Here is a 144,179-nt window from a genome sequence, read left to right on the forward strand (position 1 = left end):
TATTGAATGAAGTGATTGTGATTGTGATTGTGACTGTAAATTATGTGACATTTTGTATAATTCATGAATATTAAGGATTAAAAAATACCCTGCTCCCTGGCACCCTGGCATAAGGAAGCTGCTTAGGTGCTATTTAGATGGACCACCTGGAACTCTGATGCTGTTTATCTACTGCAAAAGGCGAAGTCAAGCAGTGATCTTTAGATTTCCAAACTTGGCTGCTTAAGTAATTTTGTCTATTTGGGATGGGATCAACTGGCTCCATAAACCAACTGGCTCAGAAAACCACCGAGACTTACCAAGACAAAATGTGTGTGTCTTTGTTTGACTGATATTGCAGTTCTATATTTTTATTAATATTTAAACATCTTTGCCCATGCAATATTAATGGATTGTAATATGTTAATTAGGCAACTTTGCAGAAAAAAAGAAGTAATCCTCTAGTAATTACATGGAAAACTATAATACCTCACTGATTAAGTTGTTTCGCCTAGTTCGTTTGCTCCATGTAAAGTAACGAACTCACTGCAAACCATAATTGCTTTTGAAAAGTTCCTTTTTTGTCCTTTCCGACATCATTGTGGCCAACAACAACAAAAAACCAGTAGCAGTAATTGTGATAGCGCTATTAACAAGACATCTAGGGGGAAAAAATCACTCCAAGTGGATGATAAAAACTTCCAATAGGTACAAGACCGAGAGAAGAGAGAAGCAAAAAAAACTACCCTACGTATCCAATCTTGTCTAGGAAAAGCAACTCAACGAGCGCGAGAGAGGCCATTACGATCGCGTGGGCCATAACGTTGATTGGTTCATTTTTCGCCAACAATCTGCTCCCCATCGCCCCGGGACTAACTGGCCCCCCATTTGCTGGCCCGTCCCGTACGTACCGCGCACGAAAAGCGCATAAATAAGGCACACTCGCGAAACTATTAATTACGAATAATTTATCGAAATTACGAACCACAACCCACCACCGCAACGCGGACCGTGCCGCCAGACGGGTCGCTAACACAACAACATCACAACCCCCTCTGCAGCATGCTCCAAACCGTAAGAAATCATCGCATAACCGCTCGCACCTTTAACCACCAACAACACAGACCCGGCTAATGGGCTGGTAGATGGAGAGATCGCCGACCAGTATCATGGGCGCCATTTGTGCGGGCGCCATTTTGAAGACGCATGCACATGCACTTTCACCCGTGCCTGTTATCTGCTACCGTTTCCACCGCTGCAGCACGATGCGCGCGGAAACGAAAGTATCCTGCCAGCCGTTGAAAGAAGTTTATTAGACAGGCAGCTAATAAAGCCTCTCATTTTCCCTATTGCACCTGGAGATGGAAAAGCTTTCCGCGGTAAACCCATTGGTTTTAATGCCATTTTTTCCACCCTCCAAATGGTTACGATTACAATAAAAACAACCAAACGTTAGCATGATGCCATGCCAACTGCCCTAATTGATGCTCGACGTAAACGAGCTTATCGAAACTGAATTACTGTCGGATTAAAGGTTCACTTTTCGTGAGTTTGGTATCGCATCGCATGTTGCAGCAGTGCATGGAGCAGAGAAAAACAACCCCGCACATGTGCAGCAATCCAAATTCATTTCCCCTTAATTGTAGTGTCTGCAAACACATTTTCAAGTGTGCAGGTTGCTTCAACGTTAAAAACTTTGCCCTATAGCTCGGTTCAATTGCCAATTAATTTCGTTCCCAAATCTTCAGTAACTCTTCAGACAAAAGAGAGGTGCTCAAAATAATAAACTCACTAAGATCATTCAACACTTTAACAAATCATCTCAGAAATATTCTTACGAGTGTAATTGGTTTTTTTACTTTATTTTATTTATTTCCTCGCACAACTGACACATCTTCTCGCCTCCCCAGAAAAGGTGAATAAATACATAAATAATTGGAAAATAAGGAAACCTGTACTGCACCAGCACCACAGGACTCGCTCCGGCAGGTTTGATTAATGGTGACTTTTTCTGCTAAACCAACCGTTTGCTCGATCGCACAGAATGTCACACGATGGGCGTTCATTCAACAATCGCAAAGAAATGCACGCATCTTGTCGCACGAAGTAGGTGGGCTCCATTATATGTCTGGTGATTTACCATTTCGATTGAACTGAGAGCGTTTTTTAAATATTCATCCTGGTGATCCATTACATGGAGCTTGTTGAGCAAGTGATCGGTGTTAATGTTATTTCTCAGGATTTTTATATTTAATAATGTTCAATAAATGACATCAAAACAAAATAAGTTGATTGTGGCAATCTCCATTTTTCATTTTCTGACAAACGATTCTTTGTATTGTTTATTTATTGAAGATAATTGCGTGGCGCGCGCAGGGGCCTTTGCAATATTAAAAATAAAATAATACTTAAGATAACCTTACTTGCTATGTATTTGAAAACAGACATGAACATTTAAACGTGGCAACGGTAATATTGAAGTCAAAAAAGCAGTAGAACTTATTAAAAGCTTTACACATTGAAATAATTGGATCATGAGCTCCTCTGTAAGTACGGGCCTCACGGTGTATTTTGATCAGAAAATTTCGAAGACGTAGTGCGTGGTCAGGGGCGTACAAATTGATCTTAAGAAGGAGCTCGGGAACATCAATTTCGCCTTTTATCAACTTTGCTACAAAAACTGCTTGTGCTACCTCCCTACGTCTCTCTAAAGGACTGCAATCCTAGAAGAAGCCTTCTAGGTTGATATATTAGAGTCTATTCCATGTTCCACCTTACGGTTCTTATAGCTATTTTTGTGATTTTTTCCTGAATGCACTCAATTCGTGTGGACCAGTTGTTAGTGTGCGGATACCATGTTACAACATTGAATTCAAGTATGGACCGGACTAAGGCGACGAACAGTTGTTTTAAACAGAAAGGGTCATTAAAATCAGATGTCAGATGATGAATGAAACTAGGCTGCCGATATGCTTTGTCGATGACGTACGAATACTGTTGAAGGAAGGACGAGTCAAGAATAGTACCGAGGTCCTTAGTTTCTATGTTACGTGGGATTATACACGAGTCAAGATTATAGTCTCGCTTGATAGGGTCTTTTTTACGAGTGAAAATAATCACGCAACACTTATTGACACACAACCATCTACCATCTCTGTACCATCTCTTTGCTAACTTTTATCTTTGAGGAATAAATAACTCAACAATGATATTCAGGAAGATATAATATTGAAAACAGTTGTCATGCTGTATTTATTGCAAATCGACAACTAAGTCTACTAAATATTAGTATTTTTCTTCTTATTATTGAACTAATTTTTATACAGTCAAGCTATAAAAGTACCAGAATCAATAAATAGAATATCTGAATTAGAAACAAGCAAAGTGAGGGACATTGAGATACAAGGAAAATGTATTGTGGTCATGAAATAACACGATCAGTTAATGAGAGAGCTTAAGTTCAATTTGATACCAACCGGGTTGCCGGGTTGTACTCCGTGACCATACATTATAGAAGCATGGTATCAAAGGTACTGCGTTATTTACAACAAGATTATATTGAGTTGATATCTCCTGTTAAAAGTATCGCATCTGTATGTCAAGAACAAAATGTATACTTGAAACCAGCTTTCTTATACAATTTACTCAAAAAAAGAAAAGCAATCACTCCACTAATCAACGATTCGTTTGCGGATGTCTTCATTACTTTAGATTTGTATTATTTTATCTTCAACTTACGTCAACTCTGACTCTCTGTTAGTCCACCCAACAAAGACCACTCCCACCAGCAACAACAACAAAATCAACAGCAAATCTTCTAACAATTACGCTTCGTTTGTCTGTGAACCTCGACCGCTAGCTGGCAATTAGCAGGTCATTTAATTACATTTAATTTTCAGCCCATTCGAAAGACGCACACGCCAATCCATGTGAATCTCCGCTCTTGCCACAGTTTTACACACAGCACATTTAATTCACTTCTAGCGTAGTAACTTTCCCCCCTTTAGACCTCAAATGTACTGCAACTGCACTCCAACCCAACCGATCTGCAGCTATCGAGTCGCAGTCGTCTGTCACTAGCGCGGCAAATGGCGTCCGGCAAGCACCTTTTGCCATTCCCATCGATTACTGTCTGATTAAGTTATTAGACAGGTTTCGTTCACCTGGTCCTGTTCGCGAGCTCTCCACCCCACACCCTGAAGACGATGCGTTTGGCGAAATTACTGTGTCACACTGTTGATTTGCCAGTCGATAGCGTACGATGGTGCTTTATATGCTCTTCACCATACGGCCCAACCCTACAGAACCCGATGGATCACCTGGAGCGGGTCTCAGCTGCCAAATGGGGCAGCTCGCCCAAGGTTCAGGTCCGAGTTTCCGGCCCCCAGCCGGGGTCCGTTGTTTGTTTTAGAACCGAAACCCCGCCGCGCAACGTGTCATTAGACGGGGTGGGTCGGGGCCGTACTACGTCCCCCCATTTCGAGGATCTGCGTACCGTCGTTGTGTCGTTGTTTTTTACCCCTTGTGCCCATTTACAAACGGGAGGAGTCTTTGTGTGATTACATCCCTAGTTGGGTTGTTTTTTTTTGTTTCGTCTTAATTCTTCTGTTACTTTCTTTCCTAGACCCGGCGAAAGGCAACATAAAAGGGGTTGTTGGTTTGGCTCTGGTCCGGTTTGTGTTTTTGAAAATAGGAAATTATCATGTCTGCATCGCCGTAATGACAGTGTGAATCGCTAAAGAGGGAAAATTGAGACTTCAACCCAATATCCGACCACCCGTGCGAGCGGACGCAAATGGCGCCCCGCCATTTGTAGCTTCACGATCGGTTTCTTCTCTATTGACGAACGCTTGTGAGAATGGGTGTGTGTGTGTATATGGTGTGTCTAACGATATATTAACAGCAGAAAGATAGCTGGTTCGTTACACGAAATATTTAAAAGTGTTTTTCACTCATATACAACGAGAAGTATTACAGTAGGATACTTATTTTGATCAAATTTAGAAATGTTCACAAGTATTAAACAGTTGTTAACAGAGCTGGAACTAAGAGCTAGGAACTTTAAATTCATAAATTAAAATCGTATTGTAAAATTATTATATTACTGTGATAATAAGATTCATTTTACTGTGCAACTTTTTTTTGTAAGCCATCTTAATTAGGTCATATGGGGCCCGATGAAGATTAACTAAAAAATAATAATAATTATGTTCACATATACTAACTAATATATGAGTTACATTTGATCTATCACGGTCCAGCTTAATTCATCAAGGTATGAAAAATAGAAATGGAAATGGACAAATGATGGAAAAATCAAACAAAACAACAAAACTCGCAGAATATATTAGAATAACAATTTTTATCTGTATGGTAATGTCTTTATATAGTATTGTAAGCAGTGAAAATTAACTGAAGTCTTGTATTCAGTCAAGGAGTTTTTCAATTCCAATAGTAATTTTCCCTTAATCAAATTTTTCATTAATTTTACAATTATTAGACATCTTGACAACAGACTTAGTTCTACCAGCAAAGATTGCTATGAAGAATGAATAAAATAGAATTCAATGAGATATGTACATAATAATGGAATTTAATCATGCAAATAAAAAAACCTAATTAACTACCTAACCATGAGAATAAAACTATCATAAAGATACTTGGAAATAAAGCTAGGATATGTGTGAATAAAGACATAATAAATCTATAAAAGAAGTTATAGATTATCACATGAAGCATAAAAAATAAGTAAAAAGGTATTAAACGAAGGAGAGTTTGAATAGTTAACAAATACGATGGAAAAATGTACATATACGAGTTATGGAAACGGCATTACACAAATGCAAATATCATAGACAATTTGAAATATTCAGACTAATCAAAACAAAATCTCCATCGTTATAGTTGTATTATAATCATAAAATTCAAATATGCACTTCAGCATTCTAATGTTGTGTTAAATTAATCTCTAATCCCGATTAAACCTCAACTTCCGTAGCCTTGTAGCATACTTTCGATCAAGTCATGCTAGGCTGTAGCCCATTCCCATCCACTTGAGACTATTATTCGATCAACATCTTCGCTACTGAGCATTTCAGAGCTAAAAACTACTTCGCTACACTTCTCCAAATGCTCAAATCCGCAATAAAACACCATAAAACTACACAACTGCATGTCAATGCCTATTTCACGCTTGTCATTTGCCCGCCATCCTTCGGAAAAGTGCCGTTAAATTAGGGGACGCATTAAAATGCTGCACCACGTACCATTTACTCCGCTCCTTTTCTTAGACTGTCACATCTCACGTCCACTTCTGCGGTGTAAAGTTGGCCACAAAAACTTATGGGCAGGGCCATTAGTAAGAAAAGGTGCTATCGGAGTCGCATTGTGCAACAGTCTCATTGCAGCTTGCAGCCTTTATGAGGTCACTACAACAAGGGAGAGGTAAATAAACAATGCCTGTCATAAATAAGGCTTCCAACAAGGTAGAATTCAGCAAACCGTTGCCAACAAATCGCCGGAAGCGAAGGGGTACACACAAAGCATCTACGGTGCGATCAATCCGGGGCCGAGGTTCTGGTAAATACGTTCTTAATTACGCAAAAGTCTTCCTGCCGATGTTTCTCACCCTTAGCACAAAACGTACACGGTCTGTTTTCGTTGATCCTTGCTCTATTGTGTCCTGGTTGCTTCGTTGTTCTTTCTTGGTCAGGACCTCTTTGCCAGGAGCTTACAAGATTGCACCGTACCATGCCGTGCCCGTCATACGTCATCTGGAATGTCAAAACAACGATCGAGGAGAGAGCGCAGAAAGCCGGAAAACGAGCTGCTACCTTCTGCTTCTCGTGGGTCTCCTTAGACACCCATTAGCTCTATTGTTCCCGCGTCTGTTCTGATTTCATGAGGATTGTGTGTGAAAAATGTCTGCCCTGGCAACAGAAAAAAAAGCCAACACGAGAGGTCGTCGTCATCTTGTACCGTTCAACTCAACAAGCGCTGGACCGTCAATCGGCAGCCTGACAGATCGGATTGGGGGTAATGGGATCGGTGCCGACCATTCTCGTGGTCCGCTCTGTTAACAATGTCTCAAGTTAACAATTCATCACGCACAACGTGCGTATCTCACAACAACGGGACCGCACAGCACCAGAACTCGGGGCCAACCGATGTTTGACGTTCAAATTAAACCGATTTCAAACAAACCGAGGGATGCAGCACAAAGGCGCAAAAATCAGGCCAATCTCGGGCACGAAATGTGACGTCTGTCATCTGGTCATCCGATTGTTTTTTCACTGATCAACGAGCGAGTGATCTGCGATGCGTGAAATCTCTGATTGTCGATCGTTCAGTTTTGGTTGAGAAGCGTTAAATTTGGTTTCATGCCGGAATGTGGGCTGGAGTTGAAATTTACGAACAGGAAAGTTAATTAAACAGCACAATGCATTGGGACTGAACATGAACTGCTTATAAATGGTGTATTGGAGCTGAAACTCATCATCCATTAAATGAGGGTTTTCATCGTTTTTTTATGAATCTGTTTTTTGAATGCAAGCTGAACGCTTCTTTGGTTTTTATTTAAATTTAAATTTAATTTAATAAAATCAACAATCTTTGCGGGAAATTGTGCAAAACAAATCATACAAACCCAGCGCCGGATTAGGAAGAATGGTGGCCCTAAGCGGTCACACAAATGTAGGCTTGGTTGAAGCGTCTAGCAGTGCAGTTTCAGTATTGATATTATGCCTATGAAATAAAATATTCAGCCGCTTCCCCAAATTCGATCGAATCTGGGAACGATAATAGCAATAGCAATGTATTAGTATTAGTCCTCTTCGATTTGAGAAACTGACTTTGTTTAAATGACTGATAGTTTTGTCCACTTTTACATTTCATCCATTTGCATACATTCTTCATTTCCCTTTTCCCCTTAAATGTGTCGTATGATGCAATGAGACTAATTTAATTTAATTAGATTCTCGTATGGGCAGAATCAGGTATTGAGCTTGATATAGTTGTCGTAATGCTTTTAGAACTGACAGTAGCTATTTTTACATAAAATATACACTTTGCAAACTTGTTATCAGTAATTTATGAAGCAAAGTTTCCCTATGTATGTCAGGACAATCGTAAATTTGAATCAAAGAATAAAGTTTCCGCTCTCCTCATTTGCTCTGAACATCAAAAGTAAAACAATTAATTTCAAACAAATTAATTATACGATCTAACTGATACCATTCCCTCTCACCATTCCAATCTCCCCAGAACAAATAAACAAATCATCTTCTATCTCTTGCCTCATACACAATGCTATCCTCACCAATTTTTTTTATTTTGTTGGACAATCATTCACGATGGCGCAAAATTTTATCAATATCAAAGTTACATCCTTTTTCCAGGTGCGTTCGTTACCCGTCCGAATGCTGCATGGCTTTTATTGGGTCTGTTGTCTTTGAACATAAATGTCTCTGTACACACAATCGAGCGCAACAACTTTCACGTCAATTTAGAAACAAACTTTGAAAGCTTCAGTGAAGGGCATTAAAATGAAAATCGTACACTCCACCCGGTTCCGCCCCTTCGAGACGGCGCATGGCGACATATGAACGATTTATATCAAATTTTGCTTCGCCAGTGCGCTTGTTTCGCGTTAGACGACCGTACGAGGTGTTCCCATTTTCCTCTCCTCCCACCCTAGACCCTAGAGAGCTCCTAGATTCCCAACCTCCCCTATCCGAGATGGCCAAGGTAAGTGTAAGCGGCAAAAGTTTTATGATTTATTTGCCTGCGGGCGAATTTATGTTCCACGCCGGTTCGCGAAACTTTTTCCCCGTGAACACTCTCTAATGTTTTGAAACTTTGCACTCGCTTCGTTTGATTATTATTACACATAACTACATTGCCTTCATTCTCCCTTGACGTCAGTTCCACCTCGTTCGAACGGTGGAAATGGAGGGCAATGTTTTATTTGAACTACATGCCCAGTACAAGCCTTCTTCTTTTTTGTGTCTCGCTGCAACTAGCTGGGGTAGGGAAGCGATACAACCGATGGACAAACTTTTGGCGATTAGAACTAAAACCACCACACCGGCTAAAGGTTGGTAAAAAAAGGAGCCTCCACCCTGCATGTGTGGTACACATATCAAAGCTGTGACTTTTAAATCGTTTTTCACATTCATTAGCGGGACAAAGACCAGTAGTGTCCTTGCACAATTTACCCTTTTTTTTGTACAATCAAGCGATCTTTTTCAAGTAAACAATTAAAATAATAACAAAGCACATGTGTGTTGTTGCACGCCAAATCCATCCATAAAATGCCTTGTTTTCGGTAAATACACGAAATTACCTCAACAATACCCATTTTGACACCTTTTCTTCGTCCCTTTTATTCGCTTTCAGTACACACACGCACACACGCACAAAATCCCACAAAAGCGGACCAAAACAAAGCAGTTGAGATCGATCTCCCAGGGCTGCTTCATCTCCCGCTGCCTTCCGATGACAGCCTGCAACAGCGAACTATTGGCCCTAGGGGTACGCATTGCCTTGCTTGTTGTACTGTAGAATTGCTGAGGAATCGACTTCTAAATCACCATAAATCCTTCGAGGCTGCGGTGACTGTCTGGAAGGATGCACTGATGCCAGCAGGGAGAACAAAACGATCACCACTACCTCCCAGCGGGCAGGACGGTACGTCCCGTAGGACAAGTCACCATCGAGAGGCTTCCAGAGCGGCTCGATTTCACACCTGTAGGAGGTATGGTAAACCTTCCGTGTATGCAGAGGGCGTTGCCGTTGCTTTCCGTCCCGTCCCGTTCCACCGTAGGGTGACATGCAAAATTTGACGCCCAAAAAAGGCAAGCAAGGTGACAAAATCCTAGTCCTCAACGAATCGATCGACACTCCCAAACAAAGGTGAGGGAAATTGTATTTACATTTATTTACATGCGACAAATCGGGATAATGCGCACCAATTGTTGGCACAACAACAGCAACACAAAACCCCCACCACCAACAATGCATCCAGCAAACAGTGTTGTAGTGGTTTACCGAACAAGGAAAAAGCCCACCAAAACAAATACCCGGACAACCAGATCCCCAGCGTGCTTGTTTCGACAAAACCCTGGCCACAGAATGGACTTTACGTTGTGACACTGCGTGGTAAAAGGAACAACGGCGAGAGGGCGATACACCAAGAAAAGAAATGCACGGCAAGACAAGAGATTAAGGTTTGTTTTCTCCCGTTACCATTACGCGGGCAAAAGGTGTCCTTAGGAAAGGTGTCGTTCGGTCGGGCAACGAGACAAAAAGGAAGCGGAGAGAGAGAAAGAAAAAAAATCTCATTAACTGTCATGTCCTGGTACCATTATCCACCGTGCCGTACCGTGCAGCACAAGCTAAGGCTGGAATAAATCCTAAACTAAGCCACCTTCGCGCGCGTCCTGCTCGCTGGTAAATGAATGTAAATGGAAAACGGGAAGAGACACGGGGACCGGGGAATGAGTTTCGGAAGTTTTTCCTCCCCCCACCCACCCAGACCTGGTCCTGGCAGAGTGGCAAGGAAATCCTTTCTTAAACGGTTCTTACCGCCGACACCATTCGTCGTTCCGTTGTCATTTGGTACGGTCAGGTTGGAAATCCTTTTTTACACCTGCGGTCCAAGTCCGAGGATTGGTTTGGTGGGTGTCTGTGTGTGTGTGCGTTTATTTTTTCTCTTGCTTTCTCTCTTTCTCCCTGTCGCTGCTTAAACCACACAGGACACAGGACATGATCCTGCCATGGATGGATGAGGATGCAGCTCATTTTTCTTTCACCATTCCACCCGGGCGGAATGGTGCCTCGGATGCTTTGTTCTGCGGAGATTTCTTTAACATTTTTTTTTACCTTTTCACTTCCAACTACTACTTTTCCCCCACGGGATAAGGGATTAGGGACGCAGCCGCTGGTCGGTCGGTAACGGTCGGTACACAGCACAGGGACAGCTGATTAATTGAGGTCTATTATCGGGCAACGGGCCAAACTTGCAGCCTTATCGCCGCATCCCGGCCTATCTCGATTATCTCTCGATCGAGCGGTTATTCCCCTGCGGTACGGTATGGTCCTTTCGGTTTGACGATGATGTTGATGATGGAAAAAAAGGCACTGTAGTCGCAGTTACCCGGTGGTACCAACAACAGTGAAGGATTTTGGAAAAGAGAGTGTTTTTTTATTTCTTTTCTTTTTAGTGTAATCTTGTACGACTCATAATCATCCCACACCTCTCCTGCTGAGGCTGATTTATCTTGGAATAATTTGTTTCTAGCCTACCCGGTTCGGTAAACCAACTTGAATTGCTACTTTACTTTGTCCACCGTTTTTTTTGGGAAGGGGGTGCCGTGGGTAAAGCGCTGTCATGATAATTCGTGGGTGGTCGGAATGATTATTAAGTACGGCGGTGGTGGCTTTTGTACCACTTGTGGCTGCAAAGTACGGCATGCTAATCGGCATGCTTGTTTGTGAATTTGTTAAGGAAATTGTTTTCAATTGTTTTGCTTCGTTTAAGAGAAAAGCAGAAACAGTAGAAAAACACATTAACGCGATAAATTGTAAAAACAACATGCAGAAATCGTTTGCAGATTTTTTGTTATATGCGAAGAAGATCAGTCTAAAGAGTTTGTTATGAAAATCGATCCACGATTAATTGCTACTGAGATCAACGAAGCTTATATTTATCATTAGTGAGCAAAACACTCGAAAGTTTCTTTCCATGAGCAGTTTAGAATTTTTCGTTATACAATAGCTAATATCGATCTTTATAGCATGCATTTAATGACTTGCACTTGTGCTTGACACGGGCCTGTTTAGTCGGTACCTTTCTAAGGACAATAAATAATCTCTAATTGCAACATACAGTTCCCAACAATTGTTCTTTCACGATAGCTCATAAATCAGCAACTTGAGCAAAAGATGAAACGTTCTTTTAACGTTCTAACAACACTTTTGACGATCCACTAATTTTCTGAGATAAGTCTTGCATTTCTAAAGAAACTGTAACTGTAAATTAAGCCATTTGTGGAGTAACAAATTCTTCATGAAATTGACAAGTTACAGAAGCTGAAATCAGTTATTAAGAAATTTCTATGAATTTTTGTTTGGCATTCAAATTAAATAGACATTAGATTCTTGTATGGATTCGTAAAAAATCAGGGATAGCTTTTTATTAATAATATTTATGGGATGATCCTCGTCCATTATTATTTCCTTCATAAAATGAACCAACCACTTTTCGAAATAAACAAATTGTCTACAAAATTAGCTACAAAAATAAACAAATATGAAATAGACAATATTACTCTGCTGGATCTGAGTTGATTGGGCTTAAAAACTAAGCTAATATATTTGTTTCTATTTTTTTTCTATCAATATCGTTGAGGGAAAGGTTTCATGTTATTTAGAATTTATTTCGCAAAAAAAGAAAAATTACGGAGCCAACAATACAATAATACGACGTGTCATCTTATTGCATACCTTTAGGCGCTGATCAAAAGCGGGTAAGAAGTTTTATTTGGATATGCAATATTCTCCTACATTTAATCTTAATCCCAGAGCGAATTGAGGTTCATTTAAATTACACGGTGCCAGTACCGATTAGATCGTTACCACCATTAATAGCTAAACCATTGCTGGGATCTATGCAAACCAATTGATTTAATGCTCGCATCATACATCAGTACGTTGATTTCCCATGCGGTCCCTCAATTCATACTCTAAAACTCCCTACCCCTCGTCGCTATTTGTGCGACAAGGAACGACTTCTAATATGCATTAAAGCAGTTTGTGCTCCGTTATTAGCCTCGAGAGCCCGAGCGCGTCGCGAGCTACATTTTTCCACCATCGCTGTCGCGCCACTCACAGGATCACACCGGACTGTCCGCAGGAAAACCACGGGGGACACTCCAATCTGGTCACCATAAATCACGCAATACACGCAGCCAAACGGCGCATTGCCCACCAGGCCTCGCGTACGGGCGTAAAACAGATAAAACATACTCGCAAAGGTATTATGATTGGTCACCGGATACGATCGCGATCGCGAGCCCCGGGGCCAAGAAAAACACTACGTCTCCGGGCAGTTATTTACTTAACACTTGCAAAAGCTGTGTGTGTGTGCAGATGGGTTGGGCGGGGAGAAGGTAGAGACATCCAGCGAGAACCCGTTTTGTGGGCCACGATCGTCCCATGATCGAATTATGATCGCGCCTTGCCAAACGGAGAACAATCTTCGCGCTCCGGTGTTGGCGACGGTGCGACAGCAATCAGCAATCGTCCGACCGCGTGCCAACCCCCTCATCCAAGCTCGTCCGACTGGGAGCTTTTTGGCTTATGTTTTATTTATGCGACTTGTGGTTGCGTCTGTTGGGCTGTGATTTTGTCCCATTCCTGAATGGTGGCCTGAATGGCTGGTTGTTTTCACCATCCACCAACCTTCCCCCGTTCGCCGCCGTGGTTGGGTTGGTTTTAGGTTTTATAATTTAATTAGCACTTCTCACGAAACAATAAATCAATCGCACTGCATCGATCGTTGGTGGTGGGTCTTCGTGGGGCGAAGAGATCGGCTTTCGTGCCATCGCCCATCGTTGTAACGGAGCAACACGTTGACACTGGAGACAGTCGGAGTGCGCGACACAGTGCGCTACAGCAATGAGGTGTCATGTGTTGATGCAACCCCAATGTGCTAATTATATTCATGATTGTCGAGGAAAAATTTAAATGTTAGCTGGATTTGAAATAAATTCGAGTAACCAAAAAAATGTTTTGTTTTCTTTTGTCTTGATCACATTTTTTCACATAAATCACATCTATTTTAATGGTGCCATTAATGGTCCATTGTTACACCAGCGTTTTTGGTTAATACTGCAGACATGTTTGCAACTTCATTTTTTCCTTTTCTTTTCTCTAACTTTTCTCGTTTTCTTTAATTAAATTTAATGTATTTTGTTTATTTTATTTTTGTATTTTTTTTGTTTTATTTTCCTTCATTTGCTTTTCTTTCGTTTTTATTTACTTATATTTTTTTCGTTTCTTTTCGTTTCTTTCATTCCTTTTGTTTTTTGTTATTTTTTTTCTTTTTTTCTTTTCTTTTCTCATCTTTTCTTTTTTTTATTTTCTTTTCTTACCTTTGGTTTAGTTTTATTTTCTTTCCTTCTCTTTTTTCTTTTCTTAATTTTATATTTTTTCTTCTTTCAAATATCTACTTCATTATTTTTGTGTATTTTTGGAGATGATTGATCAAATTTGCATATGAGTAGAACCGTTTTTGTTATTTTTAATTTCGAAAGAACGAAATAAATGTTCCTTAGTTTGTTGCTTGTTAAGAATAGGGAATCATTATTTCGGTCACAAATTTTAAGGTTTACTTTGTTGCTATAAATGCATTATATTTTAGATTAGTAAAAAAGTAGTAAATAATTGCTCTTATTGGCAAAAGTATGGCAGTATACTTTCTTTCGTGCTTAAAGGTAATCATATCACTCATAAATGAAAAATCAAAAAAGATACACATCATTCTTTTTATGTCACAACCTGTACCAACCTGTGCAGTAGTGTGAGAGACCAGCTATAAAGGACACCTCACATTCGACCACCCGAGATCGGTTCGAACGTTTGGCGTTTCCCTTCCTGCATAAGCAGTCCCCCCCCCCTCCCTCCCCAGTCCAACTCCAAACGACCGCGTTCGATTCCCAATCGATCCTTATTCCTTCTCCGCCCTTGCAGGTCGCGGAAAAACTACACCAGAACGCCATCGAACGCCCGAACCGGCAACACCTCGCAGTGGATTTTTCGCTCGCGCTCGATTCCCTTTGAGCTGACCGACGCAATGGCCAGGCTCAGGGCCCGGGGCTAATGGTAGGTTTGCGAAACGCTGATTACCCTCATTATCAAGATGGATTTCTCCTTTATTACAAGCCGGCCCACGGGGACCGCGCGTCGGCTTTGCGCTTGCGCGCGTTTATACGCGAGCCCGGTGCGCTCTTATCTTTCGCACGTTTTGCGTTATTTGCACCGCCTGGTTGGAGCAGCCTTTTATTTTATTTTTCTGTCCGCTAAAGGAACCGAAACAACGCTGCTGCTGCCTTGGCTAAATGGCTCCCAAAACTATGCTGCCTCGTCTGCTGTGTGGTATATTTGCAGGATTCATGTCCAACCTGATCCTGGTTGGCAATAATTCTATCGCTTCCAGCGCTGATGCACATCTGGTACACATCTTTGCATCCTGCCATCGGTGTGCGCGAACCGGCCGTAGCGTGAGAGAATTAGGATAACAGGAAACGGGAAACAACAAAACAATAAAACAGAAAAAAGGCCTCCGAATACAAAATACGCTCCACTTGTACACTTTGTGCGCATATTGTTAATCCGAGCTGCTCCGAAAGAAGGAAGGAAAGCATGGAAAGACGGACGTGTGGCCGCTAAGTGGCAGCTATTTAGCAAACGTCGACTGCGACCTCGCACCTTATGCACGGCTGGCCAGAACATCTTCAAGTCTGCCCGCACTCCCTGGTAGCGATCGGCTACCAGTGCAACCTCACTTCCGATCGCCGATCGGGATGCAAATGCACAGCATAAAAGCGAAAGCCGATGCAACAGTTGTGCAATTGACTAATGCCCAACAAATCCATCGGCCAATTTGGTCCGCTTTTGTCGGCAAACTGAGGGTATTAATTTACGATAGCAAATTAAGCCGGCACTGCGGCTGTTTTCTGAATGGCGATTTTTGTTTGTTTGGCCCCGCTGTCCCAAATGAGCCACCTTTCCGAGGGGGCTGTCGGGTTTGGCTTTTTGGCTCGCCCGAGCAGGCGCATTAGAATATCGCGCAACTGGTTCGCACCAACAACAAAAAAGTAAGAAGCGGACAGAAACAACAGCCGGATAAGCTGAATTCGGGGTCATGGGGATGAGGATGTGGTTCCAGGCGGGAGCACAGAGGTTACAGCTCAATTACCACGTTTCGGTGCACGTAATTGGACACGCGATGTTGCGACCGGTGGCTGTAACGATGCGCTTCTGGACAAATGGGCCTTTTTGGGTGAGATCGGGGTTCGCTTTAGGTTCGTTTGCTAACTCGACTTGCGAAGCGAGCGTTAGTGTTAATTAGTGTAAGTGCCATTGTACTGTACTGAATCCATTGAAAGTAGATCGGATTTGTATAGGTTGTATTGATATAGGTACAGGTACAGGTTGTTGTTATAACTTGTTCAAATGAGACCAAAACACTTCTTGTTTCTATAGAACGGAAAAACTCCAAAGCAGATTCAATTATTATGTCAAAAGTGTTAACCTTAATATTAGATTTAGCCAACTAGAAAGAAAACATGGTGGTAAATTGCAGCTTAATGCCTATAGGATATTATGGTTCCTATAACCCGGGAAATTGATCATTTCCAATGATACCATAGTCTGACTGTCTGAATCAAAATTCTTACAAGATAAGAGGATATAGTTTCATCAAAACCTGTTGTTTAAAAGAGGCAAGATAGTGCGAATAAACATCAAATTCTTTTTCAGTTGACTCTATTATTAGTGACCTTTTTGGCATACACTTTTTTGTACGTGGTCAGTTACTGGATAGACCAAAATCAAATCAATGTCGCTAAAAATGTGGAGTAAATCACTGAAGAAAAACAAATGGAAGAAAAAGTGTTGCGATTTGTACATAATTACTGTGCTTCTCAATTCAAGCAACACTAACATCGCATCGTTTGATGCTGAAAGTCTTCGAAATGCAAACATCAATTTTAACAATCTGAACATGAACCTGAAGAAGGTTATGAAAAAATAATGTAAATATCAAAAATTATTTCAAATAAATAACACATTTTTAATATATAATGGTGTACAGTACCTGTTTTGTTGGAAAATTAAATATAAAGACAAACCTTTTCAAAGGAATATTATTGGTATCTTCCTCAGGGGATCAGACTTTTCTTTTATCAGAAAAAGATCAAACAATTAATATTTCTAAATTCAACTCACCAATCAGATAGCATGCTATAGTTTTTTGTTTTCTGTGTCCTAACTGTGCTCTTAAAGGGCAAGCAAACTATCATCCTTGTCTATCTCAAACTATCAAACGACGAATTAGAGTGGCTATATTTGGCTATGATTTACGAATTAAGCAAATAAAATTCTGTGCGATTTATTCAGAGCTACAATACAAATTCAAAATCAAGAATAAGAAACAGTGGCTCTTCATTAGGAATTGCGTACTAGTTATATTGATCACATCCAACCAATTGAAATTACAATACGAATGCAGTTCCAAAATCCACTAAGATTAGTAGCTAATAACTGCAATGAACTATACCAATTACGTCACAAAAATTATATGATTAGGACATTTATTATAAAGGGGGCAATAACTTGGTTAGACAAGGGATATTGGTTAGACAATCGATTAATGCAGCTTATTGGTCAAAATATAAACCAATGAGAGAGTATGCAAAAAATGAGCTGCTTCAAGGATTAGAATACAGTTTGAAAAAACCATTGGTCCAATCAGACCAATAAAAACGCAGATGAATTCATTTCAAAGTGCTCAATTGAAGCTTTTATTGTGATTATCTATGTAAGTATTTTTGTTTTAGTACAGCATTAGTACAGGATTATTTATTTTTCATTAAAGTTAATTATAATTTGTTTTCTGCAAATTGAAATGCAACTTTCTTTCGCACAACATTGTATGTTTCGCTAATTAAATAACTGTGAAACCGAGTTCGAACAAAATAGGCTCAAAGGCAATATGTAAGCAATTTTATTTCGATTAAAACTAATTACTTGCTTCAAGCATATTGAAATTGTTTTTTTTTCAAAACTACAGAAGAAAGACTTAACTGCATCACCATACTCCATATGTTTTCCTTTCAAAAAACACTTATTCGTACATTAGCAGCCCAATCAAGTGACACGAACGCAGCTTCAATGTAAGCAGACGCACACAGTTACACATTTAATTTAAGGACCAAACCGCAAACCGTTGAGACACCCTTCCATCCCTCGGGACAATCAGCACTGTGACTATCAGTTGTCACCTGTTGTCGCTGGCGTCCCATTCGAGACACCGGTTATTGATTAAGCCGAACCGAGCAATTGAATGTTGAATGCGGTGGCATCGACAGCAACGGAAAAGTGCCCAACATGCGATCCATGCGTTGAGGAGCGTGGTTTTTACCCCATAAACACAAACAAGCGCACCTTTTTAACCATAATTGAATGCAGTTTCCGTTAATAATTATAATTATTTATTTTTCCCCGTCTTATCTTAAACTCTGTCACACGTGAAGAAATGAATGTACTGCGTTGGGATGTGCAAAAATCACTCACACGCTTGCACATCCGTGTTAAGTTGGTCGCTTCTTTTTTATATTCCACTTCACAACGCACGCTCCCCAGATGGCAGCACTGGAACGCGGCACAGCTACACACAAGCTTAATAATTTTAACAACCAAGTGTCCTTCTCCCGTGTTCTTTTTGCTACCTTTGTCAGCTTCCTTAACGCTTTTGCTCCAGTTGCTACGCTTTTAATTTACACCGAATGCGAAACCGGCCTGCACGCCAGCCCTGAAGGCGGGTTTGGAAAGAGGAAAAAAAACCTCCCACTTGCACGCCAGCAGAAACAGGTATGCATACACCCATATGCTAATGATCAGTCAATGCTTGTCCGGCTGCAAAACGGCTGAAGCGCAATCGCATACATATCATTAGCGATTGCTCCCCGTGCCCCGAAAAGCTCTAAAATTAGCGCCTCTGGGTGTCGTTAGTCTCGGCACGGGGTTGTTTACCGTTGAGCCTTGGAGCTGTTCGGCGCCACCATGCCCGGTTTCCGGCGCTTTTTTTATTGTCTGGCTTTTGTGCCCAACTCGACTCGTCCCGGGTGGTCTCAACCGGAGCACAATCCCACTGCCAATAATCCCCAACGGGTCCTTTTTGATTGGAACGAACGGCTCCCCCTGCGTGGACCGGAAAGAGTGCCTCTCCAGTGACCGAGTTAATGAAATAGACCTTGCCAAATAGACTTGATAAGGAAAATAGAACCTTTTAAAGAGGAATAGAATAAATGGAAAAAACACAAACATACGCGCAAAAACCGCAACAAAAGGCACTCCACCGCTACCCACCGGCACACAGTAATTTTCCCTCGAAATGACACGCACCGAAACGTTCGAGCTCAATGGCGGACGGTTTCTTTTACGCTTCGGAACAATTTCATCAAGCGAATTAATTCGATAATTTTTTCCCCCTTTCCGGTCGCAAAGAAACAAACGTACACGCACACTACCTGACTTCTTTTTTGTGCGTTGCGTACGCATGGGGGAGTCTTTCTACAGTATGAGCGACTTCGACGCACGGCCAAACAACAACAACGGCTTCGCCACAAACGACAGAGAGGTAAATAAAATAAAGCAAAAAGCACTTGCTAAACAAATGTACCGATTGGTGGCCGGCTGTGGCTTGTGAACGCAGCAACTCCAATCATCATAAAAGCGTCCATTCGGACTGTCCGCCCGTTGCCCCCGCTTCACCGCACGACCGACGACGATACGCACAAACGGTTTGGCGTCTCCATCTTTAAGTTTGGCTCCTCCGCTCCAACCACGGCAAGGGTGGGCTGTTGTGGTTTCAGCCCATCACGCCACAGGTTCAGCCGGGATCTGTCGTTTGATCGCTCGCTCTCCAATTCCACGGCTCGAGAGAATGGGAACAATGCGTGAACCACGCTCCAGGGAACGCGCCACAAGAAGCCATTTTTAGGAAAACACGCACCGGACCGATGTTCCGGCGATTATTCCACTGGGAAAATGCATCAATTTTCGCGCTTAAGTAGAAGAATGGTTCCGGCGAGGTCGCTTGGGATGCATCTCGTAAGCTGTTTGGAATTGTTTTTTATAGGTAAACTAGCTTTGACCTAGCTTTTCGAGGGACAGGTAAAGCAAATGGGAAGCAAATTAAATCCGGGTGCTTATTCAAAATGCATTGCGCTCTTTGCAGTGATTTTTATTATCCATTGTGATTTAGTTTGTACGTATTAAAATGTAGAAATAATGAAGCATTATCTTTGTTTGCAGCTCTGTGTTTTAGCTTCAGTGTAGTTTTCATTAAGAGATATATTAATAAAGTTGATAAACCATTCAAATAAGAAATGTGAATAACGTGTTTAGTTGCATTGTTCCATACCCAGCTTTTAACTAATTTTATATTTGAATTTAAAAATGTTTTTCAATTTTCATCTTTAAATCGTAAAAATCGTTAAATCGTAAATGTTAATATATGTTCATTCCCGTACCTGTATGCTATGTACCTGAGCAGTTTTGATACAAACCGAGAACCGACTCCAACGCCATTTTATCATAAATTTATCATAAATTTCATAAATTGAAGCGATCTGGTTCAAATAGAGTACATCAGAATCTATCAGACACACTACGTTCAGTACAAGAGGGAAAAAACTATTCAAATCCTGGTGCCGATAAGCTCGCCGTCCTGTCAATCCAATAGGAAACCGGAGGAGCAGAAGAATGAATGATTGATGAATAGACTTTGGAATTTGAATCAAAACCATATCGAATATTATGGAATTTTATTCGAAATAGGACTGCAATCTGCATACTTCTTTTTAATTTTCAGAATATTATTTTTTGAAACTTTCATTCAACTCTCTTTCAATTCAGCCTTGTAAGCTTATGATCGAGAGCTCTTGAATGTCGGTATTTAGAATCGAAATTAATTTACATTTGAAAATACAAACAATAAGCATCATGCGTATTGCTAATGATCAATTGCATATAATTTATCGAAGATCTAAAGAGACAACACAGACGAGACGAAATAATTAGTGAACTAAATAGCTAAATGCTCAGCACGTTAACGCAAACGAGGAAAATTCGTACGCCACGACATTTATTTTCCCTGGTTATAGTATTTTAGATTTTGGGAAGATCTTTATTACAGGGACAATGAGATAATGAACTGAACAACACGACAACGGTCGTTCCCATTTGTAGTGGTTTGTAGCTGCTTATTATTATCCAGTAAACCTTACGGTTTATCATATTCAACTATACTTCGTATTTTTAGCAGTGAACAATCTCAATGCACAATAATTGTTGTATTTAGACATGTTTTTGCACTTTCCTGCTGTCAATTCTATCCAACTACTATGACTTTATCTGACTTTGCGCCTAACCGGATCTAACGGTAGGCGGACTAGGCGGTCACCTGGGACCCGGCGATTTAGAGGCCCCGAAAATCTCTAGTCTTTAGTATGCCGTATGTCTACAAGCTGGTCGTTTGGGCGACAAGGGCCCCCAGAAAGATGGTCGTTAGGGCCCCGTGGCTGGAGAACCATTTGCACCACCCTCTCCCCTGTTGGTTCCAATACAGAGCAGTAAATTTAGTAAAACAATGTTTATATTGGTGTCATTTTGATTATCAATATTTTTGAGCTAGAATTGAAGTAGCGAATTCTTACTTTCGATGCTGTTTAAAGTAAATTACAACAGATCTTTCAGTCCAGTGCAGATCTTCATTTTACAGAGGAGGACCACGTTGTATCATACAAGTCCTTAGTATACATTATTCCTTTCCTGCGAATCTCCATAGAAATGTTATTGCGATATTGGGACCAAAATCAGAGTCATAAGACCACCTGTAGTTAATCTACTCACATTGCTCTTGGTAGGATGCCTGATGGAAATCTTGAGATCGCTTGTAACATCCTATGAAAATTAACACGTGTTTGTGCTGACATCATTTCATTTGATTTGAACAAAATGTGTGAAAGCTTACGTTTTTCAATTCCTGTTGGATGAGTGATTTTATTAATTTGTACAAGTTTTTTTCTTATAGAAATTGCTTAATTGGTCGCCAAGTGCCTTTATTGATGGCTTAACAATAAAAAAAGAAAGGTTCCAAAACTTCATACGTACGAGGATGACATTCACAATTGTGTATTCTACATCCGTGGGTTGTTTCTTTAAATAATTGGTCATTGAATTTTTGTTGCTAAACTAATAGAATCATCGGAAAGGGTACAGCATAATTTTCATTGATTTTTATTCATTTTACTAAAATTGGGCGGAATTGAAAGCCTAGTTTCATCAAAACAAGCATGTTTGATTTTCCTGCTATGACTATAACAGTGTTTGGAAATAAAGTATATGAAGTTTTTATAAAGTTATTGGTAGGAAAAAGCGGTCGCGAGCCAATCAAAAAGACCTCGCGAGCCACTTTTGGCCCACGGGACATCAGTTTGACTAGACTAGACTAGAGCCTTAGACTAAACTGTCAGAAAAGCACAATTGATTCTTGTAAGAATTCTAATATGTTTAAGGTGGATTTTTGTAGCTTCAACAACGCCAACCGTGAACGCCGAATGGATTTCATTCGTCCTATCGTGCTGAGGATGTCATAAAATTAAGCTTAAATGAAATTGAACTTTTCTAAACGAAAACATTTTGTTTTTTGTAAGATTACTGTCATTGTTAACTTCAAATGAAATTTTGAGTTTTAAACAGAAATCATTTTAAATTATGGGCGTGTTATCATTCTAAAACACTGTACTGTTCGTGGAAAATGAATATAGCTTTGAATTAATCAATAAAGAAACCACCGACTCTGTCATCATTATTCTGCACTTGTTGAGATTGATCCTTTCGCCTGATCCTACAAATTATCTCAACCCCATCTGAAGCCATCTCATGAGGGAAAAGCCAAAGAGAAGGAAAAGCTGACTGCGTTTCATATTCATGATTTCATATAGTAATCCATCTTTGTTATAAATAAATTTGATAAAAAATTCACATCCCCTGCCCCATCCGACCGTTATGACAGATAACAACGGATTCATTTATTATCCTTCTCATTTCTATTGTCTGTAAGGCAGATACAGCGGAACAACAAAGCACAAACCCCACAAACTTGTGTCCTGTTTCTATTCCGTTGCTATTGCGTGTTTTTTGTTCTTCTATCAGTTATTTTTACAAAACCCATATCAAGCTCGGATATTGCTTACTCAGCGTGTTTCAACGAGTATTTGGTCCCCGATGACCAAACTTCAGACCACCATACCGCTTAACAACATTAGCATAAATTTTACAAGTCTAATCGCATTTTTCATCGTCCTGATTGCGATGGTCAATGGTATGCGACAGTCCGACAGGTTCGTTCTATCCCTGAAAACGGGACCCAACGGTGACCACTAGCCTTACGTTCTCTCTCTCTCTCTCTGTTTCGTTCGGATCACATAACCCCAAAATACAGAGAGAGAAAAAAAACGAACCCAATGATATATGAATAAAAACATCCCAGCATCGAAATTGCCGATAGAGATGGTAACGGCGAGGAAAAGGATAAAGCAACCCGCCCTCTCCCCATTCTCGTTGCAGCACCAATCGTGGAAAACTTAAGAATGTCCAGCTTCATTTGCAAAAATATCCAACAGTTCCATGCATGGACGGGCGGTTCTCCTGCGGAAACCCTTTTCTCCTAAATAAATAAATAAAAACATCCATAAAAAGTGGGAGAGTGGGATGGTTATACTGGTGTGGTATGACAAAACAAAAACCAACTGTACACCAGCATCACCGAATCTCTAAACGATCCGATATCTTCTTCATCATCATTCACCTTTATTTGGGTATGGTGGGTACAGGCAGCCATTCCTGCTTCCTGCGGTACTCTTTCCGTCGTTTACTCCGTCCAGTACGAGTTTCAAAATGTCCCAGCCCACAAAAAATCGTAAAACGAAACCGAAAATCCGAAGATAAAACATTTATGCCAATAATGTATGCATAAATTGTGCCGTGTCCAGCAAATTTTTGGGACGGCCTGGCTCGGGTTGGTTTGCCGATCTAGATGAGTTGGCAAAACAAAGTCGTGGGTGTTGGTGGAGGGAAAACATTGGCCATCCTGAAAAATCGAACCCTCGTGCAAAAAGAAAATCTGTTTATGTGGAAACATTTTCTCTCCCCTTCGAGTATGGTGCAGGCGGATGGTAGGAAGCCGCTTAACTTGTTATTGTTGCGCATTAGCTATTCCATTGATGGATTTGTTTTGTGGATTTATTGAATTGTCATTTACGAAGATACACTTTGAAAGGCCATTTGTTTGATGTGGCTGTCACATAACATTTTATAATCTGCTTGTCTTCTTAACAAATGCGCAATTGTATTCTGACAATGAAAATTAAATTAAGCTCTTCAATATCACTATTAAGTTTACATAGACTCAATTTGTTGTCTTGCGCGCTAAATTATAGATAACGTGAATGGTTAAGCGTAGAAACTAGAAAAAGTCCTGTAACGGTTGAATTCCTTTTAAGCGGAGCTTTTAAATCATCTTGTCCCAAAACTTTGTAACACTTTCTGAAATGTTTCTGAATTATTTCAAGTTTACTGAAATATTTCAACTAATTTTAAATTATACGTTATGAGGTATTCCGCATAGCACTATGGGATGCAAAATGACAAATTATATAATTTACTTCAATTTAATTTTATACTTAACTAACGTTTAAGGTAAGTGGACATGCATTATGAATAAAATTTTCTATGATTTCAATGTTCAATAAATGTATGATTAAAAATTGTGTATATTTAAAGGCTATGTTTTAAAGATTATGCTGTGCGTTATAAATAATTTATAACTGTAACGATCATCGTCTTGTAGTTGTGAAGAGATACAAAAAAATAGTTAGTTTGAAAATCCAGCACCCTAGCATATCAAACCCTATTGAATTTTATTTTATTATTTTTAGAAAAAAAAACAAAATAATTTTTTTTTTTGTTACAAAATGCAAATACACGCATACAATAGCACTTTTTTACATTTTCACAAACAAATTGTACACAATAAAACTTTAGAAAAAACATGGGCTAAAAACGCCAAGCCAAGCCAAGAAAACAAACAATACTCACATAAATTCTAATTCCCTTTATTATTCTCCTTAGTTTTCTATTACTCTCTTTTTTTTTGTTAAGTTTATGATAGTCTCTACGCTCTACCCTTGTTTTTTTTTTCTTTTCTTTTTTGCTAGGTCAAGACTAGGTTAGTTAGGCTTAGTTTTTCATGAATTATTTTGTTTATTTGTAAGTATTTAATTAGTTTTAAGTCTATTATATTTAGCCTTGATGGCGGATATTGTATTAAATAAATGAAATGAAATGAAATGAAATAAATGGTCGATGTTGCATTTTCAATATTTTAAAAACAGTTCGTGTAAAGTAAAGTAAAACAATTCTATAGTACGAAAAAATCCAACCAAGCTATCTTTAACCGATAATAAATAAAACATAAACTAGCAAAAACCATTCACTCATTATTCCAGTTATCGCCAATAATTGCAAACCCCCGTTCGTACCACTTCGTGATCGATACCATACATTCCTTTAGCGACACCACTGCAGCATTCCTACGATCGCGATCTCTAGGGGATTTAGAAAAAAGGCAATCAAAGCACTCTACACCCTTATTTGCTCCACTTGCATCCGTGCATCATGCTGCGTCAATCATCATCGTTCTTTCAACGCGATAGCCGACCGTGCATCATTTTAGGAAACACAACATGCTCCACTGCGCAACTAAAGCAGAAAAAAAATGCATCTACACACTCACACGCACTCACCCGCCCTTAATTACTCGTGACACACTGACTCCAGCCAAGGACGGATCCCCACCTAGGGATGGCCTTGTATTCATCGACAGCATTGCTGCTCTTCAATCCGGTAGCCCGGCATCGGTGTGCGTGTGCTGTTCCGTCTTGAGGGTCGTTTTATACCGGCGCCGCTTTACGAACGTATTTTGAAGATCAATGGCAATGGCAAACGAGAGTGAAAATGCATTCACGTAATAGCTTGCTACAGCAGCAAACAATACAATAAACGAGCGTTTGCATTGTGTGAGCGTCCGATCGGCTTCACCGTACGGATGGTTCATTTCTCAAGGGTATTCATGAACAAACGGGGAACCGTGCTGCAGCGAACTGTTGGCCGCTGGTAGCGTGTGCCTTTTACAGTGTAAACATTCCACCTGGCTGTGGGACAAAACCTGCCAACTGCCCAGGGCGCTGGTGACCCTCTCTGGCTTCACTGTCATGGCAGCACTGTGGCGCCATTAGTTCCACACGATCACGTCCAAACGCTTGGACCTAAGACCTTAAGCTTAATAAACAAGCAATTTATTACCCCATTTTTGCTATTTGCTGCTGTTCCTATTAGCGGATTTGAGTTTCGCACAGCCGTCCAAGATGCGAATGAGAGAAGCGCTTAATACGCAAAGCTGTGTAGTGGGGTTCCTAATTTCTTGCACATCATGAAGCAGACCGCACCAGATACAAAGCAAAGAAGACACATGCGGAACTGAAGTTAAAGCCCCTTTACCAAAGACACACGAACTTGACCCTGGGCGTATGCAGTCGTTCGCTGGGGGATCCATTGCACACTTCTTCCGTGGCTGGAGCTGATGCCATGTACGCACATACGATGAGAGCTCCGTGCTGCGTAAGCAAAGCGCGTTCAATAGACCATTAAGCATGGATCGTAGTTAACTTTTTTTATACTCATTAGAAGTAGTGTTTATTCGTGATCGTTCTACCGTGCACATTCTTTAAATGTTTTATCATAGCGCTAGAACCATCAGGAAGGATAGTAAAGTGCACACCAAGGAAGGAAGTGATAAATGAAGGGATTTTGTTATTGTTATGTTTTTTTTTTATAAAGACACGCGAACCAAATGCACTGCTAATATAGATCTTGTTAAATAAAAGCTGAAAAGATGCTTGGAACAGTGTGATGGTCTACTTTATAGACTCAACGGGTCCTTTAGGCCTAGACAGGTTTAATTTTCTTCAAAATTCAAAAATCGCCGACTAGAATTCAGCAGTGAATCTAACACTAGAGATGAACGTGGCCACCAGAAGTCGCTTATTTAAGTGTAAAAGCCTGTACAGCTCGGCAATTATATAAGGAATAAAAAGAAGAATGAGTCTCTTATATGTCTGTGGATTGTGGATCGAAATACAATAATTATTACGAAGATGGTGCCTAAATATTTAGTGCTGCTCGGTAACTTTCATCTTTTTCATTCTTTCCTATGAACGTCCCTCTGAATTGTTCTTTCCTCAGGATGTCATCAATATCAGGTTGACAAATAACCTTATACATCTTGTCTTTAACACTTTTCGAGTTTAGAAAAAAAAATATATAATCGGGCATTCATTCAGCGCTGATCCTTTCTTAGTATAAACATCCTAGATGACCTAGACGATAGACATCGTGCTGGAATCTAATTTGAGTAATGATTTCTCATTACTAAAACCTACGCACACTCACTTATTCAAATAAGCGTCAGCTAGGTTATACATGATAGGTAACCTAAACCAGTATTTTTGAAAGCAATAAGTTGAGTTGTTAAGTTATAGATAGTCAACTGCAAGTCTTGAAATGCTTGTCTTTAACTGTTCTTGTTTTAGATTTATGGAGGAACCGAACACAACAAAAAAAAACCTTTTTGTAATGTTTTTGCAATTTTTTCGTCCACTCATTTTTAAGTCCACTTACTCACACTTGTTCTGCACACAGATGCCTCATGCCGTCCTTTTTTGGTTTCTTACTCCTCCACTGTTTGATCTGCATGTTTATGTGATCCAAACAATTGAAGCACGTCGCTTTTTAATGGAGAAAAAATAGGTGCGAAATAGCCAACAACAGGGCTACTCTGCGATGCTGTTGGCACGCGTTCTGAACTCTTTCTGCTATAGTCTAGTAATATCTCATAACAATAAAAAATAAGATTACGCAAAGAGTCCAGAAAGTGAAACCCTGCCAGATGAACTAATGTTATGCAACAGGCTTCACTGACGTCAGTGCACCGGCAGGAGTCTTTCCATTAAAGTGTTCATTAATGAAACAACCGCATCATCATCTAATTAATGATAATTTCATATCAATCGAAAGAGTCGAAAATCCTCTCCTATTAACGTGGATCATCAGCAGTTACTTCAAGGTTGCGAGAATCGAAAGCTTCAGATTTAGATTTAGACCACGCGAACCCATCGCAAAGATCTTGCCCGATCACGTTCTTGCGAACCGAAACGAGGTTAAATGATATTTAATTATGATGACACTAGGTTGATATGAATCTCTGGGCGGGGTGTTTCGTGTTTCATGTTTTGAACGAAAGCGTCACAAATTGTTCTTATACAGCCAGTAGCTGCCAGGCTTTTTCTCCACACGCTCGACCTTCAACGCCTTGCGAGGGAAAACCTAAAGCAACAAAGTAAGGCGTGTGACAGTTCACTAATGCTGTGATCGTACCATGACGATCAGGTGGTTACAATCTACACCTCAAGATAGAGAAAAGGCGTTTCGATGTGTTTGGTTTCCCCGGTTAATGCTCACTCCACCGCAGCCCCACGTTCAGCTGCAGCTCGAAATTTTGTTGCTGCTCTCTATCTATGCCTTCCAACACGATCAACAGTTCCAATTCGCCTAACCTTCACCCCAAGCGTGCATGCAGCAGATGGCAATTAAACAGATTATAGTGCTGAACGTAAACCACCACCGATGATGCTGAAGAAACGCTGTTTGCATCTGTTATCCATAGAGCACACATACACACGATCCAGCGTAGAGGGGAGACATAGCTGGGCACGGGAGAAGATCATCTTGCATCGATTGCTTTTGTAGCGTTTTTTTTTTGTATTTCCACAGTGTTCAAGAGAACCATAGTGTCTAGGCATGGATTGCAACATCCTGCGGCAGCTCTTAGCGTTGCTCGAGGTTCGATTGGTTTCAAGCTAACGTAAGCCTTGGGCCGCAATCAGGCATAATTGATTTTCCGAGCTTCAACTCAACTGCTTCAGCTTGCTGCAGCCTCACATGGATGAACTGTTATGTTTTTTGTCTTTATATTGGCGAGGTTTGGTTGATGTACATGAGCTGAAGAAATGTAATTTATGATTTGCCACAGGTAATTCGTAACAAACTCTGATGTAGGACTTTTTTTTGCTTTATTTTTAATGTATCAAATATCCATGTTTAGTACACTATATTAAGAAATGTCCTTACTTACTTACTTATCCGGCACTACAACCGCTTTGCGGTCTTGGCCTGCCTCAGGAGTGTCCGAAACCACTCACGGTCTCGCGCCTTCGTCTGCCAGTCCGTTATCCCGGCCTTAATGGCGGACGCCTCCACGCCATCTTGCCACCTCAATTTGGGCCTACCACGCCTCCTCTGTCCTTGTGGACGGCCTAAAAAGACTTTACGGGCTGGGTCGTCCGTTTCCATGCGTATAACATGGCCAGCCCACCGGAGCCTGGCGAGCTTTATACGCTGTACGACAGTGAGGTCGCCGTACATCTCGTATAGCTCGTCATTATAGCGGCTCCTCCATTGTCCTTCCACACATACGGGGCCAAGTATCCTTCTGAGCATCTTCCTCTCGAACGCGGCTAAGAGGGTTTCGTCAGATTTGGACAGTGTCCATGTCTCAGAGGCGTATGTGAGTACTGGTACTATATAGGTACTATATAGTCCCAGCTTCGTCCGTCGCGACAGGTTCTTTGAGGTAAACTGCTTTTTCAGGCTGTAGAATGACCGGTTGGCAGCCAGCATCCTTGCGCGCAACTCAGCTTCCATGCTGTTGTCGTTGCTGACCTTTGACCCAAGATAGGTGAATTGTGGGACGACTTCAAAAGTGCGTTCACCTATCTGTACGTCACGCCTACGTAGATTCGGATTATTTATTGGTAGGTCCGCTGATGTTGCCACCATCAGTTTGGTCTTTGCCTCGTTTATCTGCAATCCGAGGCTCTCTGCCGCCTGCTCAATCCCTTGGTAGGCTTCTGCTACATAGGAGAGCCGCAGACCAATGATGTCTATATCATCAGCGTATGCCAGGATCTGGGTTGACTTATAGAAGATGGTTCCCGTAGTCTCCACCCTCGAGTCGCGGATGGCCCTCTCTAGCGCCAAGTTGAATAGGAGACAGGCAAGCCCGTCCCCCTGGCGCAGACCTTTGGTGGTAGCAAAAGGTCCTGAGAGTTTTCCATCCACCCTCACCTGGCATGTGACGTTGGTCATAGTCATTCTAACTAGCCTTATCAGTTTGGCCGGGATTCCAAATGAGCTCATAGCGTCGTACAGTTTTACCCTGGCTATGCTATCGTATGCGGCTTTGAAGTCTATGAAGAGATGGTATGTGTCGTTTTTGTATTCAGCCATCTTCTCCAAGATCTGCCGCATGGTGAAGATCTGATCAGTGGTTGATTTTCCGTTTCGGAATCCTCTTTGATAGTTTCCTACTATCTCTTCGACGTGCGGGACAAGGCGATCCTGAAGGATCAGGGAGAATATTTTATAGGCGGTATTCAACACCGTAATACCCCTGTAGTTGTTGCAGTCCAACCTGTCTCCCTTCTTGTATACGGGGTAGATGATGCCGAGATTCCAATCACAAGGCATCGATTCGCTATTAAGAAATGTCAATTGGAGGAAAAACCATTGTTAATTTTTGCATAGTTTTGTCCAAAATTGTCCACTGTTCTCACGTCACTCGGCAGCTTATAGCTACATATTGATGAATAACTTATATAATAATAAACTTAACTCCCCCCCCCCCCCCACCACCTCCTCTGACCACACTTCTCCAATCGTTTCCTCTACAGCTTCACAATCGCGTGGGAAAAATATAATTAATTAATTGGCATGCACCAACCTGACCTTTATCGTGAAGCACGCTATAATTCGCTGCATCTAGCCGGCAACAGCAGGAATGGTAAAAAAAAACTTCCTCAACACTAGCCGGACGTACTCCAACATCAAGCTAGCACTCGACTGGATGAATTGTCCATCGAAAATGTGTGCTTCCGCCTTGCCCGGTACTGCATCATTCTATTGTGCCAAACTCACATGAGATTTAGATAATTATTATTGTGATGCTGCCACCTTCGGAATGCTCTCACGAGTGTCGTTTTCGGCATTTTGCTAAATTGAAAGAAATTATCTGCTAATGGAAAACAGTTCGCAGCTTCAGCTATAATGCAACCCCGTTATTTTAACCTTAAGACTTCTAAATTGAAGGCCACTTAAGAAGACCTGTGCTGCACGCTTCGAGCAGAAACTAATAATACGACAGCCGTGTAGAAGTTTACAAATAGCTACGTGTTGTTGCATTTGAGTTGATTAACTTTCAACGCCAATCAATGCTTTATGTAACCGAATTTTAATTAAAAACTTCCTTTCTACCCCGCCGCGCGCAGTCCTTACGCTCGATTAGGTATGATATAAATACAATCCACTTCGTTGGGGTGGGAAAGCGAAGGACTGATTCTGCACAAGCCTCGAACAGCCCAAGACCCGAGCCCAACTGCGGGCGGATGAATGCGAAACCGTTTCAGCTATTTTGCTGCCAGAAAATGGTTACAAAAGCTTTCGGTCGTTTCTTCCAGTTTGACGGGTAAGCTACCGCCTTTCCTCTTCGCTGAGGGACAACAAATGCACCGTGATTGTGACACCGTTTTGTCAAAAGCGCCCCGAAACATGAAGCTGACCATGCGGCAGTGTGTGACATCACCCGGTGCGAACCAAACATCTTGAGCTGCGCTCGATGTGTTAAGCCGGAGCGCTCGTAGTTTGGCTAGGCGATAATAATCCAAGGCCGGTTTGGATAAGGTGAAAGGACAGTTAGGCAATGTTTACGAAAAATACGACCAGGCAAGGAAAGAGATAAAAGACATGCATCGATTTTGTAAACATCATTTTATTACTTTTATATATTTATGTCCTTTGCAACTATTGTCCAATGAATGTTTTACTACTAAAGTCCAATAAATCTATTCAATACATACTATTACTGGGACTACTACAAGTCCAATAAATCTATTCAAGACCAATATTTTGGCTATCTTGTCGAATGCATTTAGCTTAATTGTTCAGATTATACATATGTTTATTACATTTTACGTCAGACTTTTAGTTTTATTTGCCTGTTTCAGCATAAAAATAAGCTCGTATGATTTCGTTCTGTCAAGCGACAAGAGCTTCAAATCTTTCATTTACGAAATTATTGATACTAGCTCAAATCCGATAGTTTTAAATTTATATTTTATTTTTGCTTCAAAATATTAATTCTCATATTCTTGATGTTAATATTATTGTGTAAAAGTGACCTAGAAAATTCAAAATAATTTCTATATTTATTAGGCCAACACGAGTAAAAATATGAAGCAACAGTAAAATCGAAAGTGTCCTTCCTATGTTCATAATCGTCTCACCATTGATTTACTGTTACCAAAGCAATAAATCGTATAATTAATATAAAAAAATGGTAAATTAACACATATATTAAAGATAAGCTAGATTTACGACACCAGAACCCTGTATATTTATCACATATTCTCGTGTTTATTAATTTGATTGAAATGTTTCGTATTTTGGTTAATTTTCATATTTGTAATATTTTTCAATTATTCCTCAGGTTCATTATGGTTTTATTTAGTTTTGCTATTGCGAATTTTCTTTGTTTTTACTTGTAACTCTTTCTCATACTTTCCTTGAGCGTTTTTTTTTTCTTCTAAAATTCACATCATTTATTAAAAAGTCATTTTTGCTTTTCTTCTATGTTAGCTTTTAATAGATTTTTCTACATTTGGTATTTTTTGTAAGGAATGAATTATTTACGGCTCTTGTCTATTGTTTAATCCATACAAATAATGTTTGGAATTTAATATCTACCACAAACGCATAATTTTATTATTTCAAGCATATAAGTATACATGTATCAGAAACTGAAGCCCATTGCCAATGAATCTACGGAGAGTCATCCGTTCACGAAGACGATACGCATATAACCTACACATGCCACACAATTATTAGCTCTGCAGAGCTCGATAGATTTTTGTTTACTAAGACCCTTCCAGCTATGATTTCGATGATCTATGTGAAGTGATCTCATCACAAGCATCTCGAACAACAATCATTTCTATGGTGGAATCCATACAAGTACGCCAACACACACACACACACACACAACTTTACGTGCTCCGTTCGGGCACCGAAAAAACCCTTCTCTGATTACACTCGAAACCAACCCCGAAACCTAGTAAAAGGTCACGCGCGTAAAGCGACGAACGGAGTGTGCTGTAGCCGAACCGCAATCGCCGCAGAGGCCGCACAAGCCGAATCCACCCCAAGCACGATCGCACGACTGCTCCAACAGCTAGCGACGCTTCAGTTCTACGCTGAACTTCGAACGGGTCGGGACCAACGAGTCGCGGACGGTGCTGTGTGTGTGTGTGTGTGAGATCCTCCAAGTGTTAAAACGCTGCCGACTTCCCTCAGCAGTGAGCCTAGATGCCCCCAGGGTTTGCTGAAAAGCAGTGGGGCATTACATTCAGTGCGTGATATCTTTGTAGAGCAAATCGTTTGTGGCCGGTGCAGTTTGCGCGTCCATGACGTTCCGGCGGACAGTTTGGTGCGCGCGTACGACCATCGACCTCGGCGCGCATTGCGTGCGCCATTAACAGTGTCACGGTTTAAGTGAACTCAATCAACGGGCCAGCTTTAGTGGCCGGCTAAGTGCAGTGCCAGCGGTGCTCTTATCAAACCGTCATAATCATGCTGATAGCGTCCCAGCTCGCCCTGTGGGGGCTGGCGTTGATAGGCGTGTGGGCATTGGCCTGGTGGATGTACGATAATCTAAAATCGTTGGCCCAAATTGGTGTCGCCCTGCTGGCTCCCTACTTTGCCCCGGCGGAACACAAAACGCTTACCGAGCGGTATGGAAAATGGGCCGGTATGTGTCGTGCGGTGCCGGAAGTTCCAGTGATCGCCATGACCCGCCGGTGCATTGCATTTTAAATTTAATTTCCATCCTTTTTCTCCATTCCAAACACGCACACAGTCATTACCGGCTCGACCGATGGCATCGGCAAGCAGTACGCTTTCCAGCTGGCGAGCCGTGGCCTCAACGTCGTGCTAGTCTCACGCTCCACCGACAAGCTGGTCGCGGTGGCGGCCGAAATCGAGTCCAAGTACTCGGTGAAGACCAAATGGATCGCGGTCGACTTTAGCAGCGGGCGCGAGATCTACGATCACCTGCGCAGGGAGCTCGAATCGGTGCCGGTTGGCATTCTAGGTAAGCAACTGGCACACTCCGTCACTAATGCATCCCAAGGTGGGCAGCGTTTAGAATGGTACGAATATTCAATGTGCAAAATGCAAATCGGCATCCCCATCGAAGTCGCGCATTCTACTCCCGGCGTACAGTCTACATTTTAATGGCGTTAGAACGTTTGCCGCATTTGCAGCAAACCGGCGCACATTTGAAGTGACTGGTGGTGGGCGACTAACTAACTTCGTTTTTTGTTTTTGCTATGCCCCGTCCGTACAGTAAACAACGTCGGCGCGAATGTGGACTACCCGGACGATCTTGATCACATTCCCGAGGACAAGCTGTGGCAGCTGATCAACATCAACGTCGGTGCGGTAACGATGCTGACGCGCACGGTCCTCCCGGGCATGAAGAAACGCGGCCAGGGCGCGATCGTTAACATCTCGTCCGGTAGCGAGCTTCAACCATTACCGTATATGACGGTTTATGCGGCAACCAAGGTAACTGTCGGACGGCATCCTGCCCAGCATGTCATCGAAATGTCATTGCCTAATGCTTTCTTTTGCTTGGACAACTTCTCCCTTTGTCGGTCGCTGGCTTACGTAGGCTTACATCCACAACTTCACCCTCGCGATGCAGCAAGAGCTGGAACCGTTCGGTATCACCTGCCAGCTAGTGAGCCCCATGTTTGTAACGACCAAGGTAAGCTGATCGCGGGTCTCACACGTCCAGTGAGTGTCCTCCGTGCGATGGCGAGTGTCAAGTTCTGATCAGGCAGACGGCGTGCGGCTAGCGAGACTCGCCTGAAGCGAAAGGGCTTGAAGTGTCAAGTGGAACCACTTGTTTCCAAACAGTCGTGAACTTTTGCCGGCAAGTCGCCCTCGATGCTGCAACATTAGACTCAGTGTGTGTGTGTATGAGCGGTAAAGGCATTGATTAGTGATTGAGCGAGTGAGTGCAGTGAACTGCAATATCTGATCACCTGGGTGACTAAGCGCCTTACATGAGGCATATGATTAAAAGTTTTGCAACACTTTACCCATCCGGTGATCGCTCAGCACAGTGACAGTGAGGATCGCAAATTGCACAAAGTGTTTGTGTGTGTGGTGTCATAGGAAATTGGCTTCAGCAAGCACACGGAATATGCAAAGTGCGCAGGAGGAGAGTAGCGATGTTCGCCTTCGCCGCTGCCCTAATGTGTGTCTTTCAATATTAGCAATGAAAGGAGGGCAAACAGTGGCCGCGTTAACAGTGTGCTAACAGTAACGATCGCCCGACCGGCAGTGCTTATTGTGGCCCTGCTGACCAACAACCAACGACCGATGGCTTGTGTTAGTGACAGGCAAAGACACACAAAGCAAGACTCATTCAAGACGGTGGGACGATACATTGCAGAAGATAACGACAGCCTCCTGAAGCCACTTGTCCAGCAATTTGTATTCTGCTGTCTTGAAATTAAAGTGTTCATAGTGATGCCCTTTTTTGCCCTTCGATGTCCAGAAAGAGATTTCCAAAAAGAGAGAACTTTGAAGGCCTTTTCAAAAGATCATTTAGAAATGATCTTCCACCTGAATAATCCGTTCCATCGAGTTCATTGTATGAATGATTCAAAGCTCAGCTCTCCAGTAACTGCAACAAACAAGAGCTCGTGTCGTCTCTTGAGGTAGGTCCGGTATTAAACCGGACCGCTTTACCCAGTTTTTCCCCATATTTCCACAAGCACACACTCGAATCCCGTTCGAATCGCACGACGGCGGCACCTGCTCAAGGCCAACCAGGTGCCAGTTCGTGAGACGCTATGCCACGACGCATACCTCAAGAAGCGGATGAAGTAATACAAGTTCTGGGCCTGGGAGAAATACCATCCGGAGGCCACAAGCGACTCGTCACAATCGTGGTAGTGCAAGGCAGCAATCAGCCGATGCCGTTTTGCAGTCGTAACAATTTGTGAAAATCGTAAGGCAGATGCAGTGCTGGCGATACGTTTTAATGCGCGAAAAATTGCCATCCCGGCCTTGCTGAAAGGATGCCATCGGTTAAACGTGACCGGCATTTTTCTGCCGCAATTGACCTTGCAATAGTAATAAAATAGCAATTAAAAGGATCGTAAAAGTGCGTTCGCAACGGTGTAAACAATGTGCGCAATTTAGTTTAGCGTCGTTTGACCGATTGACCAGGCAACATTCAAACGCAGTGATGCGGGAAGCATTTTTTCGCGTTAATAATGATTGAATGAACAATTGGCTTCGTGCATTGGTGAGGATCTTTCTGCGATCATTACGAAGCAGCTGATACCTCACACTTGCCTGCAAATGTGAAATCTCCGATGGTTGTGAACTTTACAATAGTTTGTTGATCGGTATCGATCTCTAGTAAATGATAGTGGGAGATCGTGAACATAACGATCGTCGCATGCGGTTCAGATGATCGTGTAGAATCTTACGTAGCCTTCGATACCTTCGTTTGGGTGCTTCACACCGAGCAAGTTGCAACGTCGATTGAGGTCGATCGTCGCTAACATACTTGAGTAATGTACAGTTTAGCCTTGAAAATGGATCTCTTTTTTTCATATGATTGATAGCGATCATATGATGCATGTTTGAGACAACGGCAACACTTCGCTTTAAGCTCGTTTTTTTTTGTTTCTTTTTCAATTATTGTGGTTGTTTATTTTTTTATGTTCTTCTATTTATTTTTCATTGATCTTTTTTATAATTAATACATTGTCTTTTGTCTGTTTTTCATTATATTTTTTTTAATTTTTGATGTTTTATCTCTTTTTTATTAATGGTTGATTATTCTATTAAAGAAATTATAACTTACTAAAATTTTTTATGAATTTACGATTTGCTGATTTATACATATTATTTCACTACTCATATGTTAAAGTGCGTCAAGAAGAGAATGTTTCATTTGTTGTTGTTTAACTTCTTTTATCAGTTCTATTGGTTTCAATTAACTTTTACCTTTATTTAATGTTAATTAATTATTTTGATGTGTGATTAAAAATCATAACCTGATTCTAAATCTGAAATCTTCCTCCTTGAGCACTTGAAACCATTTCGATAGACACTATATCAGTTGCTGCAGTTGCTCTCCCGGCTTGTCTTAATGTAAATCCCGATCCAACGCCACCAAACTCCTCGCTGATGTACGAGCTTTGCCTTCAGCCACCGTTTAGATAATATTTCAGCATCGCCAGAGCTTTTCGGCTTCCACTGAAGCTACGCGGTGAAGGGCGACCGGTTTTTGTTTTTGGTTTTTTTGATTCATTTTTTCACACACCCCAAACCTCGTCCAACATTTCACAAATATTTGCCACGGTAGTGGTAATTTTTAATGCAAACGAATCGCCTTACGCCCGCGCCCCCGTCCATTCGTCGGGAGGTCAAAAACGGTGGCCGGTTGGTGGCCGTGGCGCTCGAAACCGCGGTTGCATCATCCAAGCGGGGAATGTGTAGCTGTAGTTTACGTTGCAGCAGCTGGCCCGTCCGGCTGGAGTGTTGAATGGGTTTGATCATAGACGAGGTGGTTCAAGCTCTTATGCTGCCATCGTTCATTTCAATTTCGCTCCGATCGATAAGTGGGCATAATTGCTGCTCAACTTTTAGGTGCGATTTGCAGGGTTTTTGCTAACGCAGAGGTGCGAGATATTTTGGATTGCTATGTGAGCATACGAAATTGTACTGATCGATTTTTAGAACTTAATCCTGTTAAATTGCATAACTTTCTAAGCTTTGTTAAGCTTCTCCAGTTTTTGTTTTAATTCTCATATAGTAAGAAGATATTCCTAGATGTTTTATTTTTTGATGAGAATTTCATGGCCAACCAAAGCTGTATTGATACTTTTGCAGACTATTGTTTTAGAAAATTGAGACGGTTATGAAAGTTCATAGAACAAAAATATGGGAAATTTCAAATGTGTCTAGAAATTCGTTTGGAAATTTGATAATTATTCAAAAAAACACGAATTCGAAGCAGTTACAAACTAACAATTTCTTCAAGGTGTAAATAGAATACATAAAACAAAATCATAACAGAGAGAAACTCAGCATGGTTTGTAGCTTGGGTTAAGTTTCCTACCGTCATGTAAATGTTTCTGTAGTTTTTCTTATTACTAAATGGTATTATTTGATTCTATTTGGGTCAAACCCATTCGAAATAGCGGAATCTATGTTGGTTTTTCGATGCTCCAACCCAAAAACGTACACCAAACATTCGATCTCGTTTTCTGGTAGACGACGAGTTCTTGTGATAATTTATATGTCTCCACGATCGCAAAACAGGTTTACCAGGTTTCTGGAAGCATAACTGTAGAAACTCTAGCACCGGCAGTAAACAACCATCCATAAGGTATGCCTTCTGGTTTAAAAATACTGGCTTGCCCACAGGCCAACCATTGCAAGCGACAGCTTGAATAACATCTTCAGGCTACACAAACGATACTAATCTCACAAGCGACATGGCCTCCCGTCACCAGGAGAAGTAGTTTACCTTAAACGTTCGTGGCGAATTCTGCTCCGTCCGATCGACACGGCGATCATTATGCAGCCGAGCACCGTTCTTCGTGTTGCAACACACTACAGAACGGTGGCATAAAGTCGATGTTTGAGCTCTTTGAACATCTTTACGAGAATTCATTGCTTAGCTTGGAGTGTCCTTGGTTGAAGCAATTGCGAATTAATTTTACTTTTTTTCATTCAATTGCCAAAGGTTATTTCAGTGACGGTACATACAAGCATAGTGTCCTGTCTCTCCTTCATTTTTAGTGCCAGGACGTTCACTAACCACCAATTTCCTCTCTCTTTCTCTCTTTCTCTCTCTCTCTCTCTCTCTCTCTCTCTCTCTATCTCTCTTTCTCTCTCTCTTCCTGCCTGCTTTCAGATGAACAACTTCTCTACGACGATTATGGAGGGTGGACTGTTCATACCAAACGCAGAAATGTACGCCAAGTTTGCCACATTTACGCTCGGTAAAACGAAGCAAACTACCGGCTACTGGTCGCACGGCATACAGTACGGCGTGATGAAGCTGGTCCCGGAGTGGATCCGCACCATGATCGGGGGCATGATGAACAAGCAGTTCCGAAAGGAGTACTACGACCAGCAGCAGAAGCCAGCCCTGGCTAGTTAAGGGGGGAGGCAAGGAGCTATTTTACCTAGCCGTCCGAGTTGATGGACGATGTGTTGATGCATTTGTAGTTTGTTGGGGGTGGCGTTCTTGTTCTTTGCTAGCTATAAGCCTCAACATGCTTAAGTAAGTATTAATCTGTCGTTGTTGTTCACCACCGACAAACCGACGTGACACTGGCGTTACAAAAGTGTCTCACACGAAAGTAATATACTTTACCAGTGAGGCGATCACTTCTGTCAAAGTAAGCTCTGTTCACTGCTGCTTCGATGTAAACAACTTTTCTAAATACAAATTGCGAAGGAAGTGTGAGGCAAGATTTTGTGAGAATTATTGGACAAAACATCAAGGAAAATCATTTTTTTAGTTTCCAAATCAATACAAATGATGTGAGAAGCACATAAAACAATACGCATTGGAATTTGCGAAGAAAAACAAAAAGGGGATTTAGCAGTTTCTTCTCTGTGTCAGTGTAGTAAGCGAATCATTATAGAGATGGCGCTAGTGTTTAACGTATTTTCATTTGAAAAAAGGAGACAACTTTTGAACCTCATTTTGTTCGAAGTGTCACGTCGGTTTGTCAGTGTGTTCACTCGCGAAACAGACTGAAGTACCCAACGGTACCCAAGAAACTGTTGGGTTTTTGTGTTTTTTTTTTTCTTCAGATTTTCTATAAGACTCTGTAGATTGTGTTGTATTAAGTTTGCTAACAATGTTACTTGGTGCAATTAATTGTAAAATAAAGCGTAGATAAGACAACACGGAACAACGGATTTTAAACACATTCAAACGCATAGTTCCACCGAAATATCACAGATGTCGCCACAAGCGTTTGAGCGATTTGCTTTCAAACCGTTGCTATGGTTACACCAGCAGCAAAACATCCTAAAGAAGCACCGAATAAACATCTTCTGCACGGACAAACCGAAACGCATCATGAAGCTGTTCAATTTTTACAATAAATCCGTTTACATTCAATACCGCAATCAGCTCTGCTCCACAACGACGGTCGTCGTGTGTGCCCTAACCCTAGCGGCATTCGCTGTGCCGTACTACTTGCTGTCTTCCATCAGGCAGGGCGAGCTGTGGGACCAACAGCGCACCGTGTACGAACAGCCCAAGATGTCGTTTCAGTACTCGTATCTATTCCTGGCGGAAATGGAAGATCCCCAAGAGGGACGTGCTACCAGCGCCTCGGTTGTAACGTGCAGTTCCTTCCCTTCGTACAGCACGCTCACCGAACAGCTACATCCGTGCAGTGACGTACAGGTGATTCCCACCGATACGAATCACGACCACACACTCGACCATCTTTCCGTCAGCATCAGCTTCAACCCACCCGACCGGGGCAGCAGGTTGTCGTTTTACACGTTTTACTTTTTCCTGGAAGCAACCGTATCGGTAAGATCAAAAAACGATTTTTTAAATCATTTGCTTAATTTACTATACGTTTTCTTTCTCACACCTCACAGTCACAGTGCCGGTTCGTTATTCCCGCATTTGTTTCGTTGGAAAAAGTCCCACCACCTGCCGGTCGAACGTTCCTGTCCGGCACGATCGTGCACAGTGGATTGATGGCCACCAGGCAAACGGTCGCCCTACAGTGTCCGTTCTTTATGCGGCATCAACAATCACACTTTAGTGATCGGTACTATCCGAATGAAAATACCACCCTGGAAGGATTTGAACCGCGTGTAATACGAGCACAGATAGAAGCAGCCAATCCGGCGTACTATGAATACCGACCCCAACACACCGACTGGACGATGGACGGTTCGGGTACGATACGTGTGCAAATCGATGTCGCAATTGGAGGAAACGAAAGTACATCCGTTGCCTTACTCTACAAAACGTCCCTGTGGTGGAAGCTGTGCCAGTTCTGGGGCAGCTATTTCCCCCTGCTGATCGTTTCGCTGTGGTTAGCGGAGAAGAGTAAGCAGTATCTGTTCGAACGCTTCGTTCTGCGTGCGGTTGAAGTGGTGCCGTGGAAGAATAAATACAACTAGTGCAGTCACGCGAACGCTCCGTATCACACAATGGTTGGATGTATTTCGTTCCGAGACAGATTTCAGAGGAAAGGCTGCGGCATCGGACTGGCGGCCGAACGCATCGCGTCCTGCTGTAGCCTGTTGTCCTCCAGTATGATCGGACTGTGCGGGTTGTAGTCTAGCTGCACGAACAGATACCGATACTCGTACCCACCGGAGTCGGTTTTGCGCTTCTCCAGGTGCACCGTTCCCCGGTTCCGGAAGCCCTGCACGTGAAACTGCATCCGAATGTACTCGACCCCGTCCTTCACGTACTGCGTGTGGGCGACACGCGTTCTCCGTCCGCGGCGCGTTTCCTCACCGTAGCCCTTGATCGGGGCCCCGAGTGCGTCCTTTACCCGCGGCTCTTCCTTCACCCGTTCCAGCGCTTCCGAGTAGATGTTGTTCGGACTGTCCGAGGAAAACAGCTCCCAAAAGATGACGTAAAACAGCATGCCGGTGACGCCGACACCGAGCAATATTACGCCCATGTAGCTGGCGGTTTTCGTGTTTTCCTTCACCCGCTCCCCGATCGGGCGTACGTCGGTCGATACGTCGATTCGGTCGCTGCCGGCCGAGAGGGATTTCGAGCTGTGGTTGGGAGCATTTCCGGTTGAGTATCGGCATACCAGGGAGGGAAGCGGTCGGGTGTATCGTAGCAGCGACAGGGAAAGGCTGCGCTGTCTGACTAGCAGTGGGCGCAGTGCCAGGAGGGACATGCTGTAATGCAGTTGAGAGCTGTAGTGTGCTTGGACAACGAGGAATTACGATACCGTGTGGAAAAATTATGTAAACATCCATGTTTTAGAAGGGGCAATGTACTGCTCCTACACATGGCAGCTAGCTCACCTTGTGCTAAAATGCTGGAAACTTCTGTTTTATTACACTTTTAGCGCAATTGAATGCTATTCATTGGGTCGAACCCTTTACTAAATTAGATAAATACAACAATTATTAAAATTCTGCAAAGCCGGCAGTATTTTGGCTGTCAGCTGTGTTTACGTATTTTGATACCACAACCAGAGTGACCAGAAATACCGATTTATCTGTATTCCTACCGATTTTTTATATGCCTACCGATTCACAGATAAGCCTCCTAAAACTACCGATTTTCCATTTATCCTACCGAAAATCACAGATATTTGATTTTTCAGCCGTTTAAGCTTAATCTGTGGCGCTTGGGATGCTGTTTCAAGATTTGATAACCTCATTTGTTACTTATCGGGCTGATGCACGTTTGTTTGCCTGACACTTTTTATTTTTATCCGTTAAAATTTAATGTTCATAATAAGTAGAAAATGTCAGTTGCGTGGATTCCGAGAATTGCTCGTCAAAGAAAATCATTTAAATTTGAATCTCGCTGTCGGCGGTTAAAGCTTACCCGACAGACAAAGAGAATGAAATTTTCAGGCGAGGAGTAAGGGCGGTGGCAACGCTCATCGGATGCGATTTTATCGGACGAGATTTATATGGGATTTGACAGATAACGTCGGACGTGCGATTTCGTCGTCCGACGTTATCTGTCAAATCCCATATAAATCTCGTCCGATAAAATCGCATCCGATTAGCGTTGCCACCGCCCTAAGTAGAAACACACGGTGGGGGTCCGGCCCAAGATCGGATCCGAAGTCTGTTGTTTTGGGCTAAAAATTAAAAATGGCGGATGGAGCGCTACCACGCAAAGAATGCGCTCTATTGCTCCTCCTTCTTCTTCTTCTTCTTCTTCTTTTTGGCACAACAGCCGCTACCAGTCAAGGCCTGCCTGTACCCACTAGTGAAGTGGGCTTGGCTTTCTGTGACTTATTGCTACCATAGCAGAATAGTCAGTCCTACCTATGGGGGGTCGGTCTATTCGGGGCTTGAACCGATGATGGGCATGTTATTAAGTCGTTCGAGTTGACGACTGTACCACCAGACCGGCGCTCTCTTGCATGCCTTTAAAGAAAACGAGGCGCTCTCACTGGAAAGAATGCTCGCTCGCACTGTTTCATTGTATTTTCCTCATACCCTTTCCTTCCCGTTTCTCCCCGAACACGCTGCACTAGTGCGAGCGAGACACCAATTCCAGCATGCAGCATGTATCCGATGGAGCACTGCAGCGGCTCTAAGGTCGCGTGGAGGCCCGAGAAAAAGAACTTGCCACCATTGAGAAGAAAATGTGCATCTTAGTCCTTCTTTGGCTTAGAATTCCTAGTACAATTTTCAGATCAACACTTCAGAAAGACCTTCATTTGTGTAACCGCTGAACAAAACCTAATCCGTGTCCTAGGTAAAGGATGCATATTCTCTTGAAATGGAACTTTCATTTTGCGCATTATTACCCCTCCCCCCTCCCCCCCCCCCAAATACCACTTAACACTTCTTTCGCTTTCACTTCTTTTAACTCGAGTTAAGTTTCGAGTTAACCTTCCGAAAACTACCGATAAAATTTTGATGCGCCTACCGAAAACCACCAAAATAATCTGGCCACACTGACCACAACAAGGTACAATTCCCAAACAACATTTTTTGACGGCACGGATGTCAACATAGTGAACTGTCCTACAGCTGTGCTACGAATCAAGCGAAATAAATAACCTTTTTTTCAGGCCCGTATCATTGCTTTTTCGCATGAGGTTTTATCGGAAGGCCTTTAAAAATGGAATATTACTCGGTTCTCGCTACCACGAAAATCTCAGGAATAACGTAGCTGGGTATTTCACAAAATTACAACTTAAGTAATATTTTGGCGGGAAACCGTGAAACTCGACTTACGTGGAAATTCGAGAGACGCGGTATTTTGTGACCCTTTTTGGTTCCCACCAACCGTGTATCTCAGAGACTGCCTGTACTTCTATATGACCAACTTTTGTACCACAACGAATTTTCTGCGAGCCATCCCAATTGCCACAAATCCACTAAACGACCACTAAACGAGTTCTAAATGACTCAAGCTACCTAAACGGAATATAGAAAGACTTCGTTTAGCAGCCGGTGAACGACTGAAGCATTCTTAAAAGAACAAAAAATCTGGTGTTGCCATCTGTTGGTGGGATACTCAGCCAGTGAAGTTTTCCTCGCTTTGAGAGCTTTTTCCTTCCCTCTGTACTTTTGAATGGTTTTGCATTGAAGTTATGCATCGCTAGAACTAGAGCGGCAATAAGATTGTTTAAAAACTAAACTCCAATTTCACCCAGTCAATCTGCAGTCCGTTCCCAAGTTACGCGGTTCTCGACTTACGCGGCTTCGAAGACATTTCGCGATTCATCGCAAGCGTGGAAACGCGTATAACAACCCAGCCATAGAAATGAAATGAAATTTGAATGGTTTGACGGATGGATAGTCGCGAAACATTTTTTTAGTCATCTTGAAGCAGTGTTCGGCTCGAAATACACAAACCGAGATTTGAGCGGTACCGTGAAAATCGCGTATGACTAGTTATGTTATAAAATCTGTCTAACAGATGAGATAGTCTCGGGTAGAATATGAATCCATCTGAGTTCTGGCAGACGAATAAAGGTGTCAAGATAAAATATTGTTTTGAATTTGCGAAACAGCAGGCGCGATTGGAGGCCCGGAAGATTTGACAGCCCAAGTGTTCTACAACTGTTATAAACAAGGCGCGAATTTCCCGAAACCAAGATGATCTCGGTTCGAGTATTTCCAGCATAAGGCCACTTAGGATCTTAGGATTCGTGCCTATTTCGATACATTGTGCTACAGCCGGACTGAGCACGTTCGTCGAACGCGCGTCGTGTATTTGCGGCCTCATATTCGTCTGGTGTGAAAGAGCTCTTTGGGCCGTCTAGAAGCAGTGTAACCGCGCACTATGCGTTCATCACTGTGGGACTTTGAATCACTTTTTGTTGATAATACACAAAATCAGACAACACATTACTTGTTTTGTGCACAAATGTGCCAATTCTGTTATTTTGAATTAATATTGTGCACGATGCTACCCTTTACGTTTGATTTTCTGTCATCTTTTCGAGAACAAAACAACAACCAAAACGGTTCACAGTGGAATTCCACACTGGTCAAAATTAAACGCCCGTTGACAGTTCGGTTGTCAGCAAATACAAAATCACAACCGCAGCCCACTGTCTGTTGTCATAGTGCGGCAGGCGAGCGCAGGAAGAACGTAGAAGTAGGGAAAGTAGGCGAGCGCATCGTACGTGCACGGGTCCGTCGGTCCGTCTGCGGAAGAAGCAAAGGCAGTAATAATAAAGAAAAAACGCACGCAGTCGGTCGCGCGTGTACTGCCCATCCGTACGGGGGCCACACAGTTTGTTATCACCAGCGAAGGAGAGCGAGCGCTTTGTTCTGCATCGCATCGGCTGGTGGTGCTGCGGTACAAGTGCGGGTTTGCAGCTCCGTTTGTGTGCCGTTGATAGAATTTCACAAGAGCGCTGCGAGACAGATTCGACTCATTCCGCCGATCATCGCGACCGTGCGAGGAACGACGAGCCGCTCGGAGCGTTTAGCGTAATTGCATTTGTTAGGCCACAGTTTTTCGCCCAAATTTTCCTTCCACTCCCCCTGTTGCAAAGGGAGGAAAGTTTGCAAACCCGCAGGGGGGTAATTCTGCAGCGCAAACGTTTGTGCTGCAGCAAAACACGGCCTCGGAAAAGTCATCTCGTCACCGAGTGTGTGTGTGTGTGTGTGTGCTAAAAATACGTTCCCTTTCTTCCACCTCACCAAAAAAAAACCTTGTGTGTGAGAGTTTTTTTTTGGCTTTCATTGCGCGTACATTTTCCACCCCCGTGAAAGCCGCCTATGACGGACGGACGCTTTTCCTTCCAATCGTTGCATCCGCCGCACGAAACAAGCCTAACACTACCATCACCATTAAAACGTTTGCAAATCGCAAATCGGTCAAAGGAGGAGAAAGAAGGGAAAAAAACCAGGCCAAAGAAAGTCACACACAACGCTGGTTGAGTGAGCGGAAAAGCTGGGCCAGATTCCGGCGACTCCTCCCGCGGACGAGACGAGATTGGCGAACGAAATCAAACACTTTTGTAGGTGCCATTGTGTGTGTGTGTGTTTGTGTGCAGATTTTCCACACATTTGGAAACGCGTCCAGCGGCGGTGCCAGCAACACATAGGAGGCGGTGGTGGGAAAACTGTTTGATATCGCGCGTCAGAAGCAAAGGGGTTGTTTGGCATCAAACGACGCGTCTTTTGAAGCACCGAGGCGACGTGGAAATTAATCTTGTGTGTGTGTGTGTATTTTTAATATTTTATTTCCTTCGTTCGTTCTCTACAGTCTTCATTCTCGTCTAAACTCACGTGTGTTATCAGTGTTTCCGGGAGCTTGAACCCGAGTGTATGTGAATAAGCTGGAACAAGAAAAAAACGAAACAAAATCAACGCCCTGTGCTACGTAATCTTGTAGTTTTGAACGCAATACAAAACCCCGCCGTATAATAGTGTGTGTGTGTGTTTTTGTGGCCAGATCCCGATGTTCACAGCCTCCCAACAGCCACACAAAGGCCGATAGAGTGTGTCGTCAAGCAACCCGTGTCAAGGCGGCCTCCGTGACTCCACTCTCCTCGTTGATGGACAAGCGACCGTCAGCGAGCCGAACAAAGTAGTCGCTGGTGTGTTCACTTGTTGTGAAGACAGCGAAACCCCATCTGCAAGCGCTCTCCAGAAGCCATGTCTATTTTCATCCGGCAAACTGCACCAAGCTGCTAGAAAAAGATAATTTACCCGTGATCGAAAATAGTTGAATCTATCCGCCTCCCCCCATCCGGTAGGCGGAAACCGAGCAGACGATGCAAATGCGCGGGGCCAACGACGCTCTTGCCACGGTGCAGCATCCCTTCCCGCAGCAGCAGCAGCAGCAGCAGCAGCAACGCAACCCGTGCGGCTCGAGACAACTGCAGCGGACGGAGCCCGGAACCGGTGCGATGGTGTAATAGAGTCGCGTATCTTCCCCGAAAAAGCGAGAAGCAACCACGGGAACTCCGAAAAGGGGAGTGAGTAACATTTAATAAGACACAGAAAAAAGACGCCAGCCAAGCTCACACACACACACCAGAAAGAAGGAACAGGCAGGAAGGAGGGACACAGACAGATCCCAACGATGGATTGGATTATCAACGATGAGCTCGGGCTGACGGTGGGCCATCTGGTGGGCTGGACGTCGGCCTCGTTCATGGTCGTCGGCGGCGTCCTGCCGTACATCCCCCAGTACCGGCAGATCAAGCAGACGCAGGACCCGGAAGGCTTCTCGCTGCACGTCTGCCTTGCCCTGCTGGTGGCCAACACGCTGCGAATACTTTTCTGGTAAGTGTCGGCCGGCTCGCACCCAACTCGCTGCCGTTTGATCCCTTTTTCTTAGTGGCAAATTTTAGGAAATGGTGTACTCGGAACTGGGGGCCATCTCGCGCCCAAAAATTCGCCGGATGATATAAAAGCGGATACTGAAGCACGTTCATCCATCCGCCGTGGTGCAAGGATTAGCGTGCGGACAGGGAGCGTAAAATATTCTCAAAAACATTCCAATCGATCGCGCCAGCGGAAGGGGAAGGGGAGTAGTAGGGAGGAAGTAATATTTCTCCTACCTTTTGCAAGGACATTTTCCGTAGGGCCATTTTTATCCGCCCGGCGATGAGAATGTCTGTGACCTTTCCGTGCGAGACCGTATCATCTAGCCCGAGTCCAGCCCGTTTTTGCTGTTTTGTATAGAAATTAGGCAAAAAGGTAGCATTCTTCTGATTCTTGGAAGAGAGAAACAAAACCAAAAAAACGACCCGGATGTCCGGTCCCGGGCACAAGGCACTTGGTTGTAGTTGTAGAATTCGATTAGGTTAAACGAAATGTGAAAGCTGAGAAGCCTGAAAACATTAAATCAGATAACAATCACCCAATGTAGTGTGGGGGCCGGGGCAAAAAACGGCATTCACAATTTCTTCGCCTGCTCTATCGTCTTCTAACGCGAGGCCTTGGATTCTGGCTGACCCAGGGCAGGACGGCGGGTCTTATCGGTAGCAGTGACCGAGCCCCAAGGCAAGGGCATTAGATGATGGAATGGTAGCGCTTATTTTTTTTGGGTGCCGGTACTTTGTGGCGATTGTGGTAAGCGATTCGACTGTTTATCGCTTGAGTTAATGCGTGAATAAGTGGAGTGAAAATCACCATACTGTACTGTTAAAAAGGCAGTCGCAGTATGGAATTTTATTTTTAGAGGGTTTTCTAAACGGTGAATCATTCGAAAGGATGACAAAACTGTGTTGAATCAGAATGGCAACAGTCTTCTGTTGTATTGGCGTAACAAAGAGCATTGTGTTTGATGTTTTTGCAAGGTTCACAAAGCCCATTTGAACTGGAAATCATTCAATTTCATTGTTTAGAAGAGATCGAGAGGGAAAAAATGACTCAATTCATAATTCAATACAATAAGATTGCTTTTTTTAAGTGTCAAAAAAATGTTTTAATTTACAAGTTTGGCTAGTAAATGCATAAATTGTAGTAGCATTACTTATACCCGAGTTCCACAAAATTATGCTTACTCACACACTTATCGCACTACCTATTCCGATGGGCACTCGATTGCAAAAGCCCCACACCTCGCGATAAATGGCCCCGCGCTGAACGAACGGATAACGGTGGGTGTGGTAGGATGGTGGGAGGCACTGGTGCGATAAGATAAGCGCACGCAAAAACTAGCGCAACTCTAGCCACCGGCCGCCGACCGGCGATGTTGATAGAGCAGCGAAGTAGAAAATATATGAAACATTTCCTTCCGCAAATCTCTCTCTCTAGTCCCCATTTTTGGAGTGGGCGGATGAAATGCATGCAAAAGAAAATACTCATTAGTCTCTTTGCACTCCTCTCCTTGATAGTAGACGATCGTCACCCAGCACAGTAGTTAGATATACACGCAAAGGTGTTTGGCGCGCGCGGTACGAGGTGTTAAAACAAATGGAAACAAACGCAATAGCAAGCGCAATTGCGCGCACATCAACATCCAATCCGCATTGGACGCAAATTACGACCCCTTTGGGGCGGGGGAGGGGAGTGTGTGTGGGAGTGCACCTCGCTGTCGGTGTGCGATGTAAGTGCGGATGCGGATGCCTCCGCGGGAAGATGCAAATAATGGGTGGTTGGTAGTGGCTGCAACGTGCAAAACGTGCGAGCGAGAACCATTTGCATACCGGCGGGCCCCGGTATGGTTGGTATGGTTTGAACAGAGAGTGTGGCCCCGCGACCGGACGGAAGGGGCGCTTCGATTGTTGGCAAAAGTTGGGCCGATAACCTGGCGATCGATGCGCGTGCGACCGCGTAGAGTGAATGACGTTAATAACGAGCGAATCGTTTTCGTAGGAGAGAAACTGGGGAGCTTTTTTGATGAAACAAGTTCCAGCGAAGGAAATAGTTTAAAATCAGTTCTATCTCAATATTAATTTAAAATTACTATTTTCTAAGTTTTATATCTATAATTGAACAGAATGAACATGTTTGTTTTCGGATAGATGTGGAATTAGGAAAACTAAAATTCGGACAACTTTTTTTGTAATGCGTAAGCAAATTTTATTATGAAATGGAAATTACAACTTTCAAATTGAAACCGATGAGCTGCATTACGTTGAATATTTAATTTTTTTCTGATTAAAATTTTATATTATAACAATCTTCGTATTTTTTTTAATATTTTTTATGCATTGAAAATAACCATCGGCAAATAATTGGGAAAGTGTAAGTGCAATTTTCATGACGAGAATTTTTCGTCACGGAAGTGCAACGTTTAGTCAAGAATGTTGAATAAGTTTTCACAAAATAAAGTTTTTTATTTGAGCTCAACGGGGCAAAATGGACACTCGCTATTTAAGCATTATTTCACGGCTAAGATAATTTCCAAGGCTCAAAATGTATCAATTGAAGTGTTCTATGACCAGCATGCAAGTTTTATAACCCGTAATTAACAAAAAAACCAATAAAAACACTTAATAAGATTTAGTAGCATATTGATGTAATTTTTACTTCTTAGAAAAGCTTTAAGTGATGTCCAAGAGATGCGTGGAAGTTGTACATGTTATATTGTTAAAAATATGATAATTCTATACAATTTGTCTCAAGAATGCAAGGCAATTGAATGCGTATTTTTATTAATATAACAAAAATATTTAAAAAAAATCATGTAGGGCAAAATGGCCACTCATGTTTAGGGCAAAATGGGCAGATGTTTTTGACATGTTGCGCTCGGTGTTGTATACGTCCGCACAATCATGCTTACAGCAACAGCTTGAAAATATTCGATTTTGTCGATTGATACGTGTAAAAAGTGTTTTAATTTTAATAATGCATTTTTGAAAAAAAAACGGGCTTTTCTGAACAACAAAACAATCGAGAGAAAGAGAAAACATTGAACGAAACATGTGTAAAAGCTTTGGCCATTGCCAAAGCGCTGTTGCTGTGGCTCGTATTGCCCCAGTGTTTTAACGTTTTACGTTTTATTTATATATGCTCATTTTTTGCCCCGCGTATTGTATTGTATTGTTTATTGTATTTAAGTGATTGGCCAAACAAGCGGCCTTATCACTGAATTAAAACTAGAACTCACATAACTAACACAAAGAGCAGGTTAAACGCAGTGTACAATGTCAAGACAGATCAACAGAATCTTGTAGGTTGGTGCTCGTCAAATAACATGTAACGCTGATTAAATTTACGGGCTGATTAATTAAATTAAATTAATTAATTAAATCCCGTAAAACATAAACTTTTATTTTACACCTTACACTTTTCTATATATTCAAGTTATTTTCACGCTATATTGCAATTTTAATCCATAAGTTCAGGTATATAATAATGTACGAATAATTTTGTTTTGTGGCAATTTCAAAGGAATATTCATTGAACAGCCTAACATGCCCATTTTGCCCCACTTTCCCCTATTTGTGAACATCGATTGAAAGTGCAAACCCAGAATTACAGGCGGTCCCCGAGATACACGGTTAATGGCGACCGAAAACGGCCGCAAAATACCGCGTAACTCGAATTTCTGCGTATGTCGAATCTCGTGATTTCCAGCTAAAATATCGCTAATTTTCGTGTAATTTTGCAAGTAGGAGGTGGTTTTAGCCACTTTATGAATTATTTGATATGGTGCTGACTGAATATAACAGTTTTAAACCATTCGAAATTGTTTTTAACATTCGATCAAAACGGAAATTATTGGCAATTTACAATTGATGTGTCAAATCAGTACAATTTGCTCAAAGAATTGTCAAATTTAGAAAACCGCGTATCTCTGAATCCGCGTATAAGAGGTACCGTGTATCTCGGGGACCGCCTGTATTTTTTTGTACCCCAAACATGCAATGTTACTTAAATTAATGATTATATTTTTACAGTGTGTTGTTTAATCATTTAATCAAAATGTTTGTTTTAGAAATACATTATACTATAAAAAATTGTTTTTGAATTATATATTTTGCAATTTTTTTTAAATTGATTATTTATGATGTATGAATCTTCAGTTTGGATGGAAACAAGAATTTAATTGTTAATTGCTCATGCTACTACCAAACTAGTAATTGCTTTGATTGCCTTTTTTAATTATATTTAAACTTTTCCAATAACTTTTCATTTTTAACTGACGATTCTTTGTGTTTTTTTTTGTTTAAAAATGATTATTTAAAACTCTAAAACTAAAACAATGATCCCTTCATTGGAACGTTTTTGCTTTCAATCTATCTCTTCTCTTTCTCTCCTTAACTGCTCCGATATTAGTTCCGGCAGAACAAAATAACCCTTTTAATTGCACTGACAAATCACTGACGTTGATGATAACCCGTAATGAATTGCATCAACTGCTAGCAGCAGCACCTTCTCCCTCCCCCGTGCTTATTGCATTTGCGGATATAATATTTCCACGATAGCGCATTTTCCCAGCACGGCAACAGCTGATCGAATTTTTGCCACCGCCAAATGCGCATAGGCGTAGAGGAGGTAAACGAGTTTGGCCAAATCGATAATACTAAAACACACACACATACATATATCCATCCATGCCCACAGGCGTCCCGGATGGGTTTGATTTTTGATCGCGCTTCCCTTCGCGAGTCTGGCCTCGAATAGCAATGAGGTGCCCAGAGAGCCAAACTCAACTCAACTCCCCGTTTTGTCGTCCAAAGATCCGACATGGTGAATAGTTGATTTTTTGGACGTGCTGGATACGTGATAAAATGTGCAAAGAGGCAGAGCTGGTATCGGTTTGGTGTATTTATGCACACTAGAAGAATAAGGAAAGTCAGACAGAGGTTCTTGATTCGTTGTAGGTTTTGGAAAACACTTCTCCAGCACTGGAGGCATAACGACCGTACAGATTTGCAAAGCCCGAGCGAGCACTGCATAGCACGTGCTAGTGCGTGAATGTCTAATGTGCTACCGGATGGGCCTATGCTAATACCTTTCCCTCCAAGTTTCCCTTGGCAGTTCTGTTTTGTTAGAGCTTCTTGGTCGGTTGTTGTGGTTGTGCAAAACTCGAACATTCCTCCTTCTATTTTATTGCTTCTTCCTCCTCCCGTGGTTTAGTTTTCTACAAGTCACTCGTAGTCTTTCTTTAATATGTATTGATTTCTTTTTGCCTATTCTTGGTCACTACTACCTTGTGTGACCTTCCTGGGCCGTCAAACGTTGGTGAGTTACCTGAAAGTTTGCAACGTTGTTGTTCCGGCAGAAGCGTTATGGATGAGCGAAACCCGCACCTTCGGCTGGTACCTTTCAAGGTGCCTGTGCCAATGACGGGGTAAACTTTGTGTCCCTTTTTTCCAGTTGAGCAGGTCGGGAATGGGCACGTTTTGCGCTTTGCAGAACGTACTTCTACACTAATGGCATTAGAAGTTGGGCTGTGGGATTGTTTGAGGTCGAACGGGTTTACACACCAGAGTATCGTTTCGGGTCGGGAAAAAGTGCTCTACCTTTGGCAAGTTTAAGTGATTTTCTCAAAAACCATTTGTGTGTGAGTATGTAACAGCTACTAGTTGAATTTTTCGCAGATATCACCATTGATGATATTCATCAAATATGTTATAACAACAACTGCATTGAGCATTGAAGCATTGAAAGAAGCTGCTAAAGGGAACTTCACAGATGCCAATTAGGAAAGAAAATCGCTTTTTTTGTTGGTGTAACGTGTCGTCTTCTAACTCAACGTATGCCCGAGGACGTTGCGTGTGTTAATTGAAAAGATCAATATATGTTCAAGTGTTATTTCTTTCCCTTTACCCACGGCGATTGTAGCTGACAGGTGATAAGAAGTAACGTACGCACAGGGAATAGAAGATAATGTTTGCCAGTTACTTTATCGCCCGGTAATTGTACCCATATCGTTAGGGAAAAGGTTGATTGTTGGCGTGTTTGTTGGATTTATCATTTATGTTGTCACCAGTAATATTTAAGTTAACACATGTTTCGACACTCATAATTTTGACAGTGAGATATAGAAAGCTCTTGAACACTTATATGTTTCTCCGATGTGCCAGGTGTTTGTACAGCTTTACCTATAATCGATATAAACTTCCATTGGAGATGAAGCAGCAATGCTCACATTGTTTTGCGCTATTGCAGCAGCTCCAGCTGGTGTCGTTTGATAAGAAATTCTATTCCCTATTCCTATCGAGTTTGCTGGAAGATTACCCCCTTCAACCGGGAGAACAATGACCTGCACTATCGGTTCAAAACTGCACGTTCTCTACGTCCCGATCGGTCGAACGAGTGTGGGACTATAAGGTGGGTTGAGACTGTACACACAACCTTTACTAGGCAACTTCTAGTCAAACCAGTTTTCGTGATCTCATCAACCGTCTCTTGCATGCGGCAGAATTCATGGTCAGAGTCAAGACGACTGTGATGAACTCTTACGTGATGGCAACCCGCACCCGTAAGTCTCCTTTTAAAGTCGTGAGCATTATTGTGTTAGTTTTTCTTCAACATTTCCTTACATCGTTCCCAACCAGCTGTTGCCAGCATCGTAGCGTCGCAGCTGCAGTTGTCATAATTAACGCAAACTCCTGCTAGTTGTGCTGACGGGAGCTTACGACACGATGCAATAATTGGCAGGCATCTCGATAGCGAAGTTGTCCAAAGTTCGGTCGCACTCGTGTAGCTGCCAGCGCAACTGGGTGTGTTAAAAGACCTAATGGTTGTTTGTGCACATAAATTTCAGCTTCTAATTAAGCTATCGCATTGGTTGCTCTATTCTGACTGCTGTAACGGTTGCAGTTGCCGGGGTGTGTTCCGTGGTAGTAGAATTACTAGCACGTCGGTGGACGACAAGCTTGACATGGAATCAAATCTGCTTTGGAATGATTGAAGATGTATTAATCGTGTGAAAAGCAAACGATGCGATAAATTGGGACAGAGGAGCAAACAAAAGTACACAAACTGCTTGTTGTTCAAAAGTAATGTGTCGTTAATTCTAGTGTTGCAGAGACCTTTGACCTTGTCCACTGTTATAGGCTACATCTCTCAGCTGTAATATCCCAACACATCTCACAGCCTATTCGTCAAGATCAACCAATTGATCGTTTTATTTGGCTGTATCAGAATGTTGAAGGTTATTCTAAAAACTTATGCTTCATAGTTGATGATGATATGTTACACCTCTTACCGCAATACAGGTTTGAGGAGGACGGAAGTATATTGAAAATAACATTACTCTTATGGTTTGTGCAATTGGTGATTGTTTTCGATATTCTTCTGCGGAATCCACCGGGTCACTGGACACACCTCCAAAACAACTATCATAAATGGTTCCATCAAGGAAAAACGGGTATAACTCCACCGAATAAAATTGTAATCCCTACCATCCTCTACAAGGCTCGCCAAACTCCAACTAATGAATCTGGTGTACCACTTATCAGGACACAACTGCGAGATACATATGTATAGTTCCACTGGTACCAACAAGGGATTCCAGGGTACTGGTTCGAAGCAGGAGAACCTAATGAATCTTTTATAGTTGCACAATTTTGAAGCTCAAGTTATCAGGTTAAAAATTAAGAATTAACAACCTATGTTCTCAGAGTAATAATATGTGGGTTTTAATAAATAAACCTAGAACCAATAATTCTATCAATTCTATTTTTAAAAATATTGCAAACCATGTGTTTTTTTTATAAATTACTACCCAAAATTCATCGAATATCTGAGAACTGTTTAATTTGATCTTTTATCAGATGACTCTATTTCTTTTAACGTGCGTCATTTTATCAAACACCACAAGATTTGAATCAACAAATCGTAGATATTTTATTCTAGTTTTATAATATTTTAATATTTTTGCTGACCGATGATTCGTTGTTTCAAAACATAAACTATTTTTTACTATATATTCTATTTTGTTATTTTGATACGTACTTTTGCGCCGATAAACATAGATTAAATATCTTCAAATTGATGATTCAGGCGTAAATGCAATTTGCAATACCAAAACATCACACAAATAGTGTTTGTAGAATGTTATTTATATTTACCTTTGCCCCGCCCGGTCGCAAATAGAAATCAATGCATTCAAATTAGGATAATTGTTTACACATTTATGGTAAACAGTGGATATCATTTTGAAAACAACATCGTGTACTGCTCAGTTTGCAATAATGTATGGCAGGCAAAATGTGCACTCTTGATCGTTCCATTTCTGGCTAAAAAAAAATTCTAAACCAGTCCGATGACGCCAAGTTCATTAGTGATTTACATAGTATCGCCTTAAATTGAATTTACCCACTGCCGAGAGACCGCTCGGTAAGTAAATTTAATTTCAGTTCCAAACCGCACATACTCACTGCCCTCCTCCTCCTCCCGACGTCGACGTGCGAGACATGTCAAGGGAGGCTGGCTGGTGCAAATTGGAAAAAAATGGAACCCGACACTCGACAGCATCACACAGCTGCTGACCACCATCGTTCAGCACCGGGGTCACTCTGAATCCCTTCGCTAGCGTGCCCCGAATGCAGCCAACGCAATTTGTCGTTTAGATGATTTGTGTATTACGGAAAAGCGGAGGGGTTTGAATAAAACAAAAAAAAAAGCAACGAATGCAAACCACCCCCAAACAGTTTATTGGAGCGTGTGCTACAGTTTAGCGTCAGCATGAAGAGGATGTCGATGGACGCTGTTGGGGAGGTTAGCAGCCCAACGTTTACAGGCGGACACGATGCACGAGCAAGCACGAGATGCATAAAGTGGCCAGTAGACTGAACAGATGAACCAATTAGAAGCTGTTGCATCGGCGTGCTGCTGGGAGAGTTGGAAAGTGTTGGTGGAAAGGTTTCGTGACTTGGAAAGACGGACGGAGTGTGGTATCACGAGTTACTACAGTCAGTTCAGTACACGTCGGGTGCCAATTACAGGTGACACGAGTTGACATTTGCCGAAATGTACGAAATACGGAGGAATCTGGTTTGAGACAACTTCCGCTATTAGAATGCTGTAGGATCTGCCGAAGTTGCGGGGTTGGCTAAAATGGAGGACTTTCTGTATCGCTGGTTCGGTTGATGAGTTAATACCGGTAAAGTCGAATAACACGTGTAAACTTTTTCCCACCGTCCGCCAGCAAATTCCTTAATTTCCGTTTTCGCATAACACGTGTCATAGGAATACGTTTCTGTTGAGTGGGCGTATAAATACTTTTTCCCATTCATTTGCCCGCTGCGGCGGCCGCTGTTTAGATACTAGCTGATAGGCATACCTCTGTCTCATCGTCGGGTGAGTTCTTCCAAGCTCATAAATCGTTCAAAACAGTCTTACTTATCATGGGAGATATATCACTCCAAGTCAAACCGTGGAGACTAACAGGGGGGCCCTATTGTACTCGCAGCGGGTGCAGGTGTCCGTCTCAAACGATAATATTACTATCACTCATCCCTCCTTAACCACACCTTGAACGTAAATCCTTCACAAAAAACAGTACACGTCTTATTTTATTATTCATTATCTCCCTGTTGGGTCGTCTAGATTGCGCTAGGCATGCTTGAATTCTTACAATTTCTCTGAACTCAGCCACACTGTTCAGAAGCGGGGGCACTATTGCAGCAAAACTCTCGGCCCCCGGGAACCGTTTAAGAATGATTAACTCCGTTTGCTTTTATGGCTGCTTGATATGATAATAGCTCCTAACGTTGTTAATAAAACCGGCCTGAGTCGTCCCGGTGCGCGCATGTTGTGCTCGCTTTGAAGTTCTGCGAAATTCTAATGAAATTTTCAAATTGAATCGAATCGTTTTTTATCGCTGGGATGGATGGATTGGTGGTTGCAAAATTGAGCAATCTATACCGTCGCTGCTTCGTGTGTGTATGTGTGGGGAACTGGGTATGAATCACTGGAATGTGTGTATGCGTGTTGGTGTGTTTATGATTCAGAAGCGTAAATCGTCTATTTTGGTAAAGAAGATATCGTTCGTGCGAAATCAGCACCTGTTGCATCGAATGATGAAGATGATGATGACTGGTTACGATTTATACAACGTGACTGAGATGTGCGAATGAAAGATGTCGATTCGTATGTATGAATTATTAATTCGTATTCAGCCCCATTGAAGGGTTGGGATATCGTCATAATTTTGCTGTTGTCCTAACATTAGGAAAACACGTTTGATTTCAGAATGAAAAATCGATTTCAAAGTGTGTGGTATTGTATCTTTAACAGGCAGCGAATGTTGATCCAATATCAGACATCAATATCAATCTTTTGGAAACAAACAATCTAAAACCAACCACATTGCACATCAACTAGCATACAAAACTGAGTGTAATCCTCTTTGCTCCTTCTCTAGACTCTAGACTTACGTATGGTTCTTGTTTGCATCCAGCTAGATACTGCCAACTCTGTCATCATGCACATATTGCTCCACAGATTGTGTTATAACCCTGCCAAACACAAGTTTGCGAGAAAAAAAAACCATTTGGCTTCAGCACGTAGGTTGCCCGATGCCCCACAAACTGGCAATATTCACCCTGTTACACCCAGCGCGTGACATTGACCGCGAATCAACAACTTGTTTTCGAGTGCGTGCATTCGTACTTGCTGCTGCTGCATCTCGTTTAGTACGCCGTGTGGCACGTCTAGGAGGAATCCTTACATATCATTACTGCCTGGCAAAGGGTGTAGTATGCCTGTCTATCGACTTGCTTGTACGCGTTCGTCTTGGTACGCTTCTATTCTCCAGTCGCTTGGTTTGAACAAGCGGGGCTTATGATAATCCACTCTAACACTACCAGGCGCATGGAGACGGCAGCTGAAGGGAAGGGATGGATATGTCACGGAATTAAATCATAAAAACATAACATGGCCTTCCAGTAATTCAGCTCAATTGGATAACAGGAGCACCTCATTTAAGAATGCTGCCCGAGAGACGATGCTCGCTCATCGTGTGCTTGACGCTTTTTTTCTACTCCTCCTTGGGGCAGTTTAGAACTGGAAACGACTGGTGGTCGATAAAGTGGATGCTAAAGTGGATATAAGGCCAAGGAGGGGGAAATATTGTGAGATCAGGAAATAGTAGGAGACAGGGTAAAGTTTTCGTTTGGAGCTGGTAGAAGTTCATCTGGAATATCTTCATCTAGATTTTGAGGAAACTTTTGATCGGCTTAAACTGTCAAGTGGCGAGAGCAAGGGAGAGGATGTGAAATTCAAATAGGCTTATTTCTAATGAACTTTCTTGACAGTTTGGTGAACTGGCTGGTAGGTGGCTTTATTGAAATTATCGGCACTTGTTCTTTCTGGCTGGAATTATTCCCAGTGGAAGTTATCTCCTGAATGTTTGAATAACTTGTGCCTACCACAGTGCTGATAAAGTCTGGGTGATGAACTTGACCTACAAAGAAATTGGAAGAAGAAACCAAACCCTGAACTCCATATTCCATATTTCGTCGGCAGACACAACAATCTGTGTGATGTGGTTTGGTTTTGTCACCTCCCACAGGAATAAATTGTTACTACTCCGTATAATCTTGCTCGTAAAATGACAAACAAGAAGGAAGCAAAATACACGAGGGGCAAAACCTGAAGCACGCGCTCGCTCGTTCACTATATCTTCGGATGACCTCTGACCAGCTTATCGTCTAGTCACAGTCGTCATCCTCCTCCTCTCACAGGCGCTGATTTGCTCAAGTCATCAAGATTTATTATTGATTGTTTGCTCAACCTCGAATGAGCACGCCTGTCCGTTTGTGCAGGCCACGGCCTCGTCGTTGTCACTGATAAGCGCTTACAAACAGACCCTTTCTTGCGGGGATTTGGGAGGATCCGTTCAGCACCACCAGCTGCTGGCGGTCGGTCGTACAGCTGATTGCAGGCGCATTATGGCGGGCGTGCGTGTTTGCCTCACGGGCGCTAGTATAGCTATTTGTTGGGGTAGCTTCTGGAAGCATATCTACGTGATGAATTTATTTCCACTCACTGTACCATTACAAATTGCACTACTATTGGTGCGTTGAATCATATTTAGCTGTAAATCAACCGTAAATAGAGGTTTTTAATGATTTATCTATTTGTTAGTTTACATTAATTTATGTTAGTCATATAAACTTCACAGTCACGTCGCAGTTCTACTAGAATTCACTAACACCAATTTAGTTTCCAATTATTGTTCAGTGTTTGCATTCGAAATTCTGAGTCATTTAAGCGTCAATGTTTTAATCATAGAAGAAGAAAAAACATTATTCTTGAGCTATATTTGCATTAATCCAGTAATATATTTGAGCTCAAATATTTACTTATAAAACAACAACTTTGTTTCATAGTTTAAATTCGTATGATAAATCCCTATAAACTTCCCTCTAATGATTTGTAGGGAATATTCCCAGTGCAAATAAGTGTTTTTGCACGGCCAATAATTATGTATTTACATCTATTTACACTATTAATCGAATGAGCTATGGGCCATTTTGCCTAGTTTACTCAAAGCAATCTAAACAACAAGATTCATTTATCTAATAACTTACTTCGTGTTTGGATAAACATGTTACTTTTCGCTAGAACATCAAATTATGATGCAACTCTCTTCATTTTAAGGATTGAAAAGTTGGTATTCACACAGCATCATTGATACGATTATGAACTTCCTCGGTCGTGCAATGTATGTATACACGAGGTTCACCCGTCACACTCCCATCAGCACTTCATCAGAATGTGTGCACTTTGGTACCGTTCTTGAGTTCATCGATCCAACAAATTTAAGGCAAAAGCGTAAAGCGCCTCACCTACATACACTACACTTCGACCGCTTTAGTGTAGACTCTCTCTTAGGTACTATAGTTCGAGCGTTGCACGACCCATTCCTGCTCCATATCAAAACTGTAAGCTATTAAGAATGTTTATGAAATGTGAATGTAAACAGTTGGAAAGCGAATCTATTGATCTCAGCATTTGGCAAAGGGTCGTAAACATTGAAACTTCACAGCCAACACTTTTCGCATTAAAGTCAGCAGGTATAGCAGTTGGTAAACAATATTTATTGTCGGTTATTGCAATGAACTAGCACTAAATTCAAAGTGAAATCAATATCACATCCTTTTCACGTGTGACTTAAAATGGTGCTTTGTACAGCAATCACGTCGTTAAGACTATTTTAAAATCATAGTATAAAGTATTGCTTGAATTGCATCAACATTGTAATGTATTCTACAATGAGGCCGGCAGAATGATCTCACATGACAAGGCGCTTGAAAAAAAAACGCTTGTATCGGGAGACCGTAGTGTGGGGTAGGTGGAAAATCGATATAAATAACTCAGCTAAAAATCAACCAAAACCAATATGGAGCAAAGCAAACACAAGTCGTCCAAGAAAAACAAGGTTAGAATTCACAGTTCACCAGTGTGACCAAAAGTGTCTAGCATCCTTTGCGAAGCGATACACCATTGCAGGTGTATCATCATCGCCGTGGCCAAAATAAAAGTACAGCAGAGTAGTATATATGTGTGTGTCACTAAGAAAACCTGCACCTGCCTCGGTACTAGAGAAAAAAAAATAAACGGAAGCAAAAGTATGTGCAAAATGTACGAAGTGTTTTCAGTGTTTGACTTCTACTTTGCAGTGAATTTTCATCCTCCCACAGCAATGGACCCCTGGTGAGGTCAGCGGAGATGACGATGATATCCACCCCGACGCGCCGTACCTTTGCGTTGTGTTTGGCCGCGCCTGCACGATCTAAAAATAAAACATCTGCAAATCATAATCGTATGGACTTGTGGATGGGATGGCTGGTCTTGTTGCCGCCAGAACCAAGCGACAGGAGAGTCATTAAATTTGCGCTCCGTTTCGGTTACCGGCAGCGGGCAAGATTCCCCCATCTAGAGAATGCACTTTGTTTGTTTGACCTGGGCGCAAGTGGTGAATGTGCTGAAAATGGGATTGAAATTGAATCGCCCGCTGCTGTGCCGACCGGGCGTATTGTTAGCTGTCAAATTAGTAACTTTGATTGTGCGGACGTTGCAAATTTTCTGTCTATCAATGTAACTAGCATTAATGCATTTTGTATGTACGGGCAAAGTAAGATGCAGATGCATTTCGAACGTAGTTTTGCTCGAGTGAAAGACAATGCATTGTTTAGCAAAATGCACTTTTGCTGCATGATGACCTACATATTGTTTGACATCCACACGTGGTTGAGGAAAAAATGTGCGAAACTTACTTAATCGCTGTTTTATAATTCAGCCCTATTCTCTCTTGTCAATAAGGTTGCTATTTTAAACTCGCTAATTGACAAGTTTTGTTTATTAAAACATCAAATTGATGCTATTTACCCAAATGTTACACTGTTTTCTGGGTCAGTTTCTACTGTGAACGGGATTATTCATCAATTGATCTTGCAAGATTTTAATAATGTTGTTCACATTGAAAACTGAGTCGGAAACAGTGTATGCATCATGATTTATTCAATTTAATACATATATGATTTCACTAGAGTGATTCATCACAAATAAAGAATCAACATTTGAATTTATTCCATAGGATTGCTAAATATTTACAATGCGATAAATGGTCGGAAAACACACGACTCATGTTACCGGGATTTATGAATCTGTGAATTCTAATTGCGTTAATCATCATCTTTCACGTCCCTCCTGAATAAAAAAAGCATGAACTTTCTTTTAATTTGACTTTATTACTTGTATCGTTTATACTATTTATAAATTTTGGTTTCTATCTGTTGTAGCTTTCAAAATTCATGAATTGTAAGATAATTTGGACGTTTGGACGTATAATTTAGGAATTATAAGCTATGGAGTGGAAGTTATTCTAGGTCAATGGAATATGGAGACAATAAGGAACCCCTAACCAGGGAATAAAAAATTAGAGAAGTATTCAAAATTATTATAATTTGCCAATTTGCCCTCAAAATACCAAAGAATGTTCAACCAATTTCGCTTGGTTAGGCCAAATGTGGTTCGATTTATATCCGGTATGTCCTCCCAGAGCAAAGACTAGCTGTCTGTAGCATCTAGGTCGATCGGAAATATAAATCAGAATTCAGCTGAATCAGAATATAAACACATTTATTTAAAACCATTGATAACACCCACACAAGTGGAAATCCCTTTATTTTATTTTAAGTCAATTACATTAATTCTTTCACCAAAACAATCCTAACAGCGCCCACATTGATTGATAACTAATCATGTGTTTTCTTTTTCTCACACCCAGGTTTTCCAGCCGCTACGAGCTGCCGCTGCTGGTGCAGAGCGTGGTGATGAACCTAACCATGTTCCTGATGATACACCTGTGCGTGAAGGTGCGCCGGAACAATGCGATCATGCGTATGCGGGAGCGCGTCTTTTCAGGTCAGTAGTGCAGAGCGATTGTTCGATGCATCGTCGTCGCACCTTCTTCTGCCGCCGCATCGCCGCAAGGGCACTTCGAATGCAGGCAACAATGCTTCTGGTTTTACTACTCCCCCCCTTTCAACCCTCCGTTTTCAACTCGTATGGATAGTTCCGACTCCTTTCCGCTTGGTTCCGTTCCGCATTCCACGGCGTGTGCTGCGATGGCGGCGGCCGGGGGTGGTTTTGCGTTTCAAGGTGGGCTTTGCGCTTCACCCGGCACACCATTACATGCAACCGTGTGCACACATCGTGCCCTATATCGCGGCATTAAAGACTCTACCCACTGCGATCCCTGACGAGCGCAGGAGCTTAGCGTTCACCATCATCGTCGTCGTCGTCGTCCGTTCCGGTGGAAAACCTTGCTAGAAAAGGCAAAGCGCATAGCGCACACTAACCGGCACACGTACGGGCGCGCTTTAGAAGTCGTTCCATATTTCATTCGGGTGTAGATTCGGCTGGAGAACAGCTTTAGGGTCGAGAACGGGTTTCAATTCGAAAGCACTCGTTTGTATCGTCGTCCTTCCCACTCCCGTCAAGGTTCCAGGTTGCAGGTCGCTGTAGGAAGTATACAGTAGCACATTTGCATCAGCCAGCATAATTCTGCGCTGCTTTGGGCTGCACAGAAACGCGTTCGTATGGAAATGCGAAAACGAGTCCTAGCAGAGGAGAATGAGGGGAGAGTTTGCCATATTTTCTACGTTTTCGTTTCTGGGCTACACTTACCTCCCAAGCGCGATAAAGTTTGTTTTTCACGATCAGTGCAGGCGTGGTTCATGTAGAACATTTTCAATTCGATTTAACGAGATTACTGGTGCCGTTTTTTTTTCTTCTTTTCTCAAATTGGAGCTAAAATTGTTGTTCTATCCCATCGTCAGTGCCGCAAGCAAATTGCGTTGCAGGGAAGATTTACCATGCTATCATCTCCAAACGATATCTATCTCCGCCTAGGATAACAACCGGCTGCACCACTCAACAAATACCCTCAAGTGGCACAGCCAATCCATCCCCGGTTGCCTTCAATAGGTGCTTGAGAGGATAGCGGAGAGCTGGAAGCTTGTTGTGCACACTCGCACGCTGCACAATTTATCTAGCCATCCGTCAGCACGCACTTACTCTGCGCAAAAATCTCATCAATCAGCGCTTTTGTTTAGCTTCGTTTGGCTTCACCGTTTTATCGCTCGACCACTTTGTTAGGAGGAGTAGTATTCGCTTTTACTTGAAAAAATGCCAGCAGTTCGCATTTCCGAAGTGTGTGTTCTCAGCATTCCCGGCCACAATCTGCCTCCTCTTGGCGAGGGGCACTTGACTCTTTTGTGCCATTTCTCCTTTTCGGTCCTTTTTTCTATCGCAAACAATCGTTAGTGTGCGCGCGAATGGGGGCCGACCGCGCAAAAGTGTTCTCAAATCGATGATATAAATTTTTTACTACCCTCTCCTCCCTCGCTCCCTACCTCGCATTGCATTACCACCACGAACACCAACGCCGTGCACAGAGGCGACAGGAGCGGACGGGATCGTGACCGAGGCACAGCACGGCAAGAACGGGGACGGTTACGTGCTTAACATTCGCCGACCGTCAAGCACCAATCTCACGGCGGCGGGCAGCGCCAACGCAACCGCCACGACAACGGTCACGGCCAATGCCAACAACACCACCAGCATCGGTATCGGATCGGCCCTGGTAACGCAACCACCGTCGGGCGTTGGTGGCGGACATCATCCGGGCACGCTGAAGAAATCACGATCGCGCCACTACATTCTGGGTACGTCCGAGAGAAAAAAGGAGAGGGTGGAAAGCATGGTACCATCAAAACAAAAACAAAACAAAAAACATACCACGGCTTGTTGTTATTTGTCCCTGCGCTCTCATTTCGACGTGTGTAAATCATCCCCACATGACGTGTGCACATCATTCCTTTCACATCAACTCTAACCGTACGACAGTAGATACAACTAATAACATTCGCTTCATCTCCCACTGGCTAATCATCCATCCGTTCACGAAAAGGATATCTATATGCTGGCCCGGCACACACGTGTTCTATGTCGATAATGTTTGGAGAGGAAAATGACGATGTTCAGTTCAGTTCGGTAGCGCACGTGTTACTGGACTGCTGTACACGCCATCCCGGTTTTTGCTTATAAATCATAGAATTAATACTAATGACTTCATCACAACCCTTTCACCAAACAATTTTGTCGTGTTTTGTTATGTGTCCTTGAACGTTTGTACGCCTTTAATCTAAAATACTTTTTTTTAATTTTAGAACTCATATTCACATGTTATTTGTGTGTGCGGTGTGTTGAAACCACGAAAAAGCTAGCTGACGAGCCGGCTGTTGTGGTGAGATTCCACGACCCCCAAAAACGAAACGAAGAAAAGGAAAATTAACTCCTAACGGCTGTTCCATCAATCTATCCGTCCTTGAGTTCGAGCACCCTCAAACCCGTAGTAGCATAGACTCGGAAGCTTTCAGTTTCTTTGGGCTGTGTTCGCCACCAATACGGTGCCAAAGATTACCAAAAGATTTCCAATCAACTTGCTGCTACCTCCGTTGCCTTATCCTTACACACAGACACACACCGACCACCTTCGCTAGGAATGTTCCGCCCTAGCGCACGACGTCACGTCAAGAGGTGTGACTTGGCAACAGGACTCGAGCGCGGAGGGAGCGATTGTTGAAAAGAATGCTCCAAATCGAGTTGCTTTCACTAATTTAAGTGTTTTCGGGCGGCTCTCAAGGACGTGGAATAGTCAGTTAGCACGAGATATCCTGCCTTTTCGGAAGCTTTCTATTCTTATACCGGGTGACCTTCCACACGTAACGATGGGTCCTTTTACATCGCACACGCACACACACAAGCAAGCATCGGTTTCCCCGCGGGGGTTGCGGTGTAGAGCACTGTTTGACGCATTTTTGCGTTGCGTGTACAATGGGAATATTAATTCTCGGCGGACCGACCACCATACCGTCGGGCATATTTAGACTTGTGGAGCGTGTGCACACTAACCCGGGTCCCGGGTGCGTTTGTGTGTGTGTGTGGGTCGAAGAAGCTTTTGGTCGAATTCTTGCAAAAGCGAAAAAAATAAAAGAAACTATAATCAACAAATATAAATTGACGTCAACAAACGCAAGTACGTGCTTTTGTGCTAAAAATATACGAGAGCGAGTTGAACGGGGAAGAGTAGTGGTTATCGTACCAACAACACTCACCAAAATTGTTCTCCCCCCGAGCTCGGGAAGCCAATTCAATGCATTCGCTTCGTCTAACATGTTGATTAATTATCGTTTCTAGTTTCCCAGCTGCCCGGTTAGCGACGGCATTTGGATGGGTGTTGTTGGCTCTCCCTGGCAACAAGGCTCACGTACACCGCCCCTTCGGTACGATGTAGTTTCCAGACGAGAGATTATTTAATTACGCTTTATTCACACTGTTCTGCGTTCTGTTAACTTCCATCCCTACCGCTCACGGGCGAGGGGGAATTCCCGCCATCCCAAAAGCTTCCAGGGTAGATGGATGTACAGGTTGAAGGTCATGATGAACTTTTCACGGGTACGTGCTGCTCCGGTTTGCTCGGGGATGATATTTATTGCTTCACACACGTGCACATGCATCCGCTTACCTTTAAAGGTGTGAAGTGTGCAACCTTTAAAACGCGTGCATCCCGTGGCTATTAAAGCTATGGCCCGTGGCCTGTGGCCGCATCATCCTTTTCCATCGCTGCTGGCAACTGTCCAAGGCTGCAGGGCTGTGCGAGCTTTACAAACCCACCGGCTAGGATCTGCTGCTTCTGCTGCGGGGGTAGTTAGAATACGTGGTTTGTAAAAGAGCTTAAAACTTTGCCTGGTCTCATCACGGTCGCTCGCTAGTCCAGCTCGAACGCAGCTCAAAGCTTACCGAAAGAAATAGCTCGTTTTAATATTTGCGTAGCCATGGGACGACCTGAAATCGCACCATAATCAGGTTGACATTCGCCCGTCCGTGTGAATGATATTTGCTGACATTTCGGAACCGAAGAAGTCATCCGTGTCCTCGGTCGCTATTTCAGGGCTTTTTTTTTGCTCTACCTCGCTACGTTTATGTCCTGCCGGCCGGGAGCAGCTGGCACATAAATATCAAAGAGTTATGTACCTGGTTTTGTTTTGCTTTCCCCCCCGATGGGCGGGTGGTAATGCTGCTAAAGCGTTTCTATTTTTCGCCTTTCCTGTGCCACGGACATAATTTCGGTCGGTATGGAAAATGTCGCGTAGGAACGCTCTCCAACGAAATAATCACCTACTGGTATTATTAGCATACAGTGTGTTTGTGTGTGTTTTAACTCCCTTTGGCTCAGAACTTTTCGAACCACAAACAGTTTCGAGACTAAAACACATTCGAACGGTCCAACGAAAGCCGAAGAACTGTGGGCAGGTTGGCGTAAATTTATTATCCAGCAAGGTACACAACCTTCCGCTTCCCCCCCGCATTAACAGCCCTGTGTCGTAAGACGTACGCCAGTGCCCATGAGCCAGCGTGTGCGCGCCATTTTCTTGCAGGCGATTTCTTGAACAATCAACAGCAGCTACTAGCTCCTCACGGGGAAGCATTTCACTATGCAGCAAAGAAACAACACAAACCCCTTTTCATGCACTAAGTGAATATCAACAGTTTGAATAGTGTAGTGTGCTGGTTTGTGTGGCCAACGGCGCCCGCTTCTTGCCGGTGTAAGGCGCAACCTTTTCTCCATGAAAGCGAGTCTTCATCGCACTGCTGGCTGAAGGGTGTAGAACCTTTGCCAGCTTTCACTGCGTGTGGATATGGTCATCCGATGGAAGGCTGTGCGGGCTGTGCAACAACGTATTTCTGTATGGGTGAGCCGGTGGGAATAAATAGAAGCCTTATTTGTTTTTTTTTTGTTTCAAACGTTTTCTAAGGCTTTGTGCAATGTAAAGAGGACACACAGAGAGACAGACGCTACCATACATAAATTCACCATAGAATTTAGAAAACAGCTTTTCCCCGTGCCGCTGTGTTGGGCTGTTTGTTCTCTTAGTTGCTTCGCAACAAAGTCACGACCTAACAGCAATGTAGTGGCATCGGGCTTTGTTGCTGGGGGATGAGGGTTCGAGATAAGCGGAAGCACAATGGTTACCACTATACACAGCCGGTTTATTGTGTTGTTGTTGAAGGAGCAAGTATGTATGAATGGCGTGGTTCGAGTATTGCGCAATTTAAAAAAAAAACACAAATAGGAGAAAGCTGCAAAGTTGTAACAGTTGTGTTTTTCACCCTAAATTGGACTGATTTTTTATTCAACACTAACTGATTGGCTTTTTTCTGGAGTCTATAGTGGGGAATGTCAGTTGTACGGAGAGTGTCACAGATGTGATTTAGTCTGGCAAGTAGCCAACCGGAATGTCCGGAAATGTCATGTCCGTGATGAAAGGAAAAACTTGGATCCACTCTTTCCCGTAAAAGGTCAACACAGGCGAAACGGATCCTTGGATCCGTTTATTTGGTTTGTTTTATTGTAAAAATAGTAATTTTGGAACATTTTGCCTCGTTACAACACTAGCGCTACAAACTTTTTCAACGAGTTTTATACAACAAGTTCACAATAATCGAAAAATACTACCCATGACGCTAGTTCAGTCTCTAGTGAAGTACGCTGTGGAGTGTACGCACGACCCTGATCCGACTCTGGTTATTGTTAGTCCGATTCCGACCACAGCAAAATCGGAACCTCTAGTTCCGCCCGGGTTCGGAGTTGGAGGCATCGGAGTCCGGAGTTGGAGGCATCGGAGTCCGGAGTTGTAGTCGTCCGAAGTCAGAAACATCCAATTTTGGAATCGGCCGGAGTCATCTAGAGTCGCCTGAAGTCATAATCATACTGAAGTCGGAGTCGCCTGCTGTCTCAGGCCCGAACACTTCTTGATCTCGGCCGACTCCGAGTATAGTTTACTCCGGACGATTCCAACCTCGGATGACTCCGACTCCGACTCCGAAGGACTTCGATTCCAGATGACTCCGGAAGATTTTGGATAATGCTGGTCAATGATATGAACAATGCCATTAAACGCCATTAGTCCTTAACGGGTTTTTTTTGGAAACAAATCACACATTGTTGTACTCAAAGTTGAGTCTCATTTTGATCAACCATCCTAGGAAGCAGGTATTACTCATGACAGATTCATAGGGTAAACTTCAACCCAAAGGACGCTCAAAACTCATATCCAACATAAATAGTTGCCATGGACATGTGTGCCAAATATGCTCGAAAAAGGATTAGATAAACTTGTTCTTTATTGAGGAAACCAAAACATGAACTGGTTGCAGTTTCCCTTACCACTCCATTGCATTAGCAGTAAAAGGTCACTGTTTTCCTATAAAATGAGGATCGATATGTAGCTACTGCACCCGCAACACTCCCTTCCCAAGACTTCAAGGCACCAATCGTCCAATGAAGGACGAGCTAAAGTAATCGAAAACCATACATCCTTTTTCGGTGAGGGAGAGCGGGCGAAGAAGTCGTCAAACGGACCGGAACAATGTGTCCCGAACAATGAAACGGATGTGGTAACCTTCGAAAAAAGAAACAAAAAAACTCCCATCAACTTTGCCCGCAACAACTCTCCGGTACAAATCGGGAGCACGTAAAAGGTCGCGGAAAAGCTTCCCGAACTCTTCGTAGAAAATGTGTGTGTGTGTGTGTGTGTGTATGTTTTTTTGTTTATGTTACAATGTTTTGCCGGTAGTATACGGTGCAGCCGGAAATTTCAATCCATCCGCTGAGACAACAAAACTTGCCTTGAATCGATTTTCAATAAAGTTAAGCTCTAATGTCGTAAATATCGTAGCAACTCGTTGCTGCGTTGGCACACTGAGCAAAAGGATCTCTCCTCGCGCATTGTGCGCATTTCCGTCTGGGCGCGGCAAAGTAAATCATTATTTGAATTTGTTTTGCTAATCCGCGCCTACGGAAGTATGAAGCTTTTGCCGCGTGGGAACAGTCACGCTACGGTGCCTTTCAATAGAGCGCGATGGATAAGCGTTTGTGCTTGCGTCGCTCAGTGCTTCAATCAAAGTCATCCCTTTACAGCTCGACAGGTTGCCGAACAACAGCAACGCGCTTTAACGATGTCCGCCTGTTGTTGGGTGGTTGTGCATTTCGCTGCTTCTGTCTTGCCGCCTCAACCCCGTTGGTGGAGCAAAGCTTTTTAGCTGAGGGATTATTCACCGACCACGTCAATCAGCGGTTCGGATCGTTTGACATAGTAGAAGCAAAAACACACAGGAAGTGGAGCTTTTCGCGCTACAACAGGCACTGGCTGCTGCCCTAAAACCGAAATCCGTTGCGTGTGGGTTTTATTGAATTGATGTGGTTTTAGTGTGTGGGGCTCGGCCCGGAGTGGTGAAGGATTTCGTTTACAACCGAAAACTGCCACCACCAGCAGAACAGATAAACGAACTCTGGTGGGTGTGTGTGTGCCTGCTGCTTACCGTCATCAATCAAGCGTTCGTTTAATGATGTCACCAGCAGCACCATGGTGTCCTGTTGATAGCAAGCAGCGGAAAGTCTCGATCCAAATGATGAGCCGAGAATGGGGATCGAAACGAGAACCAAAACCCCCCGCAGACAAAATGGTCATCGCCGTCGTAAGGCCTTAATGCGTTCCACTTTCCTATTCGCCGGCATAAAACATATTGACAGGTTGATAAAATTAATAGTGGAGTTGGATTTGGGATTGGCCCAAACAGGGAAAACAGCTACAAAAGTCAATCCCATTTGCCAAGCTTTATTGGACAGCAAGGAAAAGGACAGTGTGGGTTTTGCGAGAAGCGTTCCCTGAGGTTATCAGCCAAGGCCAGACTGTCGGATTGTGGGGTGCAGTAGGGATAGAGCCGTGTCACCTTCTCACTTGGATTGCAATTTTATGATCTTCTTAGCGATCAGGTCCGATTAGCAATGGTAGATTGAAATTCCAAGCTTTATGTCGCTTTGCTGTGGGAGCGTTATTTATAGATTGTGAATCTTTTCCTCCAATCCATTGGATTGGAATTAGTTTCGCCTGTTGAGAACGATGGTCCTCAACGAGTGTGTCTGTTGCATCGTGTTCGGTTTGTCCCACGTGTTGTCAGTTTTCTTGTCCAGTGAGTTTTGAAACAGAGTAAAAAAAAGAGCTTTACTGTGTATCAGAAACAGAAAACGGCACGTGGCACGTGTTTAAAATAAACGCTTTCAATGTTAGAGAAGAGAAAAGTCCCTTAAGTTCTATATTTTGCTTCACTTCAGATGCCTCAGAGCTTCTAGCCTTTCCTACCCCATACGACACCGGCAAACTCACTCAGCAAACTCGCCGTAAAATAGAGCACGAAACCGGCAGCCCAGGGAGTGGTCGTCGTTTCAGGATATCCTTTTGTTGCCCGTAAAGGTAACGCAGTAACGGCCACACCTGCAAGTTGCTACAAGCGTATGATCCTACACGATGGCAGTAAAATTATGACCGATGGTTTTCGTTCGCCAAACGGGGCAAAAAGCACTTGTCGCAGAAAAATAATCTCATTTACACCCAGGCAGCACCTTCCATCCCCCCAGACCGTAACACAGTGCCTTTCCCTTGCGTTTCAGTAAACGAAAAAGAGAGGAAAAAATCGACCACATTCCGTTCGTTGACGACGTGCTTTTGCTGTGATTAAACATTAGCTACACCCTCTTGGTGTCAGTTGTAAAAAAAACAGAAAAAAGATTGACCGGCGCGTGCCCATCCTTGGGAAATGGATTTTATTTTTAACAATTTGCATGTTTGGCTTCATTATGCTAACCAAAACTGTTCGATGGTATGGCCAGCGTGTGTGTGTGTGTATGTGTGCGTCTTCAATCATTTTAAGTATAGTTTATGATTACCTTAACGATTTAGCTTAATACGTTTTGCAAGGATCATATTCTAACTCTGTACATTCTACTTCGTTTCCATTCCCTGTTGTGTTGCGAAAGAGCAATAAAAAAAAACTTCATCTGTGTCCTGTTCGTCCCCCTTCATGAACCACCAGATACCATTTGTGCGAGCTAGACTAGATACTAGAACTGTACATTGGCTTTATAGACTGTATTAACACATTTAATTTATATGTTTATCTTTTTCTTCCTCGAATAATCATCCAATGGAACAGATTTCGATTCGCGCTACTTCTGGCAGTGGACGGACTTCCAGTCGTACGTCGACTTTATGCTCCTCGTGTGGGCCATCGGCGCTGCCATTACCTATTTGATGCTTTCCGTTACCTGGTTCATGGAAACGATTGGCTTCCTGGCCGTCTTCACCGAGGCAATGTTGGGTAAGTAGAGAGCGCCCGCGTGCAGTCTAGACATTTTCCCAATGATTTCATCTATCTTTTTTTTTACTCTGCTGCCCACCGGCAGGCCTTCCACAGTTTGTAAGGAACTATAAAAATAAGTCCACCCATGGGATGAGCATCTGCATGGTGATCATGTGGACCGCTGGTGATATGTTTAAGACTGGTTACTTTGTTTTAAGACACGCGCCGACCCAATTCTGGATCTGCGGCACGCTGCAGGTAAGCATTGTGTGCAATTTTGTTCGGATTTAGCTTCGGATACAAATTTCAGCAGTTAACACGTGTGTTGCCTTTTCCTTTCCATCTCTCCAGGTCAGCCTGGATCTCGCCATCCTGCTGCAGGTCTACCTTTATCGTAAGAATCCCGCGCCACGCAATGCGCACCGTGGCGATTAGCAGTTTGCCCCCCAAAGTATAACTATTCAAGGCAACGTGAACAACAACAACAGCAGCAAGAACAGCATCCATTCGCACCGTAATCATTCGTCAATTCGTAGCGCCTGCGGTAGGGCGACGATCGATCCGTCCGCCCAGCCGCCACTCCCCGGGAACGGCTGCAGTGCGCTGCTCGCCGCCTCGCCCGATTCGCACGACACGGCGCCGATGCTTCCCGGCCGGCGGGACGTGGGCGTCGGCTGCAACCGGCTGCTCGGGCTGGCACCGCTCGCAACGGCCTGCTCCTCGTCGGCCGCATCTTCCTTCTACAGCAGCATGCTGGGGGCGGAGTGTTCCGTCTCGCTGCGTTCGCGCGACCGCAGCTCGCTAACGCCCGGCCGGAGCAGCCAGTGCGGTGGGCCGGGAACAGCGACCACCACCCGCCTGGCGACCCGCTTTCAGCACTCCAAATCGCACTCGATTGCGTCGTCGCCGCGCGAAACCACGCCCGTGCGCAACTCGCTCGTCATAGGTGTGCGGGGCGGGTCGGAGAAATTTAGCGACCGGCAAAAGACGGCCTCGCTACCACTGCCGAAACGGCGGCAGCTGAGTTTAAACGTGCCCGATACGGGCAACAGCGTTACCGGCGTGAAGGAGGACGGCAATGCAGAGCGGCCGTCGTCGCGTACCAATCTGCCAGCGGAGGAAACGTTCCAAGCCGGTGAAAACTGTTCGTTCGATACGGCAACGTCCGGGCTGGGCGGTGGTGGTCCGCTGCAGACGCTCGACTCAAGCTGCACGCTGAACAGCAACAGCTACAAAGAGCAGTACATACTCGGCTGTGGCCACTATCGTAGCAATCTGAAGCACTACGATGCGCTGCTGGCCGGTGGTGGTTGTGTGGTCGAGAGCCCGCACAAGGCCGACACCGGCGACGATGCGCTGGTCATGGTGGAGCTCGGTGGCGATCGGAAGGGACAGCCAAACGCGTCGCAATCGGAGCGCGGTACCGGCCGGAACGAAACCACCGAAGCCGACGAGGAGAAGATCGCAACCGTGCAGCCGAAAACACACCACTACCCGACCAACGCGAAATCGCTCGAGGACATCTTATGACGGCACGCATCACTGGCCTTCTGGCCAGTGATGAGTGTGGAACAGATTCGACGGCTCGAGCAGCATCACAGCCGGCGGCAACAGCAGCAGCCATCGCCAGGAGCAGCGGCGGTATCGACCATATCCACCACCGAGCGTGAATCTCGCCCGATGCGTTCGGTTGAAACGCAAACCGATCGGCTCGAAGGGGTTAGTCCGTGCTGCTGCAGCGGAGACGATGCGGCCAGCGTGTCCGCCCTGGTGCCTGAGCTGGGACACGACGACGAGGAGGAAGACAAACCGTTCATGCACGGGAGGAAGGGCCGTGCTGCTGCTGGCGAGGTGGAAAGCAGCTCGCAGCACGGTGAGGAAGAAGTCTTTCAGATCGATGGTCGAGGTGTGACGATGAATGGCGATGCGCGATCGCAGGAATCCGCACCGATGCGTTGTGAGCCCGAGCTGAAGGCAACGGCAGTGGAGCCAAACAGCGATCACGAGGAGGACGAGGAAGCGGTGGAACGGTCGCGCCGCGTCCGGCTGGTGGCAGCCAACAACATGTTCAACTTCAACAAGCTGGAAATACTGAACGAACGGTCCTGTTCGGCGAGCGGCAGCAGCGAAGGTGGCAGTCAGCGTGCCAACATCACCGTCCCGGTGCTGCTCCGCTCGTCCTCGGGCGGGTGCGCCAGCATCAGCGACAGCAATCGCAACCTTTGCGAGCACGAGGCGACTGTCGCGGTGGATGACGCGTTCGCTGCCGCTGCCAGTGCGAACGAGCAGCTGAAGCAGCGCGAAGGTGACGCGGGAACGACGGTACCACCACCGGTGGGTGTGAAAGGGCTGGCCACGCGCCTCGACTCCCTGGACGCCTATTTCATCCAGGAAAGTCCGGAAGTGATTTTATAGCAGTGGTCGGCACTGATCCTTCCCCGTTTAACTTCGATGGCCTTATGAGGAGCGAGACCAAAGAAATGAGAGCGACAGAGAGAGAGAAAAAAGCGAAACGGTAATAATGGATGCTTTCTTGCTAAAAGGTACGAAAAAAAACACACACAGGAACGGGGACGATATGTATGTGCGGGTGTGTGTGTGTGAAACAACCAAAACATCGTAACAAACACATTGCACTTGAATAGAATAATATTTTTGGGGGGTTTTTAAGAAGAAAAAAAAAAACAGCAGAACGCTAAAACCCGCTAAAGCCAGCGGGCTGCACCAGGCTGAGTTCATTCCATCCTTTCACGAGGGATGAAGCTGAAACTCGGCTGTGGTGGTGTGCGGCAGGCCTTTATTTATCGAAAATTGTATAGTAATAGTGGTAGGGTAACGCTGACGACTACGAGATCGAGTGTAACATACGCGGTAGCAAAGACAGAGACTTTATTTTTGTAGCGATAGCTGTTTGGTTTTGCGTCGGCAAAATTGTAAGTCATTAGGTTTAACGTTTGCGTCGGGCGTGTCTCTTGGGCGCCGGGGGGATAAAGCGCGAGCGAGCGTGGTGTAAAATGATGAGTTTTACCTTTTTCCTTACCAACACCAACACCATTAACTCCAACAATCAGCAAAGAATCCTCATTGCTTCCCCGCATATGACAAAACAAAACGTGTTCTTTCCATGGTGGCATCATAAAGGAGAGATAGAGAGAGAGAGAGGAAGTGGTTCCGGTGACAGTGGAGTACTGTTTCCGGTGTTTATCGTAAAGTGCGGCATAAGGATGTAAAACATCGAACTACAAATTACTATAGGAAATAACATTCGCTGAAATCAGGTGGCGTGAGCTAGCAAATGAGAAGCATTTCTCGCTTTAGTTATCTAAAATTAAAATCGGTACATAAGTGTGTAGTTTAGAAATGGAATTCTTGTTGCAATGAATTTACATCCTAACTGTTTGTGTTTTTTTTTTTATTTTTCCTTTTTGTTTTGGTTGTCCTGCTTTTTTTCTCAAATTTTCTCTTCTAAAGCCAGTTAATATTGACGAGTTCTAGGAGTTTTCATGTATTTCATTGTGTAATGCATTTGTGTTTGTGTTTGTGCGTGTGTATTCTTCTTCTTCTTCTTTGGCTCAACAACCGATGCCGGTCAAGGCCTGCCAACACACTTGTGGGGTTGACTTTCAGTGACTTATAGCGTGTGTATTAGTACTTTCTTTTTTGAATGTATTTATTTTGTTAAGCAAAGAAAGAACCTACAAAACCACTAGCAGCCAGGTAGAAAGATGACTAAATCAAGCAAAAGACCATGCTGCGCGATGACGCGCCCTCACACCCTCACAGTTGCACTGTTAATCAGTTCTATGCGGCATACTTAACGCGCTACTTCCATACGATGGGCAATAAAAGAAGACATTGTAGTTTAAAAGTCGAAATAATACAAAGCACTTTCAACATACATACTGCACACGGGTACGCGATGGCATCGAAATGAAGAGAGTGTGTTGGTAGTGTTAGCAAACGGACGCGAAATGGGACATATAATCTATATCTTCCCTTACTGTACAGATACCAACGTACGAAAGTTTCCGCAGAATTATGTTTTTTAAATTAAATTCTTAAACTCTACCGGCGCAAAGGTGGTACGTTACGCAAGAGAAGGAGCTGAAGCAGAATAGTATGCTAACTTCACACCAACACGCTGTATTTAATGGAAGCAATGTGTATCATTCAATCAACTGCAATCGCAGTACTGGACGTATTCGTAATAAGCAATCATTTTTTTAGGGACGAAGCACTGTCATTTCATTGCAATCATCAATCAAACGCGAGAGACAGCGAGAGAGAAGGAACGGAAAAAACAGCAAAACACAACTGTACTATCAACATAATCGATAGGAGAGAGTAGCAAAAGCAAAAGTATAAACCAGCCAAGTGCCATCTATTTAAATTTGCCCAATCATTTCACACTACCGTACGTGTGCGCGGAATATATGTTTTCAGAACACTGTGGTCCAAATGTTTGGTGCAAGTTCCAGCGTAACTAAAGCTGAGCTTAGCAAACCGTATATCAGAGGGGGGAAATGTAGTACGATCGGATGGGCACGAGAAGTGCAAGCTAATGGAAGGAAACCAATACACTTAAAATCACTGCAATGTAACTGATTACATTCTATTGCCTTTTAAAACGAAACGATACTAGAAGAGACTTGAGTGTGATGCAATTTAGAAACAAACACAAACCAACTAACCTATCTACAAACTATGAGTAATCACTACCAATCGACCCTATCGCTCCGGTGGGGGGGGAGAGTAGACATATATCCTAAAATGAAGGGGTGAACACCGTACACAATGCGTCGGATGTGTTGCGTCCGGTTGCAATGCATTTTGGATCTACTTTAATTTTGTTACGGTATGATTTGCAATAAGTTTTCGAGCGACGGTTTTTCTTCCCTGTATCGTTATGGCGATCGGAGTAAGTGTGTATTTTAGTAAAAATATTTGACTTTTGATTGATTTCTTTGTAAGTTTTGCCACATTCGTTTGGCTGTAAAAATAAATTTAAAGCCAAAGGATAACATCGCGTGAATTAGTTTGGCGTCTATCGGACGTTCAATCTGTTTATTGTTTCTCCCTCGTAACCTCATGAATGCACATACCCAAGAAAGCATAGTGATAGTAGAAGAAGATACTAGAGAGGAATGAATGAAACCGAGGAGCATACAGATGAAGCCGAAATACGGTTGGAAACAAACATGGTAAATAAACAGAAAATGAATTAATATAATCGGGAAATAAGGTACAAATTTTGAAACGATGGAAAGAAATTATCGCAAATATTATTTTTTAATTCGTCCAATACTCCAAATTCCCAAAAGATTTTTTGGGAGCACTCCTTAATTTGCATGATGTTTTGAAGGTTATTTTTCTTTTGGTTTAAATGCTTTGAAAGCTTTTTTTATTTTTTCTTTATCATTTATTTATATTGTTCCATCCATTTAAACTAACAAAATTGTATAATCACAATGTAGTTTTGTTTACCAAAAACCCTCAAAATGTATAGAGAAGTATGGATATTCCAATTGGTTGTCTAAAGTCACACCACTTACATTTAAATAAAAAAGGAGGGCTTTTGTTGACCCAATTTGTCAATTATGCTCATTTTATTGTTGAATGTTTATTACATTCAGATACTCAGGTTGAACATGATCAACCGATTTTATTATACACAAGAGGTCTAAAATAAACAAAAGCAGAACAGCTTCTAACTGAAAATCAAAGTCACCGACCCAATATTTGCTGATATTTTTATTTATCTGCTAATCTAGAGATAAGGAAATAATTACAAACCAAAATGAAATGATAAAAGCTTTTGTCCCGATGGAGTCGCCTGGTGTTGTTGGTCGAACGGAGCTTGAAAGCTCCCGTATGTTATTCTGTGCTATAAACAAAAGCTTTCTCGGCTTTATGACTGTAGCTTTCAGATGTTTCTTGCTACATCGTAGTTATATGTACTGAGAGTAGGCACAGAGTGATACTTTCATTCATTGAGCTTTATATTGCTTATCGTTGTTATGAAATTATCGTTACAGGGTTTTTCAGGAGTTCTCATAGTTGTCGGACACTTCCTTGACTCTTTCTTATTGGAAGTGAACTTCATATGTTGGAAAATGGGACTCTATAGCACGCTTTATGGACAGGCTCCTTGCAAATTGCTATTGGATAGTCCAACAAGGGTGCTATAGAGTCCAATTCCCATTACATTACCTTCATTTCACATATGAAAGAGTCAATACAGGGTTTTCCAAGATTTATTGGTTGGTTCCCATCAATTTTTGGTGGTTTCCCATATTTTATTGGTACGTTCCCACGATTTTTTGGCCGTTTCCCAGAATTATTTGGTCCAATTGTATTGATATAAAATCGGAAAATACCAATAAATTATGGAAACGCACCTAAAATCTATGGGATACGATCAAAAAATCGTGGGAACGCACCAAAAAATCATGGCAACTGACCAAAAAATCGTAGGAAGCCCTGTAAAGTGTCCCACTGGTATGAGAACTCCTGGAAAATCCTGTATATATATCAATATACTAAGTTATAAGTGAACATCACTGTCCTGCTATGGGTATAACGATCCCGAGCCCTTTTAGTGTTACGTTTATGTTAATGGCACGTTTGTAGGGCCAAATAATAAGAAACCCAAATTGCTTATACAAATTAGGTAAAACATATAAATAAATGTTCTTATGCTAGTTTTCAAACATTCAATGCAATAACAATTCAATAAGATATAGAAGCAAATCTTGTACGATAATTATTTTTTTTATTTTATCCTAATAGCTTTAATTTGTTTCTAAATATTAATTTCCAATTTATCTATTTTAAGCTACCGACCAATTTTACAATTTAATTGAGAATTTTGTTTAATTTTTCAGACAGAAATAAATGTATGTTTGCCACAACGTCACTTCATCGTGCCCGCTGTGCCCCGAGCCGTAAACAAAGCGGATCGATAAACTATCGGCCCCCGCTCGGGTCGGACCATGCGGCCGCTCGGGTTTCGGGTTGTGCACCCATGCTCGAAGCACGCGACACGGGTACGGCCAGCGCGAAACTCCGTCGCACGCACAAGTTTGTGTCGAACTGTGGTCGTGTATGGATCGTCGCGTGCTGCCGCGGATCAGATCACACGCAGAGTGTACCAGAGCAGAGCTAACAAAACGTTATTGAACGCGTGGCTTCGTACGCTGGTTCTGGCGCATAAGTGAAGGGCGAACCAAGAACCGGAGAAGCAAGAATACGGCGTACAATAACAGCAAAGTGAGTTGGGCAAGTGTGTCTGGGTGTGTGTGTGTGTGTGTGTGTGGGTAGGGAAGAATCAGCTTGTAATGCGAAATTGTGTACCGGTTTTTTTTTCGAAGTCACTGGAGTAATTTATGTGCAGCGTTCGTTGCAAAACGATTTGCTTTTATGGTTTTGTGTCGTGAAAAGCAGTTTGATTTTGAACGTGTTAATTTGTAGACAAATTTATCAATGAAAATTAAGCGAATTATTGTTGGAAAATTCCAACACTAAAAAACGGAAGCACACGCACAAGCTTCATCAATAATGAACCCCAGTTTTCAGGGAGGTTAGCTTTATGCGAATTTTAGGGCGTCCGTTTTTAGGCTTTATTGATTTTTACGGTCGCCACGACAACAACGCGGACGCTTCAATTTACAAATTATCGCCGCCTTTGATGCGACTTTGACGGGTGCGTCTGGGACAAGCTTAAAGTCTGCCAAAACCAGCATGACAGAAGGTCACCATGGTATTGCTTTTGGGGGTTTCTTATGTTTTGTCGCGAAAGCTGTCGGACAGCTGTTTTCGCGCTGAGGGCGCCCTGCCCGGATGGCGCAAGGTGAAGGATTAGTTCGTGAGCGTGTGTGTGTGTGTGTTTTTTCTTCTTTTTTGGCACCCCGTGCACAAGAAGCTGTGAGTGAGTGACTGTGCCCGCGCGCGTGTGTTTAAGTGTTTAAGTTTTGTGCTAATTTAATAATGCTGTGAGTGAAATCGGAGCGAAAAAATTGCACAAGGTCACACGCTGAAGCAATCGCGCGCCCGATGTTATGCACAAAAGTTCTTCTTTGTACAGCGCTACAATGTATCGTTCAGTGACCTAAAATGGTTTCCGCCTCTTCCGTCGGGTGTGTGTGTGCGTGTGTGTGCAGGCAAGCTCGGTGTTTTGTTGCGCAAAAATAACACCCCCACTGGAGCTGGTGCTTCCCCCCCTAAAGTAGTGTAAACAGTACTAAATCCGGCCGGCCATTCTCGCTGGCTGGAGGATGCAGCAGCCAGCCTGAGCGAAGAGTGTGCATGCTCTGAGCCGAATGCAAATAGAATAAAATACAAAATCCCACTAAACGTTGGAAAGCCAGACCAACGGCACTGTGTGGCTGTGTGTGTGTGTGTGAGTGCGCGCCTTCGGTGCATTGCTGCTTATCAGAGACGCCGGGTGCGGAATTGGTGCCGGAAGTTCAACCCGGTTGAGCAGCACCCGCCGGCGACTGGACCGGATAATAAGCAGCTGCAATAATTCTCAAACCTTCCTCTTGCATCCAACGGTGTTTGTTGTTGTTGTTGTTGTCAGGAGGATCAGTTTGCATCGAGACCGGTCCGCGGACCGTTTTCTTCCATCCGACCAGCGGCAGTGGACAGCGAGGTAGGGAAAGGTAAGATTTGCATACGTTTATCTGGTGGTGATGGTATTGGTGAAAGGGGAGGGCAGAAATCTACCGTTAGAATGTTTGCCATGATGCAGCTGACCTCCATATAATGATGATGATGGTGATGAAAGCTTTCCTTCCAGTGCAAGTGCAGTCAAGTGATTAATAAAACTGATCAATAAGAGACCCTTTATAATGGGCGCGTGTGTATATGTGTGTGTGTGTGGACTCATTTTATGACCTATCGGGTCTGCTGATGCTGATGATGGGGCCACTGATGCAACCCAGGGTCATCCGTATTGATTGAGTGCTGGTCAATTGGCTGCACGAGAGAGGAGGGAATGCAATTGATTTATGAAGGTGGTGGTGCTGCTGCAGGCAGAAGTGGATCATTCAAAAAAGGTCAGCGATGTCGCGGTGTTATCCCATAACATTCCCACTGCAAGACCTAGGGTGAATCGTGTTTGCCTGATTTTTGAAACGTTATCATTGGCGCACAATTGATGTTGAAATTGGTAAAAATAACGATGAAAGACGTTTGTAAATATTTATAACAAAAGCAAAAAAAAACAGAGATAAGATAAAGCTTTTTTCTTTAAAAGAAACCCCCCCCCCCCCCCCCTACCGAGATGTTATCAAACCAAATCACAGAGCGTGATGGATGGCGTTGCAATTAAATGGTTGTCTGCCGCTTTAAAACTGAAATTAAAAATTAATCAATCCGACCTTTTTTTGGTGAATAAATCGCTCAACCTATAAAGCAATAGCGATCTTTTCGGACCGTTCCTCCTGAATAACAAATCAAAAAAAAATCGCTCTACCCATTAAGCTCACCCGGTGCGATTTATATTTCCGCTAACTTCGTTTGGTTCGGCTCCAGCTCGTCTCTCATTTGGCCGGTGGATTAATATTAGCTTTAATAAATTAAACATCAACCATCGTCTTTCTTCCGGTTGTAACGCTGAGAGATAGACAACGAGATAGAGAGAGAGAGCGAGAAAAGGTCATAAAAGCACATCAGCCCTTGTAGAGCGGCAAAACAATATTTTTCGATTCGGTTTTTGTAAACAGAATGATCTACCGGCTCTCGCTGCGGCTGCCAATTGGCTGCTCTGCTAACTGCCGGAGACCGGAGCCTTCGCAAACACAAAGCATTAATTTCCGGCATTTATAAAGCAACGCAATACAGCACGGACCGGGTGGTGGGTGATGCTACCCATACTTTTTGTTACAGCTGTTGTTGCTGATCACTTGTTTTAGCTGTGTGTGTGTGTTTGGAAATCTTGAGCTATGCCGGTGGAACGACCAGCGAGAGCGCCACCTTTTGTGGCCATTTCCTTTGCGCGAGCACGCCACAGGTCAGCAACACACCGCTCGCAACGCAAGGTCGTGAAGATGAAGTTGCCTGTCAGCTTGCGGCCGAAGCTCGTTTGAACTTTAACGCGCCTGGGCTCCTTATGTTGCATATTTTGGAACGACCAGCGCGGCAACTATGCAGCAAACTATGGGTGGCACCCTTCAAACGGGCGCGAAAGCGAGACGGCCTGTCACTGGGGCACAAGTTGATTAGTGATGCGAGGGTGGGAGATGCCAACGGTTGCTGCTACTGCTAGCGGACAAGTGACCGGCTGTTGCGTGTTTTGAGTTCACTGAACACAAAGTGGGAGTCGTGAGCGCGGGCGCGCGACCACTTTGGACCACCGAGAACCGTGGTACATATGGTGACCCTCGAAGCGTTAATGACCATCACATCGCTCTCCGTGAGCGGCGCACGCACATTTATTTGACGATGGTTTGCTGCTCAGCACGATACGGGCCCCCCGGTGGGAGAGCCGACAATCAATCGGCCAGCAATTGTTTTCGATTTAGTTGCTTTGATATTGAACGCGCGCAAATAAGAAAATCGTGTTGCATCACACGTACCGTGAAATTGGCCGCCATCGTTTAGACGACGATGTATAAGTGTGAGCATTCACTTTTTTTAAACTGAATTAAACGTACTCATGCAATAGAGAGGAAAGGTGGTTCAAAACAATGCTAATTGATGGCGTGTTTGAAAAAGATATGAAATCAATTTTCCATTCTAGCTAGCGAGAATTGGTTGAAAGGCGCAATAATGGAACATTGGAGACTAATTATGTCATGCGAAGCTCCCGTGATATTCTCAAATTTGAAGTCGAAAAAGTTCTTACAAATACATCGTTTAAGGACACTTTTTAGATAGTGTCCAATTACTAAGTTCAACAATTAATAGTTCAACAATGTGCACAGTTTAATGTAATGTGCAAAGAGGAGTGTTAGTGGTAAACTTTGTTATCTCAATAATCTGTCCTATAGTATAGACTATATTTCTACTACCTTTTAGTGTTCTTTGGCCTAGAGACTTTAGCTTTTTTTTTGGACTTGTTCGTCTCTTCAGTACACCTGACGACATAAATACTTGTACCATCCTGATATCCAATTGAAAAAATGAACTTCAAAGTGAAGTTAATCCGAGAATTTATATATGTACAATTCAGCCCTTACCACTCGATACCGTCCTGATCTTACAGAGTTTTCCAAGTCACTTTCAAATGTAAACATTATTTTTTCAACGCGTGCAAAAGCTTATTCCACATCACTCTGATATTTCATTTCCATAATAATAATTTTAATTTTTCAGCATGATTTTCAACACTTCAACTGTCAACGGGAGAAGCGATCCGGCTTCAAACCCTGGTTGAAAAAAACGATAGTTGCAGCTCGTTGAAGGGTTGAAAATCATGCTGAAGAAATTAAAAAATATTACAGGGGGTTTCCAAGTCAACTACGGATGAAGACATTATTACAGGGGGTTTCTAGCCAGTGTCGAATGTAAATGTTGTTATTCACCGCGTGCAAGAAGTTTATCCACATCAATCTGATATTTCATTTCCATCATTACAATTTACTAATTTCTTCAGCATGAATTTCAACACGTCTCAAGCTGTCTTGATTTTGACAGTTCTGTGATCTGTGTTGAAAATCATGTGTAAAAACCGAAAATTTGATTATGAAGCAAATAAACCATTTTACAGTTGTTGAAAAACATCTTCGAGGCGGTGAACAATGATGTGCAAATTCGAAAGTGACTTGGACAACCCTGTAATAGAACAATGCTCCTAATTTTTCTTTAGGTTTTGGAAAAAAAACTCCATGTTCTACATGAAAACATTAGCTCATCTTTTTTTCACAATTAGAAAACCATCGTCTGTAATTCTTCGTTTTAGCCCTTTGGCACTTCAATTTTTCTGAATAAGTAGAGGAAAATTAATTGTTTGATAAATATCACAATATCTTCTAGGATACAATTTCTCCTGGAGCTCCTGTGAGGTCACAAGTAATACCACGTTCTGGCTGTTGTCGAACAAGACATCAGACATGACAAATGTATAGAATTTGACAGGATCGAGAAGATGCTTGTCTTATTTGTTCGAAATGTCTGACTGTGCAGCTCCATATAACTCAATTCGTTTGTTTGAGACTGGTGTCATGTTCGATTGGTGTTAGAGCACGATGTAACTGACAAAAGTCTCCAGACGGATCAGAACATGTTGGCTGTTAGGTAGTATGCATACGCAAATCAATCTAACTGGGTTCAGATTTATCTTTTAAGTGTTGGAGATTGCCAACCAGTATCATGACGGGTACAAGATACTGCCGAAACTAACCAGGGACTCTGAAGCGGTCTTTGAACAGTGAAACCTCATTGTTTACTCACTAAAACGAACACGTTTGACATAATCTTCATATCAAACTAAAAAAAACACAATTCACTGTACGCAATCTCTATATTATACAAGCCTGCAACAATGATGCCAAAATTATATAACCAAGCGCAACAGCGACCCAATTTCAACTCCAGTTTGCTGAATTGATTAAACGAACTGTTGGCCGCAATTATGTTATAAGATATTAATTAAATAATAAATTTATAGCACCGAGCAAACACCACTTCTTACGTACTTTACTACCACTGGGCCTTCTGTATACTTTGTCGTTATCCCAAAAAAAAACATCTCAATGCTTAGCAGGGCGTAAAAACTTGCCCTTCTTGGCGGGCCACCGAGATTGGTGTGAGGAAAGAAGGGACTGGTACGCTTAAACCAAACCCCAACATTATCACCACCATCCGGTCATTATCACTGGATTACTGAAGAAGCTTCCAACCCCAAGAAAACCTTTGGCCGGAAAAAAGGGAAATGGCGTAAAGAGAATAGCAGAACAAGATGACAACGTCACCACCACCATGCTCGCACTCACACCGAGAGAGAGAGAGATGTTCTGCCTACTGGCTGTGTGTGTGTGTGTGTGTGTGTGTGTGTGTGTGTGTGTGTGTGTGTGTGTGTGTGTGTGTGTGTGTGTGTGTGTGTGTGTGTGTGTGTGTGTGTGTGTGTGTGTGTGTGTGTGTGTGTTTGTGCTTTGCTTGTCCTTCAGGCCGATGGTTGCACAGAAGCGTTTAATAGTGTTCTGTGCTTTTTTTGTTCAGCCTTAGTTTCGCCTTGTTCTCTCTCTTCCTTCATTAAAAGTTTCCCATTTCCTGCTTCCGTGGCTTTTCCCGGCATGGGCTGGTGTCTAAGTTTCCTCACCGTAGGTCGGGTTAGTGTGTGTGTGTGTGGGATTTAGGTGTTTAGGGGACGAGATTCGCAATGGTGCCGTTGATGCGGCAGAGCTTCCTAAAACGACTTTCACCGTTGCTAAGCAGTCCAAAGAAAGAGCAAAAAAAATCCAAAAAAGGATTCCACTTCACACTATACAAAAGTGCGCAAGGAAATCTCGCACTGTTACGCACTGAAACTTTCCAGCCCGAAAAAGCCTTTCCAACAAAGATCTCTCCTCCTTTTTTTGGACTGTTCCACTCCCACGCCCCGGAAGTGGTTCAGCAGCAGCAGAAAGAAAAGATTAAATTACTTAAGCAGCAACGGTGCGAACGGTGGGCGTTTTTCTTCCGTTCGAGTTTGCCTTCTGTTCTGGTTGAGCGGTGCCACCCGAATGGTTTTGCGGTCCGGCGGTCCATGGGCAGTCCCTTGCCGGTCCGACGAGGTGGAAAAGCGAGCAGAACTCCACCGGATTTACATCCACTTGGTTCGATTTTTCATCACAGCATCTGTAAACAGCGGCAGCCGTTTTTAGCAAGATGATTGTATTGGTTTATGATAATGACGATCGGAGGGAGGCTGCTGATGATGACACACAGATTGTCGGCCCTGCAGGCGCCTGCACGGCGGCATGTCCAGATGGCGCTCGCGTGCCAGCTCATTATCGCGAGTGTTTTTATTACGTTTTATTTGCCCATTCGATCGGATCGGTGGATAAGAAACTCACCCGAGCGAGGGTGATCGATTTTTGCGGGATGGGTTGTTATTTTTTATGCGGCTACTCATAATATTATCCTTTTCACCGATAATGGCACTTGTTTAGAGGAAATGAATTCTTAACACACTATCAACGCCACACATTACGCTAGCCCCTGGTGCGGCTGATGGTGGCGTTTATCGCTTTCCGGGGCAACCGGACCGCTTGCCTGGTTAGTTCCGTGAACTTATCAATGCATACGCCCCCCCCGTGAGGCATTCCCGTCGTTGCCTTGGTACGGCTTTATCGGGTTTTTCGGTCGTTGCCGTCTGTCACACGACGCGCAGCCCAGCTGCTGGGTTGTTTTCGGTGTCACCCATAAAGCACCCATGGGCGCATGCAAATGCTGCGAGGGAATGGATTCGTTCGCTTCATCACCTTCATCAAAATCAGCTGAACGGGACGGGCACAGGGACTGCACCAAACTCCTCCGTCCCCAAAAACCTCGCGCAACGCCATGGACGCAAGTCAAAGAACTCGCAGTGAAATATGGCGGCCCTGCCGCTTCGAACGCATTGGAAGGGGAGAACGCAACTGCACCCATCGTCTGTTTTCTTTGTCCGTTCCGCGACAAGACAGCGACCGGTCGGAGGGCCAGTGAGAGAGTGCGCTCGCATTTGCACGCCCAACCTGTCCTTGCTGGTTTTGTGAAACTGGTTTTTCATGCACCATCTGACGCACACAGACACACACACACACACTTAGACGCCCTCGCACACGGTACATCGTAATTCTGCATCGAGCACGGCGGTTGAAGGGGTTTGGTTCCGCGTTTTAAAACCAACATCTACGGGAAGAGTTACAACAAAAAAACCTCCGGGAGAGAGAGAGACAAGAACCTGCCGACTTGAGGAGGGGACAGGAGCGTTAGTCACCGCTTTGTAAGGCAGGGTCTCGCACGCAGGCGGAGGCGAGTTTGGCGCTGCGTATAAGCTAGAACCTTGAACCACGAGAAATTGTGCACAGGAGGATATACGCACTATACGTCAGGGTTGCACCGATCGGTAAATGAACTACGCGCACACGAAAGCAGCATCAGGAGGTAACGAGACACACACCGGATTGACGGGCTGTTGTGTGCTCGAGAGCGATGGGAAAAGTCCCCTGGTTCGAACAGTGTGTGCTAAGGGGGGATGAATCCTTTTTAACGAGCTTTTGTGGTTCGGCAAAGGGGCCGAAGGAATGCAAGCACGGTCAGACCGCGGGAGAAGCAGGCAAGTCGTTTTAAATGAGTAATGAAACGAGCAAGTGTCTTCTCCCGAAGGATGCACTCGTACTTTCAATAAAAAGCCTGGGACACGCTGGGCTGGTGGTGTAGGAGCGAGCGAATCCTCTTGTAGCAACTCGGTGCGGCGTTGATGCGGGCTGCTAAGCGGAAAGGGCATGAAGAAGAGCTGAAATGCTAATGCAAGCAGTTCCTGTTTCGCTGGGCAAAGTAATGAAATGCTCAAGTTGGTTAATGAGTGCTCGACGAACAATCGTGTCTGCTTTTGAAACCACTCCTTTACATCGGGCGAAAGGAATGGACCTTTTTTTTTTTACTTTCGCTCAATAAATGTGGTTTTAATTAAAAGGTTTTACAGTTTGCGATTTGTATTTCGTACAGTTTTTTTCGTGTATTTCATTTGCTTGTTTGTTTGGTTAGTATTTGTGAGGAGTTTCTAGGAAGTTGAGTAAAAAGTAGTTGGATTCCCAACGAATATCGTTCTGGGAATCTTAATGGTTGTTGGATTGAAAATGCTGTTTCATTTTACAGTGGTTGCCGCTCTAATTTTGACTGTAACTCACCTATTTTTGTCTCTAAGGCACCAATTTTGGACAGCGTGGCATCATTTTTGCCCCGAAGGTATCAGTTTTTGACAGTGCGCATCCATTTTTGTCTCTAAGGCATACATTTTTTACTGTGGTGCATTTCAATCGCTTTATTTACAAAATTCCAAACTGTTTGTTTCAAAATTATTGAAATTAAGTTAAGTAGCTACTAATTTGATTGATAGAATTCAAAATATAACAACTGTTCTGCCAATTTTGGAAATTTTAATGGAGTAAAAAAAGTTGGTATGTATTTGTAGGTGTAAACAAATGCTTCAGAATTTATAAAACTTCTTTAACTTTCAAAAAAAAAACTATCAATTACACGGTTATTGTATTTTTTGCAATTTAATATTACAATTGTCTGCTCAAATACAGTCCTTGTCGCAAAATTTTGACTCTTACTCACCTATTTTTGTCTCGAAGGCACCAATTTTTGACAGTGCGCCCAAATTTTTGTCTCTAGAGCATCAATTTTGTAACTGTGAGTCAATCACTTTATTTACAAAATTTTACGGAATTTCTGAAACTGTGTGTTATGAAATTATTGAAATTGAGCTAAGAAGTGAATAATTTCATTGACAGAATTGAAAATATAACTATTGGTATGTCTATTTTGTAAGTTTTAATAAAGTTAAAATATTGGCATGTATTTGTAAGTGTGAGCAGCGGCTCCAAAATTTATAAAATTTCATTATTTATCTCAAAAAACAATGAAAATACACGTTTTTTGTATTATTTATGTGATTTAAAATTACAAATGTTCAAAAAGTGCTCAAATACCTTGTAAAATTGTCACGATTCTTACAAGAGTCAAAAATTGATGCCTTAGAGCCAAAATGGCAGCGACTGTGTCTTGTAAAATTACTATGATTCCTACACGTGTAAAAAATTGATGACTAACAGACAAACATAGGTCAAAAATTGATGCGCACTGTCAAAAATTGATGCCTTCGAGGCAAAAATAGATGCGCACTGTCAAAAATTGATACCTTAGGGCCAAAATTAGGTGGCAACGACTGTATTTTGTTTCACGTTGAATTCGGCTTCAATCCATTCAAATACAAGAACTGAATGTATCTTAACGATTTGTATCTGATATGATAGTGTTATGTTACTTGCGATCATTCATGAACTGTTCAGAAGTTTTCTTGTAAAATGTAACATATAAATGTCTGATTAAAGTTCAAGTAAATTTGATATTAAACGAAAATGTGTATGAAATGCTATTACTCATTTATTAGTGTATTATATTCCTAAAGGGTAAAACTATACCCTGTTTAATTGATTCCAAGACCGCAAAGCCGTCGTAGCGCGGGATAAGTAAGCTTTATTGATTCTTTCGTTATTTAACTTTATTATTCACATTAGTTTACCAGTACATATTACATAAGTACATATTACAAGTTCAGCCATTAAACCTTCAATCTAGCAGTACAACCGAAACGATAAGTTTTTTTTTTAACAAAGCACCCTTATCTTAATCCTTGAATAACAATTACTAAAATATCATGTTTGACTAATCTGAAAATGAGTGTAGATAACAACCTACAACTCAGTTGCGAATTGCGTTGTGCATGTTATTGTTTTACTGGTTAGAAATGTAGCTGTAAATTGCAAGAATAATCAACCGCGTCCATGAATTGCACTGCCTGCTTGTATTGTGTGACCGATTGATTACATCGGCTGAATTGCTACGAAAAGTCGTTTACATTTCTGATTGAAACACTCTGTTCTACTGTTTTTGCTATTTCTTTTAAACTATAAGTGCATAAAAACTGCAGCATCGGTACTTTTGAACAAAATCTTAATTTATTGTGTTTTGATTTTCTTTATAATAACGATAATTTTTCTCTGATGTTAATTAAAACTACAAAAAACAAGACAATTGAAAAAAGTAAGCAAAATGTTTCAAACACGATTCTTATTTTTCATTATTTTCCTACAGCAAGATTGATACAGTTCAGATAGAGAGAAACACTGGACATTACAACATCAAGTGGTTTATAAATAAGATTATTATTTATAATTGATCAGCATTTAGCGTGAAAATTATTGTGCTGTTTTTGCGACCAGGTAGCTGAATGAAATTTGAAAGCTGTTCTGATGGCGCATTCATTTCCTCATTCTACTACAATCACAATAATATGAGATAAATATCAAAACTAGGCACGAAATCCATTTACCAGCGGCACTAGTTAGGCCGCTAGCAAGCGTTAGGAGAGGAAACAATCGAACAAAACTACCGTTGCACATAATTTAATCAGCCGGCCCATTCCGCACTCAACATTCACTAGACCCTAAACCAAAAGCTCGACAAATCTAGCTTTATGTATCGAGCAGCACTCGAAGCCAAACTCCTCCACCAAGAATGGTTCCATCCCGTGCAGCGAAGGGTTAACTGCGCAAGAAATCGCACAAGTTCCGGGCACGGCAGCGCCTAAACCGTTTTCAAGTTCTTTGCCATCGGCGCGTCCTTGAGCACGGCGAATGCCATTTGCGGTCGCCGGTCGCGTTCAACGCGCTACCATTTCCGAACCCGCAGCAGCATTCATCTTGCGGTGAGTGAGCTTTTTTATGTTTTGTACCTTCATCACGCCGTCGTCGACGTTCCCTTTCTGCCTCTACTCTATTCCACCGCAGACGCTTTACTTCACGCTGCGTTGCGCTATTCTCATGCGATTCACAGTCTGTTCGCTTGCTTTTGTTCGGCCAAACCACGAGGAACAATCAACAACAAGGGACGCGCCACAACGCGAAGTCGATAAACGGCTAATCGGATAATCCGTTCCGGGATAGACGATCGATTGGTTACTATGCGCCCAGCGTGTGTCTAGAACGCGTCTGGAATGGTTGCCCGACCCGTCCGGCACAGGCCCGACCGCCAAATGGTGAACGTAACGCGTAAGTGACCGCACGTCGAAAGAGCTTCCACGCGTTGCTGCGTGGTGTGTTTTGCTGTTAAATCGCACGGTAGTAAAAAATAAAAAACTTACGCACCACGCTGCGTAATGGTAGCTGGCGGCACTGGTCCGGGTAGCTGGGGTTGTGGGGAATAAAACCATTTACGACACTGCTGAACCGCTCGACTGGACGCGCGAGGCGTAACGTATGGCGCGAGCGCGCGCGTGATTGCATTAATTGCTCGCGTCTCGTGCTGGACGTTGTGGCGCAGGGCGCGTATGGACGCGGCTTTTGTTGCTGCCTGTTAAGACTTTCATTTTTGTGTTCCGCCCGTGCACCCGGTCCGATATACACCGATGGCCGATGGTGTCGCCCTGTGAGGGTTGCACCGTTTCATTTTACCTTCAATCGATCTTTGTTCGTTGCTATTTTTGTACTCTTTTGTGCATCGATTACGCTCACGATTGAACAGATGGCTAATGAAGTGGGTGGATTTTGGATGCAATTTATGGAAAAAAATAACTGTAGCACACTAAGTTCATGGCTAACTACGGGGGTTAAAGACATGAATGTAAAATGGTTTGACTGTTATTGAATTTGTAATGTCTTTAGTTGATGCTTCTTAAAAATGTTATTGACTTAATTGTTTTGTGTGTTATTTTTAATGCTTTTAACGCTACCACTAATTATTAGATGAGTCATAGGTAGATGGGGTCATTGTCAGATGGCCTTTTCAAAGGTCTTTAGTTGCTTTGATCACGTTTGAAAGGAGGAAGTTTTAATGGGCGAATATTTAACTCGTGCTTTGTAACGAATAACAAGGAAGGTGGAACATTCACAGACCTACGACAGTAAGACTTGAATATGGCTAAGATTTGTTGAGGCCCATGAAACAGTTCAGAAGCGAAATGGGTTATAAAAGCTTGACATTTGGAGTTCACATCCGCATATTTTGAACTGTCAAAAGGCCTTGATGATGCTTGAGCAGAAACTATCTTTCATGTATATACTATCCAATATAAATCGGCAGGTATGTATTTGTACAGAGATAACACATGTTTGAGCAAACCTTGTAACTAGTTTTTAAAGCACTATTTTAAAGTAGTCATGCACCTTGCGCCATGCATAGCACTCCAAAAGAAATGCTTTATCGATCAGATTCATTCATTCATGTACTCTGTTATGAGTTATACTTTTCCTTTTCCATAATTCCGCAGATTTGTTGTCTACAGCAAAACATGTTTGAGTACTCATAGTTGTTGCTTTCTTGTTAGTTTTCGCTTCAGTCGTAAATGTAAGTAATAGAAATAGAAAAAAAAACACAAAAAATCAAAAGGCCCAAGAGATAAATGCGGAATCATGATAATGGAACCCAAGCAACAACCTCGACTAAATGAAATGTTGGATTTCGATTCTAGTCAGCTTTTTTACATGGAGTTTGACAGTTGGAGGCTGAAATAATGTAAACACTCCATATAAAACCACACAAAAATAGCCAGTGCTTTTCAGTCTAGATTATTCTAGCCTCAAAGCTAGAATTAGATTCGAGTACCTGCTCGAAAACTTGACAAAACAAGGTGGTGTTTACATTTATCCCACGGTGCATTAAAGAGTTCAGGTTTTCGAATCTAGAATCAAGGTGTATGTAGTCCAGGTGGTTTCATATCATTTTTTTTAAATAACCAATTTTGAACATCACTTTTTGACAGGAAGGGTGAAAGCTTTTGCTCAAACAAGCTTTCAGGAGGATTGACGGATTCTCAAAACACTCTTAAAATCTTCATTCAGAAGTTGAAGCGATAAAAATCAACCTGCTAAATACATAAACCTTGCGATAAGCTCACCTGTAAATTATACTCACTTAGATAGCTGCTCGAAAACTGCTATACAATGCAAACAACTGACAGGCTGAAATTTCAACCTACGAACTTAAAACGGAAAAGGCGCTATTATTAGAACTATTCTTACTGATCATTCAAAGGATTAAGCTCCTTCCTTTCTAAAAAATCAAGAAATGGATAATTGTGTTCTTGGAGAACAGTATTCCTATGTGAATTTTATCTATCTTTTTAACAATTTTATATTTCATTCATGTTTAATATAAACAAAAACTTTTAGACAACCACTTATGATACAGCTTTAAATTTAAAGAACTGATGAATTTATCCATAGTTTATTTCGTAATATTTATTTGATCAGCTTTGCATTACTAATCTTTCATACAAACAGACATTTCATCCTTTTGATACCACAAATCGTCTTTACTACTAAATTAAGGCAAACTAATAAAAGCACTCATTGCTAACACTAATTACAGTTGAAATAGCGCAATAAAGCATCTTAATGTATGCAACACATTAATTTGATCCTAAAATAGAGATAATCATCACAGCACGCGCGCATGTACAATCGTTTGCATCTTCGGGCACATTCAAGCCGATACAGATTTCACACCCGCCTGGGACACCTGGGAATGATTTACTCTTCCTGCCACCATAATAATTAAGCACTTTATTGCTCCCGCTGGGACCCGCACAATCGGGTGGGCCCTTCTCGCTCCCGATCCCGTACCAGCTCACACCGCTTTGACAAACCCACGTCCGATGACGAGTGTGCGGTAATAAGTGGGTAATGAATATGATCCTAATTAAAGTTAGCTTTTCATTAGCGCATCGGATACAATGTGGCAATGGTGGTAGTGGTAGTAGTAGCCGTACGGTTTCGATTACTGTAATACGAGATGAAATCGTGCCAGTGGATGTATTTCCTTCACAAAAGGCAGGAGGCAGTGGGGCAGGCCAGGAACTGTGAGGGACCAAACTGCTCGAAGGCACCAAGCAGCAGGATCTTCTCTTCGCCCGGAAGGAATTGGGAGCTCCCGTGCGCGGTTACGTTGATGGATTTAATTACACATAGCGAAGCGCGTTGCCCGAGGAGATATAGTACATATTCCAACCCACCGTGTGGGTGTGTGTATGTGTGTGGGTGTCGTGGCTCGCGGATCCCATCCTTTCGGAATGCGAGCGAAAACCGTGCGCATTCCATGAGTGGCACTGTTGATCGCTGCAACCGACAGGCGGCACCTAACGCATCGAGTGCATTGTGGAGCATGGACGGGAGAGATAATGTGCCCTGAATGCGTCGCTAGTGGCCTCGTTATCGGTTTAAAGTTGAATGATAAGAGGCTGGTTTCATTGTTGCACCCGGCGCCATGGGTTCGGGGCTGCACAGGTTGTGTTGGTGTCGGTGTGATGTGATGAGCGCATACCATCGTCCCGGCAGACTGATACTCATCTGTGAAGCATGTGCTATGAGCTGTTCTTGGGCTTGGCAAGAGCTACATAAATTTGTCTTGTGCGAAGAAGATTTATGAGCACTTACTGGATAGAAGGATGCAATAAAACTTGTACGTTGTTGTGCAAGGGTTGGGGAAATGGTTTGGAAGTATGTGTTGTAGTAATTTTGCTACCTCAAACATCGCCATTATAGCATGCTATTTGATCGTTACGTTTCAACAACAAGTTTATGTTTTCTTTTAACAAGTGGAACGGTTTACAACTATACTCTTTCTTTGTATTTACATTGATTTTCTTTTTTTCATTGACTTTATTGTCCTCTTTGTTTCATATTTTAACGTTTATTTATTTTATACTTTGTTATATGCAAAAGCTTCATTTTTTATAAATTTATTTTTAAGTGATTTATTCATGCATGTACTTATCTATTTTTATTTTTTTTTGTTCTGTTTGATGTCTCGTTTAAGATTTGCAAAAGTTGCTATCCACTTCATTTGTTATTTTTTTACCTTTACTTTTACTAACTTTATTTAATTGTTTATTTATTTTAACTTTTTATTTATTTTCTATTGTTTATCCAGATTTTTTGTTTCCTATTTGAAGAAGTTTTCAAGTTGCTAAAAACATTTCTCACGTACTTAATACCTTGCTCATCATTTCTTACAACCTCAATTCTTTATTAAATTATTATCATATGCTCATATAAAAAGAGCAAACGGTTTTTTTTTCTTTGGTACACAGCAAAGAAAAAAGTTCTTTTCATTGCATTTTCCTAGTTCGACATATACACACACACACACACTTTTACCTCGGAATGTATCTTCACTTCTCTCGCATGCAAAATTAAAACAAAAGTTCGCACTTAAAGTTGAAAGGATTATGTGAATCGAGTATGAAAAGCCCAAGCCCTAACCACTTCTGGCGCGGTTTCTCGCATCAATACGCAAGCATCACCACTGCACAGCAAGCACACACACACACCCCAGTGAGGGATGAGGTTTCTGAACAAGGTATATAGAATGTGAAGCGCTTGCATTACGGTGGTTGAGCATTAGAATTAATGCTACAACCGGGACACAACGAGTGCTTCTCCGTACCGTGCCCGGCATAAGTAGACCAGCGAAGCAATCGTCGGCCCCCTTCGACTCGCTCGTGCGCTAGCTCGGTCGAGATGTCCTTGCAAGGGTGGCAAGGTCTCTGCATACGCGATGTGCTGCAGCACACCGGGTTCGTTGTTGTTCCGGGTTTTTTTTAATGCTGCCAGTAAGCAAAAGAGAAGAGCAAACATATCTTTCCAGTGTCACGGTGTCTTATCGGTGTGTGGACGGTTGGCCCCATTTCACTTTCCCCTTCTCGGGCGGAGGGACCCCATTTCGCATCCTTCGGTGTCCTTCAAAACCCTGACCAAAAGGTGGCCTGCAAACGGGTGAGGGGTAGCAAAAGAGATGGAATTTCCGACTTTCCGCACTATTCTTTGCCATCTTTTGAATTGTTGTCCGTTTTACCGGTACGCTTTTCCGGTGCTGTTAGTTAGAATCCGGTATCACAATTTTCTCGGAAACTTATCACTCGAAGAAGAAGAAATCCGATTCAATTTCGCCATACCACCCGCAGCCGGTGCTTTTTCGTTGTCGTTTTCTATGGACACACACACACACACACACCGACACATCAACAACCACCTACACTTTTTTAACCCGATTGCTCGGTGTGTCTTTACTTTCGCACAATTCCCTACAGCAATGAAACAAATCTCGGCCGTCTCGGCTCTCTCGGCCCGAGATAATCAAATTGAGAAGGATAAAGTATAATTTATGATTCCCGATGGGAATAACCGGGCGATTGCAGGATCTAACTCATTTATCCGGATGCCGGGGTTTTGTTTTTCGAGTGTAGATAAATTTACTTTACGCTTCGTTTGTGCTGTCGTGGGAGTAGCGGGACACTTTCTGCAAAGGTTTGTGCTATCTTAGAGTGTTGTTTTCGTTAGGATTCATTTTAGCAACAATCTGTAGCTATGAGTTATTTTTTTTAAATGACGATGTTTTAATTCATTTGATAAAATGAAGCCAGAAGCAGACTGTTTAGCATGAACGAATTAGAACTTTATGCTGATTTTAATGCTCTAATTTTAATGCTTTCGTTTATCAAAAGAGTAGTGATGGTGAAATTCTATGTTAATCCTAACTTAGCGGAACTAGTTACTTTTCAAAAAGGAACGGAACGAACCTAGAACCTTTTCCAAAGGGATATTAAAAAATAATGCTTACACAAATGGTTTATGTTAAAAAAGGATGATATTTATGTATATTTATGGCATTTCTATAATCGGGACCCTTTCCGTTTGACGTTCGTAGGCTTAAATTTCAGCCTGTCAGCTGTTTGCACTGTATAGCAGTTTTCGAGCAGCTATATATGTGGGTATAATATACAGGTGGGCTTATCCCAAGGTGTATGAATTTAGAAGGCTTATTTTTATCGCTTCAACTTCTGAATGAAGATCTTAAGAGTGTTTTGAGAATTCGTCAAGCCTCAAGAAAGCTTGTTTGAGCAAAAGCTTTCACCCTGTCAAAGCCCCCCTTTTCCTGTCAAAAAGTGATGTTCAAAATTGGTTATAAAAATGATATGAAACCACCTGCTATGCTATGATATACTTTAATTCCAGATTCCACAACCTGAACTCTTTAATGCACCTTGGGATAAATGTAAATAACACCGTGTTTTCGAGCAGGTACTCGAGCCGGTCTCATGGTACAGTCGTCAACTCGTACGCCTTAACAATATGCCCGTCATGGGTTCAAGCCCCAAATAGACCGTGCCGCCATACGTAGGACTGACTATCCTGCTATGGGGGGACATCAATAAGTCACTGAAAGCCAACCCCACAAGTGGGTTGGCAGGCCTTGACCGGCATCGGTTGTTGAGCCAAACAAAAAGAACTCGAATATAATTCTAGCTTTGAAGCTAGAATAATCTAGACTGAAAATTGCAGGCTAGTTTTGTGTGTGGTTTTGTATGGAGTGTTTACATGATTTCAGCCTCCAACTATCAAACTCCATACAAAAAACTGACTAGAATCGTGAAGGGCCCCATTCATAGAATATTTTAAGTTTACGAAAATAAACTTGTCTTCAATGCAGAGACAGAATCGCATAAAATCCCAACTCGAAGTTGGAATTTTACTTGTCTAAAACCTAGTGTTACTAAATTGAAAAGAGTTTCGGATTCAAATTGTATGTACGATATTGACAACAACCGCTGTCGGTCAAGGCCTGCCTGTATCCACTAGTGTAGTGAGAGCTTGGCTTTTAGTGACTTATTGTTAACATAGCAAGATAATCTGTCCTACGTATGGGGACACGGTCTATTCGGGGCTTGAACCCATGACGGGCATGTTGTTAAGTCGTACGAGTTGACGATTGTACCACCAGACCTGGCACCTTTGGCTATGTTAGCTCTGAATAAAATACCAACATGCTACATGTAAAAGCTTTCGTGACCATTTCACCACACATGCAATTAAAAATATATCCTGTATATTGACAAAGCTCACCTTTATTTGATTAGGTTTCCACTGTCTTCAGAATAGAACCGGAAAAAAAACGATCAATACCAATTTACTAATTCAGCGTGTTTAAACACATTACCTCCTGTTCGTCGATACGCTCACCCTGCACGCCCATTTCACCTTCACCATGCATTTGAAAGTAATTCGAAAGCGGTAAATAATACCACGGCTAGATAGTTCGCGTTTTGCTTTCGGTTTGTTTTTAGAACCTTTGCGTTGGAGCAACGATAGTCATAGGAAGAACTTCAAGAAACTGAACTGATCAATAAAGCAGCTATATATAGAGGGTAATTTCGTTTGCTTTAGTAGCCAGTTTGTTTCTAGTTTTTTTTTGCCTCCGTCACAGTGTTTAATTTGCTACCCAGTCAACACCCAATCGCAGTGAGTGAAGCGTACAGGACCGCTGCTGGCAGGTCTTAAGTTGATGATGAATTCCTTCCTGTGAAATACATTATCGTAGCTAGCAGGTACGTGAAATTATTTCGCCGCGGGTGGGTCGATAAAAGCTGAAATTAATTTTAACTTCGGTTCATCGGCCCTGCGAAAAAGATGGAAGTATGCTTATTTTGTTCATTCTTTTTTAAAAACACATTCTTATGTGAGAAGTGTAAGAATAGAATTTCACGATTACATAAAATAAAATTCTTTTTTTTTTTGCTACGTCTCCTAACGTTAAATAAAACAATCGCGTGTACTAGCACGATCCGTATCAATGCAAATTAGTGCCATTTTTGTACTGCTGTTCCTGCTCTAACTGCTGCTGTTTTATTTAATGTAATAATACCCTGCCAACAACAATGATTGTACAAAAGGTTAACCGTGTACCCGGCGTACGTGCTCTGACGTCGGAGAGTGTGGTAAAACATTCATTCCGCTGACGTCATAGGGAGCGTAAGAACAAAACACCACAGTTGCATGCGCGAAGCAGAGCGCGCGAGCTTAATTTACATACTGCTGGAGCAACAGGACATTTCAGGACTATTATTAACGCGTACTTCCCGCGTGTGGTACCATTTGATCTTGCGCCCTCTGGAGAGATAATTTGAGCAGCACGGTTTTGCCACAAGTTATTGCAACCACTGGGGGGAAGGCACGTTCAAGGTTAGCGTTGTGCCGTGTTAAGGTTTGCTTTGCGCTTCGATTTCTCCCGGGAATCGGTCCCTTTAATAACACGGCATACGAGGCTTGGGTCTAAAACAAACTCACATCGTTGGGATAAATTAAAGTACCCCCAGCCTTGTACAAACAAGCCAAGTTGGACCGATGTTTACTGGAGCAGTTCATTGCAAACCGATCCTTTATCACCCGGCGCCCGACAAACCGAGGTAAGAAGCGAACGCAAAAAAGTACTTCAGACAATGCCATTACCGAGATAGCTACCTGTACCTGTACTGCTGCTGGACTCGTAGCATTTCGTAGCTTTCGATGCAAGCTTTTCGGGGGCTCCGAGGCGATCCATCCATTCCGACGGCGCAAAAACCCGGGCAAAAAGGATATGTTTCATGTGTTGCATAATTTATTAAGTAAGTGTGCAATATTGAACCAACGAGAAAGGTGAAATAGTACCACTACCAAACGTAACCCAAGCCAACTCCCCCGAGGATCCTTCTTGGTACGGGATCAGTAAATGACAATGGGTTCTGCTGCCCATACTGCCCGTCTGCTGTGTCTTACGGGCGAAAGGAAAACGGCCGAAGGTTCAGTGTTTGGTCTGCTGGTCGAGGTTTGGCCGTAAATTGGATTACGGAAGTGCCGTTCCGTTGGGCAGTCGATTATTGTGAGTCATTTAGGGCTGCCGGGAGCGTCACAATAAGTATGATAATTGTGAGATTCCGTAGAAGTTGTGCTTCCCGCTCTTTTGCATATTTGATGGCGAACAACGGCCTGAACACGAATGCCCCGATTCGAGTGATTCGAGCGTGTGGATTATCTACCACACCTCTGTACCTGTTGTAGATTGTAGATGTGGTGGGGATGCATTTGTTGTTATGTTTTCATGCATAAGTAAAAATAGCATTGTGTGGTTTATTTATCGTAAGGGCAAATGAGGAGTATTTATGTGTGAGTTTTTTTTAAATAAAATATTAAAGATTAAGTTCAGTGCACCATAAAAATAATTTTATTTCAGTAAACGAGGTACATTATTCAAAAAAATATAATACAAGAAATACTCTACGTTAATTTCATAAGTCAAATCATTATATACGCAGTCGGGAATAGATGTCACACGAACAGACATTAATCTTGTAGATCAAAACTTGTTTTTGGTAAGGTTTTAGCTGTTTAGATGATTTGATTGAAATGATGAGTGTGAAGCTGTTCATTATTTTAAACAGTTTACAATCTTTTCCCAAGCTACCAGACACTCAAGTTAAGCAAATTTGAGGTACGTGAATTTTTATTTTTGACACTCATTATGTCCATTCGGTACGATTTACGAAGTTTGAAATTGCTAAAAAGGCATAAATAATCGAATTGTATAACCGAATGGAGTTGAATAAGTAATAAAATTCATAAATGTACTAGATTTAATCTAAAAAAATTTTAATTATATTTTGACTAAAAAACATTATATTCAGCTTACGCGAAAATCTAAGTCTTCGCTAAAATCTTAGATGACAAAAATTTAGCAAACATTTATTTGCGCGTTGTATCATTAATATAACAATGTATTGGTATTGGCCCTATGCCATATTTGATTTTGATAACTCCTATACAAATAATTATGCAATCATTTCACTCTATGTGCAACTTTTTTCATTACACACGCAGATCCGATTGTTGTTTTTATGTAAAAAAATGATTCATGAACGAAAATTAATTCATGTGAAAAACTGCATAACCTTATTAAAAAAAATCGCATTACGTTTTAAATAACAAAACTGATTAACTCAAAATCTTTGGAATGAAAACTTCTTGGTGTATGATTATTGCAGGATTGAGAATATAATTGCGCATTTCTCAAGACCCTGCAATTTACATTCTTTTAAGATTAAAATACTACTCTCTATCACAATAACACGCCCTGCAATCCGCTTTTAACCGGAACCGGATTTAAACTGTCCGTTTTATTGCTTTGCTATTGACCGCTTGACATAGCGTTCCGTACCGGTGGTGGTGGACAATCAAACTTCTTCTTGCCCAAAACTTGACCAACCGCACACCGCTCCGAGTAAACAGATAGGACCAATAATTGACTGAAATTATCTGCTCCTAACACATCATCATCATCATGCCGAGCATGTCTTTCCATTTCTTTTCCTACACACACACACACACACACACCCTACATTCAATGGAGGAAGGAGAATAGAGTGCTGCATTCGCTCCTCTGTTGCTTGTTGCCCGTGTTGCCCAAACGTCTTATCTAAACGGGGATGCAATTGCAAATAAACATCCCCGCTTGGTTCTTCCTCTTTCAAAACACACACACGTACAGACATAACCCTGTCAGAGCAAGAAAAGCTTTATCCCTTCGCCAAAGCACCAGTCGTAACGCGTTTCTGCGAGATGCATCACTATTGAAAATAAGTGCACGCTGCCGCATGCACAACTTCCCTGCCGTAGCGCGGAATGCACAACGGCACAATGGGGACAAGGAATAGGAAAAGTTTTGCTTTTGCTTCTGAAAAGCGTCTTCGAAAAACCGTTCGTCCACTTTCGCTGAGTGTGCTACGGCATAGCAATTGCGGTAACATTCGAAAAGTAGCACCGTACCGCGTATCTTTAAGGAGTAGCCCGTACCACTGGGAAGGAGCGAAATGTGCAGCTGATTTAGCTGTGAACGTGCAATTGAATAGAGGGCAACATTATCCGACAATAAAAAATGGGAGCACGTTACGTGAATGGAATGTTGTTGATAAAGCGATTGAAAGTGTAAAGCTTCAAGCAAAATATGCTATACCAAGCAGTACCTTCAAAGTGGGTCGTAATATTCGTTTAAAAGAAATTCTTCCTGTTTACTTTTGTTATTTTATACCCAATAAAACAAGCCCTTGTTTAAAATATTTCAAAACATCCTTTACGTACAGAAATAACAACATCGTTGGTTGCATTACCGTTCGAAATTCATTTTAAAGGAAGATGTTTAAAGAGCATAAAGGAGAAGGTCAGAAAATTCCACTTGAACAATCCATTGCATGATGTCGATAAACACAAACAAGAAAGAATTTAAAATATTTCAACCCTCCCGATGGGGAAAACGCTTCTTCCCGGGTTTTGCAAATTTATAGTTTTCATCTGCACGCCCGGACGATCCAGCTGCACCGGACGGTATGCTGAACTGTGGACGCTCAAACGCTATGGTTCGAGGTGAACAAATATTGCCCTCCTTGCTAGCAGGCTGAGTGTTTAGGGAAGACCGGACGATGCTACGAAGCAACTGTGCGATAGCTTTATCGTACCAGCTGTGTACAAGCTCATTCGAGAAGGCGTTGTTTTGGTGAGGAAAATAGTGTTGTATTATAAATTATAGCGTTTGTTAAAGCGCCGCGAGCAGCAATAGCAAAGATTGTGATTTTGGGGTGCATTTATAATATTGTTTTACATAATAGATCTGCAAGCGAATACGATACGGACATTGTTTAAAGTTATGGTTTTAATTTAACATTACACTACCCTAGTTATGAAATGTTAATGTTAATCATTCTGTTTCTTATTAATACACTAACGATGGTTCACTATTCTTGTTCTATAAATTAAGTGAATAGTCTTTAATCTCCTCATCAACTTATCGTGCTTCCCCTGAGCACTCTAAACTAAAACTCCCAAAAGAGTTTCATTCCATTAGTGTAATGCGTAATTGGTATGAAATTGGTTTGGTTTGGTTTGGTTTATGTTTTAGTTTGCGAGGATGTACCTTTGGGATCGACTTGAGACCGAACCGAACGTGTCGACCTTTTGGTTTAACCCGGGCAAATAATGCTATCTTTTAAACACAAGTTCAATGTTGAAGATTTTTCTCAATCAATATTTTATTATTCTGTTGTCTCTTTAAGCACATATTTACCATTTGCAGTTAAATAAATCTTCAAAAACCCAATATTTTCGATTTTTAGACAAATACAAATTAAGCTGAAAAATACCGCAAAGTTTCTTAGCTACAATGCAATACTTTATGTCTAGAATATTCGTATTATACTTCCGCAATTAGGCTATCATTGGCGACCTGTTTAATAAAACTTAATAATCGCAATTATTATTACATCCATCGTACCATGTGAACATTGTAGGCTGTTTGCTCACGCAACTGTTGAAATGAAATTAAATAAACTGGGGTTTAATATATCGTTTTCATGACGCAATCAGATACAATGTGTGTACTTGTAGAATAATGTAGGAATAATTTAAACAAATGTTATGTTAGTGTATCATGAAAGACCAGTGAAAAACGCATGAATTTGTTTGAAAAATGCATGAATTTGTTTGAAAAACTGTTAACATCAAGACCATTTTTCGTCTAAATATTGTAATCGAGAGATTATTTTACTGGTAAAGCTCATGTGTCTTCGCAATACTGACAAAATCATTTTTTTTGTGGTTTCTTTAAAATGAAGCATTTTCAAGATTACGTTGCAAATTCAAGTCGTGCAATCCTAATTAAATTAACATTCTTTGAAACTTTGATTTTACTGCAAATTACAGCAATCCAAAATCGCTCATCAACATGCAAATGTGATGTAAGCTTACGTAAATCTGTACTTCTTTTTTTCTTCCACCTTTCCACCATAAAAGCTAATCCTGGAAACATTTTCGATTTCGAGCTTGTAACACCATCCTAAATCTTCTACCGAACACCCCATTCCGAGAAGTAAAATAACAAAAAAAAAAAAACTCTCAACGCCTCGACAAGCGCAACGTGCCGAATCTCTTATGCATGCTTGTTACAGCGCAAAGTTCGCCTGTGCGCTCCGACATGGGCGATGCACTTTGGTAATGCAAATTTCGGTCCGTGCTGCTTTTTTTCTTTTTTTTTTTTCATTTTTTCGATTCCCGAGTTTCTCGATAACATTTTTCACATTCTCATCCCTATTCATCTCGTTTGCGCTCTTTTGAAGCCGACCACCACCACCACCACCACCACCACCACCACCACCAAATCTGTATGCAGCTCACAAGCAGGAAGGTAGATTTAGAGGAAACTTTTACCATAAATCATGCACCGATTGAAGCGAGGCATTAAACTTTCGACAGGCTCAACCTACGGAACGGCGGACAAGCGGCTCTGCTGTGTAAGAAGTGAAAAATGAATTGTTTAAGTGGTAAGCTCCCCCTAGCCGAAAGCTTACAACCATACGGAGTGTGGAACATTGTGCTTTCCTACCATGTTTTTGTTCTTTCACAAATTAAAAACAAAAAAATTGCACTCGCACACACGCTACCCTCTATCGGAGATCGATCGATTCGGTACGAGGATTTAAATGGTGCATAAATTGGGCATCGATGTTCCCGTTCCCTTATCCAGCACGTCTCGGCGGCAGCACCGCACCAGCCTCAATTACAACTCAAGTCTCGATGACCACTACTACTGCGTAGCCTACGGTTGTGGGAGAGCGATTTAAATAAAATGCAAAGCTTGGGCTTAAGCGTTCCACTCGATTTGTACCGCCGAAGCACGTACCTTCGAGCCGTGCTTTATTGTGGCCGTAAAGCCCATGTGTTCTGTGTTTCTTCGCTGTGGTTCGGTGTAATCAAACCTACGAGCTTAAAAGCGAAGCACCGGTAGGAAATGGCATTCCAAAGGAAGAAGGAAACGTTTTCGTGTGTAAGTGTGTGCGCATTGGTGTGCGGTCGTCAGTTTTATTGGATTCACTCGAGCAAACAAACAAATATCCTGACGAGGGCTAACCGTTGAGCTGGGTGGTGCAGAAAAAAAAACGCCTCCGCCACCAGTGAGTGGTGTTTTCAAAAGAATTTCATTTCGATTTGAAAATCCAATCAATATAGGCTTGTCGTAATCCATCGACGAACTTCTCCCTGTCTCGCCATCATTACCCGGGGGTTTGGATAGCTACCTTGGGGGTGCGGGGTGAAAACTTCCACCTCGCAGCAGGTGAGAGGTTAGGAATCGGTGTGTTTCTTTCGCTCTAGTTTTTCGCCCCGGACGATTCTTTCCGGCCGTCCTTGTAAAACGAGCTCATCCCAAAATATCCAGCCCACACACACACAGGCACACTCATACATACTCTAGCATTGCAGTGTGTGGTGGTGTGTGTTCTGAATTCATTGATCGTTGATGGATCGTTTGGAAGGAAGAGGCGTTTTGGGGGTGGGAAAAAAGCGTCCCATCTAAATGGTACACCCATGGCAGTGTGACTACAAAAAGAAGCAAAAAGAAAGGAACAGAAAACAAACATTGCTACCATTGCTTTTAGCGGTCCAACTCCAACCATGACGCTCCCCGCACACGCTGTATGTGTATGTGTGAGAGTGGAACGCTAAAAGAAGAAGCAAGCGTAAGCGTGGCAGAAAAGTGGAATTCGTAGGCGCATTTATTTACCGAAATCCAAAGCAAAAGGACAAGCTGTGTGGGTGATGAGCGTACGTGTACGGGGGGCGGCTGATAGCGCGTGCGTTGGCTTTATACATGAATTCATGAAATGTTTCCAAAATAAATCACGTTACACGGCCTTGACAGATCATAAGTAGATGCGGGACACCGGCTGGCTGCGAAAAAAGGGCACCCTCGATGCGTACGATAAATGGGTCAGCTGCCGTGGCGGGAAAGGGCGCACGACGCACGAAACTGGGCGTAAAATACGCTCCGAAATCGCTCAACCCCATCGATCCGGGGCGGATGATAAGAAGGAAGCACACCCGGTGGGGTGGAATGATAGATTTTCTTTGATAGACGCCTGTCGTAGATAGACACGATGACAATGATTAAGTGCGCCGGAAACGTGTGCGTAAGCGTTTGGAGGGGATGGATGAGCCGGTGAGTGGGAAGGAAAAGGGTTGTAAAATGACTTTATGCGTTCTGTCGCTTTCTTGTAGAGTTTAGCAAATGTTTTGTAGGGATAAAGTTAAGGATAAGGATATTTGTGGCAATTTCGTCACAGTCATTTGAACACAATAGACATCTCAAATTCAACAGAAGGACACTTATTGGGTACATATGGTAGATGGTCAAACAATTGCAATACAAAGGATATTAAAATTTTGCGACTTAGAATATTAACATTTTGACGAAGCAGGTTATGAATGAGACAAATTCCGAATAGGATTTTCAGCCAGTAGCTTTATCAATTAATGAGAACTTGTTCACAAATAACTGAGATATGGTTCAAGTCTGGTTATAATCTTTACGAACGTTCTGATTTGTTGAAAATAACATCTTCTTCTTCTTCTTCTATATGCGAGCTTTGAATAGAGCTCATATGAATAGACCCACTGTGCCGTTTTCATATTCAGAGACTTACCAGGCTTGTTGAAAATAACAAAATGTTAATAGCAACCTGGCGTCTCCATCGAATTAGATTCCAAAATTCATGTTCATCTAAATTAAAATTTAGATATTCATAATAATTTAGATACCTTTGATATTAATCTTGTTTTAGAAGGTAAATCGTACTATCTGATCGAGTTGTTATTTTTTCGTTTTACTCTCTATGAAATTTATCAAGTATCTTTATTTGTAAAGTAACGTTAAGCAAAGGCACTTTTTAGACCTATTTTTATTATGAAGCAAGATGTAATTGTTTTTCTTTGCGTTTTGCTTGTAAAAAATAATTCCTTTTGTTTAATTGAGTGGTTTTGTACACATTTTTGCTAAATTTGTCCATTTGAATTTGAATTATATGTTGTGGTGTCTGAAGCATTTTGAATTACATTTTGTTCAAAATACAATAAGCAAACAACATAAAAAAGCATTGTGCATAGGTCTCCAACCCGTTTTATTTAGAAAGGTGAAAGCATTCTTTACTTTGGATTAAGTCTTTCAAATTATCTTGTTCATTGAGCGAAAAGAATATTATACATTATTAAAAGGATGTATCGTAAAATTTAAAAAATGAGCTCATAGCCTCGTCCAATCAGTAAAAGCTGAGACGTTGCGAAACTTTGTTCCAAGTAAAAAAGTAATATAAATTAAACAACAACAAAAAACATTCAATTAACAATTTGATGGTAGAAATGAACAGTGATTTAAATGATTTAAAATATTGTATCCTGAGAATATATTGATGTGTACAGCAATTGTCTGCTCGTCTACACATAACTTTTCAATAAAAAAAACATATTTCATCAGATATTCCGTCACAAAATAAATCATTGCCCATTAGATCAAATGAACAGAAGACCACAAAAACAACCACCACCAGGGTTATCAATTTGTCGACATAAAAAATGCAAACCCTTCTGAGAAAACCACAGTCTGTACCACAATCGAGCAAATCGAATAATTAATTGGTTCCAGCTCTACTCTGGTTTAGTACTGATACAGCTCGATATGCGTGTTTTTTATCGCACTAATAGGATTTGCTAAGTACATTCAGTCAAAAAAAAATGTTTCTCTAAAACCAGCAGTACAACAATAGGCGTGTTTCTATAAGTGACAGTTGCAAGTGTGTACCGCATGACACGATGATTTATGTCATCACGCAGCACCAAAACAGGCACACAATTTTTACGGCGATATGCTGCTTCATGCTACAACTTTGAATGCAGCCATTAATCTAAATATTTATTACATCAAAATTGACATTCTCGCATGAATGAAGCAGAGGCAGAAAGAGAGAGAGAGAGAGGTCGTTGACAAAGCTTTTCAAACCCGTCCGAGCTTATTTCCTTCTGGGTGGAACTAGGCAATTCCTTCCCCTTGCTTGGCACACGATACACACAATAAAACCCGTCGTCGTCGTCGTCCTCGTTGAAACACTCCCATTATTCTTCTCGTCATCGATCGGACACTGAATGGTTTCAGCGTGTTCGTTCCCTGTTCGAGTGTACAGCCCATACACACTACCACACACACACACATTCAATTGAGCCAGATCTCGAACAGCGATAAAAACGTGAAAAGAATCACCGCTCGCCATGTGCACCAATGTTGCACTCGCGCTCGGGGAAAGGATCAACTTGGAGTTTTTCCTTCTTTTTTCTACCTTTTTTCCCCCCATTTGCTTTCTACTGCAATCATGCTTTGTTTGTTCAAAAAACTGTGCACTCACTCACACTCACACACATACATACATTAGCCAGCGCGATATTAGACTAGCGCGGTGACCTTTCGCCGTGCTGCGTTCGCTTCTTTTCCGCCGCACGTATGCGCGCTGTTTGCGTTGCGTGTGCGCGTCCTGTTCCTGTTGCCCGCATAAGTCTACCCGTCTATGCGCAACGGGGTATGCATTCCATGATGGATGGTTTCCATTAGCTGTCGAGTGTCTAGTTTCTCGAGTGTCCTTTTTTTGCCCCCGTTTGCACTGTCAATTTTGCCTTTTGTTTTTTTTTTGTTCCATCTGATCTATTTTTTTTGCGCAGCCCTATTTTTTGCAAACTAGGTGAAACGGAAATCAAGCCCATAAAACCGAAACTGGTGTACTGGGGAGAGCAATCGACGGCGTAATGCAAAAACTGACTAGTAACAAGCACTCTTTTGCCACAATGAAAAAAAAAAAACTAGTGAGTACATGTGCAATTTACGAGTACTATCTCTCGCTCTCTTTCTCTCTTGGTGCACAAAACAACGCACCAAGCAGCTGCAAATGTCACAGGATTGAACCTTACACTGCTGCACATCATTCAGGAGGGGAATTGCAATATATGGTTTTATGTGTGAGAGGAAGTTGAGAAATAAGTTTGATTTTTTTTTTAAAGAATGGAGATTAATCCTTACTCAATGTTACTTTTCTTTTTTTTTTTGTACAGTTTTATGGCGTACATTTAAAAAGGCTGCACAAAGCTGCTTATAGGTTTTATCGGTTCCGGCAATACTACAATACAGTTTAAAGATTTTATATATTTTTGGAAGTTATATCTTGGTTATCATTTTATTTATTTTTTGCTTTTTACTAAGCTTGCCTTATTTCCCAAAAAAAAATATTAAAAAGTTTTTAAAATCTAATTCATTTACGTACACTTTTTTCTTCCTTAAAATCCATTTCTTGTAAAGCTCACAAAAGTCAAAAACTAAACTTTAAAAACACTTTAACGATACGCTTCCCGTCAGGCGGCATGACTGATGCCGGAAACAAACAAACAAAGCCCCCAACCATCCCCTTGCGCAACGAACGGCCGACGGGGACTATTTATTTTCATGAGGCTGGTAACATTCTCCTGCTGCCGGGCCATACCGGGAAGGGGACTTCCCTCGTCCAACGCTGTGCTCGATGGCCAAACACTAAATTGAGCAATAAAAATGGCAATTTTGAACCCCGTAAAGCGATCCCCGTTTCACTACTGATCTTGGATCTTTGTTCGCTTGGCTCCCGGGCTCCCTCTTACCGCACACTTCGGCTGCTAAACCAACTAGCGGGTGCGTCTGCTGTTGTGCCGGTGAACAGAAGATAAACATCATGTCACCGGTCACCACCCTCTGCGTCGTGGTTCGTGGTGCGTGCTTGATGGTTAGAAAATAGTTTTTACATTATCATTCCGGGCTATCGAGCATCTGCTTTGCGAATTGGATTTTTAGAACCGGTCCCATTAAAAGCATAATGAGCTGGCATTTTGTTTGTTTTGGGGGGACGACCCGTTCGTTGGGTGCGTATTGGGAGTGGGGAAAGCATAATCGTTTTATTTATTTTATGTACGTGATGGTAAAGGTCGTGTCCTTCGAAGCGATGTGGTTGGGTCATTAAAAAAGCGGCATCTTTTTGAGACGGACATAATCTCAAAATCTCAAATCTAGTCTGTTTCGCAGAACAACGAAAACGTTAATGGCAGTTTCTTATAGGAAAAAGTGGTCGATAACTAGATTTCCCACTAAGCATGAAGAATAAAACGCCTAAAAGTATGCAATGTTTACAAATGGTCAGTGTCCCAGAAACAGCACTCGCAGCGTTGGTTGTTGACTGTTTTAGTAACATTTTGCATTAGAAATAGGAAAATAAATAAACATAAAACCACTTTGCATAACATCAGGCGCTGGGCCAACCCAAAACCAATACTACCACGCTAAAGCACATTTGGCAATGGAATAACTTTAGATTCGTTTTTTTTCACCCCTCCCCACTGTGTTTCCTCTCCACACAAAGTGCAAATAGAACGATGCACAAAATGTCTACACTTTAGGCGACGGGAAGGTTGACCGCATTCGTTAACCTCGTCCTTTGCCTGGTGGTTCACTAATTTGATATGAAACAGGAACGACAACCCGTTATCCGTTATGTGTTTTCCTTATGCCCACTGCCCCGGTTCAGTTTGTGTGTTGAACGCTTTTCCGCATTTTTCCTATTCGTTGTTGGGTTCTCGGTGCATCTCAGGCCTCACCTGTAGTTTATTAGTTTTTGCATAAATAGCTTTATTCTAGCTGCATCCCACAGCTTACCAGCTGCAGCAGCAACAGCAGCAGCAGCAGGCAACGTCACATGACATTCATCGTCAACTGTCCTGCTGGTCGTAGGATCGCTGGGTTGGTTTAGCTCTCCAGTCGAGCTGTGCCGGATGCTTGCGGGCTATTTTTCTTTCGCTCTCGCTACTCCCTTTCGCTTGTTTGAAGGGTAAACGGTGAAACATTGCAACTAGGTTTGCGTTTGCCGATCCCGCCGTGCCATGCCGGTGCAGGATAAAGTTTGCCAGTATTTGTCTACGTCAATCTGATGAGTGATGAATGTGAGATCATGATACTTTGCTGGCAGCAAAAAATGGGAACAAAAAGTTTAACATTGTCACTTCAAATGAGAGTTGGAAAATGTTTTACTTGCCTGGTGGTTGAGGGTGAGTTGTAGGTTGAGCCATTTTAAACTAGTTTGCGCGTTGACAAACAAATCATTGCAATTTCGGTGACTGATGTTATAAAACTCTCAACTTCGCAACACAACGTTTTATGTGTTTTCCTATTACAAAAACTGTGCATGCTACAGCTACTGTCTGCTCGTCCAACTGAATGTAAAACAATCCCACACTGAACGACACACCATCGGCAATAAATAGACGCACGCTAAGCCAATCACAATCTCATCATCATTCTCTCCATTAAACCGTGCTTATGCGCCTCGAGCCTAATCCGCCACGATATCTGCACAACTATTCATTTAAATCAAAAAGCGATTAAATTGCTGTTTAAGCTATCTCTGGTACCGGCCCCGTGTCCGGATCCTTCGCTCTGCCACATCGGCCCAAACTAGGTCAGTCGTCCTTTTGAATAAAACATTCTTGGCTGGCCAACTGCACCCGATCTGCTCGTCGTTGCTCGTATGATTGCAACATTTACTACCGGTGGATGTATTGAATTAAGCCTTAATTGGAATCGTAATTTACGACCGAACGGAACGTGTTTGCCCTCTGCTCAGCGGCAAATACTGGTAAACTGTCCATCTGCCGTGCCGGTGCAGGTTGCAGTGCTCGTTATGCGGGCTGGCACAGAACTGGCGCAGGACGATGTGATTATGAATGATTTAATGGGAAGAATGCTCGAGTCTCGAAAGCTAGCTGGATGGATAGAGTTGTAACCGAATGAATGGGAAGCTCTTATTTTGTTGTCTTGGTAGATTAATTTATGTTAGTTTGCAACTATTTTTAATAAACATGTAATAACGTTTTGTTTCTCTCTCTCTCTCTCTCTCTCTCTCTCTCTCTCTCTCTCGTTTTGTTTCGTTACAGAAATGTTCCCAGAGCTGGATTGGATGGAAGGGATGGCGATGGTTCGGTCTCGTTTCAAAGCTTTTATAGTCTGAATTACTGTTGATATCGTTATATCATGTATCATATATCATGTTATATCAGCAAAGATTATATACTAAAAGATTGTTTTATCTTTACAACCATCAAATGTGATTTTATTTCATTAAAAGCATTTGTTGTTTAGAGGTTCAAATCAATTTGTTAATATTTTTCAGATGATTTGATGTAATTAAAAAAAAAAACATTTTTTACATTTGTTGGAAAAAATCTTCTTTTCGTAATTGAGCAATATTTATTAAAAATGTTCGTTGCTAATTAATTCTTCCATCTTAAATTTGCTCTCAAGTCAAAACCGGTTGAAGATTGCTATTCAAAATAATATATTTTAAACAAAAAGCTATGCTGACCCAGCACCCAAGAACGAAGAGAAAATGTATCGCTTAATCGAGATTTATGCTGCGAATTTGGGTAAAAGAATACGAACAGCAATAACAGGCATTTATCCCAAAAAAGTTCATTTTAAAAACGTTGCTTTTTATTGTGAAAATGCTGGTGAGCTTTTAAATACAAGCCAAACGCAAAACCACCTCATGTCTGACGCAAAAGAAAAACCGGAAAAAAACATACACACATGTTAAAGGGAAAACATCGACTCAAGCGCGTTTCTGTTTATCTTGCAACGTTACGCTGAATGTTTTCCATTTTTTTCCCCCGAACCACGTTCCAAACGGAACCTTTTCCGTTGTTATGCAGAAGCAAATGTACCAGGGCCTGGGAGTGAAGCGAAATCAATATCCATGACAGTAGAACTTTATGGTATCTTCCTTGCCTTTTTTTTTTGTTTTTCTTACTCTCCAGGGCAACCGGGGAACGGAGCAAAGCGGCTGCAGGCCCCGTGACGTAAAACCTCGCAACGGAACCGAGTTGGAAATGTTGAAATAAAGATAACCAAATCACAAACAGTTCGAAAGTCGAAGGAAGGAAGCAATAGCAGCAGCAGCGGCAGCAGTGAACTTTCTTCAGTTCGATCCGTCAACCGTTGTGTGGTGCAGTTGGCGCGTACAGAAACGTTTCACCCGGACGAAAGGCAAGCGCTAAAGTTTACACTAATATTTTGCCTGCACCGAGCGCAAACACACGTACACGAGCGACCGTTTAACTGTGCTGGCTGGGGGTCGGTTTGTTTGAACGAGAGGAGGCGTGCAAAAAGAAAAATCGACGAAACATTTGAAGGAAAAAGCTGTAAAGCTTGTCTTGAGGTGACTTTTGCCCACATCTAGAGCCGCCTGCCGAGAGCCCAAACCGTCCCGGACAGACGGATTTTCGGTTCGTACCCTCCCTCCGTCCCCTCCCCAAAAGCACACTCTGTCCAAACATCACACCCAAGCGTCGCAATTGCCGGCACGTCTAACGGTTTGCGCGGTATAGCATTACAACCGACAGCCGGTCCTGGGAAAGGAACTACCGGTTCCACCGTACCGAACGCTCCCGCACAGAATGTCGTCCAGATCAAAGGAGAAAGTAACGGCCGCCATTAGGAAGTTCTTCAAAAGCTCGGAAAGCAAGAGCAAGGAAAGCAAAGACAAGGATGGCAACGGCACCCACACGGCCGCCCCGACCGAGGGCGCCGATTCGAACCACCTGCATCTTCCCGCCCACCATCACCATCCGTCCGCGGCGTCCGTAGCTCATCCGGCCGGGCCGGGTGCAAGCGGGATGGGTGGTAGTGGGTCGGGTGGACCGACGGCAGCAGTCGCCGGCAGTGGGATGGCGAACGGCGGAGGCCCAGCGTCGAATGGCACCGGGGGCAACAGTAATAGTAGTAGCGGCAACAGCAAAGCCACCACCGACAGCCCTATGCGGCGATTACGATGGTGAGTTTGTGTTGGCTTAAGGATGTTCGTGTATATCATGTTGCAGTGTTTCATGGCCGCGTGCACGTGTGTGGGTTTGTTTTTTTTTTGCTTTAGTTTCTTGAGCAGAGAAAAAGAACGATGAACATCAACGCACTTCGGGTTTCATTTTTAGTAGCATCCTTGCAATCATGTAACGTTTTCTTAATTAAGTTTGGTTGTTCTTTTACATCTTTGAAATCTTTGAATCATTGTTCAATATCTTGCAAATGTATGTTGCAGCTCATTTGAAATGCTCACTTGATTTCGTTGTTCACATGATGCTGAAATTGAAGAATTTGCGCCTTTTTTCTGAAGTGTTTTGCTGATTTATGAAGTCATCTTTATTTTAGTTTTGTTTTTTTGTGTGTTTTGATTCCACGTGCCTTAAAATTTTTCATAGTATTTAACAAACAAATATGTTTTTGTTAGTTTTTAACAAATGTTGTTAATTTTAAGACAACTTTATTGCTATATTCCACGTCGAGCAATAGTTTGTTCAATATGAAAAATAAAAGCAAATTATCTAAAGGAATAAAATATTGAGGATGTTAAAAAATGGTGAAAATTTATCATGAATAATCTGTTATCTTAATCAATTAATTCTTTCAATGGGACACTAGAATCCCTTAACTATTTTGAAATATCTGTTTTGATGTTGTTATGTGAAAAGTATTCAGTGTTAGTTTTATTTTTGATCACTTTGTTGAAATACAATTTTTAAAATAAAAAAGAAGATACGACATATTTTAAATATTTATTTCACTAGTATAAAAACCAAACGAAAATAGACTTTGAATGAAATATGGGTTGCATACACTCAGGCAGATCTTTGCATATTTGTTTGTTCATGTATTATTGGTTGATGTTTATTATTTAATATGTTTATTATTCTGTTGTTTGTTTTTTATGTCCTCATTAAATACAAAGAGGTGAAAGAACTCCGCAGGAGCCAAAGCCTCTCTAAACTATTCCAACAACAACAACTCATTAAACACAATCAAAAGTGCACAGTACACAGTCTAATAAGACTTTCAATGACACATGGATTGCATACATTCAGGCGCAAAGCTTTAATGTTGTTTGGATGAAATGAAAATTCATTGCGGCTTGGGTTCATGCGCGTCTTCATATTATGTTTAAACCTTTCACGACCTAGGAGGAAAAATCCTTTGTAAAAAACTCGTTTTAGTTGTTCAATTATTATTGATTAGATCACATGAAAAAATAGATGATTGAGAGAAATGAAACGTTGTTTTAAGCTGAAAAATTTATTTCTCAACGAACAAAAAATGAACGAACCTGTTGGTGATATTCTCTTAGCAAACATGCACATTAGTATTGTATTGGCATATTTAGTCTTCGACATCTTATGGTCGTGAAAGGGTCAATCTAAGAAATAGATTTTATTTATTTATAAAAAACTTTCTTACCTTTATCATCCCTCCAATTTACTAAATAAAAGAACTATTATTGTCTGAAGATGCAACTAAACGTCTTTTGTTACCATACATTTGACGATTTACGATTTCTTATTATAAAACATACAATAGTATTTCGAATGTCATATGAATTCGATCTATTTTTCCCTTATTATTTCTTTCACCTTTGTCCAGCGTTGTGGCACCCACCACCACCACTATGGTGCACGTTCCTGTCTCGAAACCGCTCGACACCACCATTCGATCGCGGCGGCTAATGAAGGAGCTGAAGGAAATCGAGCGGTTACAGCACTCCCGGACGGATCCATGCTTTACGGTAAGTCGCGACCAAACGCCTGCCATCGGCCATGCACCCGTGCGCGAACTCAACGCGTTTCCGTCGTCCCTTCCCCGTGCAGGTGGAGCTGATTAACGATAATCTGTACGAGTGGCACGCTCGGCTGTTCCGGATCGATCCGGATTCACCGCTGGCCGAAGATTTGGTCGAGCTGAACATACCCTTCATCCTGCTGCACCTAGTGTTCCCGGAGAACTTCCCGTTTGCGCCACCGTTTATGCGTGTCGTCGAGCCGCGGATCGAGAAGGGGTTCGTGATGGAGGGCGGAGCTATCTGCATGGAGCTGCTGACGCCCCGCGGCTGGGCCAGTGCCTACACGGTCGAGGCGATACTGATGCAGTTCGCCGCGAGCCTGGTGAAGGGGCAGGGCCGTGTGTCGCGCAAGCCAAAGTCGGCGAAGGACTTTAGCCGGTAAGTAAGGGGAGATCTTTTTGTTCGTTGTGTATTACTTTTCTTCTTTTGTGTGCAATTTATGCAATTACAAGTACATATCTATAAACACACCTTTTATAATTATGGTTGTTGAATTTTTGGCAATTTTCTTCCCACCACAGACGCTCCGCCGAGGAAGCCTTCCGATCGCTGGTGAAAACGCACGAAAAGTATGGCTGGGTGACGCCCGCCCTGAACGACGGCTAGAAGGTTAGATTGTTCATTTTTGTACACCTTAAGCTTGTAAAAGCATTGAGAAGCGATGCGTGGCATAGGTGTTGTGAGTATTTCGTTTCATTTTTCGTCCCACAAAAGCTACACACCTTCTCTAGCTAGTAAAATATATATCATATACGTTTAACTCGAACTTGAACTCAACGCTTCATTCGGAATTTTACACCACTCTATCAAAATGTCCTATTTGAGAAGATCTCAACTTTGCAGCAGTGCAGGCAAAACTTTCCCGTAAAACTCGCCACCCTTTGTCTGCCGGAACCACAACAAATTTAAAAAAAAAAATACAGTAAGCAAACGAACCGATCTGTCCCTGAATAACCGAAAACCCCGCGTGATATTTTTGCGATTATAAACTCCTCGTAAGTGGCTCGTAAGTTTGAAGGTATCGTATGTAAAATCGTTAAGTTTCGAGAGCTTTGATAACACAAGCAGATGAAGCAATCCACCCATACAAACCACCACTAGCAAGGTCCCTCCCTAAGCAATGTACAAAAGCACCAGGATGATGCGAAAAACAGAACACGGCAACAAGAAAAGCATAAATAGAGCGAAAATCAGATAGGAAGAAAAAATGAAATGTATTTAGCGGCATCGATTGATGCGTACCGAGATCTAGATATAACTATAAAGCAAACAGAACCGTAGAGCAGGGCAGGCACAAACATTGGGTGTGATTAAATACGCATACGCAAACTGATTCAGGTTGGTGAGTCGAGCCGGAAAGGAAAGGAACCATTGTGAACCAACCCAAACCAAACCAAAACCAACTAACCGTGTGCTCAAAAAGTATTATACATATGCTGATGATTTGGTTTTTTTGTGGGCAGGACGAGCTCCTCGCTTCGCTTGTGATTGTGGTGCGAGTTATTAGTATTGCGTGTTACGGCTGGCCGAAAAAGGGGGATGGACAGACAAAAGCAAGGATAAAACAGAGAGACAGAGAGAGAGAGAAAGGCAATGTGGCTTTGTTTATGAAATTGTTCATCGCCGTGTATAAGGATAAAAGATTTTTGTAAATAAAAAAAAACAGCCCGCATATTTTAATGGTATAAGAGATGTATTCCAACAAATCGAAGCGAGTTTGGTTGTGTTTGAGTGGTTTTTATTTCGAGCGGAAAGAAATTTGTAGCTACACTTTACTTGGGAGGCGCTTTTCTAATGGTATTTTCCCACATTACAGGGTTTTCCAGGGGTTCTTATAGTTGTGGAACGCTTCCTTGACTCTTTCTTATGGGAAGTGAATTTCGTATGATGGAAGCTGGATTCCATGGCACCCTTTTCGGACATGTTCCTTGCAAATTCCTATTGGATTTGTCCAACAAGGTTGCTATAGAGTCCGATTCCTATTACATTAAGTTCATTTCACGCAAGAAAGAGTCAAAAAGTGTACCACAGCTATGAGAACTCCTGCAAAACCCTATCAATCGTGGCATTTGTTCGTGTATAATTCGATTCGGCAAGCACAGCACCATGCACCCTGCAAAACATCACAAAATGGTGCACACTTTGTGCAGCCCAACTTGCACCAACCACTTGCAATAACGCTTGTCGAACGTAATAAGTTGTGAAGAAAGGATTACTCGTTCGGTCGGAAGAAGGAAGAGCCCCCGTTCACTGCTGTGTTCAGTGCCCTTAACCGTCCCGCGTCGTACTGTTCCGTCGTTGCGAAAATAATCCCCTTTTCACGGCGCACATGGAGAGCACCGAGTAAAGGAACTAAGCGACCAAACGGTACCAAGTGCAATAGATTTTCAACCGGGAACCTTCCCTTTTTTTTGGTCCCGTTTCTGTGGTACTATCCGGGTTGGGGTGGACTTCTTTTATACAGCTCACCCACTCCGCCCCCCCACAAGACAGCGTCATATGTTACGAGCATAAATTTGTCTCCAACAATCTTGCCACATACATCCTGCCCCGCCGCGTAAGTAGCGGTAGCAATTCAGGATGAATTTTCTTTCTGCTTCCGCCGGTTTTTTTCCCCTCAATTCGCTCCCCTTTAGACGCTGTAACTCACAAGATTTGTCCAATTTACCTATTTAGATACGTAGCGTCAGCAGAAAATCGAGTAAAAAAAAGGGGGAGTCCACAATCCGACAAGCTTGTCGGTAAATCCTTTTCACAGTGCAAGCTCCGTTTTCTTTTCTTGGGGCTTTTTTATGTTTTTCAACCAGCTGGCAACGAATCGCCCCACCAACGTTCAATTGCCGCTCAGGTTGCACACGGGAAAACTAGCACTCGATACCGGGGGCGTTCCCGGGGCGAGCTGTTTAACAGGGCCAGGTGCGCGTGGAAATATATGTATTCCCTGGAACGGGAGAGCTTTTAACGCCCACCCTGGCATAATTCTCCCGGCACGGCTGCCGTTGGCACATAATGTGCCGGCAGCACTATCTACCGCTGGGAAGTGCCGTTTTGTGCGCTGTTCACGTGGAATATATGGGCCGCAAGGGATGGATGTGTGCATACACACGTCCCCGTTGTACCAGGAGCATCCTTTAATGAATGGCTAATTTTGTCGAATTACCTGAGTACTTCCGGTGAATGCAATGGAAAAAAGGTAATTTTACTTTGCTGTCTTTTTTAAGCGTTTTTTTTGTATAACGAGCGTAAATCGGACAAAATGTGCATGGTAACTTTTTCAATGCAAAGTATGCTTCCTTGCAATGCGCTTAACTACGCTTAACTGTTCTTGTTCTGTAATGTTATACATGAATGTTTGAATTGTTCTTTCGTTTCACAGATAATTATATTTAAGCAACGATCCTTTGTTTCATACGTTCAACCATCAAAAAGTATACTGAACATTGAACATGTTTGCATGCTGGAATAAACCTAAAAAGGGCGTTACGTCTTTTGACAAACACATTTTGTTATTTAAACTATCCGATATTTTTAAAAATAACATCTTTGCTTGAACGACTTGATATTACTGTATCCCGAAAAAAGAATTCAAATCCTAGGTTCAACTGTTGGTAAGCATCCAATCGCAGAACTTACAAGGTATGCTTACCCAATTGACATTTTCGACCACGAATAACAAGGGAATTCGAGCAAATTCCCTTAAACTGGAGCCTTTAACTTCCCTTAAACTGCACCAATGTAAGGGAATTTAGAAAAAGTCCTGTAAAATCAACTGTGATGCGGCTTTTTTGTTGCTTTCTTCTAGATCGAAAATGATTTAAATGATATTTTATACTTAAATAATTTTGATTTTTTATGTGATAACCTCACACAAAATTTGCTTTTGTTTTTTATCAAATACCAAAGCTATGAATGTAAAATGAGCTCGACAGCACCGTCCATCGATAGAAGAAAGTCTAATTTACGAACACACCAAATCTTAGCGCTTTCAACACACTTGATCACACACAAATCCACAATTTCAGGCGTATCGAGTACTAATCCAGCAGATATGGAAAAACAATTTCGAGCAAATGTCACTTGGGTAACAACCCTTTTACCACTTAATCCTTAAAGAACGTAAACGAACTTGATAATGTTTTGTCATGATAATGTAAATGAAGACAAGGTAATAATCAAGGTACAAATACAAATAGTTTACCCACAATTCAAATACACTGGAGAACATTGTTTTTCCTTAGCCGTGGAAGGACACCGGGTCCCAGGAGACCTTGGACACTGCAACTCTAATCCAACACAAAGATCTTTTTCGAATTATCAACTAGACCAGTGATGTCAAACTCGTTTATGGTCGCGGACCGGATTACAGTTGAAAATATTCTCGCGGGCCGCAATTGAGCGGCGTTGGGTAGGTTGGGTGGGAAGGTAATGTGGTGAATAAAATTCTACCTTTTTATACCAGAATATTTCATTAAAAAAATTAAAATATTTGGTCCAGGTTTTGTTTTCTCCATCACGCACTATCCCATATGGTGCTTTCTATCGGTGAAAATCATTAAGGACTTATTCTTTGGCGTAGCATCGTATCTACATGATTTTGTAGTCTATTATATGCCTGAACAAATCTACATCTTGCTGAACATGTCTATATAATCCTCAAAAAACTGTAACCGCAGGACTCCACACAGCATAACACGGAGCGCAACATAACAACTGACAGCTGCCAAACGCTTCAGAAAACGCTTTATTCCCGGTACCATGTTTTGAATATCCTTAGCAGGCCGCTCATTTCTCGTTGAAATGCTAGTAACCTACTGCGATGACCGACAGTTAATGAAACGCTTTACCTCTTTTCCCAAGCGTTTTGTGAAGCGTTTGGCAGCTGTCAGTTGTTATGTTGCGCTCCGTGTTATGCTGTGTGGAGTCCTGCGGTAAAGATATTTTAGGGGAAACAATTGATGATGCACCTATGATTACGTGGACAGTTTTGTTTTTTTTTTTTTTTTTTTTTTTTTTTTTGGCATTTATAAGGCTCATTTACACACATGAATTAAGAATAAACTTTTATTTTGGTCGATAAGAGTTCCCCAAAACTCATGAAAATGAGATCAAATGGTATTAATGATAATTGGACAACATCAGCATGTAGACATTATGCGATGCAAATCTTTGCAAATTCTAACATTTTGACAAATCCAAACATCAAGCATTTTAAATATTTTATCCATTATCATTTTAGTTTCTTGCTTTAGTTTACCGTCAAATCCTGTCTGAAGAGGAGTGATAAATCAAAAAATCAAAAAATTGCATTGAACAACCGTATATAAGTTTTTAATGATAATTCAATGATGAAACCACCCAAGGTCAAACCCAAGGTGCGATTTTATCGTCCATTTCAGTTGTACTTTGCATTCGAATGCAAAGCATACGATCCAAACACTCCCTAATGTGCTCTTAATCACGCTGCAGCTCGTTCATACAATGGCAAGCTTCTAAATTATTATTACTTACTTCCTATTATCACACCTACACTGCACCCATCAAACGTGGAACGCTTCCAATGGACTCAGCCTTATGAAGAACGCCACGCTCCAACCAGTAATATTTTGCGCGTGCAACAGCGCTGCATCAACACCACCAACAGTAAAAGCTCCGTGCGCACGGTCGCTTGAATAAATCATCCGCGTGTTTCCCTTTCCGGGGTTGCACTCGTGTGAGGTTGGTCGTTTGCAAAATAAAACATGAGTAAAAAAAAAAAACCCCCATACCGAAAACATGCAATTAGATGTAATCAGTCTCATGGTAGCGGCACGCAAGAGGATTATTTTTTTGTCCGTAGGGTTCGTTCCAGTAAACAAATCACAATGCCAAAGGTCGGAAGGTTTCGAAGAGAAAGCTTACCCGTAATGAGTCGCTTCCCTCTCCTTCCGGGGCTCCTTAGACTGGCTAGCCTACTTTTGGGAAAGGAAATTTTTGTAAGCGAGCACAGTAACCTGTTGCTATGATGGCGGGGTCGGTGCGTTGCCCGAGGGAGGAGCAGGAAAAGCTTATGCTGAAAGTTTCCCGAAAGTGTGCAAAGGCGCACCCGGTTTACAAAAGCAACCGGAACCAACGGGCTCCGGTATGCAGCTTGCCCAACAACACACAGGTGAAGCGGCTTAAGCGGTGCTTGATGGTAATGAATTGGTTAATTGTTGGGAAATTTGTTATTTCATGCACAGCGCGCTGCTGTGTTGTGTTATGTTCACTTTGTAGTGCACTTAATTGCATCAAACCATGGCAGCAGCCATGTTTGTGTAAGTTTGTGTGTGTTTGCGTGTGTGTATGGATTTTTTTTTATTGTGTTGCTCAGAAAGCGGAGCAGTTTCGGCGTTAGTTTAAAATAGAAAATGTACGTAAATAAATGAATGTCTTTTATGACCTTTTGACCTATCATTAAAATGCATGCAAAAATCAGTGTTTAGATTTTTACTTCAAAAATTACTTTTACTACTAGTTTAAAAATTACTAAAAATAAAGTTTAGAGTTGAGAAATATTTTGCCATGTTTATTATGTCTTTATCCTTTAATTAATAGTCATGCTTTGCTTCTGATTATGCATTATGATAATCACCTCTTGCAGGTGAGTGATAAATGAGGGGTCGTAAACTTGAAAACTCATCCGCATCCAAAGCTCATTTATTATTTAAAGCATATCTTCTTCTGGGTCATTTTAAGCAAACCCGCTTTTTCTGTGCAGCCCAAAAAAATAATAAAATTAAAATCAGAAAAAGTTAAAACAAAAATACTTTAAAAAGTAATAATGACATCCCTTTTCCCAGATCATGACACGGTTTCGGCTTATGGCGCACATCCATCCGTGGTTTGCTACATTACCTTTCCCATAAATAATGAAATTGGATGACAGCCTTTTTTTCCTACCGTTCTCCTCATTCTCTGCTGACCAATTAACGATGCTTTCCCTTTCTTTCTTTTTTTGTTTTGCTTGTTGTGAGCTTTCATTCTTATGAATTCGGCACAATGGAAAGAATTTTCATTTTCTATTTTTATTTCGCACCCTCAACCACCATCTTGCATTAACTGACTGAAAGATTAATTACTTTTTCTTCGGCTGGGAGCGCTGGAAGAATGGGGAGGGATTTCGGTACCTTGAAGGTACATTTTTTACAACCAACCGGAGATTCCTTTCTCTAAATTTTGCCTTTTTTAAACTTTTTTTTTATGTTCGCTTTACTGCACCACCCCGGTAAGGATATGCTGTGGCACCGTTTTGCACTTACCCGTGCTAAATGGGACGATCCACCGTCGTTTAACTGCCAAGAAGCGGATCGTAGCGCAGCGCAGCGCTAAATGCTTTCTGTCGTTTAGCTGTAAAAAGCTGGCCAGCTTTTTCAAGCAAGATTTTTAGTCATTTTTATTTTTTTGTTGTTGTTGGTTCGCAAAGGGAATAGTCATTAGCGTTGCGGTGCTTTAATTAGCGACATGGTAGGGTAAGCAGGCAAGGTAAGCATTTTCTAGCCCCGTGCTGCACCGGTATGATAATTGACGACGTGTGATGGTTGCGCCGCTATCCTACTAAATACTGCTGGATGAGCTAAACGATGTAAGCACTAATGAAAGCTTGGGTATGGGGAAATTATTATCACCGTTGTCGCTTTCTTGTACATCAAGCATCACCATGAAAGATACTTTGCCACTGTGAGATTTATTTAAGAATAAAATTATTTTTGAAAATTATGTTTGTTCTGTGTAAGGTTTCATTGCGTTTCAAGTAAAAACTACAATCATCATGGCAATGAGCCAGCATCATCAAATCTTGATGAGTCTTCAGTCACTAGCACTCAAAGATTATGATGATAAACAGTGGCCTGGGTGAGATTTTATAAATATCTCAAATGTAATATTTTTTTTCGTTTTTCTGAAGAAAACAAGACAAATTATCAGAGTTTTGTTCTGTTGCTGTGTTGTAATTAAGCCTGTTATCTGTTTTTCTTCTATTTGTCATTAGACCTACGAGTTTGTCAAGGTCTGCCTAAGCTACTTATAGACTTTGCTATCTGTGATTGTCAGGGGTCATCGTAGCATCGCAAATAACGTCTGCTGAAATTAGATGTTATGTTCAAGAAGTTTCAGCAGTATGAATATTTAAAAAAAACCCTAATGCAGATCGTAAACGTACATCACTACCAGCTAGTTTAACATTATAGTTGTTTCAAATATTCGGAATTCCAAACCACGCTTTTATATGCTCCGCTTCTATTGTTCATTTAAAGTCATTCTCGGACTCATACTCGATACCATGTTGAATTTTGAGTGGCAAACAAATGAGTTGATTGCCGACTGCTAGGTATCCTGTTCTGTATTGTACACGAATTAAATGACCCAGCATTTGTTGAATATTATATTGTTGTATGCTCGAAGACAGGTACGGTCGCCATGTCCTCTAAGTTTGATTTTGAGTACGGTCGTCACGATGAAAGCGCCAAGATTTGGTTTGTTCGTAAAATAGACTTTATTGAAGTGAATCACTTGCTTGATTTTTGCACTATCCTGAAGTCGTTAAAAAATCGCTTAAGACTTGGTTGCTAATCGTTGACTACATCTTCGTGTGATCAATACGTGTCGTCCTGCCCATCATGACACTGTAACTAAAATCATTTTCCGGGATCTTTGTCATCCATAGATAGCAGCAAATAGATAAATAAATAAAAGGCAAACTGGGTTATACTGCCATTTGACTAAAATCCGAGCCTCTGCGGTTTACTCTTCGCGGATTTTAAAAAATAAATCCGTTTCATGAATTTGGCGTTATGTCCTTCACGGGCCTGTCACAGGCCTATAAAAGCTTTCGAGACTCAATTCATTACCACGCAGCCGGATAGTCCAATCCTTGCTTCGGGGTGACGGTCCATTCTAGGCTTCAACCCATAACGGGCATGTTATTGAGTCGTTCGAGTTGACACCTCGTGAATGAATTTCTATTGGTTTTTGAAATACCGTCATACTTCAAATTCCGGAAATTCATTATGCTTTTATTTAATTTCTTTATATCTTCACTCTGGACATGCTGCTTTTTAATTTTAGATGTTTGCCATGATGTACTAGAATATTTTTTTCCGACCTCTTGATGGGGCCTGATGACATGGTAAATAAATCTTTTTTGTTGGAGGCTTTTATTTTGCAGTTTTGCTTCAAACCCACACCAGAGCTATTTATTCGATAATTCCTATTAATCGCGTCTACGTGCATTGAAATACATATGAATCCATTGTGGAAGCATTTGTCAGCGTGAAATCAATAGTGTTTTATCATATTGTGCTCTGAATTTAATTAAAACACGTAGTTAATACTGTCCGTAATTCGGATCAATATTGTTTATCTTGATTTTAATTCCGGACAGCCGAAGTAAATTGTGATTAATTGCATAAAAATATTTTTTTTGACGGTGATAATAACAAGAGCAAAGATTCAGGTGGTAATAATAAAACAACGATATTTGAAGATAGATGTGCCCAATGCCTTACAGGGTTTTCGATAATATTATTGACATGTACAGCGAGTCGATCGAGCATATAACTGACTCCTTCAGCGGGATATTGAATTTTTCGAGAACAGACGTTGACATGTTCGTAAGATAAAAACAAAAAAAAGTATAGTGTGTGTGTTAATATCAAGATTATAAATTAAATTTCGAGGCTGTCCGGTATGTTAATCAAAACGTCTGTAATTTGTAACATCAGCTCAAAACTGTCCAGAATATGAATCAAAATATGGTTGCAGTTTCATAAGTTTTTGCAGTGTTACGAGTAAAATTATTGGCAATTTTTTTTTCTCAATTGGAGAAGGTTTGCTTCAGTAAAATGAGTCATGCTGGGGTATGACGAATGAAATTTGAATTGGTGAGAAATTATTAAATGCCAAAAATGCCTTAAGTGTCCGTAATTCCAAGCAGTACGGCACGGTCAATACATTCTAGATAAAGCTAGTATTGAAAGGCGTAATGAAACACCAAAATGGAATCAAAAATAAATTACAACACTAATTTTAGCAACATTTTCTTATCAACTATCAGTTCTTATCGACACATCCGCTGTATCGATACACTTTTTTTTCACTACTACGGAAGACACATCATTCTGACGGAAATAGCGTCCCGCTAATCGATATGCCTGGTGGCAGTGAAATGCCAATTCAACCCGTTTCAACAAACTTCAATCAATACAGCTCCACGTTGCGAAATAGCTAATGGTGTATCATTTCCCTCGAGGTTCTGGCGTGTATGTGATTTTTCCATTTTTTTTTTTCATACCATTTCATTTTTACCATTCCACAGCATGTATCGAAAATAAGATACCTTTTTTGGGGTTTTTGAAATCGCCCACGTCCATCCACCATTCACCATTTTCACACACATCATTTGCGTCTGCTACCGGACGCCCACACCGACAACTGATGGCGACATTTATGGACGTTTTTATTTGCAAATTATTCAGCGAATTGTTCGCCTGTTTCCCATTCCCTGCAACAGCAACCTCACCCCGGCAGTATTGCTGTTCCCGAGCGGGGTTCGACCAGTTGGGGTGCATTTAAACAGCGCACCATCGAACTGGTACTGCCGGCATCAATGAGCTGTCACTTTGATCGGACGGCATCGATACTTTGATGTTATGAGGCCAACAGCAACGAAGCGCTGGACAGATTTATCAATGGCCACAAAAGAATCCACCCAACCCCGGGTGCATGAAACGTGGGTAGCGAAACGAAAACGACACCCCGCGCCAGTGCGGCGGGAGCCTATCAGCAATCGGAATGCAGTTGCAAAGAATTATAATCATGGCGTGTTGTTGCGTGTGCTTCTGCTCGTTGCTGAATGATGCTCTTTGCAGCAAATTATGTCACCGTTTAAATGTGGTATACATTTTTTTAATAAAATTTCTGCTAATTTTCTTTTTATCTTTCCACTACAGAAATCAAATGAACGTAAATTAAATTAAATTAATAAAAAAATTAATTATGTATGGTTTAAAAATCATTAACCACAATAAACCAGAAACCACACAGCGCTCACCACTGTTCTCAACTACAACGGAAAGCTTTTTTATGTTAAAAACAGGCTTACCACACAATACCTTTGATTTTGCGCGAAAAATATCATATTCCTTCCCAGCACCGAAAATAACGGAAACAGATATCCTCTCAATAGCACTCTTTCATTCCCAATTTTTCCCCCTGTATTTTGGCTGGATTTATGATCCGTCAAGTTGCGCTTGATAAATGGATTCATTTTCCTGAACGACTTTCGGGCATGATTATCGCAAAAATCCTTTCCAATTTCTGTCGGATCACATTTCCGTCCCAGTGGGGCGTCCCTGTTGGGCGGGTGCACTTTTGTTTCGCTTTATTGTGGGAGCAGGAAAAAGATAAAAGAATGATAATTATGAGGGCTGACAAGAGCTAGTTTTAAATGTCTTTTGAATTTTACGATAAAATATGAGCTTTAGTGGAGGCTCAATGCAATCAGAACAAGGAGTTCCATTTTGCTAAACATGTGCTTTACAAAGATTCTTCATTTAATTTTGATTGGAGGTACCCTTTTTAAAATGTGTTGATTCCAGTTACTTATTTCTTTTCACAAAAATACAAAAAAGAAGACAACTGCTTTCAGATAAAATAATAAACCCTTTTTCACACTGTTTCATTAAGCATTAAGCTTTTTCCTTCTTTTACCATCTAAATTTAAGCATTCAGCTCCATTTGAGGGAAATTATTCATCTACAAACACTCGCTCATCAGACACGATTAACAGCATGCCTAAAATTCCAATACACAGACACATGTTCACAGCAAAACGTCCCTTCAAAATCAGCCCACAGCAATAAAATTGCGATGAAATTTTAATGCATGAAAGCGATGAAAACGTGCCTCGGATACAAGAGGAACCGTACGGCTTTATTACTTTCTTTTGCCATCTATCACACCAGCACACCAGTAGAGTAGAGGGGGGAGAAAATGAGAAGCAATAAGTTCTTCGGCAAACTTGTCAGCTTTGATTCCCTTCGCCGGTTAACCATATGGTGTGTGCATTTTGTGTGTGTGTATATGGCAGTGTATAAACTCAGCAATGAAATCGGTGCCGACGCACATTAGCATATATTAGAGCAGTGAAGCATGGCTAAAGAAGATGCTTGGGTTGTGGCAGGTTTGAGTGAGCAACTTTTTGAAACGATCTTTCGTCGAAAAGTAAAATATTTAAATGTTAGTAAACAGTGCATTATTGGTGGTTAAAAACAGAATACAACCATTTTAATAACATTTATTTTATTTTAATCACAGTGCTTTGCAGCACAGGCAAATCGGAAAAAATAATTTTAGGTTTTATTTGTATTTATATCGTCCCTCATAAGGAACTGATCTGGAACTGAACTGAACTAGACCAAATAAACAAATATATAGATACATAAATAAATAACCATGAATATTTTGGAATTTGTATCAAACTACATAGTGACAAAGGAACGTTTCCGGAAATTTCAATGTTTTTTTTAAAAATAAAATGAATTAAATCGAATATATGTGGTAATCAAGCGTTAAATTCAAGTCCTACGACTTAACAACAGGCCCGTCATGGGTATGGGTTCAAGCCCCAAATAGACCGTGTCTCCATACGTACTGACGTACTTTGCTATGGTAACAATAAGTCACTGGAAGCCCAGCTCTCTTCAATAGTGGGGTACAGGCAGGCCTTGACCGACAACAGTTGAAGAGATGTAACCATAAATGTAACAGATTTTTGTACATCTTGTCAACTACAAAGCTTCTTGGAATTATACAGTAAAGTGAGATTTTATTTAGTATAAAGTATCGACGATATTTTTAAAATTTAGAAACAGCAAACAATTTAACAACTTGACTATTGAAATGACTATGAAACTACATTTATAAGGACGGTTAAATTTAATAATATTACTAATATTAAATCATTTCAATTTTTTTCAAATAGTAAATTTTTTTAATGCGATTTGAATAGTATATAAACCTGGAATTTCTTGAAAACTTCCCATAAGTTAGTATAATATATTTAAATATATAATTAGACAAAATTTACGCTTAAATATACCCACTTAAATGCTACAATTCTATTTATCTTGTTGTGATGCTTTATACTAAAAAATCCAAATAAGAATAAGTTAAAGCACAACACAATTTTTTATAGTATCCCTTACTCGAAGCAATTTTTAACATGTTTCCGGTTGATGATTTCATACCACAGTGTGTAAAATTAATTTCGCTCAAAATCATTAGCCTGTAAAAACAAATACCTTTCAAATAAAGACACACAACCATTCTGGAATTCTTTTCACATGCACTTCATCTGACACTGTAATTGGATTTTTTTTCTTCTACCAACTGTTCATTAAAATCGATTCATCAATGCGATGCAAATCTCCATATCAGCAGCTGACGGGCGTGCTTTCACCACAAATAAATCATCAATAATTCACCATAAAAGTGTGCACCGTACACAGCGCAAAATTGATTAATATACCCATTCCCCCACCGCCCGTGAGAAGCGAGCCATCAGCGGCAGAAAATTAATCGACATTTACAAATTACAAACTTCAACTGCAGCCCAAACGGACGAAATCAAAATCCCGGCCTATAAATTGATACCAAAGGTCACCTTGGACGGCACCAGGCACCTTTTGCACCGTTTTGGCGACTACCGAACGCCAAAAGCGGTTCATTCGATGCGGCTTTGTGGTAAACTTCAACCACCCGAGGGACATGGCGCGCACAGAGCAATGGCATTAGAAACACATCAACATCAACCAGGGTCTTTCGTATCATACCGCTGTATCGTTTCACGCTCCCGACCCGTCCCCACCCAATCTCACGGCTGATGGTGGACATTATCGCTTTTCTAGCTTTCCCTGCTGCCATTCTCACTCGCTCGCTTTCTTTTGGAAACACACCATTTGTTTAATTTTCCGCTCGATTTGTACCCGTTTATCATCCGCCATAATACGTACGGACGGTGATTGAAACAAATGGACACATAAATATACACACACAAACACAGGCAACACACACACCAACGCGGGCAGCACAAAAAGAGTACTTTTTCACCCGACAGCGACCGCAACGAATACGACGATGGCGACAACGTTGGCGACGATACACATCCACCCACGGAGGCACATAAATACAAGTTCAATTAATTTTCGCTTCTGTTTCACTTACCGACCTCGGTGGACCCCCACCCCACGAGGAAGCCTGTGGAAAAAACCAATATTTGATTACTTTCCATCTCTTGCGACAAACGATCGGCATCCGCCTCGGTCCCGGCTCATCCCTGGCCCGTCACCCAGTCGCCTTAATCGCACGAAAGATGGCGTCACTCTGGCAACGATACAGCAGACTCTCCCAGGAAAGCTGGTGAAAATGTGTCTCCCCTTGTCCAAACAAAAGCACAGACACACACACACACACACACACAGTACCGCTCAGCACATCGAGATTCGAACGCTCGTCTCCGTGCTTTCGGTAGATCGGGCTCGTAAATTACCATCATTAAAAATAAAGCACATTTTGTGCAGCAAAGGAGAAACATGCTGCCATGCGATCGTGATGACGATGCTGCATTGCTGTGGCGCTTGTGTGGCGAAAGAGTATCTCCTTTCGGTGTTGTTTGGTGATGCTCCGCCCGAGCCTACGCTCCCGGACTTGAGCCGATCGATAATAATTACTGCGAGACAAATTACCGCAAGTGACGAAGGAAAACCGCTTCAGTCGTCATCGGTATTGCTTTTTCCCTTCCGCCCAAGGAGAGGCTTTGTGATTGTGTTTCCCCGCCCCATCAGCAGCATCTCTCTGAACGATGGCGCCCAGTGACCTCCTTGAGATGGGAAAACTTTGGAGCAGCACTTTAATCACACGGCTCATGCCGTATCCGGCTGGTCTCTTCATCGCCCCCCCTTTGCATGCTGATTGTGTACTTGCGTTGCCCCATACCCCTTCATCCCACTCGAGTGCCCGCACAGCACAATGAGCGAGTCATCACAAAACACGCCAGTACATCCGATTTCGGCGCTTCGGGCTGGGTTCGGACGCGGCCAACAACTGGCGAAAAAGCTTCGTAGGCACACCACAACCACGAATGTTAATTAATGAACCCTTGAGGAAAGTTTGCTCTTTGCTGCTGCTGCTTGTTTGCTTCAGTTTTTGAAGGCACTTCGGGAAAATCGTTCGAAACTGCGAAACGGGGGTATATGAGTGGGAAGGATAGGCTGGTTGCAGAGGAAGAAAAAAACGAGCACTCTCACTGATTCGTTTGCCGTCATTATAACTCTTCATCTTGATTAGTTAGTGTATGAAGTTGGCCTTCTTGACCGGCAGCCGTTGTGTTCATGTATTTGTTGCGGTTGTGTTACGGCGCAGCAATAATATTACGATTGTGTTCTTTAATACGTCATTCTTCTTGTCGCAATTGATTTACCGTAATGTTACATATTTAAACCTGCCTAAACTTAAAATTTGTGTCCTGCATGTGTATACTTGACTGATATTTTAAATTAATTTAGTGACGAATGTGTCAACATATGTAGAGAAAAGTACTTATAGATCTCGAACACTTTTGAACAGGGCTGGTACGTACTTGTTGTCTATTTTTGGCACACATACTTAAATTCACCTGACCTGTTTGGTGACTATTTTGGGTGTTTGGCTGCTACCTTCGTTGGCTGTCCTTCGTGAGTTTTAATTTCTACCTTGCTGCCTTACACTTATCTTTTTTTTTTGTTATGTTATGTTTAATGTTTATTGTTTATTATCTAGGCACTGTATAGTCCACTCGAAGCTGCTCTTAGACACATACATATACATTTAAAAACAGAACGCGCAAGTTAGTGGTTTGTTATACCGATACGGGTAGCTAATTCCACTGCCGTGCTACCGGGCTCGTAGATGTCACTAAAAGAGTATGTGCAACCGGATCATGCAGATTATGGGGTCGCGGGCACCAAATGAAGTCCGACTTTGACGACTGCCCCTGCCTACAACGTCGTCCAGCTGTACATCGAAGGAGAGTCTAGAGCACCAGGAGTCGAACTCAATTAAGGATGCTTGAAGTGGCTGATGGTCTTTGGGATTCCGAATCTCAAGATAGATTTTTGCATCATCTGCGTTTCAGAGGCAGTTGAAGACGGCCAGTACCGAGGTCACGACATTAATGTAGTGTAACAGTAGGAGACCAAGGTTACTGTAATGTCTGGACTGCTGGATGCCTATGTCCTTTGTTTTGAAAACTTAGTTTTGGCATACTGTTTCTTTGTACCTGCCATAAGATTACAACCAAAGGCCACCTCCGATGGCAAAAATTGCACGAAAAAGAAGTAATATGAAAATTGTTTATCGTTTGACTTCTCACTTCAGACTTGTGATCGTCCAGGCGATCTTGGATATTTGTATTTGGAGCTAAGAGGCCTTACCTTGAGAAAGGGGATACTCCCAGCTCATGTATAAAGACGTGTAGTCTCATGTACTGTCTAATTCAATTTGTCTTTATTTCACTAAAACTCTCGTTGATATTTTGGAAATATTTGTGTGTGTTGAAAGTGTATGTACATCTTGTGTCGATGTATAGGTGCATATGATTACGCTATGCCTATTTTGTATCTCTTTCCATTGCTCTGTTTTCGGATCTTATTGTTCTTTATGTATCCTTATATTTGCCTCTTTATGTTTGCCTTCAAATCCTTCGCGTTTCTAGAACGTTCCTAAACACACTCGAGATTTTATGACCTATGTGTCTTGCGTTGTTATCCTACAGGATCCAATTATTGCTACGCATAAGCTAGTTGCATCATGCAGTCTGTTTCCTATTTTCTTCTCATGCTGTACGGATCTATGCTGAGACTTTTATTGCCCTACGCTTACCGATGAAGTCAAGTACCGGACGATTCCAAAATGCTTGTTTATTTAAGCCAACGATAATAATTCCATACGATAAGTTACAGTTTGGTTCTATTCTTGCATTTGCTGCATTTATCAGTTATGTTTCGAATGGGTTTTTATTACTATGCTGTTCTAACCGGATGTGTCCAAGATTTTACTGTTTGATCTGTGAAATGTGATAGTTTCCAGATGGTTCTGTGAATATATAATTTTGTATGGCAAACATGCTACACCCGAACTCTACCCGATTTTCCGGATTTGCCATCTGAAAACGGTAGTTTTAACAAGAGTTTTCAAGGAGCCATCGTTCCATGCAATCAAAGCGATTGAAACTTTTTAAAACTTAATCCAGTAGTATATTGTACGCTTTACAGTCGCATACATAACTACAGATTGAACTCACTGGTTGGCCTTCGATTGCGTGTCAACCATTGAATATGTGCTTTTTTGTTGGCACGTTTACACAAAAATTGTGTACTTCTTTTTTTTACATGTCATGCGATTTTTTGTGATTTTTGACATCCCTTTCAAAATGCCACATTTTGCCACATTTTCCATACATGAATTCTGCAAGATTTTTAATTGAACTATCAGCTAACTTTCGAATTTTCATATAAAAAGCATGCCAACTAAAACGCGTTCTACTGTTTAATTTTGGCTGAATTGTTGTGGATTGTATTCCTTTTGCTATTTTTAACATATATTTCAATTAATCTTTTTTTGCGTTCTATTTTTCCGTAAAATATTATTATTCTCTTCTTTTCATTCATTCTATTTATTTGTTATATGATTTGATTTGTATTTTTCGGTGGAACTTACAACAATGAACAAAAAATACAAGCATATTTACTATACACTAAACACGATCATCAAAGAGAACATTTTTGTGGATAGAGTAACAGAAACATTGTTTATGGATTTTGCTGCTGGTAAACGATAAATTTACCATAAAAAACCTCGGCCTCAATGTGAACCCCCTTGATCCAAAGTAGTGAGATGTCTACAATAAAATGAAATCCAGATCATTCCAGTTAGTATACATCACAAGTGAAGCAACATAATGATATAAAATATATTTTTCATTCTTCTTCTTCTTTGGCTCAACAACCGATGCCGGTCAAGGCCTGCCAACACACTTGTGGGGTTGGCTTTCAGTAATAAGTCACTGAGTCACAAGTAATAAGTCACATTTCCCCCCATAGCAGGATAGTCACAGTCCTACATATGGCGGCACGGTCTATTCGGGGCTTGAACCCATGACGGGCATGTTGTTAAGTCGTACGAGTTGACGACTGTACCATGAGACCGGCTCATTATAATTTCATTATAATTTCTTTAAAATGTGTTAAATAATCAAAGAAAATCACATAGTTATTTGTGAACCTCCAAATACCTTCATGGAGCTCACATCCATACTAAATTATATAACGTACGTCGCTCTGTCGTACTCATCGCACACTACTGTTGCAATACAATCCTGCTCATTTGAGCGAAAATCACACACACTGAACGAAAGTTGCGCACCGCTCATCGCGCTCAATTAAGCAGATTTGTCACATCGCTCTTTTGCTCCTCAGAGCGTTCTCTGCACGCTCATTCAGGTGAGCAGCAGCAACTGAAGTAACTCTTTCGCTCACTACACAATTGTATATTTCAACATAATCTATGGTACCTGCATATGAATGTTTTTAAATAACAATGTATTCATATAAATAATTACACCCGTGGTGCTGCAATTACTTTACTGCGTTTCATGCACACGAAACACGATTAAGCGTTTCTGCTATCTGCTTACTCAAATTGACTCTGCACATTCCTAATGGTGTCTGGCGAACGACCCACAGTAAATATGATCTAGCCGCTGCCGCACAAACCCGCGATGTTTCCTCCTTTCCTATGCACAATTAAATGAACCCTGCAGTTTCACCATCCCATCCCGTACATCGTAACCATACGCAAGGAATATGGTTTGATCTCAATTAGTGTGAGCTCACACTGAAACCTTCCCAGAGCAGCAAGCTACCAGTATGTTCTAGGCGACGACCGTTCCTAGGCAAGAGAGGTTGTCGTCTGACTTTGTCGATATTGCGGTAAAACGAGAGCGCTTGAGCTTAGGGGTCGGTTGTGGTAGAAAAGCCGGGCGATATAATCCCCCACCCCCAGGAAGCGAGATGTGGCTGAATGCCGTGGCTTGAGCAGAAACATTAACTCAGCAATAATTGCACGTTCGTTAGCTGGGTGCGGTTGCTGCGGTTCGGGAATCATCGGCGCTGCTCGTCCTTTCCAACAACCCCTAGACAGACGGGCAAAGGTGTCCAGCTTGAGCTAATACAGTGTGAGCTGGGAATAGGATACACACACACACACACACACACACACACACACACACACACACATACACGCGCACACAAAAAGCTCATCTAAATTGAGATGGGTGAGGTCCGATAAGATTAGACGAACGTAGCAGAGAATTGCTCTTAAATGCTGTTGAACCTGGGAAATGATTGTCGTAAGCTCATTTGAATGAACGAGCAGCGAATGAAGTGAGTGTTGGACTTCGGGGGTGAATTAGAATAAGTGTGTGCTGAGTCATCGTTCAGTTTTGAATAATGACGCAGAATAAATTTAAAAAATATATAATAAAATCATTAAGCTAAAGTTATTCTATTTTCTTGCACTGTACTGCGCAGACAATTCAGCTCAGCCTTCACTCCAAAACTGAATTTCCCCGAAAACAACCCACTTACGGTTCGTTTGATCGCACTTCAAAAACACAAAATCCGATACAAACACAGCTTCAGCACGCAGCGACATTTGTTTGATTTGCCATTCGCGTTTTCCCCTTTGTCGCAAAAGCAGCAGCACCAGCACCATCATCATCGGCGACGGAAAAAGGGCAGCGAACCATTTTCTCCGTCATTACCGTAGCACCACAAACACAGCAGCCGTACGCGTACAGCCGGGCGCTCAGAAGGAAATGAAACGAGTGACGGGTAAGCTTGGCTCGTTTCTAAACCCCTCTTACGCGCACGTGAGGGTACGCAAAAAGGGGTTTTCAGCTAAAAGAGGCGAAATGAGAGGGCAAATGTAAGCTTCGAGAAGGAATAATATTTGCCCACCAGATCAAACGTGATTCCGCACGATTCCACACCGGGTGCAGCGGGTCGGGGGACCGGCGGGGGTGGGAGCTGCTGCTGATGTCGTGTGTTGGAAGTTGGTGGCAACTGCTACACTACCAAGGCGTGTTGTGTTGGTGTGGTGTGGCTTTGCTATTAGCATTTGCTACGAAGTGGCAAAGTTAAATGTTTTTCCTTTTTTTTCTTTTTGGTCTTACGCACTGGCTTGGGCAGAGCTTGTGGCTTTCGTGGTGAAGCCGTGCTTTACAATCGCTGGCGCTGATGATGGTTGCAAAGGAAGTTACATTATTCATGAGGTATTATTTGGGTGAATATTAGAGCAAAAAAGGTGTCGTTAGGTTAGGTGAGTGGTGAAACTGGCTGGCAATTGTGAGGTGAGTAAAATGCTTTGTTTTTCACACCTCAAATGCCAAACTACAAATGCAAATTTCTATTACCAAATATTGAGGTGTCCACTACTCGAGTAAGGTTTTGATTTTCTTTTATTAAAACATACAAAAGAGTTAACATGGGGGTTTTTTTGGGGAATTGAACTCTATATGACAAATATGTATCTCACTTTATAATATAAATCATATAATTTATTTTTAAGTAATAAAAAACAGAGTAATTTATTCTCTTTGTAGAGCGCCTAAAGATATGCAATGTGCTGTTATGATAGTTTTAGGGATGCATAATCAATGTTTGCAATGTTCATAATCAATGTTTACAATAAAACAAGTTTATAGTAACAGATACAAACATAACAAAACATTTCCCCCCCCCCCCCCCCCTACACTATCACACCCTGTGGGCCGCACAAGATTCCACGAAACATTTTAGCAGTCATCAAAGCTGAAACTCTTTCAATTCCTCGAATCAGCTCGTACCCAACATAAGCCTCAAATACTTTTTATCAGACGTTTTGCTAATCGTCATTTTATCTAGTTCCGTCCTCGGATAGCAAAATTCACAGGAAACCCATTAAAATGTATACCATGGGACCGGCATGTCCGGAAGAATCTCAAAATTTAATTGATAGCACTTCATTTGAATGCTAACTAAGGTGCTCTTACTTTCTGTTTTAGCCGTGATTTACCCGGCAAACCATAGAACAACATTTCCAAGAGCTTTCCCCCGTACCCTTGAAGTTAGTTGTGTGAGTGAGTGTGTGTGTGCGTGTGAAATCTATGTGCGTGAAGTGAAGAAGAGATTAGCTGGAATATCAATCAAAGTTCGTATTAGCAACACCCAGCACGTACGCTGGATTGAGTGTAAATGAGCGAAGATCAAGATTAAGGCTCGCTCTGCTCTACCGGCTCCACTCCGTCAAAAGGTAAATAAACCAATTAAGGGTTCCGGGCCGTGAAAAACCCACCGTAATTAACTTTCCTCTTCGCTGATAAGCTTGTGCAAGCGCAGGTGACAAATAGGGATGAAATTGAATCGAAAATTACTTTACCTGTAACACCGTAACGAGATCTTCCACAATGGGGTTTTTTGCTTGTGTATCTTGCCGTGCATTACTACGTTTAAAATTGCGATTTAAATGTTGCTCATAGCAAATCCAGTACTTCAATACTCTTTGCCTTTGTTGAAATAAAACATAAAGTTTTAGATGTTTATAATGCTACGGAAAGATATATCAAAAGAACAATTATTTTTTTATAACGGAATCATTCTCTCAGAATCTGGTCAGAAATGTTTTGAAGCACCATGGCTCAGCAAATTTTTTTTTTAACCTTTTGACAATCAAAAACAGTTAAAAAAAACCTAATATTATTAATAACGAAACACACGTAATATTATCGTGATCAAATTATATTACAGGGTTTCCCACGATTTATTGGTTGGTTCCCATAAATTTTTGGTGGGTTCCCATATTTTTTTGGTGCGTTCCCACGATTTTTTGGCCGTTGCTCAGAATTTTGTGGTCCAATTGTATTGAATCGGAAAATACCAATAAATTATGGAATGGCCCCTGGGTGCCTTTATGCTTTCTCATCCTTACCCTTTTCTTAGTAATTAATTTGCATTGTTGAGCCCCTGAGGTGCATATTAATGTAGGCAATATTAAACTAACTCATAAATATCTCATTTTTATTGTGCTGCTGAGTAATTTTGTAAAATGTCTTCACTTGTGACTTATGCTGTTTGGTCTCTTGGTACAGCCCTCAACATTGTATGTTTTAATGTATTTTCATTTAAACTTTCATGCCAATTGCACATGGTTTACCTGAATTACTCCCCTGACATCTCCCTTGATCCAGTGACGCCAAAATTGAAAATTAATAAAATGTTCTCTTTAAATGCGTTGGTCGTTAAATTGAAATCCAAGTGATGGGACCATATATTGAATTGCTTTGTCATAGCTAGTAACGGTTCGTTGTATCCATATAAGGTACGCCTGTTCTCGCCGACAAGTAAGTTACGAGAGCGAAGAGGTCTCGAAGGCGCGTTAATATTGATATTCTCTAGTAAAAAAGGGACGTCTATTTCGTTTTTTTTAATATTTAGGCTACAAAAAGCAGAAGGCAACGTGAGCGATAATTTGGCATGGTTGTAAGACCTCTAAATTGGTCGCTAAAGATCTAACACACAACTACAACACAAGATCACAAACTTCCTGGCGACGATCTAACACACTGCCTAACAACGAATAATTATACTTGATCGTTTTCTTAGTCCATGAAACATTTATCAAGGGTTAACTCTAGATAATTTTTTAGACACCAAGTACCAAACCCATTTATATTATAAGGAATGATGAAGGATGATGAATGTAAATTTTTACGATAAATTTGCTTTACATTGCTTTACAGGTTAAGTTGTTCGTGGCATAAAACTGTTTTGTAATTTACTTCAAGACATCAGCAGATGTATTGGCATTTCAGCAATTTGCCAATTATCCTCTATAATAATTCAAAATAAGATAATGGTAATTATAGTTCATCACTTTAGTAATTCTAAGGAAAGTTATACAAAATGTCATTGCTAGAGGAAATGGCGATACCAGGAGACATAGCTATGATGTATCAAATGCCTCAATTCCTTAAACTATATGAAAACACGGATCGTCCGTATAGATTTAGTTCTCCATCGCGTCGAAAAGAGATACTGGGGCTAACCTAGACCAACGGTTATTGTACTAAATAAGAATAAGTAGAATATGAACAATAATTCAAACATAAACTAAGATGTTATTTTACGTTCACATACATTAATAATTTTGGAAGAGTTTTCATACATTTCTGCACAAAAATCGTAAAAGCTAAAAAATATCATCAGAACCAACGAAACAGCCATCATTTACAATGAATAGCAAAAATCCATCATTTTCTAAGCTGTGCAAAGACTCTCCACGCGTTTTTACATTCCAAACCACTTTCTTTAACATTATTTTCCAATTTCCTGTCGCCTCGCACGTGTTCCAAAGGCAAGTGTCAAACATCAACCTTCCTATTTCTCGATAAACAACACTCACAGCAGTGTCGCCTAGATCCGAGCAAACGACATCGCGTTGTGTGACGGTGTGTGGGATGTTTCCTGCCACAGCGAACACTGATTGTCGTGTTTGTATATTAACATACTTCCACCCGACGGCACTGGCTGACGTCAACGGTGTGATACGTGTCCTGTCTGATCCTTAATTCGCATCACTCGTACGCTCGCACGACTTCACCTGAGGCGTTTCGATGGAAAACAAAACCCCTATACCCTCCTTGATTTTCTCTCTCTCTCTTTCGCTATTTCTTTCTCTTTGCCTTTCTCTTGGCAAATATGTGCACATATATGTGCTTCGATTTCATCTTTGTCCCCATTTTTAGATCCCTATCCTAGCAGCAAATATGTATGCCCGTGCACGCATCGCGGAACCCTCCCAGCGCACGCACTGCCAACAGGAAAAATGGCTTGATTTTCTTAGGAAACTTTCCACTGCGACGCAGCAACGATCAGTGTCAACGGTTTTCTTTTGAAGGCTGTCAGAGCAGCTTTAAGGTCGTCAATCGTGAGTGATTCGGCAGAAGCCAGCGGCACATTAATTTTTCCAATGAAATCTATACAAGCACCTCGATCGAAACCCCGTAAGCGAGCAAGTTATTCAATTTCAGCATCAACCGGAGCGCGATTCCTAGTTCCCGGAAGGCACACTGTTGACGTCGCACAAATATAAGCGATCATTAGCAATCCTGATTCGTTGGTGGAGTAGAAACCCGTTTGATATATTCGCATTTTTGCTTTCTTCTGCTGTTGTCGTCCAATGATATGGCTGGAAGCGTTTCTGCTTGAAATGAATGCTTTTCGGTGCTTGTTTTCACGAAATATAACCTTGCCTGTTGCGGCATGTTGTGAAACGAAAGCGCTCGCTTTTGGCAGAGTGTAAGAAAAACGAAGAAACGATATTTTTTCTCTGCAAAACAAAACTCTCCCAAATGTCCCAGAAGTGCGTCCCTTGGCGAGCAGCGAAAAGAGAAAGAAAAGCTTACTGGCAAATAAAGTAAATACACCATGCCCTGCTGAGACCAGACCGGACCTAATGAAGGTTTGTGACCGACCGGCACCGGCCCGTTAGCGATGCGTCTTACCACCATATGGGATGCAGTGCACTGGAGCGTTTCATTCCACGCAAGGGTCGCCGATGCGCTACCACGTGCGCCCGGTATGTTTTATTAGCTTCGTCATTCGTACCCGCGCCAGGGTCATTTGCAGGGGCTGGCACCGTGTAGTGTTGGTGCTTTCTTGAAGATCGGGCTGCGATGTGGTGTCTCGCCAGTTTTATTTGAACTGTCGGCAACCACGCCGGACCTGGTGGACGAAACGTACTGCGTTGTGCCGGACCAGGCGCCTCCATGTGAGCGCGTATCTGCAGTGTGTGTGTGTGCCGGCCGTATATAGCCGGCCCGTTTCACATTCACTAGTCAACAGCGGTCAACAATCGTAACATTTTGCAACCGTGTCTGGTGGCTTGCTGCTGTTGTTCTGTTCCATTTTTGGGGTTCAATTCCCACGAGCATCGAGGGTGCCGTGGAGAAGCTCGTTTTTTTCTTTCTGGATCGCCATCAGTGCCAAAGCCAGGTCAGGGCTGTTTTTCTTTGCTACTTTTCTTTTTTCATTCCTTTATTATTCGTCAGTAAACAAACGGAGCACGAGCGGCGGTGGTGTGTATTTTCTTTTTCTGAGCACGATACGTTTGTTGAGCACATATGTTTATCTTGCCACATGCATGCTCGAACAACTGTTTGTTTCTCTGGAAAAGCCAGCACAGGCTGGTTTGTAGTGTATTTATGGTTTATGTTTTTGAATGGAGGAAGAATAGTTTTTATACAAAACCTTTCGAAAAGAGCTAAAAATAACTGATGCATTTTTTGATTATGAATGATTTTCTGTATATTTTGCCTTTGCACTAATACATCCACCAGTAATATTAGTGATGCTGGCTCCTTTTCTTTCAAAGAGTAATGGAACAACTTTTCATTAACACACTCAGCTTAGTTTTACATTGAGGCTGAATCAGACTTTTTTTTATCTGTTTTCTCGCTCGTGTTATGATGGGGCCGTGTGCCATCTATCTGATCATTTAAAAAATTGAAATAATAATTGAAATTATTTCCCCATCACAAAACTACAACAAATACTTCCATTCTTAAGGCGCAAGGCCACGGGAGTGACAAAATGCTGATTTTTTTTTTTTTAAAACATGTGCTTATGTTACTTTTTTGAGCTTTTGTCAAAATTTTGTAACCTGGAGCAGCCAGGAAATGAAGTTGACAAAAGTTGACAAAAAGTGATAAAATTTGACGTTCGCAAAAAAGCGTAAATAAATAACTATTTGACGCAGTTATGACCCATTTTGTAATTGATTTATGTACCTATTTAGTACTTCTTTACATCGATGATATTAAGATGCTTGAGCTTTCTGTCGTTCTTGTGTATATTTTTGGTGCGGCCACGCAAAAAGCTTATTTTTGCAGTTGAGAAGCAATTTTGACAAAGTTGAACACATTTTCCATATTTTGATACCTCCGCGGCCACGCTCCATTAAACAATAATTATTGAAGAAAATAGTGAACAGTGAAATCTTTCTAATACGTAGTCTCATCAAAAAGAATTGTTTTTTTTTAACATGAACATTTTGACGGTCCCTTCATATTTCATACATTTAAAGTCTCTGCAAGATGAATATTTCCTTCAGGCGAATATGCTACATATGCGATTTGGCAGCCGAAAGTCACTCAGATGAATTTTTGAATGTTAGTTTGTAAAAAAATGGTCACGTTTGTCCCCGCGGTTTCTTGGATACTTCATAGAAACACATTCATGAGTTTACCTCAATCTAAATATCTATCTAAGCTGATGGTCCCTTGAAGGTTAACCTTGGAGAAATTTCATTGTAGTTTATTGTTTTTTTTTCTCTTTATTTACTTATTTTGCTTCAATTTTTAGTAACAATGAACAGTTATTCTAAATTAAGGGGCAGAGTCCTTCAGACCACCTATTCGATGACTGGTGGTCGGAAATAATGCTCTCCAGTCTCTAGGTCAAGATGGATGCTGTGAATTCTAGATTGAATTTATTTGCAGGCTGCTTCAAATATTAGACCGATCTGTAACTTACAAAATAAAATTCGCTATTCTAGTATTTACGTAGACGAATTATTGAAAAATAGTTGGGTGGAAGAGTTTATATCATCTTTACCCATCCTAGCATCTGGACAATCCTCCACCTATGTTATACGATTTAACAATTAATTTTTTGTGAACCCTTTAAATCTCTTGGAAAACACTTAAAAACAATTGATTGTGAGATTTTTATTAACATTTATGCTTTAACTGATAAATTGTAAAGTTAAACATAAAAATCAACACAATTTACTTATAAAGTGTTGACCAAAAGTGACATATTAATTAATTAAAATATTAGCTACGTTTTTGAGTTACTTTCTTCTCTTAAGTTGTACAGAAACATTTTTTATGAAAATCAAACCATTCATTTAGATTGGTTTATATACATATTCTTACAATAGATAATTATTGTTTAATATTTATTCTATCTACCACATAATAAATCATGTAAAGTTAACATAGACCTCACATTTCCCGTAGCAAAACAAGCACCTCAAGGAATTGGTGTCCCTCACAGTCTCTTAAAGTCAATTTGAAAATTAAATCTATCCTAAGATCAATGCTGAATAGGCATTTTTCATCCGGATACACCCCACGTACGCAAACAGTCGGTAAGAAAATCATCTGTTTCTCAACTATCTCAACCATCTCACTTAGCACCACTCTTAAGATGAAAAACTCTACAGACAAAGGTTATATTGAAAGATAATGTACGCACGAAACGGCACGTTCCACTGTCTCCACTCGAGCTGGCCCAAAACAAAGGTGGGCAAAAGTCTTTCCCCAGGAGTCGTGGATGATGTTGATGGCTGACAACTTCACTCTGATTGTGCAGTGGGGTTTTCTACCCCAGCGTAACCTTTATTTTACCAACAGAACCCTAAACTTCAAGACTTCAAGACACAGTGAAAACACACACTCACACAAACAGTCACACTCACTGCCACAAAGCAAATAAATTCAAGACACGTTCCCCAAATAAATCACGTAGCACACGGTCTTAACTCGCAGGGATAGAACTTCCAAAAGCGTGACAGTGGGAAAAATGGAATGCGATAAAAATGATACAAATACACTGGCTGGAGAATGGAACGACACTACCGGGATAGCTCACTCCTCCATCAAATTGTCACCAGTAGCAGCACAAGGAGTGTGAAGATCTTGTGTGGTGCTGATGGATTGGCAGGAATATATGAACGTACACGGGCGTAAAGGTACCGTCCACGACTCGAGGGTTCGAATTGAAATGGGTCGCATTGTTTTGGAGTATATTCATATACCACTTTGTTTTCTACTAGTGTGTCTTTTGATTAACACATTTCGCGAAATAAAAGATCCACCGGAAAAAAGAAACCATATATAAAGGAAATTTACTTTAGTGCTACAAATCTTAGCTAACCTAATTGAAACCCAAACAATATGCGCCATTGGCAAGGTGCCAAGCCTGCTGTCCTTCGGCTCTAAATCAGTCCCATAACATCCAATGAAAGCTGTCACACGTTGTGAAACACAACTCATTAATTAGCATGTTATGTGTTGCAATTATTATAGCGTTAGTTAGCGATAATCAAGGGAAACCCCGGATCATTTCGAGCTTAATTTCCATACATCTGCGACCCCGTCATTTGTTACGCGCCACCCTTGCGCCGCAGCAAACCCGTCTAAGGAACCGTCTGTCCTGCTTTGATTATGAATGCAACTCTTCGCGGAATGCGAAACGACCTACGTCATTGCCGGGGCGTGGACTGCATCCATTATTCACCGTCACAGTGCATCTTGACGACTCGGCCTCCTGCATAAGCAGGCCCCAGGGGTGGGGCGGACGCGGAACGGCTGCCATCATGATGCAATGCAGTTGCGACGGCGGAACGACATATTTATTGCCATTTCTTCTGCCTCACCGTTCCTGCGCTTAGTGCTGCACAAGTGACCTACATTTTACGACGCAATTTCTAATGTAAGCAAGGCGAATGGGTTTAATGTTGCTCCAGTACTGCGAGGGAGTGT

General features: G+C 41.9%; 5 protein-coding genes across 18 annotated transcripts; 4 read left to right on the top strand and 1 right to left on the bottom strand.

The window, feature by feature from the left end:
- Positions 1-33,148: 33,148 nt before the first annotated feature.
- Positions 33,149-39,481, top strand: LOC121596919 (inactive hydroxysteroid dehydrogenase-like protein 1). The gene is made up of 5 exons (XM_041922313.1): positions 33,149-33,805; positions 33,914-34,147; positions 34,403-34,623; positions 34,730-34,825; positions 39,008-39,481. The coding sequence occupies exons 1-5, from the start codon at positions 33,628-33,630 to the stop codon at positions 39,254-39,256; spliced, it is 978 nt and encodes a 325-aa protein (XP_041778247.1). The 5' UTR covers positions 33,149-33,627; the 3' UTR covers positions 39,257-39,481.
- A 276-nt stretch (positions 39,482-39,757) lies between these two features.
- Positions 39,758-41,259, top strand: LOC121596918 (transmembrane protein 231). The gene is made up of 2 exons (XM_041922312.1): positions 39,758-40,654; positions 40,726-41,259. Exons 1-2 carry the CDS (start codon positions 40,070-40,072, stop codon positions 41,257-41,259), a joined length of 1,119 nt encoding a protein of 372 aa, XP_041778246.1. The 5' UTR covers positions 39,758-40,069.
- Positions 41,260-41,275: 16 nt separating this feature from the next.
- On the bottom strand, positions 41,276-42,287 carry LOC121596920 (mitochondrial import inner membrane translocase subunit Tim21). Its single transcript, XM_041922314.1, has 2 exons — positions 42,130-42,287; positions 41,276-42,000 (listed from the first exon to the last, which is right to left on the bottom strand). The coding sequence occupies exon 2, from the start codon at positions 41,997-41,999 to the stop codon at positions 41,322-41,324; it is 678 nt and encodes a 225-aa protein (XP_041778248.1). The 5' UTR covers position 42,000; positions 42,130-42,287; the 3' UTR covers positions 41,276-41,321.
- Positions 42,288-45,388: 3,101 nt separating this feature from the next.
- On the top strand, positions 45,389-72,835 carry LOC121595465 (solute carrier family 66 member 2). 11 transcript variants are annotated; one of them, XM_041919476.1, is made up of 7 exons: positions 45,389-45,476; positions 46,526-47,550; positions 62,915-63,051; positions 64,587-64,856; positions 72,247-72,411; positions 72,497-72,651; positions 72,745-72,835. In XM_041919476.1, exons 2-7 carry the CDS (start codon positions 47,348-47,350, stop codon positions 72,826-72,828), a joined length of 1,014 nt encoding a protein of 337 aa, XP_041775410.1. In that variant the 5' UTR covers positions 45,389-45,476; positions 46,526-47,347; the 3' UTR covers positions 72,829-72,835. The 11 variants fall into 11 exon arrangements, 10 of the variants coding, with proteins under 10 accessions (XP_041775410.1, XP_041775415.1, XP_041775414.1 ...); XM_041919481.1 differs by having other exon boundaries at positions 45,389-45,406; XM_041919480.1 differs by having other exon boundaries at positions 45,412-45,430.
- A 6,483-nt stretch (positions 72,836-79,318) lies between these two features.
- LOC121596757 (ubiquitin-conjugating enzyme E2Q-like protein 1) lies at positions 79,319-117,157 on the top strand. 4 transcript variants are annotated; one of them, XM_041921963.1, is made up of 7 exons: positions 79,319-79,662; positions 80,972-81,053; positions 111,759-111,799; positions 112,638-113,653; positions 115,288-115,429; positions 115,512-115,861; positions 116,005-117,157. In XM_041921963.1, exons 4-7 carry the CDS (start codon positions 113,277-113,279, stop codon positions 116,087-116,089), a joined length of 954 nt encoding a protein of 317 aa, XP_041777897.1. In that variant the 5' UTR covers positions 79,319-79,662; positions 80,972-81,053; positions 111,759-111,799; positions 112,638-113,276; the 3' UTR covers positions 116,090-117,157. The 4 variants fall into 4 exon arrangements, with proteins under 4 accessions (XP_041777897.1, XP_041777899.1, XP_041777898.1 ...); XM_041921965.1 differs by lacking the exon at positions 111,759-111,799 and having other exon boundaries at positions 80,972-81,043; XM_041921964.1 differs by lacking the exon at positions 80,972-81,053.
- Positions 117,158-144,179: the final 27,022 nt, after the last annotated feature.

This window comes from Anopheles merus, chromosome 3R, assembly GCF_017562075.2.
Source record: "Anopheles merus strain MAF chromosome 3R, AmerM5.1, whole genome shotgun sequence".
Classification (NCBI taxonomy): Eukaryota; Metazoa; Arthropoda; class Insecta; order Diptera; family Culicidae; genus Anopheles; species Anopheles merus.

Excerpts from the sequence above, each read along its gene's own strand:
- LOC121596920 (XM_041922314.1), bottom strand. The coding sequence starts at position 41,999 with ATGTCCCTCCTGGCACTGCGCCCACTGCTAGTCAGACAGCGCAGCCTT.
- LOC121595465 (XM_041919476.1), top strand. The coding sequence starts at position 47,348 with ATGGATTGGATTATCAACGATGAGCTCGGGCTGACGGTGGGCCATCTG. Across the intron at positions 64,857-72,246 it reads ATCGCGCCACTACATTCTGG|ATTTCGATTCGCGCTACTTC; the intron begins GTACGTCCGAGA and ends CCAATGGAACAG. Across the intron at positions 72,652-72,744 it reads GGATCTGCGGCACGCTGCAG|GTCAGCCTGGATCTCGCCAT; the intron begins GTAAGCATTGTG and ends CCATCTCTCCAG.
- LOC121596919 (XM_041922313.1), top strand. The coding sequence starts at position 33,628 with ATGCTGATAGCGTCCCAGCTCGCCCTGTGGGGGCTGGCGTTGATAGGC. Across the intron at positions 34,148-34,402 it reads GGTGCCGGTTGGCATTCTAG|TAAACAACGTCGGCGCGAAT; the intron begins GTAAGCAACTGG and ends CCGTCCGTACAG. Across the intron at positions 34,624-34,729 it reads CGGTTTATGCGGCAACCAAG|GCTTACATCCACAACTTCAC; the intron begins GTAACTGTCGGA and ends TGGCTTACGTAG.
- LOC121596757 (XM_041921963.1), top strand. The coding sequence starts at position 113,277 with ATGTCGTCCAGATCAAAGGAGAAAGTAACGGCCGCCATTAGGAAGTTC. Across the intron at positions 115,430-115,511 it reads GGACGGATCCATGCTTTACG|GTGGAGCTGATTAACGATAA; the intron begins GTAAGTCGCGAC and ends TTCCCCGTGCAG. Across the intron at positions 115,862-116,004 it reads TCGGCGAAGGACTTTAGCCG|ACGCTCCGCCGAGGAAGCCT; the intron begins GTAAGTAAGGGG and ends TTCCCACCACAG.
- LOC121596918 (XM_041922312.1), top strand. The coding sequence starts at position 40,070 with ATGTCGCCACAAGCGTTTGAGCGATTTGCTTTCAAACCGTTGCTATGG. Across the intron at positions 40,655-40,725 it reads TCCTGGAAGCAACCGTATCG|TCACAGTGCCGGTTCGTTAT; the intron begins GTAAGATCAAAA and ends CACACCTCACAG.